We start from the raw sequence: 144,179 nt of genomic DNA, 5'->3' as shown, positions 1-144,179 counted from the left end.
CATGACTGAGTTACTGAGCACACGTGCACGCATTGTACAGACAGACTCTGGTTGGCATCTCTGCTCTTAGTGTTGAGGGCAACGGTGAGTATAGCAAAAGATGAAGGCTATGGTACATTTTGTTGACAATCACACTCAGTGAGTAATTCTATGCTTAAAAAAAAGGAGGGCGGCATGCAAATGTATCCCAAGCTACGGGACTTCACCTTCCAATGCAGGGAGTGCAGGTTCAATCCCTGGTGGGGAATATGTGATCCTACATGCCTCTCAGCCAAAAAAAAAAAAAAAAAAAATCATAACATAAATCAGAAGCGATATTGTAACAAATTCAATAAAGACTTTAAAAATGTTCCACATCAAAATAATCCATCCCAAAGCTAAGGGACACTTGGTTGACACCTGACAGGCACCTGGGTCCCTAGGTGTCACTAGGGCTACTTAAGCTCAAAGCCTGTCTATCATGCCTCCAAGCCAACAGAGTTAACAGATATTTCCTCATGGGTTAAAAAAATGACACATGTACTTGAGGATTTAAACCTCACTCAGTAGTTGCTGCTTTTGTTAACTGTTACTTATTTAAAACAGAAGATAATCCCTATTGTGAAGCAAGTTGCAGGTAACATGGTCTTCAACTTTGTGGTCAGTCAGAATAGTGCAAACAGTCCACGTGTCTGCACTTGGGCTTCATCATTCATTCATTTTCACAGGTACAGAAGACGGGTGCTCACCAGCCAGCCTGCACATACACACAGGCTGACTCCCATGTTATGCTAAGTTACTTCAGTTGTGTCCGACTCTTCGCAACGCTATGGAGTGTAGCCCCCACCTCTCCCTGCCCCAGGCTCCTCTGTCCATGGGATTCTCCATGCAACAATACTGGAGTGGGTTGCCATTTCCTCCCCCAAGGGATCTTCCTGACCCAGGGATTGAACCCATGTCTCATGTGTTCAGTATTGGCAGGTGGGTTCTTTACCACTAGCGCCACCTGGGAAGCCCACCCATGTTATACTTTACTTCAATTTGCAATTTTTCTCCCACCTAAGGAAAAAACTAGAGGGAATGTTCTAGCAAGTAGAACACTCCCAAACTAACCACTGTAATTAAAACTTGTGAAACAGGCCAGGTAGGAATCTACCAACCATAACTTAAGTTGTGCAAAAAAAAATTCTTCACTGGCTGTATTTCATATAAATGCAGAGTTACACTAGACACCTGGGTTTTGTTGAATTCAGTATTATTGTTGCTATCATAAAGTCAAACTGTCCGTGAGTACTAACAGTTAAAAATAGTTTACAGAATGTTTTGGGTGAAATCTAAGAATGTTCCCATAAATACCCCTGGTATACAGAAAAAGACAAAAAGAACACAAATGAGAACCTACCTGGGGTTTCTTCATTTCTTCTTTGCAACTCAGTTTCAACCTGATCCAAGACTTTCTCCAATTCATCAAGAATTTTCTTCAAATATTTGACATTGTCATGGTCAAGGAGCTTTGACTAATTAACAAAAATAACTAAGTAGGTTATTTATGCCTGTAAAAATAATCAGTGTAGAGCAGAGAAGATATAAATTTTTATACAGTGGGAGTCTGTTTATTCTAGACAATGAGAAGAAACAGAATAACCAAAGCAAAAGCAAACCTGAGGGGAAATGCCCTGGCTGTGAAATTATCCCAGGGGCCAGACTCACTGTCCACTGGCAACTCCTGTGGGACCGAAGGATTAGAGAGGACAAAGAATATGAGGGGCACAAAGAGACTCCTGTCACTGGGAAGGGAGTTTAGGGGAGAACTGATGCATGCATATGTATGGCTGAGTCCCTCTGCTGTTCACCCGAAACTATCACGACACTGTTTGTTAATCAGCTTTACCCCAATACAAAATAAAAAGTTTAAAAAAAGAGAGATTCCTTTCATGCCCAATTCAAGAATGGAATTTTTTAAGTTGTTTGTTTTTTTTTTTTAATCTTTTGACCACACCTAGTAACATGTGGGATCTTAGTTCCCCAACCAGGGATGGAGCTCCCAACCTCTACATTGGCAATGCAGAGTCTCAGTCACTGAAGAGCCAGAGAAGTCCTGAAGATGGTTGTGTTGATTTTGTTTTGCTTCGTTGGCCATGTCATGTGGCACATGGGATCTTCCCCAACCAGGGATTGAACCCATGTCCCGTACATTGGGAGCACAGAGTCAACCACTGGACCACAAAGGAAGTTTAAGAATGGAAATTCAACAGTCTTCAATGAATGAATAACTGAGGGGTCAGAGATGTGTGACTTCCCTGGTGGCTCAGTTGGTAAAGAATCTGCCTACAATGCAGGAGACCCAGGTTTGATCCCTGGGATGGGAAGATCCCCTGGAGTAGGAAATGGCAACCCACTCCCTTATCCTTCCCTGGGAAATCCCACAGACAGAGAAGCCTGGTGGGTTACAATCCATGGGGTTGCAAAGAGCTGGCCATGACTGAGCGCACGCACACACACACATAACCAAATAGCAAGTAAACAATTCAATTTAAAAATGGGCCTAAGATCTAGATAGACATTTTCCCAAAGATATGCAAAGGCCCATAGGTACATGAAAAGATGCTCAACATTTATGATCATCAGGGAAAACAATTCAAAGCCACAGTAAGATACTACCTCATCTGTTAGGATGGCTATTATCAAAAAGACAAAAACTGTAAGTGTTGACAAGGATGTGGAAAAAAGGGAATCTTTGTGTTCTATTGGTGGGAATGTAAACTGGTACAGCCATGATAGAAAATAGTGTAGAGGTTCCTCAAAAAATTAAAAATAGAACTAATATACAATCCAGCAATTCTACTTCTGGGTATTTAGCCAAAGAAAAACAAAAACATAAATTCTTAATAATGCATATATCTGGATTCTAGAAAATGGTACTGATGAACCTATTTCCAGGGCAGGAATCAAGATACAGACACAGAGAACAGGTTTGTGGACACAGCAGGTGAGGAGAGGGTGGATGAATTGAGAGAGTAGCATTGAAACATATACATTATCATATGTAAAATAGACAGTTAATGGGAAGCTGCTGCATAACACAGGGAGCTCAACCCAGTGCTCCGTAACAACCTAGATGATGGAATGGGGTAGGGGGTGGGAGGAAGGTTCAGGATGGAGGGGATATGTGTACACTTATGGTTGACTCACGTTGTTGTACGGCAGAAACCAACACAACATTGTAAAGCTTATCCTCCAATTAAAAATAATTTTTTAAATTAATCTGAAAGATACCTGCAGTCCTATGTTCCTTGCAGTATTATTTACAATAGGCAAAACAACTTAAGTGTTCATCAACAGATTAATGGATTTTAAAAAATTGTGATGTGTATATATAGAATGGAATATTTTCCAGCTACAAAAAAAGAATAAAAACTTTGCCATTTACAACAATGTAGTTAAACCTTGAGAGAATTTTGCTAAGTTAAATAAATCAGACAGAGAAAGTCAAAAACCATATGATCTCTCTTATTTGTGGAATCTAAAAACAAACAAATAACTAAGCTCGTGAAAGTGAAGTCGCTCAGTCGTGTCCAACTCTTTGTGACCCCATGGACTGTAACCTACTAGGCTCCTCCCTCCATGGGATTCTCCAGGCAAGAGTACTGGAGTGGGTTGCCATTTCCTTCTCCAGGGGATCTTCCCGACCCAGGGATTAAACCCAGGTCTCCTACATTCCAGGCAGATGCTTTAACCTCTGAGCCACTAGGGAACTAAGCTCATAGATGCAGAGAATAGACTAGTGGTTGCCAGAGGCAGGAGGTAAGAGGTAGGAGAAATGGGTAAAGGTGATCAAAACGTAAAAAGGCAAAAAATGAAAGGTGTGAGGGGAAGATATACAGTATTAAAAAAAAAAAATCCGCTGACTGCTTTATTGGTATAAAAAAGTCATAAACAGAGGTCCAGCTGACTCAAAGTGCAAAACACCTGAAATGACAGATTCCTATGATATTTTATTAACCTGCTTTTACATTTTATAACTTGCCTTGGCAACCAGGATGAGCAATATCTGCTCTTCAAGCAATTGTCGTTAGGTCTGAATATCAAATCTAATAAAGAAAAATTCTTTCTAAAAGCAGAACATGAGCCAAAGGTAACATGTGCACTGATGATTTGTGATATTTAATAGAAGATATTCTAAGAAATAGCAATACTTTACAAAAAGTGGACCATTTAACACAAATAGCAGATGTCACTTGAGGACAGCCTGGTTTACTTACTTTAAGCCGCTTCTGTTTTGCAATGTATGCCTCTTGTAAATCTGGGTTTTCTTCAGCAAGTTTTTTCAGTTCAGACTCCGTGTTACCAATTTGGCCTGATGATGAAATCAGTTTTGAAACAGAAAATTATTTCCTTCCTTCCATATAAGAAGCAAGGAGAAGTAGGGAAACCTGATGGTAAGAGCATACGCGCTGGGGGGTCACGCCCTCTCTGCCCCAGACTCCCCCCTCTCTGTGCCTCGGCTTCCTCACCTTTAAATTGCAGCTATGAGACTATCTGCCACGCAGGTTGAGGATGAAATAAGAGGCACCTTGGAAAGTGCTTAGAGCAAAGTCCAGCACACTGTGAGTGCTAGGTGCAGAATAGTTGTCCTACCTTTCAGTACCTTTCCAGTCTTCTGTAATAAACTTTTTTTGTGAAGGGAAGGAAAAAGCATTATTTAGAGAAATATTTATTCTGGATGATAGAACTATGGTCAGAATATTTGCTTCAAACCATAAGATGGGTATTTATGAGGAGGAGGAGGAACACGAGGAAGGTGAGAGGCCAGGAGAGAGACGAGGAAGATGGAGAGAGGGAGAGCGGGGAACGGGAGAGGAGTGAGCAGGAGGGCATCAGAAAGAAATGAAAACAACGCAAGTAAGAGAACCCTAAAAACGAGGCATGATGTCATGGGAAGAACGTGCTTGGCGGAATTGGAGATCTGAGTGTGAGTGTTCCTGGCCACTCCTCAGTCTGACCATGGCCCCTTCCCTTCCCACTGCTGGGCCATGAAGCACACCTCCTGCTCCTCATCCCATACACTGACCCATCCCTATGCTCAGGACAGGAGGAAGGAGAGAGCTAGCGGTCACAGCTCAACCTCAGTGGATCGCCAGTCACTGAACCTAGAGGCAGAGTAATGATGACACAGCCTTCACATAATGAAACAAAACTAAAGGACCAGAAATGTGAACTCCATCACCTATAAGTGCCTGCAGACCCCAGCTGTTCTGATTCTAGTCTGTCTGTCCCTGTAAACATGTTACATTCTTTACTCTTCCACAGGCCACTATTCTGAGTTTTATCTATGCTTGGTCCTCAAGGCCAAGAGTTGGAAAATCAGATCCTAAAGACAATAAATGTCCAGCAAAACAGATGAAGCACAGATTCATCTGCCTGGTACATGGATCGATGTGTAAGGTGTATGTCCCTGAAGCAAACTCAACAATCCCACCCCCAGGTCTTCCTGAGATGTGCTGGGTGTCAAAAATGAATGAAGAGAAATGTGAGGCAGAATTGCAGGCCTTTAAGACCTCTACATACTGCGAATCCTTGTTGTTGCATAAGCTGGGATCATGGAGTCCACAGTTAGCTCAGGATGTAAAATGCAGCCGTGTGTATAAGCATCCATGGGCAAGGAGTCAAGTAGTTCTCGATAATGCTGCACCCGTGGGTAATACATGCTTCCTTTATCGGGCATTAATCTGGGTGTTTTTTCTAAAATATACATACAAACACATACACAAACATTGAAGAAAAAGTTACAAATGAGATGTTACAACCAAAAGCAAAAAAGAAAAATACCAGCCCCCTCATCATTAATATTTTCAATATTATATGAAGGGAGGTAAAGGATGACATTTTCCCAGCCTCAACAGTCAAAACTTGAATTGAACTCATGTCCTAGACTAGATTCCAAACCATGATCAGACTTCTCCAACTCACAAATCACTATTCTCAAGGTCCAGATTTTCATGCCAACTCCACTGTGAAATCTTCTCCAACCTCCCACAACTACCAACATCTGACTAGATCAAGTGTGCCTTCCTCTGTACACAAAAAATACTTGGTACAAACTCCTTTATAACCCTTATCACCTTAATTAGTTATTGTATCTCTTTGCCCTATGAACTCCTTCAGGTCAGAGAACATACGATCCCGAGCCCAGCATCATGTCTCATTCACTTCATGTGTGCTTAGTCGCTCAGTCCTGTCCAACTCTTTGCGACCCCATGGACTGTAATCCGCCAGGCTACTCTGTCCATGAGGATTTTCCAGGCTAGAATACTGGAGTGGGTAGCCATTTCCTTCTCCAGGGAATCTTCCCAACCCAGGGATCAAACCCAGGTTTTCTGCATTGCAGGTAGATTCTTTACTGTCTGAGCCACCAGGGAAGCCCAAGAATACTGCAGTGGGTAGGATATCCCTTCTCCAGAGGAACTTCCCAACCCAGGATTTGAACTGAGGTCTCATTTTAGGCCATTGGTAAATGTTGGTTAAGTGAATCAAGGCTCATTATGGAAAGATGATCAGGGACCACACCTTCCAAGGTTCCAGTACATACCAAGAGTGATCCTGTTGATGTATATGGCAGAAACCAACACAATAGTGTAAAGCAATTATCCTCCAATTAAAAATATTAAAAAAAAAAAAAAAAAAGAGTGATCCTGTTGATGCTATGTGAATGTGAATGGCTAGTCTTCATGGAATTCACCAGGAAATTTTGGTATTTTATCTCTGGAAACTGGGTTTCACATAAATCTTCTTTTGTTGGTTAAACTCTAGACTATAGACTCCTAAAGGTAGGGATCATGTACTATTCTTTGTTGAATCCCCAGTTGCCTAATATAATGTTTGGCTGATAGCAGGTGTTCAATAAATTTCAATTAATAAATGAATATGTCCCCAAATCGCTAGCTATAGGAATATTTGAGCTGGAGAAGCTCTGGAGCAGTTAATGACGACGCTGACATATAGAGGCTGAGACATTCTCCTAAGAGCCCACAGCTAAGTAGAGGCAAAACAAGAACCAAAGTCATGAACTCCTAATGCAGTGCTCTGCTGCATTACATCATCATAACATCTTCGAAGGGTATACTTTTCAGAGACTATCCAAGAAAAATAAAGATAAACCACGTGATCCAGAGGCCAGGAATAAGTTCCTGCAGAACCAGTTCCCACTTTTAACTCTCAAACTGCCTCTAAAAAAGTGCCAAAAAGCTTATTAATCCAATGGTTAAAAAGAACAGCCTCTACTCTATACATTTCTTTTTGCTTATTCACTTATTTAGTTTGGGTTATTTATTTAATTTAGAATCCTTTTGAGCATCCTACACTCATTCATAAGCACTGACAATTCACAATTGGTTGCAAAGCATTTCAGGCAAGATCTCATCATGCCAGACTAAGAAGAACAAGCTTTTAAGTGAATAGGCTATTTCTGACTCTAAGAAAAACAGAAGATGGATTACTCCTCAGTGGGCAAGTGTCTAATTCCCTGCTAGTGACTCCAATTCTGAAGTCTACATTAGAATGACCAAGGCTCACATGTCAGCTGCAAACTGCTCATCAACTGTGGGTTTGCCCAACTAGATCACACTTCCTTATGGACCTTTCAGGATCTCAGAATGTCACCAGTACCCCCAATAATGCACAGTAGACATTCCCATGAGAATAACAGACTGGCAGCTTTCTAAGGTGCTTGAAATTCTGAAGAGTTCTTAACTTTTTGTTTGCCACTGACCTCCAAAATAATGTTCTTAAATGCATAAAATACATAGCATTGCAAAGAAAATTGATTAAAGTATGTTATCAGAGTAAATTTAAATGATAAAATAGTAATATGGGTGTCTTTTATTAACACATTAACAAGATCTAACAGCAGATCTAATAACTACAATAATTTCAATGTAGTGAGGGGCATAAGTGATATTTAAGACATCTGCAATAACAATAATGCCATTAACACATCACCATCATGTGAACATACGAACAAAGTCATAGGCACTTCTGATACTGCTTTGAATTCTGCCTACACTGGAAATGAAGGAAATGATCCATTTCTTTTGGAAATTAGTGAAAAACAAAGATGTAATTTTTTTCCCCTCTAAGATAGTAAATCTCCTGGATTTTGTTCACAGACCACTAGGGGTAACAGTTCACAAAGTATGGTCGGAAAATCCCTGGGCTTCCTGAAGACACCCTCAGAGGGTCTACAAATCAAAGCTGTTTTTATAGTAATATTAAGATGTTCATTGCTTTTTCATTCTTAACCTCTCTTGAGTTTACAATCGTATTTTCCAGAGGTTATACAATGTGTAAAAACTCCATCGTTCTGATAGTTAACGGGATATGAGCCTTGTATGTTCTTGTATTTTAAACTTTTCTCAATTTTAATTTCTAATTTGATAAGTATTGATAGATAGCCCATATAAACAAAAGCTCTCTCAAATGTCCTCATTAACTTCTAAAACAAAGGGGCCTTGAAACCTAAAAGTTTAAGAACCACTGCTCTGGGGGGTTCAAGAACCACAGGTTAATAACCATAAATGATGCAGCATTTTAAAATGCTTCCCAGGTTGTTAAATTTACGGCTACTGGCTCTGGCTGCTTTGTGGGGCCAGGCTGGGGTCTTGACTTCAGAAGAGCATACCACTTCCTTCCTGGAAAGAGAATGAGAGCAGGAAAAATAATGTCTAATTGCTTTCTGGGAAAGGTCCATCTGGCCAAGCCTGCATCCAAATGTTTGAACTCCTGAAAATAATCTACTCAGTGCGCCATGAACTATAAAACTATCTCCTAAGAGAACTTTGTCAGACAGAGGCTCAGATACACGCTGAACCCATGTTCTTTTCCAAGCTCACTTTCTCTCTTCAAGGACACCCTGTCCACATGAGGATGTACCACCAGCATCTTCCTGACACCAGCAACAAATTAGCAACAGACAGCTGCCTCTGGAAAAAGAGTTTTTTTCAAAACACAATTGGGAATTTCCTTTGAGTGATACATAAAATCTTCCCTCTCATTCTCATCTTCTTTTACTTTCCAGTCCTTTCATAAAGCACTTTTGTTATGATACTTAGAAAATCATTTCTGGGTCTATCTTGGTCAGGAGTGAGAAAACAACAGAAGGGTTACAGGGGCAGGAGAGACAGTCAGAGGATTTTAAAGAAAAAGCAATAAAAGAAGTTTCCAGCACTGGGGAGGAGCATTACCGTAGTGGAAGCCAGGATTAGTGACTAAGCTGGAAGAACAAACAAATACATTGGCATAAGACCTGACTTTGTAGAAGCACTGAGTAGGGACAAAGGCAAGACTAAATTTAGGCAGCAAATCAGAAACAAGCGGATAGACACAAAGCAGAAAGATAAGATAAACAAGGAGAGAAAACAAAAGCACAAAATTTGAAATCAGAAAGAAAGGATAAAATCATATTGCAATCCATTTAATGAGGACATCAGCTCCATATATCCTCAAGTTCCTGTGTTGCTAAGTAGACTAAGAATGGCCCTGAGCAATTTTTTTAAAAAATTACATTGTTTCCCCAAGAGCAAACAATAAAAAGAGTTTAGCTTCCCAGGTGGCACTAGTGGTAAAGAACCTGCCTGCCAACGCAGGAGACATACATAGGCGATGCAAGTTTGATCCCTGGGTGGGGAAGGTTCCCTGTAGGAGAGCACGGAACCTACTCCAGTATTCTTGCCTGGAGAATCCCATGGACAGAGGGGCCTAGCATCCACTAAAATTGAACAAATCACAGAAAGTTTTTTTAATTACTTTTTAAAACCACGTTTATTGGCATAATCAGGAGTTTTAAAGACTCCTTTTCTTTTCCTTACCATATACCATATTTTCTCTGCATTCAGTTACACACTTTGAGCTAATTTGCAATTTCAGTAGATGTGTTACTCAATTATATATGAGAGCCTTTTACTAACAGACATAAAATTATTTATTCTATGACCTTAACAATAATTGGAAATTCCTTTACATAAATAACTATATTATTTAAAGTAACAGTAATTTCAGAATTAATATTATTTTTTAAATCTGAATTAATTTTCTATTGATAAAACTGTATTTATAAAATAAATTTACATTTCCTAATTGGACTTAATATGTGATCCTTTAATCTACCAGGATACTTGGATTCTTTCCAAACCAAATTCTTTTCCTAAGAATATTCAAAATGACATATATGGACGTAAGATATGGGACATAATCTTCAGAGAACTGTTATATAACATATTAAGTTACCAAAATTCAATATTTACCATACGACGCCCTTGATTCCAGGTTACCAATGAGTTATTTGACAATAATAAATAGTATATATTCTAGTATTTTGTAGTTATTTAATGCTCACCTTTTCTTTTTTTTATTATCTAGTGGCCATGTTAAAGTTCACTAAAAGAGATTACGATACACCAAAAGCATAAGGATGTAAATATGTCAATACTGATTACACAGAAAGGTTGAGAAAAGTGTACAGGCCAGCAAGCCATCATTTTTAGTACAGTCTCATTTGGTAGACTAATGAAAGATACCAACAAATAACAGCAAAAGTGATGCCTGTTGACGACTACACTCTGTTCTGGAGATGAATGGATGCACTTAAAGCCTCTCATTTGAACCAGGGGCAACTACACACCTCATGAAATTCATTCAAGTGTTATTCATTCTAATTTGTCAGCTTTCCTCAAAGTTCCATCCATAATTGACCAAAATGCTGCATGTTCCATCAAGTTCAAATGTAGCAGCTCACAATTAGCCATGCTCTGGATAGAACCTACACTTCTGAAACAACTCAAGATCACACTTGTCTTTTATTTCATTGTTGGCTGTTGTTGGTAACTTATTAGCAAGCCAGGGCTCCCATCCTTCATTAAAAAGCTGATTTTTCCAAACAAAATTCATATACTACTTTTAGCCTTGTTAAACTTTATCTTAGTTATTGTTCCATGCAAAGCATTTCATAAGCTACTCATCATTTTAACTACTGCAGTTTACACATCCACAAGTGTAGCAGTATTTCTTCCATGCCTTTATTCAAATCATTTATGGAACTGTTAGACTCAAATCAGAGAACAGAAGCCTAAAAGAACACCAGCAGAGATCCCTATCCAAGTTGATATCTATTTTCAATATTTCATTCATTTTAATCATTCAAAAATATTTATTAAGCTCCCATTAGAGAACATTAACCATACGAGGCACTGGAAATTTAGTTGTTAGTGAAACAGACACTGTCTCTGACTTCACAGTGCATTCTGGGTCTGCCAGTAAATGAAATAATTAAGGTGTGATAGAATTATCATAGGATAAGTGAAATGAGAGAATATAGCTAAATAAGCAACATGGTATAAGAAATTTATAAATGAATATTTTTCAGAATGGTGGTTTATTCATCAGAATATATGCATTATTCTTATCTAGCCATACATGCTCCTTCATTCCACAGGGCTATCATATGACACAATCTCAAATGCTCTACTTAAATCAAGAAACACTATACCAAGAACTATGCCCAGCACACAACAGATCCACTTTTTAAAGTGTTAGAGACATTCTCCAGTAATGTAAAACTTATGCTGGATCCTTTTAATCAAGATACTCAAAAATATTATTTTTAATTTTTGACAACACATTCTAGAACTCTGCCATACGTAAAGAAGTGTTTTACAGCACTGCTTAAAGCTTAAGCAATTACTTAATGCAAAATAATTTGTAGTACTGCTTCTCAAACTTCTATGTATGTATGAGTCACTTTGGAATCTTATTAAAATATAGATTCTGATTCAATAGACTTGCAGTAGGGTCTAGAATTCTGCCTTTCTAATAGACTCCTGCTGGTGCTGCTGCCAAGTCGCTTCAGTCGTGTCCGACTCTGTGCGACCCCATAGACAGCAGCCCACCAGGCACCTCCGTCCTTGGGATTCTCCAGGCAAGAATACTGGAGTGGGTTGCCATTTCCTTCTCCAATGCATGAAAGTGAAAAGTGAAAGTGAAGTCGCTCAGTCGTGCCCGACTCAGCGACCCCATGGACTGCAGCCTACCAGTCTCCTCCGTCCATGGGATTTTCCAGGCAAGAGTACTGGAGTGGGGTGCCATTGCCTTCTCCGAGGTGATACCAATGCTGCTGGTCAATGGAAAGAAAGAAAGTGAAAGTGAAGTTGCTCAGTTGTGTCCGACTCTTTGCGACCCCGTGGACTGTAGCCCACCAGGCTCCTCTGTCCATGGGATTCTCCAGGCAAGGATACTGGAGTGGGTTGCCATTTCCTTCTCCAGGGGATTTTCTCTACCCAGGGATGGAACCTGGGTCTCTTGCATTGCAGGCAGACGCTTTACCCTCTGAGCCATCAAGGAAGCTGGTCAATGGAATACATGTTAAATAACATGTTATCAATGAATAACATTTTCTCTCTCTTGTCTGGCACTTTTCCTAACCTCCATGAATTCTTAATAATAAATATAAATTATGTTAATGATCATTGTGATAATGCTTACATGTTTATTTTAGATAAACTTCATCTAGAAACTACAGTAGCCTTCATTTATATAAAGTAATTGTTTTCTTACTGCCTTCATATCTACTATAGGTTTTAGTTCCCTTAATCTTAACCTTTATTTAACCCTTCCCAACTGAATGACTCTTCTCCTTGGGAAACAGCAAAGAGTGAAATAAGAGTTGTTTGGATTACTTTATCTCTGCAACTGATAAAACTATGACACCTAGTTCCCAAGAGAACAAAAAGAAAAATCAAGTTCCAGACTAAGAGCTAGGATTCTTCATTGTCTGTTTACTCTATCAGTACAACCAGAAGTAAGTTCTTAGTTTCCATATTTTCATCTTAATGTTTAGCCCACAATGCTTTCTCCTCTGATTCAACAAATTGTAGTAAGAACTTAGTATTCACCTTGAGCAGGACTCAGAATGCATTCCAGTTTTGCTATGAAATAGTCAAAGAAAAAGAAAAGCCTAAAGAAAAATTTAATAAAGCCTAATCATCATTAACATGACTATACTGTGAAGTACCATTGTACATTACTGAACATCTGAGAGTAGAAACAATGTAAGGAAGAGGAGGCGGGAAAAGGCTAGTGATAGTAGTTCAAGGGATGCTAAACAAAATATTTAAATATGATTTTCATTTGCTGTATCTTTTTAAAGTTTTTGATGACTTATAGTAGAATTCTTATGCAATTATTTTGTCTTATTCACATTGCTATAATCACTTCTCCCAAGAAATACAAATTATTATTTAACAGACTTCTCCATTTCCAAAAAGCTCAAGATTGAGAAAATTTGTCTTAAATCAATTAGCCCCCATTTTCTGTACAGTCCCCAGAATTTAGACTTATAAGGGCTAGCAAATAATGATGGATGGAAAAGAAGTTCATTACACCAAGTTAAACTCCTTGGTTTAGATAGATGGCCAACTCCTATCAAAATCCTAGGGAACTAAACACTTAGATTAAGAATAAGGGTAGGCCATTGCTAATCTAATTCCCTGTGGCAAACCCCACCCCTATTTAGGTCCTATACCTATCTTTCTTCTAAGTACCTCAGACTTTTTTTTTTTTTTTTGCCTTAAAATTTCCTTTCTCACCTTCCAGTAATTTGAGGTTATAGTCTGGTTTTATCCTGCCTAATTAACATTCACATAACTGGTAGCAGATGAAGAGTAATTGGATCTTATCATGCAGTTCCTTTTTCAGACGAGTTGTTAGCCTGAAAGCTAAGAGCCCTCTGTTCTGTTCTCAGTTCTGTCGTTGATCAGCTGCATAATCTTGGGCAAATATTAAAGCTACAGTTTACCTGAAAGGCTTGTTATTAGGGAATAAGCAAGGACAATGTGTAAGTGCCAATGACTATGAGCGACAGTCCATGTGATAGGAAGGTTTGGATTTGAAAGGCTTACATTCCAGCCCATTCTGCTATAAAACAGCTATGTTACCTTAGGCAACCTGTTTCTCTTTCCTCGTGTACAAAATAGGAATAATTAATCTACCATGCTTATCTCAGGTGTTTTGTGGTTTTTTTTTTTGTTTTTTTTTTTGAAGACTGACTAGAACAGAAATTACAAAATGTCAGACATAGAATAGGCTGTCAATAATATGAATCTGACTTCAAGGCTAATAAATTACCACCACAAATCATACACCTGCAGGGTTTCTTGCAATGAATTTAAAAGGGAAATTCCAACATTAAAATTGGTAGTTTATACGAAATCGTTTCAATGGAGTCACAATGGCTTATACAAATTATGCTATTGACCCATTTTTATTTGTGTGCTTATGGAAATGGAAAAGGTTGTTAGCACTAAACCACCATCATGAAACCAAAAGGAAGGGAGAAGGAGGGGAGGAAGGGAGGAAATAGGAAGCAGGGAAGAAGAGAAGGAGGGGAGGAGGGACGGAAGGGAGGAAGGAGGGAAGACAGATATTTGTGTTGAAAGTAAATCCAAGAAATCACAAATAGCCTTAACATTACCATCCAGGAAAGTCTGTTCAAGATAATCAATGATCTGAGTGGCCTCACAAATAATGTTTTCCCCGTGGATAAGGACGGGCACTTCTCCAGTTGAGTTCAAACGCATAAACCAAGGCTCATTGTGCTCACTCAGGGGCAGACTTACATCATGTTCCTCGCACTTCAATGCCTTTTCAGCAATTACCAAGCGCACCTGGAAGAGTTCACATTGGTTACCACAACGCAGGTAGGCTTTTAATTAAATGACATCCCTGGATACCAGCCAGCAGCCTTTTTGTGCTTCCCTGAGTTATTAATATTTTCAACACCCCTTTCAACTCTATTCCTGGAATTAACAAGTGAGACATATTCTCTCACCTCAATCTTGTAAGTTAGAAAAGATACGTAATGAGAATGATTCTGGCAATATTCAGTCCACGGTCACCCTCTTCATCACTACTACTTTTCTTTGTGTCCTAAACCTTATGATGCGTCTCCCCATAGTAAGAACCTGAAACAGATACACTAGACCTGTTGAAAAGAGTGAATCAACCAAGAGTAAAAGAAGGAACCCTGGATGCGACGGTTGCCGGAAGGCGCTTCCCTCTGCCTCACTCTCCAAAGGCCCCGGAGACGAGGCCTCCCGCCCCAACGCCGAAAGTGATGTTTTCTGTCGCATTTCATGAGTGGCGGTGCCTGAGTCATGGCCTTTCCATCTCAGACTGATTTTCCCTCCTCCTCCATAATAAGGCGCACCCCTGCCCCACAGGGCGCGCCCGCCCGCAGGGGTTGAGTTGGAGGTCTCGGTGGGCGGGCTTTCCCGGGCGGCACCCAGAGGGAGCTGTCCAGGTGCTGAAACCCGATCCGCGCCGCCCGCCCGGCCGAGGCCTTTACCTTTTGAGAGCTGAAGGAATGCGTCCAGTGATACAGAATGAGCTTAACCTCTGCGTCCGACTTGCCTTCCCCCATCAAGGGCGCTCCCCCTCTCTGCTCGTCCTGCCTCCGAGCCATTTCGGGGTGCGCGAGCGCGGGAGGGCCTCGCCGGTCCGTCCTTTACTTCCTCCAGCCACACTGCCCTGCAAAGAGCCGTTTAGCTTTTCCGGGTGCCACCCGGAGCCGGGAAAGTTGCGTTCGCGCGGATGGACGAACAGATCACTGGGAAGTGTAGTTTCGCCGGCGAGAAAGCTGCGGGGCGAGTCCGCAAAGACTCGGGGCGGGGTCTCTGCGCACGGAAGTAGCTTGGGAGGTGCAATTGGACGTTTTGTAAAGGAAATGATCTAAAATATGAGTTCCTGATTATTTAAGATGAGTAATGAAACGTATTAATTGCAAATTACTCATGGGTTTTGTAGATGGAGTAGAGATGGCTCAGGTACAAAAGCATCAGTTTCCCAAGATACTTAGGATTCCTCATGGAGAGGCTGTGCCTTTGGTGGAAGGTTGATAGACAAAAGATTTATGAGTTTTCATTCGAAGATGCTACTATGAGGTCATGTAACAACAACAATAAATCTCCTTAACAATGCGAATGAAAAGTCTAGTTGTTAAATACAGATATTTTTTGTTCATTTAAAAATTAAATTCATTTTATTTAAGTATTGTTGGTTTACAATGTTGTGTGTGTTTCTGCTGCACAGCAAAGTGATTCAGTCGTGTGTGTGTGTGTGTGTGTGTGTATTCTTGTTCATATTTCTTTCCATTATGGTTTATTACAGGATCAAATATAGTTCCCTGTGCGATGCAATAGGATCTTGCTGTCTACCCCTTCTATATACAATAGTTTGCACCTGCTAATTAACACAGAATTTTTAGAGCAGAATTACTTGGGTTTGTTTCCTAGTTTTTCAATTTTCCCAATTTTTGAAGTACAGATAATTTTATTTTCCCCAAAGTTTTTGTGAGAATTAAATACAATGTTAAACACCCAGAACAGGCTAGCATGTTGTAGACACTAAATATTATGTACAATTTCAGTTGCCTTATAAACATTCTCTTTATAACCATGGTCAAAATCATGATTTTATGATAATCTAGTCATTATTATACACTTCTCAAAATTCAGCACAATAGTAAATCAGCAGAATTTCTCTTTTAGTGAATATGTATTAATATGACCGTGAAATGAATGCTTGTTATAATTCATCCAGCAAATATTTATTGAGTATCTACTGTGTTCCAAGCATTGTACTGGGCACTGGAAATGGCACCCAAGATAGAAGTCTGGTGGCAGGGACAACAGAACAGATGACCACAGTGGAGATGAGAACTATCAGTTTAAGAGGAAACACAAGTACTAAGAGAAATGAAAGGTCTAAAAAAGGCCCCTAGAAGAGACAGAAATCTCACGAGGTCCTTCCTCTCCTTTATAACACTTTATTTGTTGTTCTTTGTAATTATTGTTTAAAGATTGTTATAGTATCTCTTTATACCCTTGCATGCATGCTAAGTTGCTTCAGTCATGTCCAGCTCTTTGGGACCCTATGGACTGTAGTCTGCCAGGCTCCTCTATCCATGGGGATTCTCCAGGCAAGAATACTGGAATGGGTTGTCATTTCCTCCTCCAGGGGGATCCCCAACCCAGGATCCAACTCAAGTCTCTTATATCTCTTGTTGGCAGGCAGGTTCTTTACCACTAGCACCACCTAGGAAGCCCCTTTTTATGTGAAAGTCACTCTGTAGCCTGCCAGGCTCCTCTGTCCATGGAATTCTCCAGGCCAGAATACTGTAGTGGATAGCTGTTCTCTTCTCCAGGGGATCTTCCCAACCCAGGGATTGAACCCAGGTCTCCCACACTGCAGGCAGATTCTTTACCATCTGAGCCACCAGGGAAGCCCCTTTATACTCTTAAGTGAATTCAACTGCTACAGCAAAAGTGATCCTTACCAAATTTGTTCTTCATCCATTCACACTTCAGAGCAGAATAAAAAGCAAAATTGTGACATCATTCAGAGTGGGGTTTAAACTCCAGCTCCACTCTTACCCTGAGCTCTCCTGAGCCTTCACTTCATCATGTGCAAAATATGAGCATCTAAAAATATGTGAGTGCCATGGCATTCACTGAGAGACTGTGTATAAAGAGTAACCAAAAGTGGGGTCCAGCCACTCAAAAGCCAATAAAGAGGCCAGGTTGGTGGGAAGGAAAGTTAGTTTTATTTTGGATGCTTGCAACAGTTGGGGGAGTGGGAAACAGGGGCCCACCTGTCCAAAGGCCAACTTCCTCCCCACCTCCCACCCCGGACTATCAAGGGGCAAGACCTTTTAGGGGGCAAGAGCTTTTATAGACAGAAGGGCAGGGGTGGGGAGGGGTGGCTACATGCACAGTCATCTCTGATAGTCATCTTGAAATTGGTCATGCAGTGGTCTGACCAACATCATCTTGATGGTTTTAAGTACAGTTAATCTTCAGTTTCAGGGTCAGTTTGTTCCCATTTCCTTGACCAGTTCTCAGAGTTGTGGCAGCTTATGTCATGGTTATAGTCCGGTCATCATGTAGTTAACTCCTTCCACCCGGTAGGAATTTCAGTATGTATAAGACAGCTCCCAGGATATGGCTCAGAATATTATCTATAGCCCTTGAGCAAGAACTAAAGGTCCTTGACTATGCTTAATGGCTAAACTATTATTTGGTTTCCTTTGACTGTTTTCCTTTGTTTCTACATGTTCTCACTTCTCAGATTAAAGTTATTCTTTGGCTCAAATTATTTCACAGACAAAAGGCAGGCAGAGGACATGGGGGGCAAGGACCATAGAATCCTGCTCCATTTCAAAAGCACTTAGCATGTTGCCTGCAAAACAGCAGTTGCTGCAAAAAGAATTTGTGGAGAAGCCCCTTCATGATGTTAAGAAGACATCACACTTGCTTTTCTCGCTTTAGGCCTCAAAATGTTTTCACTAGTAAGTGAAAGAGCTACAATTCAAACATGACTTTTTGACTACTAGTCAAGTACTGCTTTCTACACCACCAGGCTAGCTTTACACCAAAGAAAGAAAGTTGTAGACTTTCAAGCTTTACACAGCTGGAGTAGACATTAGGGAAAATATAGCCACTTTCTTGAAAAGTAGTCTACATAGATATATAGATATTCAAGTCTATTAGAACACAAACTACCATATCAAACTACTGCTCACATGTCTTTCTTGTGCATTAGACTTTGAGCCTCAGAAGGTCAAAGACTCAGTATTATTCATTTTAGTATCCCCAAGAATCCAAAATAGTGCTTTGTACATAAAAGATGCTCCCAAACTGCTTATTAATTGAGCAAGAGAGTAGCTAACCACCATCACCGATAGCAGCAGTAAACAATGACAAACAACAACAATAGTAAAGTATAGCCTATCTACTGCTCTAAAAATTCTGTGTAAAGGTAATTTCATTCGACAAAATTCAGTACTTACAAATCTGGACTGTGGATCATGGCTCAGTAAATTGACTCTTTTTTATGTCAACTTTTAAAATTTTACTGATTTATTCTTGGCTACACAGGGTCTTCATTGCTGCATGAGAGCCTTCTCTAGTTGCAACAAGCAGGAGCTACTCTTCGTTGCAGTGTGAGGGCTTCTCATGGTGGTGGCTTCTCTCGCTATGAGGCACAGGCTCTAGGTGCAGGGGCTTCAGGAATCGCAGTGCATGGGCTCAGTTGTTGTGGCGCACAGGCTTAGTTCCCCCTCAGCGTGTGGAATCTTCCCAGACCAGGTATCGAACCACATACCCTGCATTGGCTGGCAGATTCTTAACCACTGGAATACCAGGGAAGTCCTATGTTAATATTTATTGAAATTTGTTATTCATTTAAATATTTCTGAGTGATTGAAGTTAAAATGGATTTGATTGGTACTATGAAATAACAGATCACATGCTCTCTCTGAACCTGAGTCACCTTACCTATAATTATGATGAAAATCTACCAGATATGCTGCATACACAGATATATTCAGTTTGGAAAAATTCCTTGAGCTAAACAATTAATGATTTGTGCACTTTCCTTTATGTCTTATGCTTCAGTCAATTTTAAAATTATCATATAGAACTATTATAGCTGAATGATGTATATATATTTATGCAGTTGTCATTATGTAAAATTCTATTACTGACATTACCTATTTTGACAGGTATTAGGTAATTCATACATATTTGTAAACATTTTTTAATGTATGTCAACTAAGCCAGAGATCTTGAAACCTTCTGACAAACTGAAATACTCCAGGTTTGTTTTTTAAAGTACTTCTATGAATGACCACAAGAGGTCTCTATCTTTTTAAGAATAATCAATCCCTTGCCATTGTTTTTTTTTTTTTCTTGACAAATAAGAAAACTGAAATGGCGATATTCTTCAGAGAATATATATGACTAATTAAGCTATCTAATTCAAAATGAAATTTTCCAAAATTAGGGGAAAAAATCTTTTATACATATGTAAAAAATAGAATATCTCCACTTTCTCCTGATAATAGCTACTAAGCACCCACAATCTATTATGCCTGCCCTGTCTGACCCCTGCCAGTTTTCTGACCCATGTGAATAGCATAGGATTTGTAATTGATATATTACAATTACAATAAGAAAAAGGAGTAGAGGTCCTTATTTAGAAATTATTTTCAAGAATTTTTATCTCAAATGTGAACAATTCCTGTTAACTGATATTCTCAAGCATCTACAAAACTAATTATCTAATTGAATGAGATAAAAGATTGGCTCCTCAAAAATACACTGATTTTATCATATAATTGCAATGGTTCCAACTAGTTTACCGACGAAGCTCTAATCAGCTCCTATACTTATTGTGCTTCTTAAAGTGTGGTCCCTTGACAAGCAGATCAGTATCAACTGGAAACTTGTTAGAACTGCACTTTCTACTCTGAAGGTGGAACCCAGAATGTTTTTAAAGGCCCTCCAGGCTCTTCTGATGCATGTTAAGTCTGAGAACTACCAGTTTAATGTTTAACTGATGAGCCATCTTAGTTCTCAACCTCCAATTTGCCCCATTGGTAAAATTTGTAGAGCCGAATAGTGCCTGTATGTCAAAGGCTGTCTTATGGTATCTAGAAGAAAAAAATAATTTGGAACCACTCCTACAAAACAGCCTGGTAAAATCCCAGGAAGCCAAGCCACCAGTTAGAGTTTACAAGGCCAAGATGTCAAGACTCCCTTGCTTTCCCCTCCAGAAATGTAGATTACCCACTGTGGGCTTCTAGACGAACGCCTCAATGAACTTAGAATAGACCAGACCATCTTCTGAAACTCCAAAATGCTTCCTCTGGCTCTCTTTGCATCCCAGAGCAAAGAGTCATAATTAATACCAAGTGCAACTTACTAATTCAGGAGGATCTCACCATGAGGCTACTGTAAATTTATATTTCATTAGTTTCCTAGTTTCTCAAAGAAACACTACTAATGTTAACAATGCATTAAATTCTTTATTTTTTAGTAGAAAATTTGTTTTGAGCCATAATTCTCATGGAAAGTATTGGACAGATCTGTCCACCCTATCTCACCCATCTCTATTGTGATGAATGCTGTACATTTCAGAATAAATGTACATGAACATGGACCAGCATACAGTTAAAGGGCTTCCCAGATGGTAAAGAACCTGTCTGCCAATGCAGGAGACACAAGAGACGATGGTTCGATCCCTGCATCAGGAAGATCCCCTGGAGGAGGGCACAGTAACCCACTCCAATATTCTTGCCTAGAGAATCCCCACAGACAGAGGAGCCTGGTGGGCTACAGTCCATAGGGTCCCAAGGAGTTGGACTCGAATGAAGCAACTGAGCACGCACACATACAGTTAAAACAAAGATGCATTTGCACTATATGGTTGCTAGTAATTTTTGACATGTTTATTGTGCACCAGGACCCACCACTGAGCGACTTGCCTTTCACTTTTCACTTTCATGCACTGGAGAAGGAAATGGCAACCCACTCCAGTGTTCTTGCCTGGAGAATCCCAGGGACAGGGGAGCCTGGTGGGCTGCCGTCTATGGGGTCACACAGAGTCCGACACGACTGATGCAACTTAGCAGCAGCAACATCAGGACCTATGTCAAAGACTTTGTATGTGGACTCTATTGTAACACTTGCAAACTCCCTTAGAGCAGGGGAGATATCCTCCCTGTATTTTAAATGAGGATATTGAGGCACAGAGAAGTCAAGAAACTTTTCAAACTCACACAAATAAGTAAGTGCCAAAATTGCAACTTAGCCTCCCCACCCTGCCATGTTCATTTCTGGACTTCACATTGTGCTCACTGGAGTACGTCACTAAAAAAGTACTTTGGTGATTATGTTAGTATTAGTGACTATCACGTATGAGGGTAAAGAAATCAAAGAGAAAAAAAAAGGAGTCACTTAGCAGCTTGCTCTACTGGTATTTGAATAGTATCACCAACATTTCTTTCATTAATGTTACAATAATAGAGAGATCTATTCATAAATGTTTGCAGTGATGAAAGCCTCAAGGATATTTAGATGTGAAAAAACAAGCATATTCCATAGAGGATACTTACTGCTTATGTATGAAATTGCATTTTGATTAGTTATGTTTCCTGAAGTTAATGTTTTCTTACTAATTGACAGTGTGCTTAGGTATTGATCATCCTTTCATCCTAACCAATTGCCTTCCTCTCAATGGAAGACGGGCATCCCTGGTGGATCAGATGGTAAAGAATCTGCCTGCAATGCAGGAGATCTGGGTTTGATCCCTGGGTTGGGAAGATCCCGTGGAGGAGGGCATGGCAACCCACTCCAGTATTCTTGCCTGGAGAATCCCATGGACAGAGGAGACTGTCAGGCTACAGTCCATGGGGTCACAAAGAATCAGACATGACTAAGCGACTAAGCACACACACAGTGGAAGATACTTTTCTTCCTGTTTCTCAATAAATAATTCAAGTCATCTTCCAGGACACCTTCTTCTGTCACTTTCTTTGTACATTTACAGGACTCTTTCCAGGCATTTATGATCATTTGGCATTTATCCTGGTAATTCAAATTAGAATATTTAATAATACATTGGAATTTATTTTTCCAGTGTCCTTGCTTTTGTGTTCCTTTAGTCACTAAATAATAAGCAGAGAAGTTAATTTATGCCCGCATGGTCCCTGGCCACATGAGGAAAATGGCATTAAAGCTCAGAGACATGAGCTTTGAAGAAAGAAAAGCTAATGTTACAAGGATTGCTCTAAGTCAGATTTTGCTTTGTGAATGTATAAATAGGACCAGATAAGGTTCTGGGCAGCAGCAGATCCCAGGCACCAAATCGTCATCTCTGTTCCTTTGGCACCGACTTCAACACACTAGCGTGGTTCTTTTTTCTTAACCACCCAACGTCACCAGGGACGTTGAGAGAACAAACATGACTGCTAGTGCTATAAAAGCTACTTCACTTATCTCTTTAGTCTTAGTAAGATCCTAAAGAAGCATGAGATAATAGTGACAATAAAACAGTGCTGAAGCTTACATTCCAATACCAAAGTCTAAAGCAATATTTCATTTTTTACATACTGCATTTTCTGAATAAAAGCAATATTGTGATCCATGGAGAAAGATTCATTTAAATCCTAAGCATGTACAGTAACTGAAACAGATGAAAGCATGGAACCAAATCTGTGTTTATAAAGTGACATGAAGAGGGACTTCCCTGGTGGTCCAGTGGCTAAGACTCTGTGCTCCCAATGCTGGGGGCCCAGGTTTGATGGCTCAGTGGTAAAGAATCCACCCGCCCGTGCAGGAAATGCATGAGACTCAGGTTCAGTCCTTGGGTTGGGAAGATCCCCTGGAGGAGGAGATGGCAAGCCACTCCAGTATTTTGGCCTGGAAAAATCCCATGGACAGAGGAGCCTGGCGGGCTACAGTCCGTGGACTTGAAAAGAACGAGACATAACTGAGTGGCTGGCTGAGCATGCACGGAACTAGATCCCACACACTGCAACTAAGAGTTCGCAGGCCGCAACTGAAGATCCTGCATGCCACAGCTAAGACCTGAACAGCCAAATAAATAAATTAAAATTAAACATTAAAAGAAAAAGCTACACGAGGGAGACAGGTGACACATGACCACTGTGAACCTGTTTCCAATGACTTATTGCACGACATTCGGGACTGGTTGGAGAGACCAAATGAAAAACCAGAGAGAAGGAGCTGGGCTTTATATAAGAAATGAAATCCTTTTAGAGCAAGAAAGTTTAAGGGAAAAAGGAAAACTCATCAAATTCAGGTGATGGTTTAGTTTTTAAAACACATGGAAAAAAGTCAGGACCATATTTTAGCTTAAACTGTCTTCAGCCTAAAAAAAAACTATTGCCCTACACAAGTTAAAAAAAATGGAAAAGCCCAATTTGACCAAATCTACGTGGCCAAAGAATGTAAAGATGGAAAAACCACAACCACCCAGAGACGTGGCCATATATTATATGAAACTGAAGTACACATGAAAAGGGACATGGGAAGATGTAGCACTTGGAGTTGCAAAAATGGTGAAAAACCAGTGCTCAGTCTGCAAAGGGAGACCAGGGAGGTTTGAAGGCAAGGATATGCTGCTTCCTCCAAGACCTGCCGGGGCAAAGGTGCTGATTCTGTACAATGAAGTGGCTGAAATCCGATGGGCGTGCTTTAAATAACTGATGACCAACGAGAGCCCTCTTATTCACCTTCCTCGTTACGCATGTGCCTTGACGGCCACGGCAGCTGCAGATAACAGCGAGTTCTCAGGCAGACATGCGGGGAAGTTCTGGGCTCAGTTCTCCAGAGCCCTGAGCCAGCTGTCCGGAAAGCCGATTTAGAACGAACCTCCCTGTGACCAGAAGGGTGCTGAGTCCCCCTAGCTCTGCGGTGGGCTCTGTACACCCCGCCACCCACCCGTCTTCTTTGTACGCTAAGTCACAGCTCCAAAATCAAGCCGCTTGGTCAGCATCAACTTCTGTGCATGTTTCCTCCAAAGCCCTGAGCCAGCTCTACAGAGCCAGCAGGCGCTGGGTGCCGCAAATGTGATCCCGTCTGTCGTTTTGGCCTCAGCAGAAGAGCGACATGACCATATTTATTGCTGTTGCTATTCTAGGGGCTGGGTGACGTTCTTCTCCCCTTGTGGCTGAGCCCGTTCATCTTTCACCACTCCCTCCAAGTCTGCGAGGCTAAAAGCAGGGATACAAATAGATTCTATCAGGAGGAAAGTTAAAACGAGAAGTTCTGAAGTATTCCTGAACCTATTTGCTTTACGGCATGAAAAGTTATAAGTTCTGCCGTTCTGTATTTTAAACGGGTACTATTAGCATCCCATTGTTACCATAAGCTGCTACTGATGGTAACTTTGCTAAGGAAAGAAAACATGAATAAAGGTGGTGGGGAGATGATCTGGCTGATAAACATGGCTTGGAGATTTGGCAAATGTTGAATTTTCCACTGTTGAGTCTTGGGAGTGTCCACATGTTACCAGAACACTTGAAGCTTTCTGCTTGCCTCAGACTCTTCCTTACTAAGCCACTCCTCTTTTGTGACGTGAAAGGGACTAATTGACAAGCCACAGAAACTCCTATTAAGGATACAATGGTGCAGGGCACAGGTGACAGGGCTCCTAGAAAGTAACTATATACAGACTTTCTAAATGAAGAACTTAGGTACATAAATAACTAATTACCGCATGTGTTGCACGATGCACCAAATGAGAGGGAGTCTGTCTTTACCACTGACCCCTATTCATTACCGATGGGTCAAATCTTCCACTGTAACTCGTGATCACTCTGTGTTTGGGCTCACCTGGCTGATCCATCGTCTGCCCTTGGCAACAGTTCTATCTCTGGCTTTGCTAAAATGACTCTTCGGATTCATGTGCCCTGCTGCAATTCGACTCTGTCACATACAAGGCAGCAGAACATTCTAGGGGAGGTAGTGGGTTGCAGAGGTAGGTGCGTGGGCCCTGGAGCCAGCTGCCTGGGTTTGAGCCCTGGCTGGCTGCTGTGGGACCTCGTTAAGCCTCCACTTCCTCTGTAAAATTAGGATGATAGCAGTAATCGCCTCCTAGAGCTGTGGTGAGAATTAAATAGGAGAAAAATACATATGTAAACACAGTTAGAAAAACTAAAAGCCCGAGGACAGGAGCTGTGCTGTCATTTACTGGCAGGGAAATTTAACCTCTCTCTAGCACGTTTCCTTTGGCTCAACTGTAGCTGGTCTTCAAACTGTCTGTTCACTCTCAAAATCACAGTATGCAATTGTGCTCCAGACTGGGAGGTTTCTGGCTGTCTCCCTGTGAAATGCCTCTCCAACATCCAGGGTAGAATCTAAAGTGCACTATCAGCTGGCAGCTCAGCTAATTTTCACCTGAAATGTACATAAATTATAGGAGTAGTTCAGTAAAAGCCCTTACAAGGCCTGGTTCTTCTTCTTAAGAAAGTGACACGTACATTCCTTGTAGCTCAGATGGTAAAGAATCTGCATGCAAAGCTGGAGACCTGGGTTCCATCACTGGGTCAGGAAGATCCCCTGGAGAAGGAAATGGCCACCCACTCCAGTATTCTTTTTTGGAAAACTCCATGGACAGAGGAGCTTGGCTGGCTACAGTCCATGGGGTCACAAAGAGTCAGACACAGATCTAAGCGACTAACACACACATACAGACACACATGTATATATATATGGAGAATTCCATGGACAGAGGAGCTTGGCGGGCTACCAGTCTACGGGATCGCAAAGAGTCAGACAACTGAGCGACTAACACTTTCACTTTCACTTATATACATACACATATCACAATTATGGCTTTTTTGCCCTAATATGATTTTGGTCTTTCTTCCTTCCTTCTAGTTGCATATTTCTGGACCATCACACCTCAGATATGTAAAAATGGAACTGTTTTATTTCTCTAGGACCATTTAACAGCTCTGAAGACTCATTACCACCAATAGTGGAAAATACTCTTAATTTTTCTCCTTTTGGTGTAACTCAGTCCCTCTCATAGAATACAGATCTCTCTGGAGAAATATTCAGTCACTCTTCCCTCTCCCTCTGGTAGTGGTAGGGAGAGTGGGGAATGGCTCTAATTTTCAGCTGGTGTACACTTCACCTGACCTCAAGAGACAGACATTTGGTTTGAAAACAATCCCCTGGTCCTCACTGGTCTCTCACAAGGTGTCTTGTGCAGCTGGATCTTTGAGACTTGACCTCTGGCCTTGCTGCATGTGCTGAAGGGTTCATAACTGGCCAGTTCTTCCAGCATGGTCAGGTCTGGGCAGTGTGTGGCCACCCCAGCCCTCCCTCACAATGCTGACTCTGTCTCGCCTCTAACTGATCCTCTCAAATTCAACCATATCTTCCATCCAGTCCCTGCCTTTGTGACATCCACCTAAAACCTTACCTCTCACCATACCAAGGAAACCCACGAGCAGTCCACTTGCTCATAATTCTTACCAGCATTGAGGCAGGGGAACTCATCTGTGGCTTCCTCCATATTTCAACCCCCAAGCAGCAGAGCTAGAGACCTAAGAGACCTGTTGTAGTTAAGGTTCTCCAGGAAACAGACTTTGAGATTTGCCTAGAGAAGGTTTATTGGCAAATGTTCTCCAAAACAACACTTGTAAGAGAGTGTGGGAAGCTGGCTTGAGCAGAGAGAGAAGTGAGGATTGCCAGGGACTTGCAAAGAAACTGATTTTGCTGGCATCTCTGAGCTGGGAGGGAATCTAATAGTTGTTCCAATTGAGACATGGGGTCTAGGGCTTTACATCCCCCACAGTGGACTAATCATTGGATATGTGCTGCTCAGTGAGTTCACCTGACCTTGGGCTAAGGGGCCTTCTTTGGCTAAGGGCAGTGCGTGAAGAAGGCTTCCCTGGTGGCTCAGTAGTAGTAAATATGCCTGCCAATGCAGCAGATGTGGGTTTGAACCCTGGGTCGGGAAGATCTCCTGGAGAAGGAAATGGCAACCCACTTCAGTATTCTTGCCTTGGAAATCCCAGGGACAGAGGAGACTGGCGGGCTATAGTTCATGGGGTCACAAAAGAGCAGACACAGTTTAGCAACTAAACAACAACAATGCTTGGAGAAGGACTCAGATGTGAGGCTTCAGCTGCCAGGATTCACAGCAGCTGGGGAACAAGTACCTGACCCACATCAGTGTCCAATCATGTCTAACATGCTTCTGTCCTAAATTACTGTCCAGCGTTTCTTCCAACTCTCTGATGAGGTGCTGCCACCCTTCTCCCCAGACATCCAGGAAAGAAGTAGAATATGCAACCCTTCCGCCTCAGAGTCTCTGTATATCTGGGAATATGTCTTGGAATTTTCATTCCCATTCATCCTCTCCCAGACTTCTCCAAACTGCTCTGATATCATGGCCTGAAAGTGTAAGTGTTAGTCATGTCCAACTCTTTGCGACTCCATGAACTGTAGCCTGCCAAACTCCTCTATCCATGGAATTCTCCAGGCAAGAATACTGGAGTGGGTTGCCATTTCCTTCTGCAGGAGATCTTCCCACCCCAGGGATCAAACCTGGATCTCCTAAACTGCAGGCAGATTCCTTACCATCTGAGCCACCAGGGAGGGTGATATAGCCTACATCCTCCCTCCAATAGAAAGATGCAATATTTTTTATTTCCTTTTTTCTCATTTTTTTTCCTCCAAGGAATCAATATTTCAATATGTTGAGCTGTGTGTCCAATGCTATGAAATGAAAATATTAAATAACATATTTATGGCATTTTCTCAAAGACTGCGCTTAAGAAATATTTCTTTTGTTTTACTTTTTTGGGTTCTTACCACCATTTCTTTTAGGAGCAGATCTCCCCAGGGGTGTGTGTAGTCTCCCAACTCTCAGAACAGCCGCTGCCCCAGGATTCGCCACCTTCTTCTGCCCTCAGGTGAAATTAGGCGACATGTGTAGCTTCCTTTCCACTAGTGCTCTTCTCCCTGGGCCCTGCTCCTGCCCCAGAGCTCTGTGGATTTTCCTCCAGAGGCCGTGGGAATATTCCCTGCATTTACAAGACTCATTTGCCATGGAGATGAGTTTACCATGGATGGTTTCATTCCCAAACCCTTCTCTTCCAGGGACCCAAGGAGACTAAAACTTTGTGCATAACTCCCCTTCCCCCCGTTTTCAACTTTATTTTATTTTTAAATGCATTAAAAATTGTGCTAGTCTCCTTTGCTGCATGGACTTCAAACTGCATGAAATGCAATAAATCTCATTTTAGATTAAAAAAAAAAAACAGAAAACACCTTGTGTTCAAGTCTCCAATGGATAACTTTGGGGAATCCCACAAATGACTTCTTTTTCTCAGCAAAGCCTGAATAGTACACATATTAGACTTGGCATCTTTTTCTTAAAGTTAAAATTTGATTTCAAGCTGAGTTTCAAGTTTAGTTCTTTGTACCGTGCCCACCCCTCTCTCTGAAGTAATGGATATTATTGATAGGTGAAAGAATTTAACACCCTGGAACAGTAAAACCTTGGTTGAAGTTTCATATATATTAACCTAATCAACTTACAGTGATACACTACATGATTTTCTACCTTATCAGAAAATACACATTTCTTTTACTGGTTACTCTTTGCATTTGGTAAATTACACAAATTGTTGAGAGCTCTCAGCTTTACAGAGCCCCTACTCAAATTTCTTTTAGAGCTACTCTTTTTTTTTTGTCCGTTTCTCCAAAATTTTATCTAATTACAGGGCCAACTAGATATTCTGATAAGAAATTTACTTTTCCTTAAGAGAAGGGAAATACTTCCATGGCATTGTTAATAACTGTATACATTTCCACCTTTGGGGGGCTTCCCAGGTGGCTCAGTGGGTAAAAAATCTGCCTGCAATGCAGCAGACATGGGTTGGATCCCTGGGTTGGGAAGATCCCCTGGAGGAGGGCATGGCAACCACTCCAGTATTCTTACCTGGAGAATCCCATGGACAGAGGAGCCTGGCAGGCTACAGTTTATAGGGTTGCAAACAGTCAAGCACAACTAAAGCAACTGAGCACCCCACCTTTTTTTCTAAGGGTTAAAATTTACTTTGAGTAACTGACTTATGTAAAATTAAAACTTTATAACACAGAAAGAAACCACTTTCAGTACAATCGTTTTGGTAATATGAATACATGAAATGATCATAACTTCAAATGCAATTTTTCAACTTTGAATATTTTTACACACTTCTATAAAATAAACAAAAAAAACCCCAGTCTTAACTATCCCCAGATTGCAATGCGATAGTAACACATCGGTGTTTCCTTTGACACGCTGCGCCTCTCACGGTCTTCTACACAAAGGGCTGTAGTGCTACAACAGCGTTGCCAACTGGAAGCTGTTGTTTCAAGTTCTAAGAACCAGCTTGGCAAGGAAACCTTTCTTCTACTTGGTGTAATTAATGTTTGCACACGAGATCCAGAAACCCAGTGATGGACCATGAGAACTAGAATGATGCATCTCAGCCAAGTCTGCCTTCCTAAACATTGGGATATTTTCATTTCCCGGAGGCTGGACTGCTTTCTCTAGTTCCAACAGAAAAACCTGATTTATTTTACACAGATTTTGGTAAAGAGAGGCTCAGAGATTGGGACTTAGGTCTCCCAGAGCTCTTAATAATTTCTTCCCACACCCCATTGGATAGGTTTGTGCACCTGACTTGGGAGGCTAATTCTGTAAGCCTTTTTCAGCCAACTGGCCAGGAGGCAGAGGCGTCTCCAACGCCTCTTTTTAATCTTGTCTGTCCTGAGTACCATAGTAGGAACCACAGGGACTTGTGACCACACCCAGGTTGGTCTCTCCTTACACTCAAATCTTAATGATCCCTCTTGACCCTACCAAACCTTGGATTCCACTGATCCCTTTTTAGAAAGTTGGAAGGAACAATTTATTCTGTCTCCATGGCTCTATGTGGGGACGAATAGTGTCCTTTTATTTTCCCCTCCTCTAGGAAGTCTCTGAGGATAATTGGCTCTCATATTTGAAACTGTTTTCCAAACAAAAGTCCACACACCTATGGGAGTTCACCCATGTATTCTAAGGGGTCTGGTAATTTTCTCTAGATTTTTCATCTCTTTGGACTATCACTTGGTTTTGGTGGTTAAGCTTGTGTTTATGTTCAGGCAGACATTGCCATTGAGTCTTTCTACTTTAATTGTTTCTGACTAGTGAGTAGAGCGGAGAAGGCAATGGCACCCCACTCCAGTACTCTTGCCTGGAAAATCCCATGCACAGAGGAGCCTGGTAGGCTGCAGTCCATGGGGTCACAAAGAGTCGGACATGACTGAGCGACTTCACTTTCACTTTTCACTTTCATGCATTGGAGAAGGAAATGGCAACCCACTCCAGTGTTCTTGCCTGAAGAATCCCAGGGATGGCGGAGCCTGGTGGGCTGCTGTCTATGGGGTCGCAGAGTCAGACACGACTGAAGCGACTTAGCAGCAGCAGTGAGTAGAGAGGCACACCTAATATGTAAATGACGTATATCCATCAACTAATAGCCAAATGGTGTGCCAGTACTCTGTACAAAGAAAGACTTCCTAAGAAATCCTATAGATGAGTCCTCAACAGCATCTGGCAGGATGCCTTTACTGAATCAGGAGAAACTGTGACTCCTTGGGAAAGGCTATAAAAAAATTTTTTTAATGCAAGCAGTAATCTTATTTCATCAAAACATCATCTGTCACATTAAATTCAGGTTGCTAATTTCAAAATTACTTGTTCTTAATTTATGTTAGTTTTATGTTTTAAATAAATTCTAAGCAGACAGAGGTATACCTTACCTGATGGTTTATGTATTTAAGTACATGTATATAATGAATATATAAATACGTACAAAATTATTGAAACCACCATGGGCAAGAGGTCTGGATAAATTTTTGCTTTTCTTCAAAAACTGTTGATGCATTTCTTAAGTTTGAAAAACACTGTTCTGTAGCAGGGGGTGGGGGGGTGTCACATTTTGCTTCACGGAATCAGTAAGGAGGGGCTGGTTTTAATACCTTTTTCATATTTTCTTTCCAATACTACCCTTCTTTCTCGTTTCCTTTCTCTGCCCTACCCCGAGCTATGGGGGAAATGGCTAGACAGTCATCCTTTCTTAAAAGCTCTTTGATCACAACAAGGCCCTGGTGGCTGCTTCCCTCTCCACCAACATCTCTTACCAAGATCTTCTTTCTCCCTTGCTCAGTGAGTCCAAACATACTGTCCTGTCTTCAGTTACTTCAGTGTGCCAAGCTCTTTCTACCTCAGAGTTGTTTCCTCTTCTCCAGCTGATCTCCTGCTTACTTTCCAGGCCATCTCCTCCTCATCCTTCAGAGCCTAGCTAACATGTCACTTTACTGTAAATAATCCTAAAATGTACATGGAACCACAAAAATGTCAAATTGCCAAAGTAATCTTGAGAAAAAAGAACAGAGCTGGAGGCATCATGTTCCCTGACTTCAGACGATACTACAAAGATTCAGTAATCAAAACAGCATGGAACTGGCAAAAAACCAGAAACATAGATCAATGCAACAGAACAGACAGCCCAGAAATAAACCCACACACGTATGGTCCATTATTCTATGGCAAAAGAGAAAGGAATATACAATGAAGAAAAGAAAATCTCTTCAGCAAATGATGTTGGGATAACTGGAACAGATACATATAAAAGAATGAAACGAGAACATTAATACTACATACAAAAATAAACTCAAAAAAGATTAAAGACTTAAATATAAGAGTAGACACTATAAAATTCCTTAAAGAAAACACAGGCAGAACATTCTTTGATATAAATCACAGCAGTAATTCTTTGGACCTGTCTCCTAAAGTAAATAAAAGCAAAAATAAACAAATGGGGGCTAATAAAACTAAAAAGCTTCTGCACAGCAAAGAAAATCATTGCTAAAACAAAAGGACAACCTACTGAATAGAAGAAAATAATTACAAATGATATGACCAATAAGGGATTATACTCTAAAGTCACTGGGAAAGGAATGGAGACTTCACAAGTCCATCAACTGATTTGGTTTAGAATTATCAGATTTTTGTTAAGTTCTGGGTTTCAAAGTCACCTCATTAATGACTTCTTTTACTGATAATTATTCACTGTCTATTGTACACTTACTCTTAGCAACCACTCACTTACATAGGACTTTTAAATTTTGCCTTTTAAACAATGTAGAGGATATTGTTTACAATTATCAAAGCACTTTGAGGAAGAATTCATATGAGAAACTAATATTAGGATCACTAGTATCAGGAAACTTTGAATTCACTTAATCAGTCTATGGAATCTAAGGTAGCCTACATGAGGCTACATGACCCTACAGTAATGTTTCCCTGAAGACTCAGAGTATTTACTAAAATCACAGATTTGAGCTCAAACCCACTGAAGCAGAATTCACCAAGGGAGAGACCTGGGCATGTTTATTTAACAAGTACCCCCTGATGATTGACATCAAGGGAGTTTGGAAAATTGTCCTACAGACATGATTCTTCATCAGAAATACATTAGGATGCAGGGGATGCTCTCAGAATGTATGTGACTAAGCCTCTTCAGGAGATTTTGCCAGGGAAAAGTGGAGTCTGGACAAGCAATGAAAATGCTTGCCAAGGGACTCTTACCTGCACTTTAATGAAGTATCTGTACTGAAGGAATATTTAGTATGGATCAGAGGTGGAAATGAGGCATAATTTAGCGTGGACTGTAACATTCAGGAAGGAAATGGTGGTGCATACTTCTTTACAGAAGCAGCAACTCGTTCAGCTCAGCAACCATGCCGGGACTAATGCAACAGCATCCAGTTCAGTTCAGTCGCTCAGTCCTGTCCAACTCTTTGCAACCCCATGGACTGCAGCACGCCGGGTTTCCCTGTCCATCACCAACTCCCAGAGCTTATTCAAACTCATGTCCATCGAGTCGGTGATGCCATCCAACCATCTCATCCTCTGTCGTCCCGTTCTCCTCCTGCCTTCAATCTTTCCCAGCATCAGGGTCTTTTCAAATGAGTCAGTTCTTCACATCAGGTGGCCAAAGTTTCAGAGCTTCAGCTTCACCATCAGTCCTTCCAATGAATATTCAGGACTGATTTCCTTTAGGATGGACTAGTTGGATCTCCATGCTGTCCAAAGGACTCTCAAGGGTCTTCTCCAACACCACAGTTCAAAAGCATCAATTCTTTGGTGCTCAGCTTTCTTTATAGTCCAACTCTCACATCCATACATGACTACTGGAAAAACCATAGCTTTGACTAGACGGATGTTTGTTGGCAAAGTAATGTCTCTGCTTTTTAATATGCTTTCTAGGGCAGTCATAGCTTTTCTTCTAAGGAGCAAGCGTCTTTTAATTTCATGGCTGCAGTCACCATCCACAGTGATTCTGAAGCACCCCCAGAATAAAATCTCTCACAGTTTCCATTGTTTCCCCATCTATTTGCCATGAAGTGATGGGACTGGATGCCATGATCTTAGTTTTCAGTATACAGTTGAAATACAGTATACAGTTGGAAGTCTCTAAATGTCCACTCTGTCACACTCACACAGAGAAGCTATGAATCATTCCATCAGTTGGCGAGTCAGAAATTGCTCCAGCCATCTGGATCACGCAGTCTTTTACCATCTGGGAGACTAAGTTTTAGAGAGTCCATAAGTTTATCAGGTCCCCATGTAACTCAGCTGGTAAAGAATCTGCCTGCAATGTGGGAGACCTGAGTTCAATTCCTGGGTCAGGAAGTTCCCCTGGAGAAGGAAATGGCAACCCACTCCAGTATTCTTGCCTGGAGAATCCCATGGGTAGAGGAGCCTGGCAGGCTTCAGCTCATGGGATCCCAAGAGTCAGACACAACTTAGCACTATCTTTCTTTCTTCTTTCTAGGTTTATCAGGTCCACTCACTGCTGTATATAGGTTACTATTTCATATGCCAATGGGAAGTTATGTTCAATAACATATGAAGGATTGATTTTTTAAAATAGTAACATGCAAAAATGTTGAAGATTGACATTTCAATGTAGTTATTAACAGGTAGCACAATTTCAAGGTGCAAGATAAAAACAAATGAAAATATTCTTTAATGAGCATGGCCATTCCCATCCCCTTTAGTTTGATTTGTATCTTTAGAGGGTTCTCCCCCTGCCCATCCTCCCCTACAGCTTTTTACATAGATACAAGTGCAGAAAAATTCAACAGGTTACATACATTATTCTGTATATTGCTTTTACCCACTTAATAGATCTTGGGGGTTTTTCCATATAAATACACAGAGAGCTTTTTGATTCTTTTTTAAGAACCCATAAAAATCTGATTTTCAATTTTGTTAAGTTCTAAAGCAGACTTTTTTATTTTTATTTTTATTGAAGTATAGTTGATTTACAGTGTTGTGCCAATCTCTTCTAAACTACAAAATGAGTCAGTTACACAAACCTATACATTATTTTTTCATGTTCTTTTCCATTATGGTTTATCTCAGGATATTGAATATATTTCCCTATGCTATACATTAGGACCTTGTTGTTGAGTTTGCTCCTACCAATCCCAAATTCCCAAACCATCCTCTCCCCTACATCATCTTTCCCTTGACAGCCATAAGTCTATTCTCTATGAGTCTGTTTCTGTTTGGTAGACATATTTTAGATTCCACATATACATGATATCATATGGTATCTGGCTTTCTCTGACTTAGTATGATAATCTCTAGTTGTATCTATGTTGGTGCAAATGGCATTATTTAATTCTTTTTATGACTAAGTAGTATTCCATTGTGTATATGTACCACATCTTCTTTATGAATGCATCTGTTGATGGACATTTAGGTTGTTTAATATTTTGGCTCTTGTGAATAGCACTGCTATGAACATAGGGGTGCATGTACCTTTTCAAATAATACAGCAGACTTTCATCTCTCTTTGACCGTGGCGCCCACCTGTAAACATAGACGTGTTTATGTATGTGCTTGTTTTTGAAAGATCACTGGGTGTATCAGTTTAGATCCTTCAACAAGCAGATGTCAGGATGGAATTAGACACAAGAGATACACTAAAGTGAACACATGTGAGGGATAAGACCAAAGGAATCAGGAGTAGGTGGGCAGAGTCTTTGGGTCACAACACAGGTCTGAAATCTATGAAAGGAAAGAGGGAAGAAAGCAGGATTTAGTAGGGAGAACTCAGACTGCTGTGTAGCTTGGCCAGGTCAATGTCAGTGGGGAACATTTCAGCCAGGTCAGTGGGGAGCACAGAAAATATAAGCCTGGCAGAGGAGGCCTGTGTTGAGAAGGAATGGTCCAGCTCAAGCAGTCCCACTGTGCTCAGCTATTGGCTGGAGAGTCCTGGGTTTTCAGTGTCCCTTTCATGAAGGCCATTGACATGTAGCACAAAACTCTTCACACTCAGGGCCCATTCCCACATGTTCATCCACATGTCTGCTCTACCACCATCCAGTCCTTTCCCTCACAGACCTCTGACCAGATGGCCAGGTTGTTGGCCATTGCTAGAAATCTACATATGTTCCCCAGCTCAGGCCACTTTTCCTTTCCCATAAAATAGATGACCAGGTTCAGCACTCACAGCTCTGTCCCTTGCAAAGATTTTCCCTCTCTGAATACTCTCAAGACCCCTCCTGAGTGGAGCTATAATGCAGCCTTCATTCATTTTCAGCTTTATCCACCTAATAGCCTGTCCATTGATAAACCAAGTGTGGCTTCTCTTCCTCCTCCAACTGATCAAATGGAACCCTAGTCTTCCCATAGGTGATGGTGGGTAAGGAATGTTAGTGCAATCCTAGGGCACATGGGGCTCTGGGCAACCTGTTCTTGCAGCTTTCTTGTGTCCTTTGGTTCTGCTCATCTTGATCCTGGATATACCACGTTCATCTTACAACAGATGGCAACTGGATTTGTCCATCTTCATATTGTTCGGGTATTTTTGTGTAGGTCACCATTACCCTTTATGTGTGCTATGGTTTCATCCAACTTTGTCTTAGCAAGACCCAGCTCACAGTGGGAAATTCTAAAGTAATAGTCACTTGGTATCCCACGGTCAAGCAGTCCTTTTTTTTTTTTTTTTTTTTTGCTAAAGTCAAGTAACTGTTTCTCAAAAATTCTATAATTCTCTTCTGCAGATTCTATGGCCTTGTGTCAGCGCTCCAGAGCCCTGCATTGTGATCCCTCCACTGGGCCTTGCCACAGTCTTCACATTGCATCTTTTCTCACCACCTACACCAAACACTAACACCAAAGGATATGCCTGATGATATGGCCCAAGAGGAAGGGCTGCTAGTACCAGAGCCCCGGCCTCCTGCAAAACGCTTTCCTGCTGAGCCCTCTCAAAGCTGGCAGCCTTCGTTCCATGTCATTCAGCATGTAGACTGGAGCTGTTTCTAAGTGTGGTATTGCTCCCAGAATCCAAGAGGCCTACCAGGTGCTCTGCTTTATTTTTTTCCTGTCTTTTTTTTGGGGGGGTGGGTTGGGGTCGGGAGGAGTTATATATCAGAGTTTATGAGATCCAGCCATTTGCCTTTTACTTTTTAAATATTTATTTTTTTTTTGCCTGTGCTGGGTCATTGTTGTTGTGCAAGCTTTCCTCTAGTTGCAGAGAATGGGGACTACTCCCCAGCTGCAGTAGACAGCTTTTCATTGTGGTGGCTTCTCTTGTGGCAGAGCTCGGGTTCTAAGTGCACGGGCTCAGTAGGCAGCACATGGACTCAGTAGTTGCAGTTCCCGGGCTCTAGAGCACAGGCTCAGTAGTTGTGGTACACGGGCTTAATTGCTCTGCAGCACATGGGATCTTCCCAGATCAGGGTTGGAACTGGTGTCTCCCACCCTGGCAAGTGGATTCTTCACCAGTGAGCCACCAGGGAAGCCCTGCCTTTACATTGAAGGGGGTGTCCCAGGCAGACCATGGACCTGGTGTGAACACCACAGCAGATCTGAACTCGCAGCAGCTGAAGGCTGTCTGCCATGTTCCCTCTGGGCTGCAGGTTCTCTGGGAGGGAGATCTGAGCTGTGCACCTCCAAGGCCACCCCCTGGAGTGTTCCTCCTTCTGAGTAAGCTTTAAAAAGTGTTTGCCATATGAAAGTAATACGTGAGACGCAAGCGATGACAAACATTCTAGAATGTGTTTAAGGCAAGGAAGAGGAATTGAAGCTTTATCTGGAATGCAGTCAGTATCTGAAGAATCCACCAGGTCTCTGAGGTGTGTGTGCCAAGGTGGTATGTGGGCTGGGACTGCAGCACTTGGCAAGAATACGGCATTCCCCAGTGGCACTCAGTCAGAGGGCTGCCTCTTCTATTATTGGCCATTGTTTGAAATCCCATCTCAGATCTCTTGGAACCATTCATTCCCCAATTATATTATACATCTCTTTCCTGTCTAATAATGGATTTTGTGTTTTTCTCTCCTTCAATGAGCAGTCACTTGGCAACTACTTACTCCTTAGTTGTGCTTTCAGCAACATTGTTCACCTCCCTTCTTTTTAAATAATTTTTAAAATTGCAGCGTAGTTGATGTATAATGCTGTGTTAGATTCTGGCATACAGCAGAGTTATTCAGTTATACATATATACATTCTTTCTCATATTCTTCTTCATTATAGGCTATTTTCAGATATTGAATATAGTTCCCTGTGCTTTATAGTAGGACCCTGTTGTTTATCTATTTTATGTATAGCAGTTTGTATCTGCCAATCCCAGACTCCTAATTTACCCCTCCCCCTTTGGGAGGTTTGTTTTCTATGTCTGTAAGCCTGGTTTCTGTTTTGTAAATAAGTTCATTAGTATCATATTTTGCCTGGAAAATCCCATGGATGGAGGAGCCTGGTGGGTGGCAGTCCATGGGGTCATGAAGAGTCAGACACAACTGAACGACTTCACTTTCACTTTATACTTTCATGCATTGGAGAAGGAAATGGCAACCCACTCCAGTGTTCTAGCCTGGAGAATCCCAGGGATGGGGGAGCCTGGTGGGCTGCCATCTATGGGGTCACACAGAGTCGGACACGACTGAAGCGACTTAGCAGCAGGAGCAGCAAGCCTGGTTTCTGTTTTGTAAATAAGTTCATTAGCATCATATTTTAGATTCCATATACAAATGATATATTTGCCTTTTTATGTCTGATTTACTTCACTTAGTATGATAATCCCTAGGTCCATCCATGCTGCTGCAAATGGCATTATTTCATTCTCTTTTATGGCTGAGTATTAGTCCATTGTATTAGTCCATTGTATATATGTAATGTATCTTTACCCATTCATCTGTTGATGGACATTTTGGTTGCTTCCATATCTTGGCTAATGTAAAAAGTGCTGCTATGAACATTGAGGTACATGTATCTTTTCAAATTAGGGTTTTGTTCAGATATATACCTAGGAGTGGGACTGGTGGATCATATAGTAACTCTATTTTTAGTTTTCTAAAGAAACTCCATTCCTTCCTCCATAGTGACTGCACCAATTTACATTCCCACCAACAGCATATGAGGGCTTTTCTCCACACCCTCTCCAGCATTTTTATTGTTTGTGGACTTTTTAATGATGGCGATTCTGACCACTGTAAGGTGATACCTCATTGTGATTTTGATTGCATTTCTCTAATAATTAGTGATGTGGGCATCTTTTCATGTGCCTAATAGTCATCTGTATGTCTTCCTTGAAGAAACGTCTATTTAGATCTTCTGACCATTTTGATTGGGCTGTTAGGGTTTCTGTTATTGAGTTGTATGAACTATTTGTATATTTTGGAAAGTAAGCCCTTGTCGATTGCATTATTTGCAAATATTTTCTCCTAGTCCATAGGTTGTATTTTCATTTTGTTTATGGTTTCCTTTGTGTGAAAACGCTTTTAGGTTTGATTCAGTTCCATCTGTTTGTTTTTGCTTTTATTTCCATTGCTATGGAAGACTGACCTAAGAAAACATTGCTACAACTTAACGTCAGAGAATGTTTTGCCTATGTTCTAAGAGTTTTAGGGTGTCCTTCTTTTATATTTAAGTCTTTAAGCCATTTTGAGTTTATTTTTGTATACTGTGTAAGGAAGTGTTCCAACTTCACTGATTTATATGTGACTATCTATCTAGCTTTTCCAATACCACTTGCTAAAGAGACTGTCTTTTCTCCACTATATACTCTTGCCTCCTTTGTCAAAGATTGACCTAGGTGTCTGGGTTTATTTCTGGGCTCTCTATTCTGTTCCACTGACCCAGATGTCTGTTTCTGTGCCAATCCCATGCTGCTTTGATTACTGTAGCTTTAAGGTATTGTCTGAAATCTGGGAGGGTTATGCCTCCAGCTTCCCTCCCCCCCAAGGATTGCTTTGGCAATTCTGGGTCTTTTGTGATTCCATATAAAATTTATGATTATTTGTTCTGGTTCTGTGAAAAATATCATGGGTAATTTAATAGGGATCACATTAAATCTGTAGACTGCTTTGGGTAGTGTGGCCATTTTAACAATATTAATTCTTCAATCCAAGAGTATGGGAAAACTTTCCATTGCTTTAAATCACCTTCAATTTCCTTCTCCAGGGGATCTTTCAGATCCAGGGATCGAACCCAGGTCTCCTGCATTGCAGGTAGATTCTTTACCATCTAAGTCACCAGGGAAGCCCACTATCCATTTTAAGTCTCTCTTTAATTTGTCATTACCTTTTTCATTGTTAGACCTTTCCTGAACCCTCTGTGAGACTTGTCATTGGACACATATGCTGTCTAAGTCCAGTGGACCTCTGCCCACTAGGAAAAACAGGCAGAGACCACAAGGGACAAATCATAGGAAGAACTGAAGAACTGCTCTTGAGACTTAAATAAGGCTCAGCTGATGTTTTTGTATCAGAATAAGACTACTTCTAAATTAGACTCTTAGCCCCTAGGGTAGGATTGCCTAGTTGTATAAAATAAACCAACAAGTATCCAGTAATTACACAAAATTTGGACACCATGAAGCTAATGTTTTGGACACAAAAGATAGCCTAAGGAGACTAGAAAGGAATCAGAAGCAAAACACACAGGGAATGAGACAGCTGAAGTGGGAGGACAGGGGGTGGGAGAACAGAGATAAGCTAAGAGATGTGGGTTGTACAGAAGCCGAGGGAGGTAAGTGTTCACCAGTATCAAATTCGCAGCTGCCACTCCTAGCAGAAGAATTAAAGAGGTGCCATGGTAGCTGTCAACTGGGAGGTCCCTAAATGGCTTAGACAGAAAAGAATTCACCTGCAATGAGTTCAATCCCTGGGTTGGGAAGATCCCCTGTAGAAAATAATGGCAAGCTACTCCAGGATTCTTGCCTGGAGAATTCTATAGACAGAGGAGCCTGGTGGGTTATGGTCCATGGGATCACAGAGTCAGACATGATTGAGTGACTCACTAATGGCTGAACCAGCTGCCCTAGACTGGTGGGCATAAAACCCACATCACGTGGTGTGAGGAGAGGTGGGGAGGAAAGACTTGAATGTAACCTACTCATTCAAGGAGGTGTGAAGTTTTGAGGACAGGAGTCGCGGTGAGAGCAGAACCGGGAAATAAGGGCTGTCTTAACATGGTAGACATACGAGTACCTCTGTTGGGTGGAAGGAAAGAAATTAAAGTATATTCAAAAGAGAAGGAATTGACCCAAAACTTGGAGAGGAAAAAGGACATCTTTGCCTCTGGGATGAGGTGGTGGTGAAAGGAAGAAAATGAGAACCGGTGGAAGGTTTAAGAGAGGAAAGGTGTTCCCATGGGTTACCACTTTTTCTCCAGGAGGAAGAAGACAAATAGGAAAGAACTGGGGCTGAGAAGGGCTTGAAGACAGTAGTGGGCTTCTAGAAGTTTCCTGGGAAGTGATCTGCCATGCGGTGTGGAGGGGTTGGTCTGAGGTTTGCCACCCATGATTTGCAATAGCAACTGGTAAATGTTGTGATTATTCCCAGAAGGGGCTTCCTATCAGCAGGGGAGGAGAAACTGATTTAGGCTTGAGGGCTGGGCAGGCAGATGAACCAGAAGGTCACTATGGAGAGGAAAATGCAGTGGAAAAGATGCAGTAGGGTTCTTCAGGCAGGACAGGGAAGGGCCAGGAAGGCATGAAGGGCATCAAAGGAGTGAAGATTTTACTAAGAGTCCATGCTTGTTCAGTGAATGGAAAAGACCAGTGAGCATTTTCAACGAGTGAGATTGTCAAGTTCTAGTCTTCAGCACTGACCTATGTCTAAATCAGAGGACATCCCAGGCTGTGTGCAAGGGCTTTAAGATAAAGGCCATGATGCTGAAAAAGGCGATGGATGGTGAGGCCAGGCTGAGGTAGCCTGGGCCAATGGAAGTGACAGGAGGTGGGGGAATAGCAGATAAGCCACTGGTCCTGGATGAACAAGAAGACTGATCTAGAGAAGGTGGATTTTCTGAAATATACAGCGCAGAGCAAATTTCTGGCTTCCTTAAGAGTGGGCTAACATGAATAGTACAAGTCTCAAAAGGAGGGGCTACTGAAAAACAGCTTTCAGAAACAGAGCTCACAGATTATAGTTGGCCTTCCTTATGCTGTATGAAACTCAACATCCACAGATTCCACCAATCACAGATCAAAAATATTTGGGAAAAAAAAAAATTCCAGAAAGTTTCATGAAGTAAAGTTTCAATCTGCTACATGCTGGCCGCTATTTATATAGCATTTGCATTATATTGGTGATTATAAGTAAATCTAGATAGGATTTAAAGAATATGGGAGGAGAGGCACAGGTTATATACAAATACAGTGCCATTTTATATATGGGACTTGAACACTGTGGATTTTGTTATTGAGAGGGGTGGTTCTGGAACCAATATTCCACAGATACTGAGGACAACTATATTTACTTATTGACTAATTTACTTTTAGTTCTTGACCTGTATTAACAACTGCCTACTGAACATCTCTAAGATATATTTCTGGATCATCTGTTCCTATATGAACCTATCTTCCCAACCTCTATAATTTACTCTTCTTCCACCATTTCTTTAATTCTAGATAGCAGCATCACTATTATCCAGGTAGCTGTTCTATAAAATAAAAAGGTCATCTTTACCACCCCTTACGGTCTCCACCTACCTGCCTCCTCCCCCATTTGGAAGCTCTCACCCACACACCAGTAAAGACTGGTAATAGAGTCAGACAGATTTAATTTAAATTCCAGCTCAACCATTTCTACCTCGAATGATCCTGGGCACAAAATTGTCCTTAAACTTTATTTCCTTCTGTCGTCATGTTAGTTGCTCAGTCGTGTCTGACTCTTTGCGATCCCATGGATTGTAGCCTGCCAGGCTCCTCTCTTTATGGGACTCTGCAGGCAAGAATACTGGAGTGGGAAGCCATTCCCTTCTCCAGATTTTCTTCTGTAAAATGGTAATAATACTAGTACTAACCAATGGGTTATTATGAGATTTAAATGAATTAATGCATGTAAAGAATTTAGTACCTAATCTAGCATAATATAATTTCCTTCAAATTTTTGAAAATCACTAATTTTGTAATTTGCTTCCTCTTCTGACTTCATGTTGTCTACAAAGTTTCTGGCTACATTTCTTAACTTTTGCATTTACTGTGGGAAAATTTCTTATATTTTCACAAATGCTTTATTATAAATATGCTAGTAATCCTCTATTTTGAGAAGGGCATGGCAACCCACTCCACTATTCTTGCATGGAGAATCCCATGGACAGAAGAGTCTGGTGGGCTACAGTCCATTACGTCTCAAGAGTCAGACACGACTTTCAGCGACAGAGCATGCATGTAGTCCTCTATTTTATTGAAGTATAGTTGATTTACAAATAACAATTTTGTGTTAATTTCTGCTGTACAGCAAAGAGATTCCATTATACATACATATATATATATATACATATATACTTTTTCATATTCTTTTCCATTATGGTTTATCACAGGATCTTGAGTATAGGTCCTTGTGCTATATAGTAGGAACTTGTTTATCCATCCTACATATTACAGTAGTAATACTAGCTTTGACTTATAAAACAAGTAATTTTAATTCTATTTGCTCTCTTACATTTTGAATCAATAAACACACTTTAGACAACATACACCTCCAGGTTAGCTTTCTGTCATTTGTAGTTTTATTAAAAATTCTCAATAATTCTAATGTGTAAATAAAAGGAAATCACCGATGAAATTTTAAACACAGCCTCAGCTTTAAAAAAGAGATAAAATTCTAAGCCAAATATCCTCACCACCACGTTGTTAGTAACATTCACACTCAAATGGCTTACTTTTTGTTATAAGTTTTTTTAGAATGGAAACCTACTAGTGCTGGGTTTTGAACATGGAGGAAAACCAAGTACTAGCGTGGCTGTTGGCCCCTGGGCTTTAGTGGCCTCCCCCACCCCACCTGTCAAACCAACATTCACATTCTCTTCTTACTAATCCCTTCTTAAAGCTAAATTCAACTCCCCCTTATCCAGGGCAAAGATTCAGAGTGAGAGGGAAAATGAGGACATTACTAACCCCAACTAGTAAACTGCAGCATTATTCTACTGCTCCTATGAGCGGGGCCATCCCTGTCAGCGCCTCTTCTTCTTCCTGGTTCTTGTTCCCTGTCTTCTCCAATCACCACCATTGAACATGAACACTGACATTAATGAACACATCAGTGAGACTGGAGAAACATTCCACGAGGACAACAGCAGGCAAATGGAAGCATGGCTTGAGTGGTTACTTTGCCAAAAATTGCTCAGTGAGCTACCAAAAATTAGATACTAGTTTTCACCCATGAAGAGAGTCAGTGGCAGAGTCGAGTTAGGACTGATTAGTTGAAATTTAATAGCAGACATCTGGTGGTGGAGTCTTTCTTTTAATGAAGGGTCTTTCCAAGGAAGACATCTATTAGGGATAGCAAGAGAAAGAGATTAAGGGATAAATGTTTATATCTTTTGTCATCCTCAAATCTCCATATTCTCCCAGAATGTGTCCATACCACCACCCTTTGTCCATCTACCATAGATGGACTTCACTCACATCTATTATGGAAGCCAGAAACTCACTCTGTGCTGTTTATTTCAGAAAGTCCATCATCTGCCTGAGAGCTAATTAGGAAGAGTAGGTGGCACAGTGGTAAAGAATCTGCCTGCCAATGCCAGACACGCAAGAGACGTGGGTTCGATCCCTGGGTCAGGAAGATCCCCTGGAGAAGGAAATGGCAACCCACTCCAGTATTCTTGCTGGGAAATCCCATAGACAGAGGAGCCTGACGGGCTACAGACCATGGGGTTGCAAAAAGTCGGACACAACTGAGTGCACACATGCAAACACACACACAGCATTAAATGGTTCTACCCTGCTTGCAAACAAAAGTGTAAACCTCAAATATTCATGTATGTAGATCCTAACACACGAGTGGGTAAAAAATCAAAAAGGGAAATAAACAAAGGTTGCTCTATAAAGAGAGCCAGTTCAAAAATGAGAAGAAAAAAAAAAAGTATATTGACCTGAGCAATCGGTTTCTCATATCAAACAGAACCCCAAAATAGATGGAAATGTCTACAGTAGCTCCTGATCCTGGTGTGCCCTGTAACAGAAAAATGGAATTATGGTTCAGCTGCGAAATCCTGGGCCCTCATTTTCCCAGTGGCCTAAATCAATCCCCAGTCCGGGGACAAGATGCTGAGCAAGGTGCGTAATTATTTCAGGCCACTAGGGTAAGCACTATTCCTGGCAACTCTGTAGGCAGCGCCATGGATGAGGGTTTCTAATCCTCTTTGGTGATTTGGTTCTGTGTAAACTGAGATTTTTCTTTCACTATTTCAGCCAGATAAGCAGGAAAGGCCAGCTCCAGTCCTGAGCTAGAGCCAATCAAGGTCAGTTTCAGTTCCTTTTCTGTGAGGTTTAGATTCCTTTTTTCCTTGCTGCCTTCCCTGACACCTGTCCTTATATTTTTATCTGATTATCAGAACCTAGTGAGAGAACCCTTGGCAGCCTCTGGTGCTTACTCTGTCATGCAAAAGCCTCTAAGTCTAAGGGATACCATAAATACTGTCCTTGAAAGGCCAACCTAAGACCCTGGCTATGCTGAACTGAACTGATGCACCACAGAGAGGCATCTCCCATGGGGATTTTAAGGGTGAGGTTGAAACCAGTGCCTGCTTTTACCCAGAGGCAATACTGACGTTTCAACTCGCCTATTAACAAATCTCTCATGTTTGGCTTGACACTGCCCCCACAATAAATTCAGTTATTACTTAACAGAGAGAAAGTGAAAGGTAAATCTTGACATTCCCATTTAGATGATGATGAAAAAGAGGTTTAAAAGAGTTGTGTACAGTGAATTCAACCAAGCAGTGTTGTAGCTGGAAAGTAGACCAGCTGACACCTGTCCCCGGTTTTGTAGGTCACAGACTTTGTAAGTTTAGAGCAGTGTTTTACTTACCATGTTCCTCCTTGAAAGCATCTATTTACTTTCTTAAATTGTGGGTGCCAGTGGAGAGGAACCAGGTGTACATTCCAGACACTTAGACAACATACACAGACTGAGCCGTCTGCCTGTTGAGTACACAGCTCCGGGTTGAAGAATTTCTAGGGTTGTTAGAAGAATACAGAAGACTTCAGAGGGAGCAGGCTCTGAGGTGGACGCGAATACCTAAATCCCTACAAAGACAGATTAAAGACATCCTCTTTATTATTACAAACCAAAAAACCGAACCCATGTATTCTGTGCTTTTTCAAACTGCACTGCCCTCCCCCCCATCTTCATTAAAGAAATGCAAACACATGTGCTTCAAGACGGGTAGGTGTAAAAGAACATTCTGCACAATTATATCTAGGCTGTCGCAGACTTCTTTCACATGCAACCATCTATCCGGGGGATGTTAATTCACGGTGACAGCTGAGCATGACAAACGCCACGATACACAAGTTGGAATGCCGGAAAACAGGCAACTACGAAAAGCCCATGCAGACAAACGCGCCTCGGAGTTTTCTCCCTCCACTCACACGTGGCCGCACTTCTAGGCGCTCCAGCACGGTGATAAACCCCAAACACACACACACACCGGAGCCTCCGCCGCCCTCCACGCCCGCGCCTCGGTCTCCAGGCTGGCGGGCACTCGCGCGCGCCCCTGGGCACACTCGCCGCCCACCCGCATCCCGCTACGCCGCACGGCAGCGCCGGGCGGTCCCCACGTCCCCCTGCCCGCCCGCCGGGGAAGCGGTGGCTCCCGGGCTGGGGGCAGGGCCGGTGGCGGGGGGGAGGCAAGGGAGGGGAGCGCCGCGGGGCCGGGCCTCGGCGCCTGGGGAGGGGAAGAGGGGCGGGCACGGGGCGGCGCCCGGCTCACGTGGGCGGGCAGGAGCAGCTGAAGGTCCGCTCCGGAGCCCGGGCTGTCCTCTCGCGCGCGGCGCTGGCCCCGGGCGGCGGCGGCGGCGGCGAAGGAGGAGGAGGAGGAGTTGGAGGAGAAAGGCGGCGGTGGCGGCGACGAAAGAAGAGGGGAGGACGGGGGCGGCGTCGGACTGGAGCCGAGCGGCGGCACGAGCTGCCCGGGGCGCTGTCGTGAGCTCGCCCGCCGGGCCCCTACCCCCGAGCTACACCCTGCCGTGCCCAGCTCTGCCCGCGTCCGTGCCCCCGCGGGGAGCGCGCCGGGGCTGCCCCCCGAATGACGGGCGGAAGGTTCGACTTCGACGATGGCGGCACTTACTGCGGCGGCTGGGAGGAGGGCAAGGCGCACGGGCATGGCATCTGCACGGGGCCCAAGGGCCAGGGCGAGTACTCGGGCTCCTGGTCGCACGGCTTCGAGGTGGTCGGAGGCTACACCTGGCCCAGCGGCAACACCTACCAGGGCTACTGGGCGCAGGGCAAGCGGCACGGGCTGGGGGTGGAGACGAAGGGCAAGTGGATGTACCGGGGGGAGTGGTCACATGGCTTCAAGGGGCGCTACGGGGTCCGGCAGAGCCTGTGCACCCCCGCCCGCTACGAGGGGACCTGGAGTAACGGGCTGCAGGACGGGTACGGCGTGGAGACCTACGGGGACGGAGGTGAGCTGCGTCGCTGGCGGCTCGGCTGCCCCGCGAGCTGGGCGCTGGGGGAGGGCTTTGCCCCTGACTGCGGGGCCGCGGGGAGGACGCGAGGCGCACGTGTCCGGAAACCCGCCAAAACACCTGGGGGAGCCTCCTACCCTCCTCCCGCGGCCACTCTCCCTGGGAGGGGGTGTTAGGACGCGGCGGGTTGGATCTGACCCGGTTCTGGGGGCGGGCGGTGTGTCCACACCCGGGGGAACAAGGCGTGAAGACACCTGGCCGGCGCCAGCGCCGCGCTGCCACCGGGAGGGAGCGCGCCCGGGAGGGCTGGACTGGGAAGAGGACGCTGTCACTTGAGCCCGTCACATTACGTTCCTGATCCCTCCCTCTCCCGGCCGGGTTTGAAATCGCCACTCCCGTGGAGTGAGAGCGAGCGCGCTGGGCTTGGAGGCTGGCGGTCGCGGCGCACAGATCCCGGGATTGGTTTCACGTGGAGTCGTATTTCGCCTCTGGTCCTCTAGTGGCCTAAAGATAGAAGCCAGAACCCCAGAACTGGGATGTTGGGGAATTGTTCCTTATCGGAGGTGCATTTGGAAAGTAATCGTAGTTATGGGAGTGGAGAGGCCACCTGATGCAGGTGGGGTTCAAAGAATGCGGGGTTTTCTTTTTGGTTTTCCTTCACTTTCTTAAAGTATCGGTTTTCTATCAAAAGAAGGTAGTCATTGTTGATCTGGAGATATCTGGAAAAATTACTAGGAAAACATTTTAGAAACGAACAGTGAAGTCTATGTTTTAAAAAATACAATTGAAAGGTGTATTCCTATAATAGCTAAATTAACAGCTACTTCACTCCTGAGAAAAGCAGTAGAGAATCTCCGGTTTGCCCTAAGGTGTGTGATGGAAAACCGTATGCTGGCTGTGAGCAAAATTCACCTAATTTTAATATTTACTAATATTTGCAAAAGAAATTTTGTATATAATAGGGGAGAGCCTGCCCCCCTACACTTTTTTCCCCAACCAGGAAAAGTATATATTATTGATACAGGTGTCAAAACCTGATGAATTTGTTTGTGTAATAAACCGAGAAGGGCAAATGGCTTATGCTTTGGCAAAACACATTTTCTGATAATAATCATAATTGAAAAGGGTTGTCACATTTCGGAATAATGCAGCTCAGAGATGGAGGATATTAAAGGGGCCCAATTAAAAGTTTGTCCAGCCCAGTGCAACCCCAGTCAGGCAACTGCTTATATAAAAGCTTAAACAATTTGTACACTTCACTTACTCAGAACACTTGGGCCGTGTTTCAAATACAAACCCGCAGCATGGTAGGATTGGCTAAAAAGGACATCTTTTCGTCCTACAGTATAAATAAAGGATATAGTTCTCATGGATTAAAAGTGGAGGGGGGGGACTGTCTCTAATAATTGTGTATGGGCTGTATGAGTTTCAAGTTCCACAGTAGTTAATTAGGGCCCTTAAATGTTCTCAATGGACACAGAGCACCTTAGTTGACACCCGTATAAATGTGTTAGCTTGTGACTGGATTTTATCAGAGGCCCTGGTCTACAATATAACTAAATTCCATGCTCAAAAGTGGAATGCAAATCTTATCTTTCAAACGTGTGCATTAGTTTACAACCTTTCAAGAAGGTGGTGGATTGTTCTTTTACTTCAGTATTTGGAAGGCTAAAAATAAATGAGTCTTCTTTTAAAGTTACTACTCATTAAACAAAATCTCTTGGTTTAGGGTATTCATTATACCTAGCAATAAATATATATATAGCACAGTAAAGGTCCTCTGTTTATGTGTTGCAGAAGCTTGAATAAGTGTCTAGGGTACTATGGATAATTGGCCTCCTGTTTTAAAACTAACTTTTAAAAGAATTTTTTAAAAACCTCAAAATTTGGCATTACCACAGGACTGCGGTTTTCTTTTTCTACCAAAACAAACAAACAAACTAATATGCTACCAATTAGGAAAGGGGGGAGGGGGGAAACTCCTAAAAATCATTATTGAATTCTTACTGTTACTTTCTTTCATATGTCAATCAGTTAATTAGAAAGTCCTGAATCATAAAATGGGATTCTAAGTGGAAGTGTATTGCTATAACTTATTTCCTGCAAAGATTTTGGCCACAATAAGACAGATCACTTCCACAAGCTTTACTTCTTGCCTCTGCACCACCACAAGTCCATCCCTAGCAGCCTCTGTCAGATTTAAGAAATCTGATTGCATGTATTTTGTGGTGACGTTAAACTCGGGAGCAAGGAAGTTGTAATTCCATTGACAACTATCACTTGGTTTATTTTACTAGTGATCTGAATATGAAGTGTTGCTGAAATAGAACCCCCTGAATATTAAGGAAGAATAGTTAGTACAGTGTTCCTAAAATCCAAGTCTAGGTGCCCAGAATATTCGGTAAAAATTCAGATCCTGCTGTGGTTCGTTTTTTCACCTGTCATGAAACTATTAGAATCTATCTAGAAAGACACATTGTTGTGTTAATTATATGCATTCCTGTCCATGCACATTTTCATTCATAGCATGTAGATTTAAATCTGGCACATTAAATCTAAATTTGACTGGAATTCTCTCTGAATTGGAAGTCTTCCACTACAAACTTACTTAGTGAAAATGGCTGTATCTAGAAAATCAGCTCCCAGATCAAAAGTCATAGAACATCCGTAAAAATATTTTTTAAACTTATGAACTATGCATCCATATGTAAGAAAGTGAGAGGAACTAATTAGAACTTTGAGCAGCAGGGAGCAGGTGGAACCCACCTGCTTCGTAAGGAAAAAGAGGCCCTTTTCCCCCACTTAAGTTGACTGACTAAACTAAACCTACTTTAAATTTCAGATGAATCACTAACACTTTGACTGTAAATTAGTTTCTAGCAATTCTATGGAGGAATTCTTCCATGTGCTGTTCCTCAACAGGGTAAGATGGGAATATAGGCAATCCCATTGTTCTGCCTTCTCTGCTACTACAGTCAAGCAACAACCTAAACTTTCTAGTTACTGCTGTTGCCTTAAACCACTTAGATTTTTAAGCAATGTGTCTTTGGAAATTCTAAATACTAGTCTTATTTTTGAGATAGCAGATTAAGGAAACTAGTAGTTAATTTCCCCTCGGTGTTAAACATTTCCTAAGATAGTGAGGTTGTGTTTTAAAAGTATAAGTACTTCTTGATATCCAACAGTATGTTTGGAAGTTGTTCTAGCAACATTAACTTGTAGAAAAGTTAGAGGAGAATGATTATAGTGTTCCTTGTTTATTTAAACAAAATATTTTAAAATAAGGTGGTTTGTTTTAGTGCATATAAGTCAGGTTGTATAACTTTTAGAACTTGAATTTTTATCTAGGCAAAGGGAAACTCAGTTGAATTTTCTAATAATTTCAGTTTCCTTCTGGGTTACAGTGGTGGTGTTTGGAGATAGCTAATACTGAGTCGAAAGCTTCTTCATCTGAAATGTTGTATTTGAGTGTCTTATCCTCTGGGGTTTATCCTTTTGGGAAAGTCATGGCCCACCGACCTCCTCAGAAGTTCTAAGATGTCAGGTTAAGATGTTAAGACCTACCCAGAGTAGGACATTCACAGTACCAGACCCCCTTTGTATTGGATTGGCCAAAAAGTTCGTTTGGGCTTTTTGTCAGATATATAGGGGAAGAACCCAAATGAACTTTTTGACCAACCCAATATATCATTGTCACCCGGCTACTGTCTATTTATATACCAAAAACATGTCAGAATGAACAGAGGGAGATGGTAGTCTTGCAATTAGTCAAAACTTTTGACTTGGGAGCCACTATGGCTTTAACTTTTAAGTGCATGAAATAATCAGTAAGCAGCACTTCTAAGTATTTTAAAAGTAAATGTATGCCATGCAATGGAACTTTTTTCATGGCAATCTGAAATGAAAAGTATACTGCAAAGTAACTCTATATAACCAGAAACTGAAAGAAGTCAAGACAGTTATGATTTACTTTCTATAATATTTGTGAGTTAGAAAGAATACAGAAGTAATTATGTCTTAAAATTTCCATGTAACTTCTTTGGAGAGCTAGTTTAATATAAAATTTGCCTTTAATTAAAAGGAAATGGACTCAATTTAGAAGAGAAAATTCTAAGTTCCTAATCTTAACATCCAGTTCCTCCTAAGATGATTTAGGAAGTTGCTCCAGGTTAATTTTTAAATGTCTTTGCTAATTTACTTAATAGAAAAACTTCTGAAAACAAATGCTTTAAATTAGAGATCATCCTATTCCTGAGAAGGCATAATATTCATTGAAAAAATGATCTGGTGATGACAAAGTTTTAATGTACACTGTCAAACACACCTTTCTTCTGAGATGAATTCCATAATGTTAAGAGTGGAAGTTTCCCTCTGACCTTATCTTAGTTTTCCCAAAGGTAAATAAATAGTGCATGCTTTTTAGCCACCACAGCTGTTTATTATAAAGTCATCAAACATCTACATACCACAGGACACACAGCTAGGAGTGTGGACATTTTGTGTTCTCCTATGAAGTAATGCCTGCCCTCAGAATGTTTCTAGTTTATGATGTGGTTCATAGAACAGTGGCAGAAGCTAGGGAAACCATGAGGAGAATGGCCAGAAGAAAGCAGAAATTTAGCAAATATGGGACAGATCTTGACCTTTTCACTTGGAAGTACAAAATGTTAAAACAAATTGCCCGTTTTTTCATAATGGTTCACTCTGTTCAGAATATATATTCTATTTGTCAAATCCCTCTCAGCTTAAAAAGGTTCACCCCAAACTAAATAATAATCCTGAATATTAAATAGTTTTCCCTGCCCTAAAAGAACATGATGAATGTGGTAGAAAGAAAATGTAAGAAAACTTGTTTGACAACTCATGTTCCAATCATTCAGATCACTAATAATTTTAGGTCTTTGAGCTTGTTGGAATGTCAAACTGCCAGACCTGAAGTCTTTCATTTTTCAGTTAGATTAGTAAAAATACAACTCACAAATAGAGCTCATTTCTTCGTCTGCTATTGCACTGCCTTCCTCAGAGGGGGTTTTGATGTGTTAATTTAAGGGGAGAAAAGTTTTCTAATGATCACTCTCTTGTATTAGAAGTCAGTGCTTTGTAAAATGTTTTCAGTGAAAAGCAAAAAAACAAACAAACAAACACCTATCGGAAAAACCTATGTAGATTTAGATTAGAGATTATCCTATTCGTGAGAAGTCATAATATTCATTGAAAAAATGGTGTCAACAAAGTTTTAATGGGCACTGTCAGGCACACCTTTGCTCTGAGATGAATTCCATAGGGTTAAGAGTGGAAATTTTCCTCTGGCTTCCTCTCAATTTTACCAAAGGTAAGCAGCACACTTGTTTGGGGATACATATGTATCCCCAAAGCTGATATACAATTACAGAAACGGCCTAGACACAACACTTCAGGGTGGGGGATTCACAAAGGGAATTTCCGAAGCATGGCTTAGAATTGACTAGGCAGTGTGGGGGGTTGGGCCTTGAGTCCCTGGGCCCGCGCGCAGGGCTCTCCATGTGCGCACCCACGCCCCCATCGGCCTATCTGCGGCCCCGGGCTCACGCTGTGCTCTCTTGCGCTCTCTCGAAGGTACCTACCAGGGCCAGTGGGCCGGCGGCATGCGGCACGGCTACGGCGTGCGCCAGAGCGTGCCCTACGGCATGGCCACGGTGATCCGCTCGCCGCTGCGCACGTCGCTGGCCTCGCTGCGCAGCGAGCAGAGCAACGGCAGCGTGCTCCACGACGCCGCGGCCGCGGCCGACAGCCCGGCCGGCACCCGCGGCGGCTTCGTGCTCAACTTTCACGCCGATGCCGAGCTCTCGGGTAAGAAGAAGGGCGGACTCTTCCGCCGGGGCTCCCTCCTGGGAAGCATGAAACTGCGCAAGTCCGAGTCCAAGTCGTCCATCTCCAGCAAGCGCAGCTCGGTCCGCAGCGACGCAGCCATGAGCCGGATCAGCTCCAGCGACGCCAACTCCACCATCAGCTTTGGCGACGTCGACTGTGACTTCTGCCCCGTGGAAGACCACGTGGACGCCACCACCACGGAGATCTACATGGGCGAGTGGAAGAACGACAAGCGCACAGGCTTCGGCATCAGCGAGCGCTCCAACGGTATGAAGTACGAAGGCGAGTGGGCAAATAACAAGAGGCACGGCTACGGCTGCACTGTCTTTCCCGATGGCTCCAAGGAAGAGGGAAAATACAAAAATAATATCCTGGTCCGTGGAATAAGGAAGCAGCTGATACCAATAAGAAATACAAAAACTAGGGAGAAGGTGGACAGAGCGATCGAAGGCGCACAACGGGCAGCCGCCATGGCAAGAACCAAAGTGGAAATAGCAAACTCCAGGTATGTAAACACCGGAGGGTGGTACTGCCCGGGTCTTTGGAAACGGTAGAACATCAGATAATCTGTGTGTGTCAGTCCTTTGGCGGCATAGGGTTCCAGAACCAGAAGTGGAAAAGGATTAAGCCGGATAGAATGAGGCAGACAAGTACTTGAAACTCTCCATCCTGAAAAAGTGTTGAAGGCGCATTGCGGTCCCCTTCCTCTTAAAATTACTTCCTTAATACTAAACGTGATGGAGTTCACTCAGTGCCTGTGTACATTTCCCAGAGTCCAGAAAGCCTGTTTTAAAAAAGACAAAAAAGTACCACTGAAATACTTCCAGAGAGAACATAGTACATCGTGTGCTGGGAAGAAAATATCCATCCACAAGGAAACCTACCCAGTGTAGGTGAACCTTTTTATTCTAATATTAAAGTTGCAGGTGTGTACAACTCCTCCGTAGAAAATTATCCTCATTTATAATATTCACATTCTGTTTATTGATGCCTTCTAGGTGAAATTGGTTTTGAGCAAGTGATCAAGGTCTAAATAAGGCAGAAATGGAGAGTTCTAGGACAAAATCCGTCAAGCATTCTTTGAACAACAGAACTCACCTGTATGGGAAAGGCAGAGGGATTGGGGCTAAGCAGAATCCCCCCATTCTAGGCAAGAAAGATTAGATCACTGGTGTATTAAAAGGAAGGGGGTGGGGAGAGCCTGACACGGACAGATGGGACTGTCAGTGTGCCAAGTTTGAAAGAAAGAGCGGTAGAGAAGGGCTGGAGTGAGTAGGAGAAAGCAGTGAATAATAGATTGAGAAGTGGGGTGTATGTGGGCACAGAAGGTCCATGCACCTAAAGTTTTACTATTAATAGCTGGATTCAAGCATTCAACCAGGAAGATGGAGAAATTAATTGGGAATAGAAAATGTTATTAGGGATGAGTGTCATATGTTATACAAAAATGAAAAAGGGCTGGTTATACATGGAAGACTTTATTCTTAGTCTTATTTAAGCAAATAGTGACTGGCCCCAGTTCTGTGTGATTTGAGATATACGTTTAGCACAGAATATTGAAAATCCTTTTCTTACTTTAGTAATATTCTCCCACTGAAGTAAACCTCCTTATGAAACTAAAGACTCGTAGTATGTCTTCAAACTTTAATTCTTAACATTAAATTAATAAGCCCTGCCTTTTCTTTGGTGGAATCACCTGTAATTTTTGATGTTCAGACTTTTAATATACAAAAATGGCCATTTCATATTGTGCAACTTAATATTTCCAGATGTCTGAAATTTCTTTTTAAAAAATGCTCCTGTTTTATGGCTACTGTTTACTTTTAAGTGTCTGACACACTGGAAACTGGAGGCCGTCTTGTGTTTTGCAATATTTTTAGATATAAAAGTACTCAAGATTTACATCTCTATCCCAAACTGACCCTGTTTTAAAGTTAATATTGCCTGTTAATAGGCACAGACTTTGAGGAAGGGTCTTTCCTCTCTTCTCTGCTGAGCATCATTTATTTTAGATGATGGTTTTCTGTGATCACCGAGCATTGCATTGACTTGTTTTTCACTTTGCTGGTAGATAGGGTACTTGGCACATGTAACCTTGTTAGCCTTCGTGGCCCTCAGCTAACTTTTAGAGCTAGTGAGATACTCTTTGTTAGTTCTTAGCCTCTAATTTGAAATGCACTCTTGGCTTCTTCCCTTTTATTGTCACCTAGTGATATACAAGAGGTAATTCAATCTTGGCAGGTGAAAAATGAACCTATGCGGGACATGCTAGCAAATGACTTTCTTATGCTTACTTTAATTATTGACTTTTATGATTAGTTTAAATTGGAGGAACCTACATAATGAAAGGTTGTGATGCAAAGATCTCTGATTATAACAGTTTCATAAAACTCTTATCCAAGTCCTAGCTAGCCACAGTCTCTCTGTCGAAAGTCTTTGGGGGAGGAGGGTGTTATATAGTCTGCGAGTATTCTGTTATAATAGTTTATAATCAACAAACATCTTAAGACCTTGTACTAACTAGCTAGTTAACTACTTCTTAAGATTTCACTTGGCTTTTTAAAAAATGCCCAGTTCATTTTGCTAAGTGACATAAGTCCATCACAGAACAAATATATTGCATAATTCTACTTATAGGAAGGATCTGTAATGGTCCAACACGTAGAAGCAATAAAATGGTGGTTGCCAGGGGCTGAAGGAGCATTTGCAAGGTGCTGTTCCAAGGTATAAAGTTTCATGTTAAACAGAAATAAGTCCTAGAGCTTTCTACCGCCTTGTGCCTGGAGATAATACTGTAAAAAATAAGTGAAAGTGTTAGTCACTACGTTGTGCCCAACTCTTTGTGACCCCATGGACTGTAGCCCACCAGGTTCCTCTGTCCATGGAATTCTCCAGGCAAGAATACTGGAGTGGGTAACCATTCCCTTCTCCAGCAGATCTTCCCAACCCAGGGATTGAATCCGGGTCTCCTGCATTGCAGGGAGATTCTTTACAGTCTAAGTATTGGGTGCTTAATGTTTAATAGGGTAGATTTCATGTTAAGTATTCTTACTACAATAAAAAAAAATACTCTTTCAATGACACAATAGGTCAAAAAAAAAAAAAAGTTTACTACCCTGTTAACCTTTTATATTTTACTTTCACTGTTTTTAGTCTCTTTCCAGATTCTGCTTTAATGACTTCTCCAGATACAGAGACTTGCAACTTGCTCAGTCCTTCCTGGCCCCTCTAGCAGTAGTTATTTACTTAATGTGTTTTTGTCTTTAAAAAATAATCAAAGGTTTAAGAACATAAAGACACACTTCCCCTTTCCCTGCCCCTTTTTCTGCTCCAATGATGGCAGAATAAGAACTAGAAAGTAAGACTCCTGGCAGCGGCCACTGTTGAAATCACTGGTTCACCATTAGCAGCAAAGGGAGATGATGTATTAATAGTTACTGACCACTTCAGTTTGCCTGACTGGTAGTGTTAATTATTGTTGTATTGCTATTATTTCTTGTGCTATAGAGATTGTTGCTTGTTTCTGAAATCCCAAGGAAATGGGTCCACCTTTGTACCATCACCTTATTTTAGCTTGAAGCAAAGCCTTTGAGGGATAACAATTGTACTCCCCAATAATGGCAGCTCAGGAAAATCAGGAGACATGGTACCAACCAACTTCAGCACAAAGATTCAGGAAAGCATGGTAAATCTCTGGATCTTTACTTCTTAGAATAGGCAGTGGTACATCATCCTAGGAAACACAAGAAGCTTATTTCTGAAGTCTTATTATGGACCCCTGTTTATTTCTTCTACATCAGCGAATATGAGGATCACCTAAGAGGTAGTAGGTGATAGAAATGATGCAACAGTCTGTAGATACTGAGTTGCCTTGCAGGTTAGCATTTAGAGTTAGAACTTTAAGGGATGCTAATAATTTGCTGGCTCCTGTAACTTTTCTGTTCTAATTCCATGTTTATAAGATGTAACAGAATGTTTTGCTCCCCTCTTGTCTTGGTCCTGAGGGTAAAAATCATCACATGGAATTAAGATAGTGTCTCAACCTTGATTTTAAAGAAACGTTCAGGAGGAAGGGGAGCAGCCCTTGTACATCTCAAGCTCCTCATTTCTGGACACAGAGACTGAGGCACTGCTTGGGATCACCTCACTCTCCCTGTCATATCATCACATGGAATTAAGATAGTGTCTCAACCTTGATTTTAAAGAAACGTTCAGGAGGAAGGGGAGCAGCCCTGTACATCTCAAGCTCCTCATTTCTGGATGCAGAGACTCAGGCACTGCTAGGGATCACCTCACTCTCCCTGTCATATCATTTACTTTTCTCATTTGGTCATTTTTTTACGCCACTAACTCTTGACTTCAGTAATTCCTTAAGAGAGACGTTCAAATGACTGTTCCTCAAGAAAAATATTTTAAGGAAGAATTTTAACGTGAGGCATTTGGTTGAAAGACAGCAAATAAGTGACCCTTGGAGAGCCACACTTCTGTGGAAATGAACAGATAATTTAGGAAGGGGAAGAATCCCAGGGACGGGGGAGCCTGGTGGGCTGCCGTCTATGGGGTCGCACAGAGTCAGACACGACTGAAGTGACTTAGAAGCAGCAGCAGCAGCATAGACAAAAAAAAAAAAAAAAAAAAAAACAGCTTTGTAGCATCTGGAACTTAGAGGAAGTTGTTGTCATTTAGTCACTAAGTTTTGTCAACTCTTTTGTGACCCCATGGACTGTAACCTGTCAGGCTCCTCTGTCCATGGGATTTCCCAGGCAGGAATACTGGAGTGAGTGGCCATTTCATTCTCTGGGGGATTTACCAACCCCGGGATCAAACCCGCGTCTCCTGCATTGGCAGGTGGATTCTTTACCACTGAGCCATCAGGGAAGCCCCTTAGAGTAGCTATCTGCTATAAGGGTGGAAGAGCCTCGATGAAAAGGCCTAAAGCAATTGAGAACCATAGGTGTTTATGTAATCTTGATTGTGGCAGATCAGAAGAAAGAAAACTAAGGGAGGATGGAGCTGAGTGGGAGTGTCCCTAACCCACTGACTCTGTGGCCAGTCTCACTGCAGCTAGTTGGGTGGTGGGCTGGGAGGCCCCCAGGACCGCTCTGAAGTGTCACTGATGGGACAATCCAGTTAGTGGGGTGGGACCATCTGCTCCCAACCTCTCCCCAACCATCACTGCCACTTCCGGTGGTAATGGCAGCACCTTGACCATGTCCCCTGCCCAGTCTTTATGTGCTTGTCACAGGAGTCACTCGGGGGGGTGTGGAAGCAGCCAGATAGCACACGGACGACCTCAGGATCAAGGGGTCTGTTGAGCCTGCTGTGTCCATTTGCAGAACCAGAGATTAGAGTCCCTACTTGCCAGTTTTGAACTTACATATTAAAATGACATAGTATTTTCGTTTTAATCCTATAGGAAAAATCTATTTCCCATACTTCTCTTTTAGAAAAAAGATACCTTACAATTTCATGCCACTCTCTCTTTCCTCATTGCCCAGGATGACTCAGCTACAACAGTTTTCCTTCAGGAAAGTCTTCGCTTATCCCTCCCCATGCCTGGCACCCCTGCCCAGCTCCCCTGGCCAGCCGCTTGGGGTGCTCCCCACTCTGGTTTAGACCTAAAACCTCCTCTTCACAGAGGGTCTCCCTATTCCCGCCCCCTCCCACCCCACTGCATCCCCCACAGTCCAGACTCTCCCCCGGCTCCGCACCCGCAATCAGTCTGCATTGTCATTGTGTTTCAGTATATTTGTGTTGTATTTTTCTCCCAACTGGACTGGAGAGCCAGGCCCTGAGGGTGGCTGGGCGCAGATCTGTAATTCCCAGCAGCTAGTTTAGATCACTGAAGTGACTTAGCAGCAGCAGTTTAGATCAGGGCACTTTTATAAGAGCTCTAGTAAATATTTGATGAATGAGTGAAATAAATCCTCACTGCTTTGGGTTTGAACATTGCCAGTGCTTCTAATTCCGTTTTGCCGGACGTTTTGAAACCGCAGTTCTCAGGCAGGAAGCCTGCTTCTCACAATTCATCATCGTATAATCTGGCAATAAAGGAAGTGCAAAAAATGCAAAGGTGTGTGTTACAGCTGCCCTTTCCCCTAATTAGGTCAACATCATTAAAGTGTCAAAACTAAAGCATAGCCAGGGAATACGAGCTCCTGGTTAACCTGAACTGTTAACTCCTTTTTTCATTGGTATGAGCTGGTCAGGAATACCTGTGAGCACTTACCTAAACAGATGAGAAATTTCCAGAAAGTCAGCTTTTACTAACTGCAATAATGTTGGCTCATCCTTCATAGTTGACATCACCAAAACTTGTGATAGGGCAGAACATAAGAGCTTATTATTGTCTTTTAGAAATCTAAGTTTGCTAAATATTCAGCTGTTTCCTTTTGAAAGTTTTTCTTGTCCAGTGATTTTGGAGTCATTTTTCGTATTCATTTGAATAAGTGAATACGAAATCAATGGAACAGTCTCTCACAAGATTACTCGACTGGATTCACACTTCGCTTATTAGTAATTAAAACCCAAAGTCAGACATGAGTCAGTGTGTGTTATGGATCCAGATTAAACTTATTGCCGCCAAAAGCTCAATTTCTGCCAAGTGATTGTGAAGGGCAAGGAATTTGAGATTCTTAAATTCTGTTGGACAAGAGGATTCTCTTTCTCTTTTGCAAATTGATACTATTATAGTTTATCTTCTGTATTTATGTATTTTCAGTAATATTGGTGGCCATATCGTATCTTTAAAAACAGTTTTAGGTTACCTTTTCCATGAGTTGTTTTGTTTCTTCTATGGGGACTCTGGTTAATTTTCCACTATTAGCGAAAAGTGATTTTTTTCATAGGAAGCTGAATTTCTTATAATGCCTCATAAGTCATTTTAATGAAAAGTATGTTAAAAAAGTAATTTGTGGGGAAGTCACCTAAAATATGGGAATTTACAACAGGGGAGAGAATTGCCATTTTCTTTAGTTGTGTCTCTTGTGTTCTTCCATATCTGCTTTTGCTGTCTGTCACCCTTTGTCCACCTGCTCTCACCAGCCCCCTGCAAGCAAATTTCAGAGGCTTGATTAAAACACTCAGGCCCTGAGGTACAGAAAAATTACCACGAGTGGGGATTGATGCTTGACTTTTTCTGTATGGGAGGGTCATTTTAAGGGTCAAATGAAAGAATGGGTGTCATGGGACTTTAACCTGTACATCACTATGTCTAGTTAACATTTTAGAAAGTGTGTTGCCCTTTCGGGTGCCATTCCCAAAAGGGAAGGTTGATAGGAGACTGAGAAGCCAGACTAAGAAGGAGGAAGGGAAGGAAGGCTTGGGAAGCAGAAATAGGGCTAAGCAAAAGGGAAGGAATTAAGTTTACCAAGCTTGACCACCTGTGTGCAGACGTTCGCATGTGTGTGTGTGTGTCTGTCTCCACACCCCCACCCCTTTCCCAGAAGCCTCAGTCGGTTTGGAGTCAGCATACTGTCAACAGAAGATTAGACTTTTTGAGACCGAAGAGAAGATGAACAGAGAAATGGCACATGTGTTTCTATGAAGCCAGGCTAGACTGGGGTCCTGTCCTGAAGACGAGAGGGCAAGGACTTCATACTGTTCGGGTATATTCATGTAGGTCACCATTACCCTTAATGTGTGTTATGGTTTCATATTGCACATAAAAGTGTTCATTTTTATTTTAATTTTTTTTCTTGGCTGTACTAGGTCTTAGTTGAGGCATGTGGGAGCGAGTTCCCTGGCCAGGGAGGGAACCCCAGTCCCCTGCCTTGGCAGCTCCAAGTCTTAGCCACCAGGCCACCAGGGAAGTCCCTGGATTGCCCATTTGAAAAGTTTTAAATACTTGTTTCTCCTTTTTACCAAAAATGGCCCATTTCCCGTGGGAGCAAGTGAGGTGCCTGCTCTGATTTCCTCATGCTCTTCTCCAGGCTGTTGAAAGACACACTTCTTCTTCCTATCACAAGGCCCAGGACTTCTTAAGGGGCCCAAGCAGTCACTGAGAATTCTGCAGCTTGCCGAGAGACAGCTGAAACCACAAAGATGACCTCGGCATCAGCCCTGTTGTGCCCACGGACAGAGGGCTGAGCCTGGCTATAATGCTTATCTAGAGGCCAAACTCAGGGACCCAGAGCAGGCCCACGCCCGCTCCTCTCTTTCAGCTCTGACGTTACATAACTTGGTGGCTTAACAGGTCATTACACGTGACATTGGAACACACTGTTACCCGCACCTTGTAAAGTGTTCTTAGGTCATCTCGTTTCTAAAGATCTTTCTTTAAAAAATTCTTCATCCAGCCCTACCAGTGCCAGGCCCATTCAGAAACCCTGGGGCATTGAGGTGAGCCTGAGTTTTCATGATTAACAGGTATGTCCAAGTAATTCCGATTTAATGAAACTCGGTCTTGGGCTGTCATCCTGGGATGACCGCACAGTTACCCACACTCTAGAGCCATTAGAAACATTCCTTGTGAAACCCTGAATGGTGCAGGCACGGCTACCCACTGTGACTGAGCAGGGAGGGTGAGGAGAAGGGTGCCATGCGTGGGGTGGACGGGCCATGAGGTGAGTCAATTCTGCAGAGACCTATTTGGTGAAAACAGGCTCTGAGGACCAGAGGGAAAAAAACAATCCAGGGTGATGAGAAGCTAGGTTTTGGGGACGCATGTTGGCCTGGTTTTAACTGCTGAAATCTGAGTTTGCTGCAGACAGCCCAGATTTCAGCAGATTCCATCTCAGTGAACTGTGAAATACGACACTTGACTGATTCAGTCAATATGAAAAATGAAGGCAGCAGATACTTTTTAGTACAACTTGGTTGTAATGGAAACCACCCTAGTACACTGTTTATCGTAAGGCTGGAGGCATGATTGCATTCAAGTTCCAGCCCACGGGCTCTGTGTGAACCTGCGCTTTGCCCTGGAGAAGCTCTTTAGGGAGCCAGTGGCAGAGTCGTGTGCACATGCTCACCTAGCGGGCAGACGCCTGGGAGCTGCAGCTGCCAGGCGGCCCCAGCACCCTGCTCACAACTTTCCATTATGGATTAAGCTGACTCTGCCAATCTCACTTTACTCAAGACACCAAACTGGACGCTTGCAAGACCAGTGCCTTGCAAATCTTTGAGATGCTTTTCTTATTATAGATGAAATATGAACATTGTGTTTAGGAACAGGATCCAACAAATGCCAAAGGTATTTATGTAAGTCACTCAGCTTTAGTCCAATGGCCTCTTGAGACTACAACCAAATCAGCTTTTAATAATTTAGCCCTTCTGTTTCGGTTGGTGTTTCATATTTATTCGTATAATATGCTCAACTCAGAATAAGCTGCTTTATCAGAAATTTAATTAAGGTGTGAGGAATCAAGATCGCCTTGAAAGTAGTACAGCTCTTTGAAGTCAAATCTTCTTAGAATTTCCCTATGCACCCAAAGAAACTTATTCAAGCCAAGTAAAATACAATTAATCCACTTTCTAGTGTTTTAAAAACAATTATGCTAGAGATAACACATCATTTGTTATATTTTTTTGTTGTTGTTTTTTAAAAACTGGAAATGAGGTAAAATTTTTGTTAATTTTGTTCATTTGTGTCTAACTCTTTTTGACTCCATGGACTGTATGGGGCCACCAGGCTTCTCTGCCTATGGAATTTTCCAAGTAAGAATACTGAAGCAGGTTGTCACTTCCTACTCTAGAGGATCTTCCGAACCCAGGGATCAAACCCACATCTCTTACAACTTCTGCAGATGTTGGCAGATGGATTCTTTAGCACTAGTGCGACTGGGAAGCCTCTTTACGATATCAGGTCAATCAAATTTTGATCTCAGTTGCTTGGTCTAGATATCTCTGTCAGCTTCATTTTTTTATTATTGGTGAGGAAGCTTTTTGGAATTAGTATTTCAAGATTTCATCTGTTTACCTCCATCTGTTAGGGGAAAGGTTTGAGATTCATGGGGGTAGAGCCTCCAAGTCAAAACATGATGAAAAATCCTATGGGAGCTTGGTTTTAGGATTCAAGAGTGAGGATGGTGGAATGTCAGACGATGGAGCTCCATCCACCCTCCACCAGCCATGGTCACTTTTTCCCACCTCCTCCAGCTCATCCCAGTGATTTCGGGATCTATGAGCTATGGACTGACAAGTTACCTTGTAAAAGACGCAAATAGCCTGAAAGAGTGGTACCTCTAACCCCAATCCATTGTCAGTTAACACGTTAGTTAACAGTCTGGCCTAGAGTCCCAGAAAAGATACTTGGTTCTGTGTGCGCGCGCATGTTCAGTTGCATTCAATTCTTTGAGACCCCATGGACTGTACTCCTCTGTCCATGTGACTTTCCCACCAAGAATACTGGAGTGGGTTGCCATTTCATCCTCCAGTGGATTTTTCCAACCCAGGGATTGAATCCATGTCTCCTGTGTCTCCTACATTGCAGGGAGATTCTTTACCACTGAGCCACTTGGGAAGCCCAGATACTTGGTTACCAGCCCATTTTATAAGGTTCTTATCTCAGTGAAATACTAATTCTGATTGTTCTTTGTAATATTCACTGATTTCTTACTGTGTAAATATAAAATTATGATTAGGGCCTAATTCAGTAATAGTGTTTGGTTGGTATAGATTTTAAAAAGCAGTTATCTATTGGATGATTTGCACCTTGCTATGAGTTTAGTTAGCGTGTGTGTGTGTGTGAGAGAGAGAGAGAGAGAGGGAGGGAGGGAGAGAGTCACTCAGTTGTGTTCAACTCTTCTGCGACCTCATGGACTGTAGCCTGCCAGGATCCTCTGTCCATGGGGTTCTCCAGGCAAGAATACTGGTGTGGGTTGCCATTCCCTTCTCTGGGGGATCTTCCCAACCGAGGAATCTGACCCGGGTCTCCTACATTGCAGGCAGATTCTTTACCATCTGAACCACCAGGAAAGTCCAGGTAGTACATCAGTTCAGTTCAGTCGCTCAGTTGTGTCCGACTCTTTGTGACCCCATGAACCACAGCACACCAGGCCTCCCTGTCCATCACCAACTCCCGGAGTCCACCCAAACCCATGTCCATTGAGGAGGAGCTTAATCATAGGTTGGGGCTGGAGGTGAGATTCTGCAGGTGGTATCCAGCTTGGAACTAAAGGGTGTGTAGACATTTTACAGAAGAACATGGTGGATAGTGCAAAAGGACAGTGGGCACAGTGTATTGCTATGCTATGCTAAGTCACTTCAGTCGTGTCCGACTCTGTGTGACCCCATAGACGGAAGCCCACCAGGCTCCCCCATCCCTGGGATTCTCCAGGCAAGAACACTGGAGTGGGTTGCCATTTCCTTCTCCAATGCGTGAAAGTGAAGTCACTCAGTCGTGTCCGACTCTTAGCGACCCCATGGACTGCAGCCTAACAGGCTCCTCCATCCATGGGATTTTCCAAGCAAGAGTACTGGAGTGGGGTGCCATTAAATGTTTGGTAAGGTTGGAAAAGAGGGTACTAGGTGGGGGGTGTTGAGAGATGAGGTGGAGAAGTAAGCAAGGGCTCCCTGACTTTTAAGGAGAAATTTGGACCTTATCCTGAAGACAGGAGAGAGCTATTGATAGTTTCAGGCAAAAGAATTACATGATCAAATTCTAAAAAGATTACTCTGCTTGGAGGTGGTATAGAGATTGAAGGGTGGAAGGGGCAGGAAGTAAGACTGGAGACAGATTAAGTAGTAATCGGCTAACTAGTAATCTTGGTAAGCGCCCACGGGCTGAGCTGAGCCATGGCAGTGAAGATGGGAAAAGGTGAATGTACGGGTGGAAGCCTCCCAGGCTGACTCAGGAGCACCTGATGTTTGGTTGACGGTGCAGAGAACAGAAAAAGACGAGTCAGTGACTCAAGTTTCTGGTGTGGCCAACCGGATGGATGCCGGTCCAGTTTATGGAGACAGGGACCAGGGAGGAAAGTACAGATTTAGAGAGGAGGAAGAATTGGGATTTTTTTTAACTTCTTGAGTTTTGAGTTGCTGGTGCCAAAGACAAAAGGGGACATGGGCCTGGAACTCAGAAAGGGTTTGTACTGTATGTGGAGAACTCAAGACACTAGCCCTGAAGAGCAAAGACATTGATGAGGCCTGCCAAGAAGGAAGAATTCCTTGTACACGATACTAGACACAGCTCTTTTTTAAGAAGTAGCGGTAAAGCAATTCACACGTTAAATGCTTGGGAGCCTTTTGCCTTAATGCAATGCAGGTATCAGAATGTCTGTTCCTGAATTTGTGAAATTATGCTTTCTAAGATTTGTGCTCAAGGGACCTACCCAGTGAGCAAGATCTGTTGGCCTGTTTCTGTCTTGGCAACACATGGGAACAAAATATCATTCTCAGAAATTATTATGCTACAGAAACATCATTTGGCAAACATGCCAGCTCTGTCCAGGCGTGGCACTAGGCCCTAGGAATAGAGAGATGAGTAAGAAAGAAAACGTGTCGTGAAGATTGGGGAAGGTGGCAGGCTTCTTGCACCAGGACAAGAGCTGGGAGCAAGGCAGGGCTGCAACTTGGAGGGCCCCACCAGAAGCACTTAACCCAGCCTGGGCCACTTATGGTAGACAATTTCCTGTGCTATTTGCACAGGCGACTCTTGTCCGCCTGGGATGCCTTCCCTCCCAGGCCCCTTTCCTTTGCCTAGCCCCTGTTTGTCTTCTGTGATCACCCTCAAGATCCGTAGCAGGCCTGGACTAAGTTAGAAAAAGTTGATCAAATGTCCCTCCAAACATGTAATCTTATGTGACAGTAGGAATGCCAGCAGTATATATGCTAGAGTATATAAGAATTGTATTGTGCTGAAGGGAAGATGACTACGCATTCTTTTAAAAATATCAGAATGTTTAAATATTTAGTGGGGCTTCCCAGGTGGTGCTAGTGGTAAAGAACCCACCTGCCAATACAGGAGATGTGAGTTTGATCCCTGGGTTGGGAAGATCCCCTGGAGAAAAAAAATGGCAACCTACTCTAGTATTCTTGCCTGGATTTAATTTAAATCACATTTTAATTTAAATTAAAAATTCTTCCTAGAGTCTATAAGGTATGATTTTTGACAGTAGCAGAAGTCTCATGAGCAGCATATGGATTCAGAGACACCAAAGGTAGCTGTTGAGCAGTTAGTGAATTTTTTGGCAGTGTTTCCAGATATGGAAGTAGTGTAGATACTCCTTAGCGGTCCCCCATATATATCACACATCAGTGCAAACGCCCTTCCCCTTTTGGTGTGAGGATAGCAGTTGGGGTGCTACCTTTTGGCCAGTTACCTGGAACCTGGACCCGTGCCGTGACCTTGTCATCAGTCGCCTCCTCTCATCCCCATGGCAACACTGAGCATGTGGGAAACCAAGGCATAGGAAGGTCACAAGGCCAGTAGACATCCTAGCAAGGGAGGATCCCAGGCAGCGTCACCATCAGAATCCAGGGCTTTAACCTCCACTGGACTTTGCGAATTGGGTTGGGATTTTTTCTTTACCCCACATTCTCTCTATAGGCTCTTAAAGGAAGATCTGTCTGGAAGCAGAACTATGAAGTCATATAAATCACTGCAGATGGTGACTGCAGCCATGAAGTTAAAAGACTCTTGCTCCTTGGAAGAAAAGCTATGACCAACTTAGACAGCATATTAAAAAGAAAAGACATTACTTTGCCAACAAAGATCCATCTACTCAAAGCTTTGGTTTTTCCAGTAGTCATGTATGGATGTGAGAGTTGGACTATAAAGAAAGCTGAGCGCCGAAGCATTGATGCTTTTGAACTGTGGTGTTGGAGAAGACTCTTGAGAGTCCCTTGGACTGCAAGGAGATCCAACCAGTCCATTCTAAAAGAGATCAGTCCTGAATATTCATTGGAAGGGACTGACACTGAAGCTGAAACTCCAATACTTTGGCCACTGATGTGAAGAACTGACTCATTTGAAAGACCCTGATGCTGGGAAAGATTGAAGGTGGGAGGAGAAGGGGATGACGGAGGATGAGATTGTTGGATGGCATCACCGACTCAGTGGACATGAGTTTGAGTAAGCTCCGGGAGTTGGTGATGGACAGGGAGGCCTGGTGTGCTGCAGTCCATGGGGTCGCAAAGAGTCAGACACGACTGAGCGACTGAACTGAACTGCATTTTGGTCTTCCCTGATGGTTCAGTGATAAAGAACCTTGCCTGCCAGTGCAGGAGATGCAGGTTCAATCCCTGGGTCAGAAAGAACCTCTGGAGAAGAAAATGGCAACCCACTCCAGTATTCTTGCCTGGAGATGGACAGAGGAACCTGGCGGGCTACAGACCAGAGGGTCACAGAGTCAGATGCTACTTAGCGACTGAACACACAGACATGTACTGCATTTGCCACTGTTTCATTTAACAGATGTTATTCATTCAGCAGCCACAAATCTTGTGTCAGAGACAAGAATAAACAGATAATGTCAGTATAACATCATAAATTCTGAGAAAAACCTGGAAACATGAAAGAAGAGGAAGAACACCAAATGCACGTGGGGCCTTCAGGGAGTGGGGCTGAGCGTGAGCTGTGGAGATGAGGCAGGAAGCAGGTGCTGGCAAGCTCCTTTTGCCTGGAGCATCTTGGGGAAGACAGTGTAGGGAGCGTACCCAGGGTGAGTTCTTCCAGGCAGTGGGATGGAAGGGCAGTGCTCCCCCAGGTGTGCTCCATCCACCACAGGGCAGACCCCAAGGGCTGCTGAGAAACCCCGGGTCCTGCACCTGGTACTGAATTATCACACCTTTGGGTGAAGCCCAGAGATCTGCCTTTCACAGACTTCCCAGGTTATCCTCAAGCCTGCTCACGTGTGCTACATTGAGATGTCACAGGAACAAGGTCATAAAGGTTTGAGAGCTGAGTTTTCAACTGTTGGCCTTGGGGAGTCTTTGAAGGAATTCAAGCAGGGAGCCGTCTACCTTTGAGATGGATTTAAGTAGGGTGAAGACTGCAGGCGTGGTCTGTGGAGATGACAAAAACTCAGTCAAGGGTGAGGGTAGTAGTGAAGCAAGGGATAAAATGAGCAGAAGTGGATGAACTGGAAGTGGGGGCTGAAAGGCAGATGCAGACCTAAGACGTGTGTCTGATGCTCTGATGCCCCTGAATCACATTAGCAGAAAGGTTCATTCATTCTTAGAATATGGGTGATTTATTTCAAACATAGTGAACAAGCAATCTTTCCAGGTCTCTCGTTCTTACCAGTACAGTGGGAGTGAGGAAGTGGGAAACGAGACGAGACCGTCACAGAACGCTGCAGTCTGGGTCTCCACCATTGAGTGAATTCACCTACTTTGCCTGGTTTTTTTTGTTTTGTTTTAAATACAGGGCAGCTTTTTTTTGGTGGGGGTGGGGGGCGCTGCTCTGGGTCTTTGGTGCTGTGTGTGGGCTTTCTCTAGTTGTGGAAAGCAGAAGCTTCTCATTGCGGTGCCTTCTCTTGTTGCGGCTCCATGGTTCTAGAGTTCCGGGGCTTCAGTTGTTGTGGCACATGGGCTTAGTGGCCCCTCAGCATGTGGGATCTTCCCGGGCCAGGGATTGAACCCATGTCTCCTGCATTTTCAGGGAGATTCTTAACCACTGGACCACCAGGGAAGTTCCCTTTGCCTGTTTTTGAACCTTGATTTCCCATCACTCTGCCAACAGTGCTTCTTACAGAACTCTGTCCGTGAGTGAAAAAAAAGATAGTGAAACATCAGTGACATGTTACTTTTCTAACTCCAGACTTGTCCGCAATCAGAAGATGATGGATTGCAAGGGGAAATGCATAACTGTGTAAATTGTTAGAAAGAAAATTGTAGTGAGGAGTGTCTAACCAAGATCGAAGCTGTTTTGAAGCACCCTTAGCGTACCAGTGAGCCCCAGTCATGACAGAGGTATGTTAGGTGCTCACACATTTAGCACTGCACTGGCCCTGAAGGGGAAGAGGAAATGTGAGTCTAACCCCTCCCTCCCCCTGCCACACGCACAAGCTTAGAGTTGATGCGAGGTAACCTGTACTCATAGGAAGTAGTTAAATAAGAGCACAGAGTAATTCGTTCAGTCAGCTGTTAGCACTCTGCCTCCATTCCATACAGGTTTTGAAGTAGATTAAAATCTCCAAATGGTTAGTCTTACAGGTATCAAAGGGAATAAATTGACTGTTCATAAAGCAGTTGCAAAGACTTTTTACTTGGCCTCATATCTTCGTAGTATTTTGTTGTATTTTTTTTTAGTGTTACTGTATAAATTTGACAGTGAAAGCACTTTTCAAAATTATGCTATTCTTGAAACTGAAACATTTGCTCAGTCCTGTCCTACTCTTTGTGACCCCATGGACTGTAGCCCACCAGTCTCCTCTGTTCATGGGATTCTCCAGGCAAGAATACTGGAGTGGGTAGCCATTCCCTTCTCCAGGGAAGCTCCCCGACCCAAGGGTCAAACCTGGGGCGCCCTCATTGCAGGTAGATTCTTTACTACCAGAGCCACCAGGGAAACCATTCTTCTTACTCCTCACTAAATTAGAATAACCTTCAACTCATTGTTGGAATTATTAAAATGCGGTTTTAAAGTGAGCAGTCAGTAATGTTTAGCTCTATAAATGAAAACAAGGGGAAGAAGAGCTTGTTTAAAGGTTTTCCCTTTCTTTTGCTTTGGAATCTTCAGTAATGCATTCACTTTGTGGCGTGGAAGTTCAGTCACTAAACTTGATTGTTTAGAAGTTTTCTTTAAATTAAAGTCGCTATATTTGTAATCGTACAGGGCCGCTGCTGTATTCAGTGCCCAGTAATAAGACTTTAAAGGTATTTCCAGGGAAGTATAGGCATCAGCCAACAAAATAAAGAAAACAAGTCTTAGATATAGCCCATAGAGTGTCTATGTAAACATATATGTATAGGAATGCTGGCCCTAAAGGAAGGCCCAGTAAGGAGAAAAGGGGGAGAAATTAGGCAGCTTGAATAAAGAGGTAGGGATTCTTGGTATAACTGGTGTGTCTTGTGCCAGATGGAACTGGTCTGGCGTGATTTTGTAAGGGATTTGAGCCTTGAGCAACATATCATTGTTGCTGTTTAGTCACTAAGTCACATCTGACTCGTCTGCGACCCCATGGACTGTAGCCCACCAGTCTCCTCTGTCCATGGGATTCTCCAGGCAAGAATACTGGAGTGGGTTGCCATTCCTTTCTCCAGGGATCTTCCAGACTCAGGGATCAAACCCACATCTCCTCCACTGCAGGCAGATTCTTCACCGCTGAACCACAGAGAAGCCCTGAGCAACATTTTAAAGGGACACAAAGGCATGATTTGTCACAGAGGCAAACAGAGATTTTTGCCAGTTGGAGAAAGAAAAGCATATCTGATGATTCACAGCCTGAAGAGAAAGAACTGCTTAAAGGCAGTGAGAATCACCAGTGTTCATTATCTGTGTGCAGTTCTGCCCTGTGGCTTGCTGGAGTGATCTTTCATGGCTTTATTAATCATCTAATGATCTGTGTTCATGTCCCCTAACGAGTTCCATTGTCAATAAAACCTGAAACAAGGCTCTTTCATGGGCAGACTCATCACTTTCGCCCTCATCCTACCGCGAGAAGCAATGATCCAGAAAGTTAGTAAATTTGGGGAGGGCAGTCATGGTGTTGCCCTGAAATTCCTCAAAAATTAACGCTGCCGATTTGTAGAAAAAAATAAAAGCACTAGGAAAGTAGGAGGCTGGAACTGCTGGATAGATCCCTGCTATCAGATTCAGACTCCAGAGCTTCATTTCCTTTTGAGAAATCTTAAAAATGTTTGTACAAAAAATGCACTCAAGCCCCTTCTGTATCTCGCACTACCCCATGACATATTTGATCTAAGTGTTTTGCTTTGCAGTGGTGTAGAGCACAGCTGAGTCATGGTGGGAGAGAAAGGAGAGCAATTAGATAAGAGGGAGTGCTGCCTGTTAAAGGAGCCTGAAAGCACTAATCAGGTGTTATGCAACACACAAGTGGAAAGTGTTTCAGAGTTCTGAGGAAGTTAGTAACATGAGCAAGACAACATGTGAGGAGAGTGATTTTAGCTGCCATGCACAGTGTAGACTGCAAGCAGCAGAAGTTGGGACGGGACCATCAGAACATGAATAAGTCAGTACAGGCATAAAGGACTGGGTCCTTGAAATTTATAGAGGAGAACTCATCATGTATACAAGTGGTTGTGTAGAAGGGAGTTCAGGCTCTGAGGATCTGAGCAGAGTTAGCAGCGAGCACAAGAAGAACATAAACGATGATGGAGACACTTTGGGGAGGAGCTTTCAATTTATGGACATTCAAGGAGGAACAAAACAGATGATTTCTCTTAAGAATGGCACTTTGAAGCCTTGTGCATTTAAGAGCTTCCAAGGAAACGACAGCGTGAGAATCAAAGATTTGTGTTGTCATTTGTAACAAAGTCATTAGGAAAATGAATAGAGCGGAGGTTGAGAAATTTATTAGGAAGTGTCGGAAATAGTGACCCGTGTTTGGGAAGCAAGGAATTATTTTTTACTAAGATAAGATAGTGAACAAGATTTGGTTATCGTTATAGCTAACATCTCTATTTGCATAATTCCACTGTCAGAAATCAAATTAGCAAATCTGTTTTGTTTTTTATTTTAATTTTTATTTTCTTTAACACCAAAAACATTTTGTACTGGGGTATAGCCAGTTAACAAAGTTGTGGTAGTTTCAGGTGAACAGTGAAGTGACTCAGCCATACATAGACATGTATCCATTCTCCCCCAAACCCCTCTCCCATCCAGGGATGGCATGTAGCATTGAGCAGCGTTCCATGTGCTAGACAATAGGTCTTTGTTGGTTATCCATTTTAAATACAGCACTGTGTACATGACCTTCCCAAGGTCCCTAACTACACCTTCCCCCTGGCAACCATAAGTTCATTTTTCTGTCTCTAACTCTCTTTATCTTTTGTAGATACATTCAGTTGTATCATTTCTTCTTAGATTCCCCATATATGATATTTCATATGATATTTTTCCTCTGACTTCACTCATATTTTTATTCTATTAAGAGACTAGTCATCAAAATATCTAGATGATTAGCTATACCCTAGTCATAGATCTCATTAACTCATTAACTTTACATGCTGCCTGGTGTCTTTAACTAAGTCCACAGAATGAAATTAATACCCATGATTTTCTTTGCCAGATGCTTAGAAAAAGGCATCTTTCATTTTTTCCCTATTTGAAACATGACTTTTGTCTATGGATTTATTTATAATTATCAGCTGAGAAAACTACATTTAGTATGAAATACTCAAACAGAAAAATAAATCTGCTTCAGTTCAGTTACTCAGTCGTGTCCGACTCTTTGCAACCCCATGAATCGCAGCACGCCAGGCCTCCCTGTCCATCACCAACTCCCAGAATTCACTCAAACTCATGTCCATCGAATCAGTGATGCCATCCAGCCATCTCATCTTCTGTTGTCCCCTTCTCCTCCTGCCCCCAGTTCCTCCCAGCATCAGGGTCTTTTCCAGTGAGTCAGCTCTTCACATGAGGTGGCCAAAGTATTGGAGTTTCAGCTTTAGCATCAGTCCTTCCAAAGAACACCCAGGACTGATCTCCTTTTGAAGGGACTGGTTGGATCTCCTTGCAGTCCAGGGGACTCTCAAGAGTCTTCTCCAACACCACAGTTCAAAAGCATCAATTCTTCAGTGCTCAGCTTTCTTCACAGTCCAACTCTCAAATCCATATATGACCACTGGAAAAACCATAGCCTTGACTAGACGGACCTTTGTTGGCAAAGTAATGTCTCTGCTTTTTAATATGCTGTCTAGGTTGGTCATAACTTTCCTTCCAAGGAGTAACTGTCTTTTAACTTCCTGGCTGCAGTCATCATCTGCAGTGATTATGGAGCCCCCCAAAAATAAAGTCTGACACTGTTTCCACTGTTTCCCCATCTACTTCCTATGAAGTGATGGAACCAGATGCCATGATCTTCGTTTTCTGAATGTTGAGCTTTAAGCCAACGTTTTCACTCTCCACTTTCACTTTCATCAAGAGGCTCTTTAGCTCCTTTTCACTTTCTGCTGTATGGGTGGTATCATCTGCATATCTGAGGTTATTGATATTTCTCCTGGCAGTCTTGATTCCAGCTTGTGCTTCTTCCAGTCCTGCGTTTCTCATGATGTACTCTGCATAGAAGTTAAATAAGCAGGGTGACAATATACAGCCTTGACATACTCCTTTTCATATTTGGAACCAGTCTGTTGTTCCATGTCCAGTTCTAACTGTTGCTTCCTGACCTGCATATAGGTTTCTCAAGAGGCAGGTCAGGTGGTCTGGTATTCCCATCTCTTTCAGAATTCTCCACAGTTTATTGTGATCCACACAGTCAAAGGCTTTGGCATAGTTAATAAAGCAGAAATAGTTGTTTTTCTGGAACTCTCTTCCTTTTCCCATGATCCAGCAGATGTTGGCAATTTGATCTCTGGTTCCTCTGCCTTTTCTAAAACCAGCTTGAACATCTGGAAGTTCACGGTTCACATATTGCTGAAGCCTGGCTTGGAGAATTTTGAGCATTACTTTACTAGAGTGTGAGATGAGTGCGAACATGCGGTAGTTTGAGCGTTCTTTGGCATTGCCTTTCTTTGGGATTGGAATGAAAACGGACCTTTTCCAGTCCTATGGCCACTGCTGAGTTTTCCAAATTTGTTGGCATATTGAGTGCAGCACTTTCATAGCATCATCTTTCAGGATTTGAAATAGCTCAACTGGAATTCCATCACCTCCACTAGCTTTGTTCATAGTGATGCTTTCTAAGGCCCACTTGACTTCATATTCCCTATTGTCTGGCTCTAGGTGAGTAATCACACCATCATGATTATCTGGGTCATGAAGATCTTTTTTGTACAGTTCTTTGGTGTATTCTTGCCACTCTTCTGCTTATACCTTTATAAATCCAGTGAAGTAAACCAAGGATTCAAGAAAAAGTTCTTTTAAATAATGTACTGGTGGCTAATTATAGGCTTCCCAGGTGGCTCAGTGGTAAAGAATCCACCTGCCAATGCGGGAGACACAGATTCAATCCTGTCAGATAGATCCCCTGGAAAAGGAAATGGCAGGCCACGCCAATATTCTTGCCTGGGAAATCCCATGGACAGAGGAGCCTGGTCGGCTACAGTCCGTGGGATTGCAAAGAGTTGGACACGACTGAGCACTCACACTGCTGCTGCTAAGTCGCTTCAGTTGTGTCCGACTGTGTGTGACCCCAGAGACGGCAGCCCACCAGGCTCCCCCGTCCCTGGGATTCTCCAGGCAAGAACACTGGAGTGGGTTGCCATTTCCTGCTCCAGTGCATGAAAGTGAAAAGTGAAAGTGAAGTCACTCAGTCATGTCTGACTCTTAGCGACCCCATGGACTGCAGCCTACCAGGCTCCTCCGTCCATGGGATTTTCCAGGCAAGAGTACTGGAGTGGGTTGCCATTGCCTTCTCACACTAGTAACTAATTAACATATATGTTTCAGGTATTTTTCCTGATTAAATTTATGGTTATATTTGGAAGTTTTTTTTTTTTAACTTTACAGTATTGTATTGGTTTTGCCATATATCAAAATGAATCTGCCACAGGTATACATGTGTTCCCCATCCTGAACCCTCCTCCCTCCTCCCTCCCCATACCATCCCTCTGGGTCGTCCCAGTGCACCAGCCCCAAGCATCCAGTATCATGCATCAAACCTGGACTGGCGACTCGTTTCATATATGATATTATACATATTTCAATGCCATTCTCCCAAATCATCCCACCCTCTCCCTCTCCCACAGAGTCCAAAAGACTGTTCTATACATCAGTGTCTCTTTTGTTGTCTCATATACAGGGTTATTGTTACCATCTTTCTAAATTCCGTATATATGCATTAGTATATTGTATTGGTGTTTTTCTTTCTGGCTTACTTCACTTTGTATAATAGGCTCCAGTTTCATCCACCTCATTAGAACTGATTCAAATGTATTCTTTTTAATGGCTGAGTAATACTCCATTGTGTATATGTACCACAGCTTTCTTATCCATTCATCTGCTGATGGACATCTAGGTTGCTTCCATGTCCTGGCTATTATAAACAGTGCTGCGATGAACATTGGGGTACATGTATCTCTTTCAGTTCTGGTTTCCTCAGTGTGTATGCCCAGCAGTGGGATTGCTGGATCATAAGGCAGTTCTATTTCCAGTTTTTTAAGGAATCTCCACACTGTTCTCCATAGTGGCTGTACTAGTTTGCATTCCCACCAACAGTGTAAGAGGGTTCCCTTTTCTCCACATCCTCTCCAGCATTTATTACTTGTAGACTTTTGTGTTTTGTTTTTTTTAATTTTATTTTTAAACTACATAATTGTATTCATTTTGCCAAATATCAAAATGAATCCGCCACAGGTAGACTTTTGGATCGCAGCCATTCTTCTGACTGGCGTGAAATGGTACCTCATAGTGGTTTTGATTTGCATTTCTCTGATAATGAGTGAAGTTGAGCATCATTTCATGTGTTTGTTAGCCATCTGTATGTCTTCTTTGGAGAAATGTCTATGTAGTTCTTTGGCCCATTTTTTGATTGGGTCATTTATTTTTCTGGAGTTGAGCTGTAGGAGTTGCTTGTATATTTTTGAGATTAGTTGTTTGTCAGTTGCTTCATTTGCTATTATTTTCTCCCATTCTGAAGGCTGTCTTTTCACCTTGCTTATAGTTTCCTTTGTTGTGCAGAAGCTTTTATGTTTAATTAGGTCCCATTTGTTTATTTTTGCTTTTATTTCCAATATTCTGGGAGGTGGGTCATAGAGGATCCTGCTGTGATGTATGTCGGAGAGTGTTTTGCCTATGTTCTCCTCTAGGAGTTTTATAGTTTCTGGTCTTACGTTTAGATCTTTAATCCATTTTGAGTTTAAAATGTGACCTGCGTTACAAAAAATAAGTATACAAAATAAGGAAAAGAAGCACATGACCTACATGAAGATACATGTCTTAATAATTAAAAATGTGGAAACTCTGCAGTGTATAATTTCAGGCCCCAGCCTTATCGTCCAGGGTTTCCCTGTAGGAGGACATCAGTAGGCATGTTCCCCGTGTGCAGTAGGGAGGACAGAGAACAGAGAGTGAGTGAGGAATCCCGAGCGGAGCACTCGAGTTCAGCTGAGGATCCTAACCGAGAGAGTGCTAGAGGCTCATTTTGTGTTAATCCTGTTCCGTGATACCATCTCAGGCTTCGCAGGTGTCTCTAGTGGTAAAGAATATGCCTGCCAGTTCAGGTAACAAAAGAGACATGGGTTCAATCCCTGGGTCAGGAAGACCCCCTGGAGGAAGAAATGGCAGCCCACTCCAGTGTTCAGTCCATGGGGTTGCAGAAGAGTTGCAAACAGCTAAGCATGTGCACAGCACACGGTGATAACAGCTACATCTTTTCTTTCTCTGGCCCCCACTCTTAACTCATTGTGGATTTGTTTTGTTTGATCGCCTCTCTTAACTTGTAATAGAAAATCCACCTGGTCTTCAAGAGCTGAGGTGTCCAGGGGTCCAGTCCAAGCTTCCTGCATAGCCTTAGCAAGTCCCTGCTTGAAAGGGCCTTCTCTTCAGCCGAATCTGACCCACCAGCTGAGAAATCACAGCTCCTGCTAGAAAGCAGGCAGGTGCGGAGGTGCTTACTGAGGTGCAAGGGTCACTGTGGAGCAGTCTGGTTTTTCCGTTGAGAAGAAACTGGTTACTGCTTCTAGTGTGTCAGCGGTTTTTCTTAATGCTCATAAAACAGGATGATATGAAAAGAAAAAATATTCTTAATTAAACTATGATCATTTCTTAAGTGAATCAAAATATAAAGTTGTTTATATCATAAAGTCTTCAAAGATAATTTATTCTTTCAACATTACGGGTTACATTGAATCACGCTTTATAATTTTTGTCTCTATGAGGACTCTGAATTAGCCAGAGATGTGAAAGTTTAAGCTTTTCAAGTCATAGGAATTAAGGAGGGATATCTTTGTAGGAAAAAAAATGAAATTTTTAGGCAAATTGAGATGTTTACAGTTTCTGCACTAAATAGGTATAAGGACCTTTAGGAATTTAAGGTAGTCTGTGCAAAACTAGATTTTCTCATGACATTTTCAGTATTTTTTTCCTCCCAATTTTTCTGTTCCTCCTTTCTCCCATATGTTGCATCTCTGATTAGTGTGAATTCTTCTCATTTAAATTCTAAATAATCTTTAGAAGTCTGAATCAATAAACACTGAACCAATGAGCTGTAAAAGTCTTACTTTTCCTCATAGTTAAGCACAAATCTAAAGCAAGCTAGAACCATTTTCAGTAAGAACTCTGAGGGTTGTACCTGGAATGAAATGTTTACTTATCCTACACACGTGGAAAGAAAATGATCTTCATGAGCAGGTCCCTTTTAGACTTTAGAGGACTATTTGATGCTTATTAATATATACAATGGGCTTCCCCCATGGCTCAGCCGGTAAAGAATCAGCCTGCAGTGCAGGAGACACAGGAGACATGGGTTTGATCCCTGGGTCGGGAATATTTCCCCAGAGGAGGAGATGGCATCCCACTCCAGTATTCTTGCCTGGAGAATCCCATGGACAAGGAAGCCTGGTGGGTGACAGTCCATGGGGTCGTACAGAGTCAGACACAACTGAAGCGACTTAGCACAATATATACTATCTAGCTAATAAAAACAATACAGTGTTTAAATCTTGTATGGAACCTGGCACAGGTGTCAAGACGTCAGCACTCTAAATACTTGGTTTTGATTGCTCTTCCATCTTTAGGTTGGTATTCTTCCTTAGAGACTTAGAATCCTCAATACAAGGCTAAAATCCAATCAGGTTTCTGACAGTTCCTCTATTGTGTGTGAGTGCTCAGTCATGCACCCCACTCCAGTACTCTTGCCTGGAAAATCCCATGGACGGAGGAGCCTGGTGGGCTGCAGTCCATGGGGTCACTAGAGTCGGACACGACTGAGCGACTTCACTTTCACTTTTCACTTTCATGCATTGGAGAAGGAAATGGCAACCCACTCCAGTGTTCTTGCCTGGAGAATCCCAGGGATGGGGAAGCCTGGTGGGCTGCCGTCTATGGGGTCGCACAGAGTCAGACACGACTGAAGCGACTTAGCAGCAGCAGCAGCAGCCAGTCATGTCCAGCTCTTTGTAACCCCAATGGACTGTAGCCTGCCAGGCTCCTCTGTGCATGGGATTTTGCAGACAAGAATACTAGAGTGAATTGCCATTACCTTCTCCACAATACTATATACATGTATTTTTAAAATCTCTATACTAAGATAACTGTATAAAAATTGTTTGATCATTCATTTACTAAAAGGTCTTTATGGTTCATGACCCTGCTTTCCTAGGCCTCAGCTAGAAAAACGAATACAGCCAACAGATGTTGAAATCTTACACGTGAAATTTTGTGAAAAGGCAGCCTTTGCTCTCAGAAACCTCATGTGCTAGGGCAGGAGGTTGAAAAGAAAACCAGCAGATATTACTCGGTGTGATATAGCAAAGGACAGAATGTGTAAGAGCCCAACAGAGGGTCCTTAACAGCCCAGGGAACCAAGGGGCAAATTGGAGAGGACATGTTGGCCTTTCCAGGAACAGAAAGGCGATGACGGGCTTTTCGAGCCGAGGAAACCACAGGGCAAAGGTCAGGGTGAAGACTGGCGGATGGAGCGGTCTCTCTTGTTTCCTCGGCTCAAATGTTATTGTCATTTATGTCCGCCTGGTTCCAGGGCACAGAGAGGCAGTCCGAGCTATTAGTGGGCCTCCCTGGTGGCTCAGACAGTAAAGAGTCCACCTGCAGTGAGGGAAACCTGGGTTGGATCCCTGAGTCGGGAAGATCCCCTGGAGGAGGGCATGGCAACCCACTCCAGTATTCTTGCCTAGAGAATCCCATGGACAGAGGAGCGTGGCAGGCTGCAGTCTTTGGGGTCGCATAGAGTCAGACATGACTGAGCGAGTAACGCGTTCACTTTCAGGGTATTAGTGTTTGAGAACAGACACTGCACCTGCAGTCCAGGTTCATGTCCTGGCGCTGCCAATGGTGTGTCGTGGGCAAGCCACTGGACCTTTCCAGGCCTCACGCCCCTCCAGCTGCACATGGGGGTGTGATGGCTTCTCCCAAGATTGTCTCCAGGGTTGAACGAGGATCATCAGTTTAAATGGAAAGTGGATGATAACGGTTTCATGTTAGTGTCAGTTCTGTTTTCATTTTGACTATCTGTCGAATACACGGTGTCTGTAGAGCAAGGGAGATTTGGTGCCCTGGGAGAGATCCAAATGAGACTGACAGGGCCCCATCCTCCCAGACATTCATCACCAAGGGACAAAGGTGGACACGTTGGCAACTAGCCATGCAGCCGGAAATGAAATAAGAACTCTGTGGAGGTGGCAGCAGAGTGTGGGAGCATCCCCCGATAGCAGAGTTTTCCACGAAAAATGAGGGATTCTTGGGAAGGAGAGATTGCTGAAGAGTCTCCGTTGGCTGCCCGCTTTGGCTCCCTGTGGCTCAGTGGTATGGCAATCAGGGCGTCCGTCCAGGCTGCTCTTGGCCCCGTTTCATTCCCTGTGGTCGACTTCATCTCGGCTCCTCTCCCATCCACCTGGATGGCCTTCAGCTGCTTCCGGTGGAACTGAAGCTGTCAGGTAGGTGTCTGTGGTCAGCCTGAGAGAGGCACAGAGAGAGCCAGGGCTGGAGCCTTCCTCTCTGGTGGTGACAAGTCAGCTTCCAGTGAGACTCTGGAGCCCATTGCTGGATTTCCCTCCCAGCCACTTGGCTCCACCTGCTTTGTTGCTGTCGGTTCCAGTGACTCAGCCTTCTCCCGTGGTCAGAGGAGTTTTCTCAAATTTGCAGGTTTCATGTCTTCCCCAGTGGTTAAGAGCCTGCCCTCCCATGTAGGGGGCGCGAGTTTGATCCCTGGTTGGGGAACTAAGATCCCACATGCCACTCAGTGTGGCAAAAAAAAAAAAAAGATTGGCAGGTTGCTGCCTCCATGGCTCCCCCAGGATAGACCAGACAGGCCTGGGAAACCAGGTATGCGAGAGCACAGAGGTTAAGTGCAACCCCTGCCTGCAGTGGGGACCAGCCTTCTGTAGAGTCCCTGTTTCTCCAGGGACTGCCAGTCACTTGTGGGGTGATGGGGAATGAGTGTCTGCTGCTCCCTCCCCACCAGTATCTTCCAACAGTTGGGTCCCTTTTGTCCTGTTTCTGACAGCATTATCTCAGGCAAGGGCTGTGTTGTATGCCTGGCTCTGAACTGCAGTTCAAGCTCTGTGAAAATGCCATTGCCTCCTTTAGGTCAGTCTGGGCCTAAGATTCACATGGCAACTGTAATTCAGGCATCATTGCTGGAAGATGAAGCAAGAGGTGAAGATGAGCTGGTTGCCTTGTGAAGAACTTCAGAAGGGAGGAAAGAGGGAAGCAATTCACATGAATCTTTTAACATGACAGCCTGATTTTCACCCAGAGAATTCTTCTGCGGTCTTTCTGTAACATGGCATAGTCGTACAGCACCCTATATAGTAGGAGCAACAAAAAGTCTTGGCTATCACTTTTCAGCTGAGTGGTCTCAGGCAAACAACTTTACCTCTCCTAGCCTCAGTTTTCTCATCTGTGGACTGGGTGTGATAATTAATAGTACCTCCTCACAGGACTGGAGAGAGGACTCTCATGTGTTGGAATGTGGTGTTTGGAAGGGTGTCTGGTGCCAGCAAGTCTAAGCAGGTATGCGCTTTTATTCTTACCACAGGGCACATGGCAAGGTTTTCGGTAAAATTGTTCTCTTGCTGCCTTGTTGGGCATATCTGAGGATATGATGCCTTTTGAGACACTAGCCAGGCTTCCCTGGTGGCTCACTGGTAAAGAATCTGCCTGCAGTGCAGGAGATGCAGGTTCGATCCCTGGGTCAGGATGATCCCCTGGAGGAGGGCATGGCAACCATCTCCAGTATTCTTGCCTGGAGAATCCCATGGACAGAGGAGCCTGGCAGGCTGCAGTCCAGAGGGTCGCAAAGAGGCAGACACAACTGAAGCAACTTAGCATGCGTAAGGCAGTATCCAAGGTTTTCATGTGAAGTTCATCAGTTATTGGGGTTAGTGGAAAGGTATTGCAGTCATAGGTCTCTGAGAAAGAGGTTCACCCAGTTCTGGAAGAAGACGAAAGATTTTCTCCTAATTCATCACATACAGATGTGAAGAAAGCCCCCAGCCTGTGGTGGACTTGACCAGGCCTCTGGGTGAGGTGCCTGAAGGCCGCCACCCCAGGGTGTGTATGGACGGGGTGAAGCCACTTTGTGAAGCCACAAAGACAGGTTTTTTGTCATGCAGGTTTTCTGTTTTGAGACCAGCCTGACTCTCCTTTGTGTTTTGTCTGCCGGGGAAGTTGAAACAGCTTTGAGCAGAACACCTGTGTCTTTGTCCCGGTCTCGCCTTGCTAAACAGGATTTGATTGAACTTCTCTTTCCAGCACAGTTGCCCACCTACTTGCCTTGCATCTCTGCATTCCGGCCTCATATTGCTTTAGGAGAAAGCAGCCAGACTCGAAAGTAGAGAAAATAATATTAAAGTTAGAAAAATTCTTTGTATACTACTTCTCTGTTTAATCAAAGAAAAACAAGTGTGCAGCATCTGTTATTAAAACCTCTTCATTATAGCCTCCTCTGAGTGTTTCTGCTTAGGCTTTAGAGGGACAACTGAAACCAGTCTCTCCTATCCATATAAAGTTGGGTACATTTGTCATTTGGAAAATGACATCAGAAAAATAAAAAATTGGGAGAAGTCAGTACAGACCCTTGTGTCATGTGTACTGTGAAAACTCATGGAAGATCCAGCTTGCCCCCGCCTGCCCCCCACACATTTATCACAGTGAACACAGTGCTTCCATGAGCGTGTACTGCCAGGAGTTCACAAGGAAGCCCGGGATAGCCCCGCATCTCCAGCTGCTTCCACTCCCGTGGTAGAATGTGACAGGTCACCGTGATCCAAGGTGGGGAGTCTGTGCCTGGATAGAAGCAGTTGTTTTTCTGAATCTTTCCAGTTCTACGTAACGTTTTAAAGAGCAAAGTGAATTATCCTTTGGGGAGCGTCAGGAAAGGCTTTACGGGGAGAGGGTTAGAATTGGTTCTTGAACCACTTGAACAATTTGGGCAGCAGAAATGGGGGGATGCGTTCTAAGCAGAGCAAAGTGTGTGAGAAAAGGGCACGGAAGCAGGTGTGAGAGCACCAGCAGAGCAGCGGGGAGCATCTTATAACGTACCTGCTTCCTGGAATGCCGCTGAAGGCTGGGCATTGTTTTGCACTGTTTTTGGAGCAGCGGCGCTGTACTGGGTCTTGGCTGTGTCATTCGGGCTTCTCTTGTTGTGGAGCATGGGCTCTAGAGTGTGCGGCCTCAGTAGTTGTGGCTTAGTGGTCCTGTGGCATGCGGGATCTTCCCCAACCAGGGCCTGAACCCTTGTCCCCTGCATCGCTAGGTGGATTCTCAACCACTGGACCACCAGGAAAGTCCCTCTTGTGCACCTTTCAATGAAGTACTTTTGGAGGTATCACCTTTAAAACTCAAAGCTCTGGTTACCATTATAAATCTGCTACACCATCTTACTGTTCTTGCTAAGCAGATGGGTGTTATATCTTTCTCTGAAGAGGACCATGCTGTGGGTGGTGGCATGCCTGTGATGGATACAGATGCCTATGGCCGTGACTGAGGTTATGTGAGGCCCTGGTGATCCTTTTTGTCCTTTCAATCCCAGAAAGAAATGACTATCAGATCTAACTAAACAAATGCAGCATCTTCTCAAATAAGATTTCTATAGAAAATCTATTTCCTCCTTCTTGAAGGTCGCTTGGTTTAATAGTTCTGTGGTTTTAGAGTAGATGGATTTCTTTGGGTTGGTTGGTGGGTGTCTTTCATAATTTACACAGCAGCCTCCTTTCCGGTATCTCATCCACTCCCTTTGCTGAACAACTCCGTGTTTGCCACACAACAGACTCATAGGGAGCATTCCCACTCCATGCACAAAAGAAGTGCCTGGTTTGAAAGTCATTTTTTAAGGCCAAGTCAGCTCTACACAGTTATAATATTTACTAGGCGTTGCCGGAAATGTAGGAACAAAAGATTATTCGAATAACTAAGGAGTGTCTCGTTTCCTGACCTGTTTATTTAGGGTGGGTTAAGAATAACATGCCCATTCACTTCTGTTGAGAATTGTCCACAAACTTAACTTTCTTTTTGTTTCATCTTCATAAAGCATTTCCTTGAACACGTGTGTGTTCCTTAATTATCTCTTGCCTTCTGCCTCTTGCTTTTTCTTGCCTTCTGCTCACATCTGCCTTCTCCTGATTCCCATTTCTCCTACTTTTCCTCTCAGAGACAGCATCCACCATCCTTCTAGATTGGCCTGTTTTTACCATAAAGTCATGTGTGTCCATCCAGTCCAGTTGATGGATGCTGACCAAGAGCCTACTCCACGCCAGCCTTACACATGGCCACAAAAGGGGTTTTCAGAGGCAGCCCTGGCCCTTTGGGTGAGACAGACAAGTAAACAGCTGGTTACAGGAGCTAATGCGGGTGCAGCTGAAATCCTGCCTAGGAGGGTGACAGGAGGCTCAGGGGTGGGGACAACAGCGAAACCTGTGCCTGCCAAAGCCCTTGTCTCTCTCCGTCTCCCCGCTTCCCGGCTGCCTTTTCTAGCTCTCTCAGTCTTCCTCTCTCCACCCTTGACATTAGGTGCAGACCTCTTGTTTCAGTACTTAATAGGCTCTAAGTATGTGTGTGTGCATGCTCACTCAGTCGTCTCTTCTGTGACCCCATGGGCTGTGGCCTGCCAGGCTCCTCAGTCCATGGGATTCAGGAATCAAACACATGTCTCTTACGTCTCCTCCTTTGGCAGGTGGATTCTTTACCACTAGCACCACCTGGAAAGCCCATAGGTGTGTACTTGTGTCTTTTTTAGTTCTTAATAATTGCACACCTGACGGTGCATAGCAGATCGAACACATCCAATAAACTGATTTCTCTGGACTTGTTTTTTTTTCATCTGTAAGGTGAGAATGGTGACTTAGAATTCTTACCAAGGTTTTTCTGGCTTAAAAAAATTCAGTGGTTGTCAGTTACAACAAGTACATATTTGTATTGAAAACTATTTAGCCATTCTGTCTTTATTTTGTGACTACATAAACATGGCTTAAAAGTAAATTTCTTGGGACTTCCCTGACACTCCAGTGGTCAGGACTTAGCACTTTCACTGCCATGGGCCTGGGTTCCGTCCCTGGTCAGGGAACTAAGATCCTACAAGCTGCACAGCTCAGCCAAAAAAAGAAAACTGTGTTAAAAAGGGAGGGCACATATATATGCCTGTGGCTGATTCATGTTGCTGTATGGCAGAAACCAACACAGTATTGTGAAGCAATTATCCTCCCATTAAAAATAAATAAATTTTAAAAAATTGTCCTGAAAAGAGAAAGTGAATTTCTATAGTAGGATTAATTTCCAAGGATAAAAAGGAGAGAATATATAGTTTTTATTCAAGATGTTTTTTTTTAATGGTTTCAAATGCAACAGTTTGTTACCAATGCAAAACAATGGACTTGGATGAAATGCATAAGGGAAAATTTTGCTTCACTGGATGGAATTTACTCTTCTTCAAAAATCTCGGCTTTCCATCTTAAAAAAAAAAGAAACTGGACTAATTGGTAAAATGAGTATGTGTAAGAATGCAGTTTAGTGACCTTTTCAGAAATCATTTTGAAGTGATTTCAGGGATTCTAAGATAAGGATTGGGGTTATTTCTATATTTAGTAGCCTATGGTTTTTGAAGATTTTGACTCTTAGCTTAGGTCCTCAGGACTTACTATGATCAGTAGATAACTTGTTTCTTTAACTGAGAGCTTTTTTAAAAAATATTTTTATTTACTTGGCTGTGTCAAGTCTTCATTGCAGTATTCAAACTCTTAGTTGTGGCATGTGGGATCTAGGTCCCTGACCAGGGGTTGAACCCAGGCCCCTGGCATTGGGAGCAGGGAGTCTTAGCCACTGGACCACCAGGGAAGTCCCAACTCAGAGCATTTATTATTAAGTCACTGCTTCTGCATGCAAGAGCACCAAAATGTAACTGGGTTTTCTTTACCATCCGGGCATGTGTCTGCTCTTGGAAACTGTAAATTCAGAGTAGTTCTCTGTCATCCCAGAGCTCTACCTCTAATTGTCATTACAGGTGGTATTTGAGCCTTCGGAAACCGGCCTTGATTGTGTTTTCCATTTTATTTTCGTTATAAAGCTTTCTTGTGGAGTAATTTTTGTTTTCTAGGCTTAATTCCGTTTAGCTAATATTTATCAGTATTTGGGCAGGCCCTCGAAGGTTCATTAGGAAGACCCTATATATACACACAGTATAATTAACGATTCATTTAAGAAAAACTGCCAAGTAAAGTTTTTAAAGCAACATATTTTATCTTTACTTTCATGAGATTCCAGTACAATAGGAGGGAAAAAAAAAGGACAAATAAGCGAACATATCTGGCCAGCTACATGAATTTTAGAGATGTACAGACATAAGCAAAGTAACCACAGCTGGGTTAGGGAGACAAAGGCTTCATTTAAGAAACAAACTGCAAACAGTATTTTGAGGAAGAGTGGGAAGTATGTTCAGGACGAGAGTAAAAAGAAACCAGAGTTCACAGTGACTAAGGAAGTTTGGTCGAAGGGACCCACTGACAGTGGGTGTGAAACATTGCCGACCAGACTTGTTAATAGGATGTATTTTAAATAGATCAGGTTCTTGTAGTATGTATATAATGGGTGATTTAAAATGTTTTTTCGGAGAAGGCAATGGCACCCCACTCCAGTACTCTTGCCTGGAAAATCCCATGGACAGAGGAGCCTGGTGGGCTGCAGTCCATGGGGTTGCTAAGAGTCGGACATGACTGAGCGACTTCACTTTCACTTTTCACTTTCATGCACTGGAGAAGGAAATGGCAACCCACTCCAGTGTTCTTGCTTGGAGAATCCCAGGGACGGTGGAGCCTGGTGGGCTGCCGTCTATCGGGGTTACAGAGAGTCGGACACGACTGAAGCGACTTAGCGGCAGCAGCAGTAAAATGTTTTTTAATTTTCTTTATTTTTTGAATATGTGATACATGTTCACGGTTCAAATGTTTCAAGTTACAAATGGAACAGACTGAGTGATAAACTCCCTCACACACTTGACTCCCACTAACCACTTCTCCTCCCTGAAGATAACCAGTGTTATTAGTACTTCATAAGCTTTTCCTGATAATTTATACACACAGATATACATTTTATTCCCTTTGACACAGATGGTTACATACCACAAGTCCATAACTGCTTTCTAAAACCTTTTGGGTGCAGATGGGTTGTAGAATTCAAAATTTACTGGATTTTAGAAAAGCAATATGGTCCATAGAGTATAAATGACATAACACCCCCAGGGGATCTGTGCAGCACTAAGCGATAAAAGAAATTAATTCTCCAGGGAAACTGAATATTCACACCAAAGTGGGATAAATAAGAACCATAAATAGCCTCATGTCAGTTGCATTCAGGTGTTACTGTCAGATATGTTTCAACACTAAGCTTACAAAATTATGATTTTTAGAGGTGTTTAGGTCTTGGAATAGCTGATACAGGATTATAACTGGAACCCCCACTATTCCCTACCCTGTGTTTTTTTTAATTAACAGTATGTATTGGAATCTCCTTCTCAGTACAGAAAGAGCTTCCTCATCATCTAAACAATTAAAACTGCTCGTGTGCTAGATTTCTTGCAGAAAGCAGTTTAAACACATGCAGTGGTTTATGCACATACACATGTTTGTATATAGATAAACAAGTGTTGCTGATGAACAGGGAAGCCTGGCATGCTGCAGTCCATGGGGTCGCAAAGAGTTGGACACACCTGAGCTACTGAAACAAGATTCATATTTATTGGTACAATTAAGAGTACAGTAAGTGAAGTGAAGTGAAAGTTGCTCACTCATGTGCGACTCTCTGCGACCCAATGGACTATACAGTCCATGGAATTCTCCAGGCCAGAATACTGGAGTGGGTAGCTAACCCAGGGATCGAAGCCAGGTCTCCCGCACTGTAGACAGATTCTTTACCAACTCAGCCATCAGGGAAGCCCAAGCACAGTAAGGTCCAGATCAAATTATTGACTTCTAAGTATGAGACTCTACACTTAAGCTGCTTTAAAAAAAAAAATTATCTAGTTAGAAATAGTAATAGTACTAGTTTATGGGGGAAAAGGCTGTTTAGCCAAGTAGAATCATAATATGCCTTGCTACAACAAATAAGCAGTTTAGCCAATAAGAGTGTTCATGTATAATTGGTTCAGTGTTGGGATCGAGGGTGGTGGAAGGCCTTAAGAATTAGAGTTTTAATTGTAGGTGTTCCTTGTGGGAATTCTTGGCCCAGTGAAGAGGTTCAGGTTTCTCGGTGATATCGTTACCATTGTTCTGGGTAGAAAGTTGCTGCCCGAAAAGGCAAGGGGCTGTTTAAATAATGGCGACACTTTTTGTAATTGGTGTGTCAGCACCAATGGCCGAGAGGAGGAGCACTGGGAATAGCATGCGCGGTTGTCACCGTGCACCGGTGTTTGGGCCCAGAAGTCGGACTAAATAAGGCAATGCCCCAGCGAGCCTTATCAGCGTCTGACCGGGATACGGGCTAGCAGCTGATACATGGTGCCCGGCCATGCTCTGCAATTCCTTAGCTTCTTGGCAGATGAGCATCGATCCCAGACATCAGAAGCTCCTACCTGCCATGCCCAGTGTTGTTGTACCTGCATTTGATTTCCTATAAAGCTTGAGTATGAGATGTTAAGTCCCTGGAGAGGAGAAAAGAGAGAGTTCAGGGTACTGTTCCAAAAATGTGTTATGCATGTAAGCATACTTATTTTTAGTGATGTGTCAGTGGAGAGTTTGTTTAGGAGTTCATTCACCACCCCTGGCTCCCTGCAGCTTTTTCCCCACCACCCCAGTGCCTCCCCACCCAGCCTGAGGTTGAGAGGCTGGCAGGCTCTTCAAGGCTGGGGTTCCAGGAAAGGAGAGGTACCATCACGGCCACCCTTGGAGTCAGTGGGTGCAGAGGGAGGGGAAAGGAGGGACTTTTCGATCACATCTGATCTTGGGCTCACCTTTCTTTTCATTTCTTTGGTCTCTCTGTTCTGCAATGTTTATACTCTACCAGTCTGTGTATTTATGAAAAGAAAACAGAGCATTTTTTATAGGAATCAGTCCAAGGGTCCAATTCTAATGCCAGCAAATGCCATTTTCAGTTCCTGTTAGTATTCAAGCCTGCAAACCGGGTCTAATCCAGGCTTGCTTGTACAGAGTTGAGGGGTGACTCTGTACACGTGAGCACATTGGAGGTTCCCCAAACTACTGACGGGGTATTACACCACAGGAAATAGAACTTCACGACTACAGTGATGGAGTGGAGGCAAAGCTGTGAGCTGGGGTCCGCGCCCTCTGACTGTCCTTCTGTGTCGTCCCTCCTGCCCCGCCCCTTCCCCTCCGCCCATCCCTCCCTCTCCTCCTCTCTTCTTTGCTGAACCCCTTAGTGTAGAGGGTTGAAGGAATCACGCTTCTCAGGTCCTGACTTTCTGAATGTAGGGCCCCCCTTCTCTCCCCTCTTCCCCTTTGTCTGTTTACCCAGGCCCATCCCTTCCCCTCCAGAAATTCTCAGTAATAGATGTTTTCATCACATGCTCTTGATTCTGTATAATGGGAAAAGTGTCGTCTTCAATTTTTTTTTTTTTTAGTTTATATGAATGGCACCAAGTCACAGTTTGTTGTGGTGGTTTAGTCACTTGGTCGTGTCCGACTCTTTGTAACCCATGGACTGTAGTCCACCAGGCTCCTCTGTCCATGGCATTTCCCAGGCAAGAATACTAGAGTGGGTTGCCATTTCCTTCTCCAGGGTATCTTCCCAACTCAGGGATCAAACCCGGGTCTCCTGCACTGCAGGCGGACTCTTTACCAACTGAGCCACCAGGGAAGCCCAAGTAGGTGGTGGTGGATTTTATTTGTAGTTATGTTTAATAGATTAGTAACATTCCTATATAACTCGTTTAGTTTTGTTTATATTTTTGCCCCTTGAGAATACTGTGTTAAGATTTATCCACTGGCCATATGTACCCCTGGGCTATTGGTTTTCAGGGTTGCATGGTATTCCAGGGCTTCCCTGATGGCTCAGAGAGTAAAGAGTTTACCTGCAATGCAGGAGACCCAGGCCCAATCCCTTGGTTGAGAAGATCCCCTGGATGTGGGCATGGCAACGCACTCAGTATTCTTGCCTGAAGAGTCCCAGGGACAGAGGAGCCTGGCAGCTACAGTCCGTGGGGTCACAAACAGTCGGACATGACTGAGCAACTAACACTGGCTTTCATGGTATACCAGTCTCTGCCTGCACCCCAGTGTACTCACCAGTTGACTTACTTAGTGATGGACATTGAGCTTGCCTCAAACACCCCATATCACAGCAGTGTTATCATCGAACTAGCTTTTAAAAAGCCAAGATGCAGTTCAGTAAAATCCCTTTCGTAAAATCTTGTGGTACCTGTTTAAATTCAGACATATCCCTTCTAAAGTTCTTCATTTAAAATGTTTCTCTACAGTTAAGAGCACTGGCACAGCATGAGTATTTTTGACATCTCTATCGTAATAAAGACCCAGATGAAATCAAAACTTTCTGATTGGAATGCGTTCTGCATTGGGCAGATAGCCACTGGGTTTTCTATTTGAGAATAAGATATTCACATGTTTTCCTTGATCATAGTTTGGGACTTTGGCAGGCAAAACTTGAAGGAAGGTGGTAGATGGGCCAGAGAGACAACTTACTCACACTCTGTAATTGAAGGTCCTGCCAGGTGGGAAGAACACGTGCTTTAGAGTCAGGCAGTCTTGACTCCACCTTGGGCAAGTTATTTAACCTCTCTCAGCCTTGTTTTCATCATCAGTAAAAATAGGAGTAATTATGGGGCCCTCCCAGAGGAACATCAGAAGGATTAAATGGGCTAACAGATGGAATTTGTGTAACACTTGACGTGTCTTGGGCGTTCTGTTAAGTGGGAACTCCGAAATATCAGGAAAGTGTCCTCACCTCCACCTGGGTTAGACAGCAAGCCAGGTGTGTTTCTGAGGGTTTCTGAGAGCCAGCGTGGTCATTTCTGTGTCACCTCTCCCTGTCTTCCAGCCCATCCTGGGATCAAGGATGGCAGTTGCAGGGCACCCCTGGGAGGGCGGAGGCTGGCAGTGGGCAGCACCAGGGCTTATGAGAAAAGGACAGGGTGTAGGAGGGGGAGTCCAGCTGTATTTAAGGAGATTTATCACACAACATAAGATCATCGAAGGAGGAATGTGAGGGGATAATTGTGGACTGGGTGAAGTCAGCCTTGGGGTCGATCCCACTGGCCACACAGGATAGACAGGAGCCGATCTGGCGTGGGGAGCAGGGCCTGAGCACTTGGATTCTGGTGATCAAGAGAACAGTGAACAGCTTTGATAAAGTCTCATGAAAACAGAATGTTCTTATCAAACTTAAGTGAGAAACTTGTCCACAAACACTTGCTTCCAGAGAAGAATGGGGCTATTTCAATGTGTTGGGCCCTTGGATTGGGTCTGTTTGCCTGAAATAATTGGGTAAACACATGTGTCCACTCAGTATTTTCGGCTCTCTTCACCAGATGGGCTCACTGGCGGCTCGGAAGGGGTTTTGTTCCTACTATATTAAGGCAAGCCTGACATGCCCAAGTGACCGCTGGTCACGTTCTGATCTTGGGAGGACAGTGGCAGCAGAATTGGGTTGGAGGTGCCGTTTAATTCCCTGGTTTTTGTTCATAGGTTGGAGAATTGCTGACAGTCTTTTTATCTGAATGGTCAACTTAGTGAAAGTTCATTCTATCAGGGTTATGTGTGACTTAAATACAAAAACCAGTATAATAAATAAATAGTTATCACAAGTTGGCAGATTCCACACACACACATTTTCCTTCATGATGTGGAAGAAAGAATACAGGCTCTTTCATGAAACTTACCCAGTTCTGATTCTGCTGTGTTCTGTCTACTTGGACAGACCACCACCTTTCAGAGCATGACTCCTTATACATAATAGAATAATAACCTTGAAGGGTTGTAGGGAGAGTCTAGTAATTTTGTTCATAAAGTGTTTCACAGAGTTCCTAGAATATGGATGTTTGGTAGTTTCAGGATAGCAGTGTACATTTATTATCATTTGTGTGTGTGTGTGTGTGCATCAATGCATACATTATAGTAATCTATAAATATTAAAATTTTAATTTTCACATGTCTCTTGGGCACTTAGGATAGTTTGTCAGTGCTAAGCGTAGCTCTGGAATATTCCCTGCTTCGTCAGCCTCTGCTGTATTGAACCCACAGTAGCCAGGGCACCAGCACCATTCTTCCCTTTCCTCCTCGCGTTCCCTGTCCATCTACCTTTCTCTGGGCAGTTGCTGTCATTCCTCCCTTCCTCCCATCCATTTCATCATTAATAAAAGTGAATGGGTTTCCCAGGTGGTGTTAGTGGTAAAGAACCCACCTGCCAATGCAGGAGACATAAGACATGAGGGTTCGATCCCTGGGTTGGGAAGATCCCCTGGAGGAGGGCATGGCAATCCACTGCAGTATTCTTGCCTGGAGAATCCCATGGACAGAGGAGCCTGAGGGCCTATAGTGGGTCACAAAGAACCAGACATGATTCTGAAGCAACAGCATGTATGCATGCAAGGAAGATGAATGCAGTAGGAGTATAATTAACTAAAAATGAATACTTAGGCAACATCTAATATTCTACTGAAGAATAGCCCAGTTCTTGGCAATCAGATTTCAAATAGCCACTCCAGCACACAATGCATTCTTAGTCTTAGGAGAATGGCATGGCCCCCAAATTTCTCCACCTAATGGCCGGTGGAGTGATATTTTTTTCCCCAACTACTTAGGAATGTTAGTATTTTGCATCCTGTGTAGCTCTTTTTCTCATGGCCCCTGCCATGCTGTCCCCACGGGTGCTGGTGCTGGGAAGGCTGGGATCATATAATGTATACATCTCGGGGGGTGTGTGTATGTGTGCATGTGTGTGCACGCATGTGAGTGTCTTGTCACCTTAACTCCTCTAGGCCTAAGCTTTCTGATTGGCACAGATCATTTGGTTAGAACTGGATGATCTCTGAGCTCTTTCTTAGTTTCCAGATTTTGTGACATATGTTGATCTCATGATTAATAATTCCAGATTAATTAGATTACAGAATGTTTGAAGACTGTGTCTAGCGTTAGAGATTCACTTACAAAAATAATCAGTCATCAATCCTGGAGGATGATTGGGCTTTATGATCATGTTTATAAACCTCTGTTGTTAGGCTTTTTGATCTGTGTGATTGTAAAAGACATAGAACTTCATTTGTCACTGTGCACAGATGATTTGACTGCTGTGTACAGGCCATTACGTAAGGTGCTTTATTTATGTTCAAGTTATAGGGAAGTTTTAGTTAGAAGGTATACTCACCTGTCTTACTTAAATCTGATACCTCTAACTTTCTTTACCAAAGAAAATTTAGCAGCAGGTTTAGTAGCAAGACTGTTATCACTATTAAGAAAAATTAAAAAGCAATAAAGAGAGGCCTAGATTTTACTTATATATAATAAGGGAATTTCTCTAGAAACAAAAGTATAGCTTCCACAGTTACTGAATATTCAGGTAGAAGGGAACTTTAGAACTCTCTACTTTCCCAGGGGTCTTCAGCTTATAGTTTCAGACCTGGGAGTTCTCAGGTTTTATGGAAGGGCTGTCAGTAGGAGGCAGGGAAAAGCTGAGGAGATGGAGAGAGGTCCTTGCAAGCCAGAACATAGGCACATTTGTCTGATTTCATATGGCTGGGGGAAAGTATGCCAAATTTTGATATAAGAATAAATCAGAATTCTCATTCTAACTCCTTTGTTTTATAGATGAAAAAACAAAGCTCCAGCCCACCATGTCAGGAGCACAGAAGGGACAGACTTTGTGAAATATATTGATATCATAATTAATAATTACAGGTTTAATTAGAAGATGTTTGGGCTTTATGATCATATTTATAAACCATTGGCCTTGCACTCAGAAGGTAAAGAATCCGCCTGCCAATGCAGGAGACACAGGAGACGTGGGCTCAGTCCCTGGATAGGGAAGACCCCCTGGAGAAGGAAATGGCAATCCACCCCAGTATTCTTGCCTGGAGAATTCCATGGACAGAGAATTCCTGGCGGGTTATGGTCCATGGGGTCAAAAAGAGTCAGACACAATTTAGTGACTAACACTTTCGCTTCAGAGGACTGAACACGTTTGGTGCTTCTGAGGACGTGAAAACCGCTGGAGTCTCTGTGTCATCTTCTCCTCCCCAGTGTACCTCTCACTTACCTCCAGACCTTAAGCCTCATGCAGGGAGAAACTGTTGTTGACACAGTTTAGAGCAACTCTAGAAACCCAATCCATGTTGGGAAAGTTGGACTAGGCAGACCTATGACACAGAGCACAGGCCATGCCAGCTCTTGATTCCTCAAGGAAAAGTAGACCTTTGTGACCCTTGACAAGAAAAGTCATTGGGCTGGCCGATACTGGATCAGGAATAGGGATGTATACTCTGCACATTCACCTGCAGGTGTTTCCAGAGTAGAAAGAGTGGCCTTATGGGCTCTGGTAGCTTCTAACTGGTAATAATGCTGTGTGTGTGTCCTTAAGTTTTCATATCTCATTATAGCCCCATAACAAACATTGACAACCACTTCCATTTCTCCAGGACTTTTAAGTAAGCTGCCCAGCATTGCACAGGTGGGACCAGGACCCCCAGCCCCCCTGCTTCACCTGGGTAGCTGCAGTCGCTGTCGACCCTCACGAAGGTCATGGGTGCAGTAATTTGGCACAATATGATACCTAATGCTTTGGTCACAGCTTTCTGGTTACATTTCATGAAAGTGAAAGTGACATATATATATATTGCTTCCTGTTTTATAGAAAAGGAGAAAACAGAAACTTGTATTCCTATTTTCTTGTATATCTTTAAAAATAACTGCAGAAATATCTTTTTAAAAAACACTGACACTGGTTAGCTCTGCTGGATTAATATCAGGGTGAGTAAGGAACAAGGGAAGAGGGAGACTTCCCTAGTTTTATTAGATTTTATTGATCCATTTGAATATGTTGCTTATTTGGAAACAATATCTCTTTAAATTATTCAGTTAACTAAATGCATAGATATTATCTATAATGGTGTTGAATATTCTATGCCCGGCTTTATTTGCATCTTCTGTTTTTAGCACTTTACCTGTATCATCTGTAGTCCTCATAATAACTCTGCAAGGTTGGTTCTACCACTCTTCTGGGTTTACGTAAGAAGAAACAAAGATGTCCCAAGGGTGTAGGGAACTTGCCCTGGATTCCAGGCCGGCAAGCAGTGACAGCTGATTCATATCCAGGCAATCTGATTGGAGAGCTCATGCTTGTAACCACTATAGGAAGGGCTTAGACAAACAGCAAGAAACTCAACTTTGAGGGTGTTCCAGTGTGATGTAAGAGATATTTTTAGTTTGGCACTTTTGAAGTCTGTGAATCCTAAATAATACATCTACATTTATAGAGCAAGTCCAGGGAGACCGTGCAGTTTCCATTATGCTATTTAATCCAAGGATTACGTTTATGCTGTGGTTGTAACAGTATGCTGTCAATGGAGGTCTCGGGCTTTAAGTGCCAACAGATTGTCACAAATACTGAGACACCTGAGGATGCGTCGAGGGTGGTAGATGGGGAGGGAGACAGCAGAGACCAGGATGGATGACAAGGTGGCCTCGTGGTGGCCCAGCAGGCACAGAGCTTCATATGCCACCAGCGTGGGGGTGAGGTGCCCACTTTGAGGGGTTGGGGTGTGTTACCCGCTGAAATCCCAGGGAAAGACAGCAACACCTCAGTATCTTACCAGGGAGATGTTGTTAGAAAACAAAATCCCTTATCTTGGAGCAAAATCACAGGGAAAGCTAGTAATCACTTGTGTCTTAACAGTGTCAATTCTACATTTATTTAAACCAAGAGCTGTTTATCACTAAAAGGTTATTATATACACGAATCCACTCATGCAAATGAGAAATGTGTATGTTAATTTAATCATAATTGGGAGAGAACGTTCATCTTTTAGTAATTCAGATCATGAGAAAAAACCTGGTGTTCAGAGAGACAATGAAAAGAAAGACCATCATAGGAAAAGTCTACGGCTCAATTAAGATGGGATGGGGTAGGGGGGTGTACAGTTCTTGCCTTGGGTGCAAATTGCTTCCCAGCACTAACTCGCTAGTAATCCCCAGGGGGTTGCAGGAGCTATTGCACAGGAAGTTCTTGGAACAGATAATGCAGGTTGAACCTAAAGTATAAAAAATCCCTCAGTAAATGTCAACAGTACTCATCACCCTCATCATATCGATACTTGTAACTTGCTAGTAGGCTAAGTCGCTCAGTCGGAGAAGGCAATGGCACCCCACTCCAGTACTCTTGCCTGGAAAATCCCATGGATGGAGGAGCCTGGAAGGCTGCAGTCCATGGGGTCGCTGAGGGTCGGACACGACTGAGCGACTTCACTTTCACTTTTCACTTTCATGCATTGGAGAAGGAAATGGCAACCCACTCCAGTGTTCTTGCCTGGAGAATCCAAGGGACGGGGAAGCCTGGTGGGCTGCCATCTATGGGGTCACACAGAGTCGGACATGACTGAAGTGACTTAGCATAGCATAGCATAGCATAAGTCGCTCAGTCGTGTCCGAGTCTTTGAGACTGCATGTAGCCCACCAGGCTCCTCTGTCCATGGGATTCTCCAGGCAAGAATACTGGAGTGGGTTGCCAGGCCCTCCTCCAGAGTATCTTCCCAACCTGGAGATTGAACCCAGGCCTCCTGCACTGCAGGTGAATTCTTTACCATCTGAGCCACCAGGGAAACCTGTAAGTTAGGCTGGCCTAACTTAATACAGTATATATCTCCCAGATGTTTATATTTTCCCAGTGGTCATATTGTGTAGCTTATGAGTCATTGAAGCAACTAAGAGGATCCTACACTTCGTCTGTTGTCCTATCAAATTGTGTAATGACCCAAGGCAGGGGCTGGCTTCCAGGCCACAGAGGGCAGAGTTCACAGGTCACCACCCTGTTCACACCTTCCCAGCCTCAGTGTTTTAGCCCATCACCCAGGCGGTGTGAAGCATGCCCATCGCTGGTGTATGCTTCTGGGATGTGTCCCATTCATTCACCCGCTTCTTCTCCAAACCCAGACATTGGCCTGTGTACCCCCCAGCTAACAAACCTGTGGTTTTGTCTGCTAATGTTCATTCCTTTCGCAGGCTCCTTAGGAAATGTGGTAGAATTCCCCTCAACTTGCCCTTCACTCGCTCATTCCTAGAAATAATGTATCCATATTCTAATCTTCCAAGCCCAGAGATCGAACCAGGCCTCCTGCATCATAGGCATATTCTTTACTGCTGAGCCAACCAGGGAAGCATGAACAGAGGAGCCTGGAGGGCTCTAGTCCATGGGATCCCAAAAGAATCAGACACAACTGAGCAACTGACCCACCGCCACCGTTGTGATCTGGGAGTATATGAGATAAATATGTGTGTGTGTTAGTTGGTAATAATCACAGAGAAGCACACAATATAATAAAAGTTATTAAAATAACTAATTGATATTTAGAAAGTTATTAAAAAGAGGTCTTCAGAAGTGCTAATAATCATTTACACTATTTCTTTAATGCCAGATTGGTCTCTCCTGCCTCGATTCTGACCTAAGAAGGTATCTCATAAAGAGCTTTTTTGCTTCCCTCTGTTCTCAGAGCAGGGAGAGCTGGTTATGTGAAGAAAGTCCTAATGACTGTAAGAGCCATCACATTAAAGGCTTTGAGGGTCCTTTAGGGACATTATGCTCCCATTATCTGTTGTGATATAGCCAAAATTATACTCCCCTTGGCAGCGTTTCCATGGCAGGTCCTTGATCCTGACTCATAAATGCATGATTTATTCTGAGTAGTTGTGGTGAAGAGTCCCTCACATTTTTTTTTTCATTGTTGTATTGCCTTTAAGACTGAGTTTGAACAGTATTTTAGGAAAAGAGAAAAAGTAAGAAGATATTAGGTTATTTTATTACCTGAAAGAATACCAGGGAGCCTGGGGGAATTCATTTGAGAAAGAAAATGGCATTTTGTCTATTGTAATTGGGAACTAGTTCTCCAGAAGCTTAGAGCACTCAGGGTAATATGGGATTTATTTTGAGTTGTGTTTCCATGATATTAAGAGCATGATGGTATTCAGTAACACTTTTGTGCCTTCTAGTAAAAACAAGCATCTCTTGTTTTGATCCATTTTCTTCTTCTCTGTTTTGCTACTGTGTAGATAAATTTGAAAGCTTGTAGCCCTGACTATATGTAACCAAATAGTCTACCAGAGGGCCCCTCCTTTGTTAGGGAGGTTTAAAAATGGTTTCCTATTAATTCACAAGTCTGTGTGGGTGAATGCTTTTTTAACGTGACATTTCTAAGACGCTTTTCTTGCTTATTCCAGAAACCGAGAGGCCTAGTCTGTTATTTACTACCTGCTTGGATAGTCAAGTTTGTTCAGCAAAAAATCAAGTAGAGTCTCAGCTGACCACAGGTGAAGTCTAATGGCCCAAGTGGTTAAAGTAAACATCTCAAAAGTAAATAGGCAGAAATTCTGGTTCTGTACTTGAGCTCCCTAGACCATCTAGATGAAGAGGTTCTTTTAACTGGTCTGGATTTTAATTCCACTGTCAGCAAAATGAGTATGTTCGTACAGCATTGGTACATTAAGGTCTCAAGGCAGATGCCGTAGACTTGTAAAATACTCCCTTAAAAGTTAACTGTCTTCAGAGTCTTCATAGTAGATTCTGGCTTTCGGGTAGTTTTGAGCTGTGAAAGTTTACAGAACCTCAAGAGCAGTTCTCTAGAAAGGTTTTACATTTTATTTAATTTTCAGTGTTTTTAAGGGGCTTTTCTGGCTTGTTCTTCTCTGAAGCAAGAGCTTGGCTCCAGTAAGGACATACGCCTTCTGTCTAGCGCAGAAGTGCATAGACTGTTGACAGAGGATGGGAATGGGGCCAGTCAGGAGGGACAGGTTAGAACCAAGTGTTTCTTAGAATGTCCACTGGGCTTCCCTAAAAGCTGAGAAAGCTGGCTTTTTATGGGCACTCAGTTTCTCTTAAGGCTCTTTGAGTAGATCCATTTTGTTTTATAAAAATTCCTATCGGAAGCTTGGCCTTTGAGAAATCATTCTGCAAATATTCCAGGAGCATGCAGGCAGGAGCTGGAGGCCTCTTTCCTTTTTCTTTCATTATTGTTCGTGTGTCTCAATTAAGAGTTTTGGGTGACTGCTCCTTGGGCCCTGGCCAACTCTCCTCCCTTCCTCCAGAAGTTCCCCCGCTCACCTGCACCTTTCTGGTGGTAAACACCTGGGACGCTGGGCGCGGGTGCAAGGCCAATGTGTAGGACACAGACTCATGCAGCTAGTTCGGAGCCAAAGCACAATTGGATTATGTCGAGAAGGGAAAAGGTGCCACGTGAATTTGCCATGTTTCTGCACAGAGCAGGCCAATTTAAATATAGCCTACTACCACAGCTTGTCCAGAATTAAAATAGACCAGAACAAGTGGCAAATGGCAGGGCGCGGGGCTCTCTGCCAGGAGATGGCTAAGGGACGGGAAAATGGGCTTTTGAGATGGATTGTGAGGGCTCAGATAACAACAGCAGACGGGACACCCTGGGATCCTACTTCAAAACTTCAATTTCAGGTCAACGTAAGTGTGCAGAGTCCAAAAGAAAGGGCTGATGAAAACACTCAGCAGCCCAGAAGGCTGCTCCAAATGTGCTATATGATTATTTCAGAATTAAAATCTGGTCCCTGAATTCCCCTATAGTGACATCTTACCAAAAGTCAAGGACAATACCGTTGCAGCTAGGTTTTCCAGGCATAGATGTTTTTAGCCCATGAATTGAATTACGTAATAATTGTATAATGAAGTCTTATTTGAGCCTGGTGCTGCACATAATGAAATTAGAACTTGAAAATATGATGAACAGCCCTGCCTTTACTGGTTTATCAGAACAGTGATAGTGGTCAGTACAAGAGTTTTAGCAAATATTTCAGTTCAGTTATTCATTCCTGAAATTTTTTGGTTGGTTGATTTTTAGTCTTTCTTGATTCCACCTGTCATGTACCCTGAGATTGAACAACACGAAAGACACATTTCATTGTAGGAGAGTAAGTACGGTTAGATAGATACTTGCTTTGAGAACAAGCCAAAAAAGATGCTCAGCAGTGGTTAATGTTTGCTGGTGCAGATAGACATTTGATAGCCCATGCAATCAGTATCGGAGAAGGCAATGGCACCCCACTCCAGTACTTTTGCCTGGAAAATCCCATGGACGGAGGAGCCTGGTGGACTGCAGTCCATGGGGTTGCTAGAGTCGGACATGACTGAGAGACTTCACTTTCACTTTTCACTTTCATGCATTGGAGTAGGAAATGGCAACCCACTCCAGTGTTCTTGCCTGGAGAATCCCAAGGACAGGGGAGCCTGGTGGGCTGCCGTCTATTGGGTTGCACAGAGTTGGACACGACTGAAGCAACTTAGCAGCAGTAGCAGCAGCAGCAATCAGTATACACATAACTAAAATGTATGTATGTTACATATTTGCATATTTTTTTTATTCTTCCCCCAAAATTAACTGCCATGTTAAACCTATCCAGCAGACGTTTAATACTACTTTTTTAGTGATATGAGGAATTTGTCATCTGATAGCATCTAAATTTCAGACCTTGAGAACCATGGTTGATAAGCTGGTTTCTGAAATTATGCCAGCACTATGGAAGAGATATTTTAAAAATTAAACAGCAAGAAGTTATTTTATCATATGAAAGTGTGTGACTGTGGTGACTTACTGTAGTGTCTCAGAGTTCAGGGGGCAACAGAAACCTTTCTCTCTCAGATGAGCATGTGAACCTTTTTAAAAATTTATTATTATTTTAATTATGAAAATATGATATCACATTTACCTGAGACTTGGAAAATATAGAACAAGGTTATATATAGCTCAACTATATATCAGATCAGATCAGATCAGATCAGTCGCTCAGTCGTGTCCGACTCTTTGCGATCCCATGAATCACAGCACACCAGGCCTCCCTGTCCATCACCAACTCCCGGAGTTCACTGAGACTCACGTCCATCGAGTCAGTGATGCCATCCAGCCATCTCATCCTCTGTCGTCCCCTTCTCTTCTTGCCCCCAATCCCTCCCAGCATTAGAGTCTTTTCCAGTGAGTCAGCTCTTCGCATGAGGTGGCCTAAGTACTGGAGTTTCAGCTTTAGCATCATTCCTTCCAAAGAAATCGCAGGGCTGATCTCCTTTAGAATATTACAGTTTTTTAAGGTAGATAAGTTAAGATTTTTAGTTGGAGTTTCAATATCAAACTCTCAAAAACTAATAGAATGAACACACAGACAAGTAGAAGTAGAAACCTGAAAAGCACAGTGAACCAATTCAGCATAATTAAGATTTATACAGTTTTCACACAAGAGCAAAATACAAATTCTACTCAAGTTCCCCTAGACTATAAACTAGGAGACCCTGGAACATATCCAGGGACATAAGACCAGTTGCCAAAATTTGATGGTCTAAACGTATTGAAATCATACAGAGTCTGTTCTCTGAGCATGAGAACCTTTTTTATTTTGTCTGGCTGTACAGGCTCACCCATTTATGCTGCTGCTGTTGTGACGTCTAAGAAAAACATTGCAGAGAAGTTTCCTATTTACAATTAACTGTTGCCAACAGTGATCACCAGCCAGAGAGAAATGGAAGGGGGAAAAAAAGCTTTCATTTCACCACCGGAGTTACAGAAGGGTCAGAGCAGGATGGTGACATGGACAATATAATCAGTAAGAGAAGAAAAATGAATTTAGAGTTAAGTAGACTTGGGTGTGTTGCCTGGAATAGCAAATAATTTGAAGGCATTTGTGGACATTTGTAGATCATTGAGTACACTGAGGTTTTGTTTGCCTTAGCAGACATTAGGAGCTGATCATGAAATGAGAATGTGGACAGCCTTGAAAGGAGACGGGCCAAGAGCAGTTATTTTAGAAAGCACAAATTCACACGTGATCTGAAACCCAGAGACATGTCAGTAGAAAGACATGGGACAGCAGGACATGAGTGTTGTCAGTAAAAGCTCCCAGAAACAGAGTCGTGGAGCAGCAAGTCACTCACCAGCGTCAAGCTTCCTTGTGTTGCATGGAAAGAGGCTAATCCTTACCTCTCCTCCTTACTCTGGAACAGATGACACTTTGCAGACATTCCCGTTCTTCGTTGGGAGAGACTGGAGTGCAGAGGCATCCCCATGCCCTTCTAAGAATGGCAACTTCTTCGGGATGGGCTTGCTCCAGATTTGATGACCAACTCTCATTAGCCTCCCCTTTCCTTGATGTCCTGTACGTTTTCAGGGTAACAACTGGTCAGCCCAAAGGGATTGCATATGAAGCTATAAAGAGGGCTTTTTCCATTTCCTGCCCCATCTCATTCATGTCAGAGCAGAGTGAAAAATGGGAAGTCTGCTCCACCAGTGTGTCCGTTACAGTCCATTGGGGTCCAGGATTATAAGCGTACTTTACAGGTTTCCACCAGAGTCCTCCAGAGTCTCTCAAGGCTCCAAGGTTCTCGGCCTCAAGTAAAAGTGGATTTCTCATGCTTCTACTCCCTAGCACCTGTAAGACAAGGGCACATCCTTCGGTCATCAAGTCTGTTGTCATTCTAAGTAGATTCTGTGATTCTACTAAAACTACTGAAATGGGAAAAAAAGAACCATCTGCAGTCCTCCTCCCACTGCCTGACACTTAGCACATTCAGGAAGTCTGACCAGGAAAGTGTAGCCCATTCTGGAAGGTAAACCTGGAGCCTTTCAGCGACTGTCAGAGCTGAGAAGCAGCAGGGAAGGCCCAGGACCTTCATGCTGACACTGGGCCGCTCTCAGCCAGGGGGCGGGCAGACTTTAGGGTTTGGTGGGTAATTCTCCCTATCCCTCCCGAGTTCAGTCTGCTTTCTCCTTTACAAGGTGACAGTAGACTGAATTCTTGAGCCTCAGAGAAAACCCCTTCCTAAGTGCCAAGTGAAGTGAAAGTTGCTCAGTCTTATCTGACTTTGTGACCCCATGAACTGTAGCCCACCAGGCTCCTCTGTCCATGGAATTCTCCAGGCAAGAATAACTGGAGCAGGTAGCCCTTCCCTTCTCCAGGAGATCTTCCTAAACCCAGGGATCGAACCTGGATCCCCCACATTGCAGGCAGATTCTTTACCATCTGAGCCACCAGAGAAGCCCCAAACAGAGCTCAGAGCCTAAATGTTCTGCCTCATTCTTAGCATGTGCAATGTGCCCGCTGTGCTTGGAATTCTGGAGACTCAGTCTGAATTTCGGACGGGTGAGGGGTACTTCCGTTGGGATCAGTGCATCTGTCACTAAGGAATGGATCCAGGAAGGCAGCCCCACATTCCCCAGTGACAGCGGTTCATCCATCCCACCGACCTGCATGGCATTGCCTCCCAGGCCCTGTAGTCCATTAATCCCACTATAAAGAAAAGTAAAGGTTAAAAGTTCATCAGAAAGTGTCTAGAGCAGAAACTCAAGCCAACAGCAGGCTCTTGGTCAAGAATAATCCAAGTACTATAAGTCCCACAAGGATGTTTTATTGAGGCAACTCACTGACAGTCTATCAAGAATGAAGGAAAAGATTCCTGTTATTTGAGCCAGAATTTAACATGACCCTTTTACTTAATTTGTTTGAATTCTGCCTTGCATTTCCACCACCGTCTCTAATGAAGGAGAAGCACACAGTTCTTTTTGTCTCAACATACATGTGTTCATCTTCAAAACCGCCTTTGCCCCACCCCACCCCAACCCAGTCCAAATTATACCAAGTGTTATTTACAGGTACTGAGCAGAAAAGCAACCATCCTAGTTCATATATTTGTTCCAGCCACCATTTTTCTCAGTGTCCTAGGGTAAGTAAGCTATTATCTTATCCATTGAGTATGGGATGAAAGTTTCCTGTTCTTGGTTGAACACAGCCAAATACTTAAAAACAGATAAAATCACATTTTTTTTTAAGATTCCCACGAGGGAAAAAAAGAAAAAGAAAACTTTTCAAGAATTCAGGAGGAGCTAGATGATCTTCTGATATTTCCTTTTAAACTTGGAGGCGTTAATTACTAATTTGGTGGTTTGGAGAAGGCAACTATGAGTTAGATGAATCTGCAGTATTTTTAACACCACCTAAAATGTTCCTACTGAAGAATAACCTTGATGAAAACCAATTTTTTCCCCCTAGTCTTTAGTAAGATGTTTTCTAAGCTGCATTTCACTTGAAAGTCAGCCAAAACTGGTTTAAAAAATATGTAAGAGAAGAAAGCACCTCATCTGCATTTTTTAGTACAAGTCAAAAATCTATTAATATTAAAGATAATAAAGAAATAAAGAGGGCAGTATACTCAGTAAAGAGAAAGCATGACTATAAGAACTGTGGGTATGAAGGAATATTTATAGCAGAAAGAGACATTTATAACTTGAAGAAGAAATAGATCATGGACATTTGCTACAATAAGATCTGTAGACAGCAGTACAGAAGTCTCTCTTCACAGCATAGCTACCAGCTTTGCCCTAAACCTTTGGAGACCTGGCGTCTGCCTGGTCATCCCACTGGATTGCTGTGTGACTTTGAGTTTGTTGCTTGGTCTCTCTGAGTTTTAAATTCCTACAGAAGGGAGAGTCAGTGTCTGACCACAGGGGAAAGACTTCGTGGGCTCTCCGAGGCCCTTCCAGTTCTAATTGTGGTTTTTAATCTGTCTGGCAAAGCACAACTGTCGAGAGTCATCTCCTCAAAACTAGAAGGTTAACGTAAGGCAAGTAAATCCTTTGTGCTCATTACATTAGTGTCCCCAATATCTGTTGCAACAAAAGACTGAAAATTTGAAGTGAAAGCAGTCAAGGACTTTGTTTCTCTTTTTAAAAAAAATTTTATTGGAGTAGAGTTGATTTATAATGTGTTAGTTTCATGTGTGCAGCACAGTGAATCAGTTACACATATATCCACTCTTTTTGAGATTCTTTTCCCATATTGGCCATTACAGGGTATCATATAGAGTTCCCCGTGGCTTCCCGGGTGGCTCAGTGGTAAAGAATCCACCTGCCGAGACAGGAGACATGGGTTTGGTCCCTGGTTTGGGAAGATCCCTAGAGGAGAAAATGGAAACCCTCTCCAACAGAGGAGTCTGGCAAGCTACAGTGCATGGGATCACAAAGAGTCAGACACAGCAGTGACTGGGAGCACATTTGTTACATACAGCAAGTGCTTATTGGTTATTGTTCTGTACACTGTAGTGTATATGCATCCCAGCTTCCAGTTTACCCCTCTCCCCACCTTACTGGGGTAACCCTCCACTTGTTGTCGACATCTGTAACTCTGTTTCTGTTCTGTAGATAAGTCATTTGTATCATTTTAAAAATGGAACTATGGAATGTGTCCTTGTCACAGATTAGGTGTGACATCAGTGGAGTCACTGAATTACAGTTCCTACGAACGTTCCTACAAGGAAATATTCCTACTAGGAAATATTCCTACTAGGAATATTTGTTAAATGGTTTGCTGAGAGAATAACTATACTCCTATTTGTCATTCCTCGAAAAGCAGTGGTGTCCTAAACCCAAAAACTTCCAAACCCATATTTTGAATGTGATAGAACTTCAGATGCAGAGTGGCTTGCGGAGCCAGTCCCAAGCAAGTTCATATTCAGCATCCCATGCCCAGCAGAGGAGCCGAGGCCTTTACTGGTCACTATCTTGGAAGGTCTAGACAGATCAAAGTGTAACTGGTTGATTTGGGATCTTTAGAGAGCCATTTTAGGTAATTTACAAAATGAATATCTGACTACTTAAGAGACTGTGTTTCAACTAAAAGTTCTGGTTTGTGTCATTTTAAAGGCATGAATAATGTTTGCCTTTTTTTTTTTTTTTGGTGATTAAGTATTTATGAAATGGGATCATGTTACCACCAGCAAGCGCACACCCAGTGGGCGTCTGCCCCGGGGAAGAGGAAATTAGGTCTGCCCGTGACCCTGCAGTGGGGTCCATCAGTCAGTCGGCTGAACACTGCTAGCTGCCAGCGTGTGCTTCGACCACTAGATAGCCTTACATTGCTCTAATTCTTAGTCATACTTTTAATCTGTCACCACAGTGACCATTGGTAAAGGACAAAAAGCATAACAACACTGACGTGGAAATGCAAACAGCCTTGACCTGACAGTTCTCATCACTGCCCACAGGGTCTGCTCAGATCCTGAAGGTTTTGGAGTTCTTTTTAGGCACACCCAGATGTTTCTATTACAACACTAAAAAGAAATGTGGTCATAATTATATCTGATTTCATTTTACTGAATATGCATCCGTTTTGAAATAGTTTGACCCACCTTTTGTGACCAAAGGCCTGATAACTTTAGTGAGATTTAATCAAAATAAGGCCATTTCTATGAAATCGGCCATAGGAAAGAAGCCTTATTTTAAGCAACTAAAAAGCACCTAAAACTGTCACAATAGTCCGCATGTACATGACTTCACAGTTTTCTGGTTGCCGTCACACTGGTCAGTGGTCCCTAACTTAACCCTCTGTATTCCAGAGTCTCCCACTGGCAGTGCGCCTTTCCCCTCTTCCCAGAGCTCTGACGTGGGTTCATCTCCATCCTCCTTGCTCAGGTCTCTGCTTTGCATCAAGGGCCCCCTTCTTGCTTCTCTGCTTCTCCTAGAAAAGAGACCCCTGCCAGAGAGAGATGCAAAGCCATGTCAGCCTAAAATCAGGTCCTCCCAGTCCTATGTCGCAATTCGTTTTCCTTGCTTAGAACTTTAGTACAATGCTGATTCCAAATCTTTAAGCACCCAGATTTTCCCTACCAGCCCTACATTTCAGGCAGAGACTAATAGTGGCCATTTATCAACTAAATACCCTCTCTGCATTAGTCCTCAGTACTTCATAGAACTCAGTTCTGACCCTAGCAACTGTACAAGGTAATATCATTGCCATTATACAGGTAAGAAAAGTGAGGCACAAGTGACGCAGCTAGGATGTGATCAGTGGGTTTAAGCCCAGGTCTGTCTGGCTTCCAGAGTCCACACTCTCTGTCCCTTTCAGGTTTGCTGTGCTGTGTGCTGTGCTCAGTCATGTGCGACTCTTTGCCACTCCATACACTCCCCTGCCAGGCTCCTCTGTCCATGGAGTTTTCTAGGCAGGAATACTGGATCAGGTTGCAAGCTTAGGATCCTTTCAATAATTTTAAAACATTGAATCAACCCATCATTTTTTTTCCTGTTTCTTTTATTTTTCTTCATCTAAGACCCGACTCCAACAGTTGTCACCTTCTCAGAGCCTCTTCATTTTCTCCTGTTCTCTGAGAATCTTTCTTCCCGCCTTCCAACAGGATCTGCTGTCATGGATACAAGTAAAGTGCCTTTTCCTTTAGCCCAGCTAATCCCCCTGGTTACTGTCCAAATTTCCTCTTCCTTTCTGGGTCAGAAGTCACCAGCATGTGGCTCACACCTGCTTCCTCTACTCCCTCTCTTCCTTCCTCACCGACCCTCTTTGGACTGGTTTCTGCAGTGGTCTTCTTGTTAAAACTTTTTTTTTGACCACATGGTGGGATCTTGGTTCCCCGACCAGGGTTCAAACCTACACCACTTGGAGTGGAAGCTCAGAGTCTTAACTGCTGGGGCACCCAGAATGTCCCCTGACCTTCCTGTTGGAACTGCTGTCTCAGAGGTTCTCAACAAACCTACCATCACCTTTCTCCAGCACAGAGCAAGGTTGACAGACGACCCCTTTCTCAGACTCTAAACCATGCTGGCCCATTTCAGCTGCGTCCAAATCAGCCAGCCAGTGCAGCTGCCTCAGACAAATTCAGATGTGGCCCACTTCATTCCTAAGAGGAGCACAGGTCTTACCCAAGAACAGGAAATTTGAAAGGTTCCATTGGAAGTTCACCTTCTACCTGGACACCACTGCCTCTCACTTCATTTCCTCCATTAGGTCCCTGGGACATTTTGTCTCCATCCTTGGTTCTTTGCTTTTTTGACATACTCATTTGATGGATTCCTCCACCATCTGTGATCACATGACCCACATTGCTCACCTTGACCCTTAACTTTGCATTGCAGCCTTCATTTCCAGCTTGAAATGCTTAGGTCGTGTAAAATCCTGCTTGAATGTATCCCCTTTCAAACTGTCCATCCTTCCCACCTATACAACGTCTCGGTATAGCAAAGCTGTTCATCTGCATACCAAGTTGGAAACCTTGGGGTTATCTTTTAGGTTTCTCTCTTTCTTACCTATTTTATTTATTTTTTAAAGTATTTATATATTTATTTAGCTGTCTCAGGTCTTAGTTGCAACATGTGGGATCTGCCATTGCAGCCCATGGACTCTCTAGTTCTGGTGTGTGGGCTTAGTTGCTCTGTGGCATGTCGGACCTTAGTTCCCTGTGAAAGTGAAAGTGTTAGTTGGAAGTGTGTCCGACTCTTCGTGACACTACGGACTGTAGCCCTCTAGGCTCCTCTGTCCATAGGATTCTTTTTTTTTTTTTTAATTGAGGCTAATTACTTTACAGTATTGTAGTGGTTTTGCCATACATTGACATGAATGTCCATAGGATTCTCCAGGCAAGAATACTAGAGTGGGTTGCCATTTCCTTCTCCAGGGGATCTTCCCAGCTAGGGATCAAACCCAGGTCTCCCGCATTGCAGGCACATCTTGACCATCTGAGCCACCAGTGAAGCCCAAGGATCAAACCCGAGTCCCCTGAAGTCTGCATTGCAAGACAGATTCTTAACCACTAGACCATCAGGGACGTCCCTTTACCTATTTATTTATTCCACCAATATTTGAGGATAGCTGGTGTGCCAGGCTTTATGGTAAGAGCTAGCAAAACAAATATGGAGGCTGCCTGCATGTTTCAAAGTTCTGACACTTCTTCCCTTAAAGATCCTTTGGCTCTTCCTTTTCTTAGCACCATTCCCCTCACTTGACATAGCTTCCCTAGCTTGCCCCGGCCAGTATTAGTGAAGCAATATCTTGCCTGATGACCCAACCTTTGGTCTTTTCTTCTCACTTCCTCTGGATACATAGAATGTTCTGGAAATACTTATTCATGGGTGATTTTTTTTTCATTGTAAAATACACATAGCATAAAATTTACCATCTTAACCATTTTTGCATGTACAGTTCAGCTGTGTTAAGTGCATTCACATTGCTATGCAGCCAATCTCCAGAACTTTTTCATTTTCCAGAACTAAACTCTACCCATTAAATAAAAACACCCAGTTCTCCCTCCTCCAGGCTCTGGCGACCACCCTTCTACTTTGTGACTCTAGGAGGTTGACTCTTCTAGGTTCCTCCCGGGAATGGACTCATACAAAGTTTGTCCTCTTGTGACTAGCTTATTTCATTTAGCATTAAGTTCCATGGAAGGTTCATCCATGATATAGCATACTCAGAAATCCCTTCCTTTTTAAGGTTGACATTCTGACAACCCACTCCAATATTCTTGCCAGGAGTATCCCATGGACAGAGGAGCCTGGCAGGCTACAATCCATGAGATGGCAAAGAGTCAGACACGACTGAGTGACTAACACACATAGGCAACACACACACACACACACACAAGCAACATTCCATGTGGACTTTCCAGGTGGCTCAGTGGTAAAGAATCCACCTACCAGTGCAGGAGACTTGGGTTTGATCCCTGGGTCAGGAAGATCCTCTGGAGTAGGAAGTGGCAACCCACTCCAATAATCTTGGCTGGAAAATTCCATAGACAGAGGATCCTGGCAGGCTGCAGTCCAGGGGGTCACAAAGAGTCGGACATGACTGAGCCCACACACTTTATGTTCCATGTGCAATTGGGCTGTGTTTCAATTATCCCTTCTTTCATAGAGGCACCCTTGGGTTGTTTCTACCTTTTGGCTGTTGTGAATAATGCCCCTGTGAATATGGATGTACAGATATCTCTCTGAGACCCTGCTTTCAATCTGGGGTGGTATATACCAAGAAGTTGAATTGGTGGATCACATGGCAGTTGCATTTTTCATTGTGGGGGGACCCACCATACTGTTTCTACAGCAGTTGCACCATCCTGAGTCCCCACCAGCAGTGTGCCAGGTTTATAAGTTCTCTACTTCCCTGCCAATACTTGTTACCTTGAGTGGCTTTTTTTCAATAGTAGCCATCCTAGTGGGTATGAGGTAGTATCTCATTGTGGTTTTGATTTATATCTCCCTTATGATTAGTGTTGTTGAACACCTGTTCATGTGCTTACTGGCCATTTGTGTATCTTTGCAGAAATGTCTCTTCAGGTCCTTTGCCCATTTTTTAATTGTTGTTCTTATTATATAAGTGGTAAGAGTTCTTTATATATTCTGGATACTATCCAAGTATCAGATAAATGATCAGCAAATATTTTCTCCCATAAAATGAAGTTTTAGTCTTATTTACTGTAATGTGTTTGAACTGTAGAATAACGCTCATTAAAAGGACTTTTCTCTAAACATTATTTCAAGAATAAAATATCCCTTAAATTTGTTTTTATACCAGATTTGTCTTAATGTGTAAATTACACAGCAAGGTAAATTTTAGATAAATTTTATAAAACCCAGAATAAAGTAGAAGATAGCCAATTATTTAGCTTATTCCAGCTGAGGATTAGAAATGTGCTTTTGGCCTGGCCTGTCCGGAGACTATAACCTTTAAGCTTATTAAGTTTGATAAAATGTTAGGGAATAGAGCCTGTAATGTACTTAAGAATGAAGACTCATTTTCCAAGCTTGAAAATGTTCTGGATATAGAAAAAATATATATAAAGAAAACTGCATGGTTGGCTATTCTGTCCCCAAGTAAATCACATATGTCCCTAAGCATTCACACACTGTCAGGAACTGGAGTTCAGAAAACTTAATATAATAAGAGCTTATTGATCCTGTAATCTTTCTTCAATATCCGGCCAGTCTCCAAAAAGGATTTGCAGGGCATTATAAGTCACATACATAAGAGCATTCCTGACACCAGGGAATGTTAAGCCATGTTGTTAGAGGAGATAACCATGCACATAGATTGACAGTAATTTTATTCCAGGTTTCCCAGTAGCTGTAACAAAAAGAGAAACAATAAATAATGTGGTTCTCATTGTATGATGCAAGGAAGCACACCAGCATGTCATCAGACCAGACTTTTCCTGGCACTAAATTTAAGAGGAAATATATTGCCTAGATCTTTATGAACATGACAGTAATACACATAATGGACAATATTTCACATTCTTCGTATGAATCTTGGTTCATAGACTCTCTTGGTTCATCCTCCTATCTCCGCTGGATAAAAGGCCAAGGCTTGATATGAATTATGCTTCTGTGGAGGCATCTCTAAGGCCACTAATGTAATGTGGTTTAAAACTTCTGATCTCATGGACAGGAACCATCTGTGACTAGATTGGCCTCAGCCAGGTCTCTGGCTACCCACGCTTTCAAAGCCCATGTCGTCATACCTCTGCAAGACTTTGGGCCCTTGAAACATCAAAGCCACATTTCAATGGGGATAGCACACCCCTTAAGCTACATTTTATGTCTATATAACTTGATAATGCCTTTAGAAAAGGAAGCAATGAACCGCCCTGGCAAAAGAGACAGCTATTTGCTGATGCTGTCACTTGTTCTAAACCAGGACCTAAGAACACAGTTTTGAAGTGACTGTTCCTGGTCCTGCCTTTTACAAAAGAAAAAAGCAACTTGGGAAGGAAACATTAACATTCAAAAACTAATGAGTGTAAAGATGGAACTCGTCAGAAGTAGTTTTTCCAAACCAAATTTACTGAGGCGCTTTTGCTGACTCTCTGCCTGTTACAGATTAAAATCATCAGCAGCTATGCCAGTGAATAGGTCTGTGTGTGAAAGACTGGAAGTTAAAAGTCATGAGGGGCAGCTCAGGGCCCCACCTGTGCCTTAGCAGGCGTATATGCTGCATCCCATCGAGTTGGTCTGAGTGGAGAAGCACATCGATACTGAGAAAGCAGTTTCTTTCAGATACAGGAACTTAGACATCACGCCTTTGCTTTTTAGCTGAGAGCTGTGGAAACACCAATTTCTTGTTCATGTTAAGAGTATTCCTTGCTTAACACACTAATTTCTTTAGAACTACCACTGTATACACAGAGTAACTGGATTTTGCAAGGCTAGCTCTCATAAGTGAATAATGTCACAGCCCAAAAGGAAGGCTAACAGGTCATTTGTTGGCATTTTCCTGAACGTGATACCATAATCCAGGAAAGACTGGTGGTTATTGTTAGGCAGTTTCAAGGGAGCCAAAAGGGAAGTGCAATGGTGGACTGCATGGACAGACGCAGGGAGATCAATTCTGCCTTTGCAGGAACCAGTGAGATGTGACCCGGTCAGGAGGAGTGACAAAAGGAGATGTGCTGGGGTCAGGCGTGTGTTGAAGGTCCTGCCAGCCGCCTTTGCTGACCGTGGATGTGGCCTGTGAGAGAAAGGGAGGCAACAGGGATGATTTACAGGGTCTGGGGCTGAGCAGCTGGAAAAATAGAGTTGCCATTATCTAAGAGCTGGAGTCTTATGCACCATTGCTTTTTTTTTTTTTTTTTTACATTAAAAAAAATTTTTGGCTGTACTGGGTCTTTGTTGAGGTGCACAGAGTCTTCATTGCTGCAGGTTTTCTCTAGTTGTGGAGAGCAGTGGCAGCTCTCTAGTAGCGGCATGCAGGCTTCTCATTGCAGCAGCTCCTCTTGTCACAGAGCTTGGACTCTAGGGTGTATGGGCTCAGTAGTTGTGATGCACGGGCTTAGTTGCCCCATGGCATGTGGATCTTAGTTCCCAGACCAGGGATTGAACCCCTGTCTCCTGCACTGGCAGTGTCTCCTAACCACTGGGCCACCAGAGAAGTCCCTCGATTACTGTGGTTTTTAAATGTTGCTAATAATTTCCTGTAAGTATATGGAAATCAAAGCAGATTACATGTGTAGCTCCTGAACCAATCAATGACAGCCTCTGCCATCAAATTTTCAGAGTCAGATCAGGCAACTTCACTTTGAACATAACAAATTTTAAGACACATCAAAATCAGCATGTTTTTCTCAAAGCAGTTTTTTGTTGGGAAGAAAATATAAACAGTAGAAATAGAAAATTATAAACATTGTATACAGTTTTACCTTTAGCCAAATTCTGGTTCATTCTAGATTAAAATCTTTATCTGCTACGAATAGGTGCATAAAATATGGAAACAAGTTGGAACAGTTGTCTGAGGGACCTGCGTGTACCTTAGTAGTAGGTATGTGCTGAGCGTGTTCCATGTATTATGTGCTTTTCTTTTTTTGTAAAAACATTATAATGTTTAAGAAAAACTGAGAAAGCCAGATTGTTTTGTTCTGAGTAAGGTGTTTCTGAGAGTTCATGAAACATGTATTTTAGTCTCTAAAGAAAAAAAAATTCTCATCAAATTCCCTGGTGGCTGAGATGGTAAAGAATCCACCTGCGAGTGCAGGAGACTCAGGTTCGATCCCTGAAGATCCCCTGGAAAAGGAAATGGCAACCCACTCCAGTATTGCCTGGAGAATTCCATGAGCCTGGTTGACTGTAATCTGTGGGGTCACGAAGAGTCGGACATGACTGAGCGACTAACACTACTACTGATTGGAAAGCAACAAGTTGTAATGAAGGTTTGAGTGCAATGATGCCTGACATTCAGAACTTCCACTGTTGCTGTTTGGGCTGTTCGCAAGTGACCTTTGCAGGGCTTATGTCTGGGTGAGGGTCACTTACCTGCTGTACCAGCTTAGCCAGTGACCCAGAACTCTCCGTAGCTATTTACCCCAAAATAGTAACTCTCTACATGTTAAAACTGGTTTATTGGTAAAAGTAGGACCCTGAAAGTCAGCCAGCCACTGATGCCTGAAAGATGGTGTTTTCCCCTTACTTTCTGCTGCATTTGATATGAGAAAGTATAGATGATGATGATGGTATTAGGAGATTCCTGAGGGTCTGAAGATTGATGGGTGTCAGCAGTCTTTGGAGTAAACAAAATCTTCTTGGGCACGTGTGAGCGCTCCTTCTTTGTATGTGTTTCACGTGAACAGCCATCTGGAAGCAGCCGGGCATCCACTTTGAGTAGTTTCCACCTGTCTTCTTGCCCACCACCAACCCCCCACCACTGACCCACGAATGATGGCATTTGGGCATCTCTTATTGACTAAAGGGATTGTGCGTTGCTCGAGAACTGAGCCTGGGATTGGAACACATAAGTCACACGAACCGGGGTCAAGCCCAGATTTTTCCCTGGACAAAATCAAGATGTATCAGTGGCCCGACCCCACAGCACTTTTGATGACAGCAAACTCAGATGGCTTCCTGTTCTCTTCTACTTTTTAAAAATTATTTATTTATTTTTGGCTAAGCTGGGTCTTTGTTGCTGTGTGTGGGCTTTCTCTAATTGCAGTGGGGGTGGGGGCTGTTCTTCATTACAGTGCAGTGCGCGGTGGCTTCTCCTGTTGCAGAGCACGGGCTCCAGGCACACGGTAGTTGTCATGCATGGGCTTAGTTGCTCGCGGCATGTAGGATCTTCCCAGACCAGGGATTGAACCCGTGTCCCCTGCATTGGCAGGTGGATTCTTAACCACTGGACCACCAGGGAAGTCCCTCTCTTCCATTTCTTGTTATCAGGTCCAGGATTACCAGAAACTCCTGGGCACACACTTGGCTTCAGGCTTGACTATGGTTTTGACCATCATGGCAGTCGTGCAGAAGCACTGACACAGGGAGGCACTCAGTGGAAAAGTGCCCCTGCCACCTTTGTCTGATCTTGCAGAAAAGAACAAGTAGTAAAGGGTTAAGGCTTCACTGATGCAGTGCTTCCAAAATATATTTGAAGAAGGGTTAAGCTGTGTTTGTCTGTTTTCCAGTTTAGCTTGCTGTCAGAAGTGGTGGAAATACTTCCACCAATTTCACTCCATGGTGGTGGGTTGTGATTGAGTCAGAATAAATAGTACTTGAATTTTGTAGGTTTATCATTGAAAGGCTAGCAGATTTTATTATAGGGCAGGATAACTGTACTCTTGTGGCTTCATTAATTATGGTACCTAGACATAATTAGGCTCGAGCTAAGTATAGCAGATAAAATGGAAAATAATTCTGGGGACAAAAAAGAGTTGAGATTCTGAGAAACTGAGAGAGCATAAGAGAGGGCATCCACTGAGTCTCAGGCCCAATACATGAAACTAAAGCCTCATCAGTGGTGGCTTCCTCGGGGGGTTTTTAGGAATATGTTCTAACCCTCTTGATCTTGTCTCCATACCCTATCAACAGGGATCATATAAAATACCCTCTGTAATTCATAAATAATAATTCTGATGAATTTGATTTATTCAATTTTAATTCATACACTTTATTTTTTAGAGCAGTTTTAAGTATACAGAAAAAATTGAGCAGGAAGTACAGAGTTTCTGTATACCTCCTCTGCCCACATCCACACCCAGTTCCCCTTGTTATTAACATCTTGCAGTAGTGGGTACATTTGATACAATTGAGGAACCCATGTGGATATGTTAGTATTAACTAAAAGTCCGTACTATATGGTTCACTCTTTGTACAGTTCAGTGGGTTATGACAAGAACATGATGTCATGTCCCCCCCATTAGAGGATTATCCAGAATAGTTTCAGCCCCTAAATATTCCTTGTGATCCACTTGTTCATCCCTCACCTGCTTTCACCATGAACCCTTGGAAACTGCTGATCTGTAGTTTTGTCAGTCCATTCATTTTTAAGTGACTGCCCAGCTGTTCCTAACATCCTTCATTCTTTTATTTATGAAATGATCCTTCAATAAATACTATGTGTCAAGCAGTGTTCTGTGCCTTGGGAATATAGTGTTGCTGTTATTTAGTCCTTAAGTCATGCCCGACTCTTTGCAACCCATGGACTGTACAGCACAACAGGCTCCTCTGTCCTGCACTGTCTCCTGGAGTTTGCTCAAACTCATGTCCATTGAGTTGGTGATGCTATCCAACCATCTTCATCCTCTGCTGCCCCTGTCTCCTCCTCTTGCCCTCAGTCTTTCCCAGCATCAGGGTCTTTTCCAATGAGTCGGCTCTTCCCATCAGTTGGCCAAAATATTGGTGCTTCAGCCTCAGCAATAGTGTTTCCAGTGAATATTCAGGGTTGACTGGTGTGATCTCCTTACAGTCCTTAAGTCTTAAGAGTCTTCTCCAGCACCACAGTTTAAAGCATCAGTTTGACACTCAACTTTCTTTATGGTCCAACTCTCACATCTGTGCACGACTACTGAAAAACCATAGCTTTGACTATACAGACCTCTGTCAGCAAAGTGATATCTCTGCCTTATAATACACTGTCTAGGTTTTTCATAGCTTTCCTTCCAAGGAGCAACCATCTTTTAATTTCATGGCTGCAGTCACAGTCCACAGTGGTTTTGGAGCCCAAGAAAAGAAAATCTGTCACTGCTTCCACTTTTTCTCCTTCTGTTTGCCATGAAGTGATGGGACCTGATGTCAGGATCTTGGTCTTTTAATGGTGAGTTTCGGGCCAGCTTTTTCACTTTCTTTTTCACCCTTATCAAGAGGTTCTTAATTCCTCTTCACTTCTGCCATTAGAGTGGTATCATCTGCATATCTGAGGTTGTTGATATTTCTCCTGGCAGTCTGGATTCCAGCGTGTGATTCATCCAGCTTGGCATTTTGTATTATATACTCTGCATATAAGTTAAATAAGCAGGGTGACATAATGGTATACAGCCTTGTCATACTCCTTTCCCAATTTTGAACTAGTCCATTGTTCCATGTCTGGTTCTTACTGTTGCTTTTTGACCTGCTTACAAGTTTCTCAGGAGACAGATAAAGTCATATACTCATATCTCTTAAAGAGTTTTCTGCAGTTTGTTATGGTCTACACAGTCAAAGCCTTTAGTGTAGTCAATAAAGCAGAAATAAATTTTTTCTGAAACTCCTTTGCTTTCTCCATGATCCACTGAAAGTTGGCAGTTTGATTTTGTGGTTCCTCTGCCTCTTTGAAAACCAGGTTGTACATTTGGAAGTTCTCTGTTCAAACACTGCTGAAGCCTAGCTTGAAGCCATTTCTTCTAAGGAATTCTCCATCACAGAAGTAGATATAATGGTCATCTGAATTAAATTCACCCATTCCTGTCCATGTTAGTTCACTGATTCCTAAGATGTCAATGTTCAATCTTTGCCATCTACTGCTTGACCATGTCCAATTTACCTTGATTCATGGACCTACCATTCCAGGTTCCTATGCGATATTGCTCTTCACAGCATCAGACTTTACTTTCACCACCAGACACATCCACAGCTGAGTGTCATTTCCATTTTGGCCCAGCCGATTCATTCTTACTGAAGCTATTAGTAATTGCCCTCCATTCTTCCCCTGTAACATATTGGACACTTTCCAACCTGGAGGCTTATCATCTGGTGTCTTATCTTCTTGCATTTTCCTCCTGTCCATGGCGTTCTCCAGGCAAGAATACTAGAGTAGGTTGTCATTCCCTCCTCCAGTAGACCACATGCTGTCAGAACTCTTCACTATGACCCCTCCATCTTGGGTGGCTCTGCACAGCATGCCTCATAGCTTCATTGAGTTACACAAGCCCCTTCCCCACGACAAGGCTGTGATCCACGAAGGGGTGGGAATATAGTAGAGGACCAAAACTAAGAAAAAAAAAATCCCTAAAATAAAAATCTCCTGACACTTAACATTATAGTACAGCAAGCCTCCAAGCTCAGCTAGGTCCTAAGTAGGAGTGAAGGGGGCCCCTGCCTGAGAGCACAGGGTGCGAGCAGAGAGTTAGAGGTCATTGGAGAATGGGGCCTCCGGCATTTAGCCCCAGATCCTCAGATCAGACCCTGTCCTCCCGAGCTAGGGCACAATGCCATTTCCCAACATTTCCTCTCCTGCTCTCTCTGAAATGAGTGCTGTCACCTCTTTTAAACTCTTCCTAAGCTTTTACTACTAGTTACTATAGCCCTGCCTAGCACTAATAAAAGAAAATAGGAAGTTTATAAAATTATAAGAAGTAGGTGCGCAGGGTCGTCATCTGAATACCAGTTGGACAAGATCTTCTCCTTCAGAAGTGGATGACCCAGTCGCAGCCTCCAAGCCCCTCTTCTTGGGCAGGCAGATGTCAGTCTCCATGAGTCTTGCCATAGGGAGGCCCAGTCTCACTCCTGCTTCCTTCCTCCCAGCCCTAGTCCTCTAGAAAGAGCAGAGGTTTCAGTGGGTAAGGAATTGGGCCAAGGAGAATGTGGTAGACTGAAAGAGACCCCTTTCCTCCTCTGCAGCTCCACTTCTCTCCTCCTTTTTTGTTTCACACAAGAAATGTGCTTAAAGAGCAACTAAATGGACTTCTTGGAACCATCCTGGGCACATTCTCCCAGCAGACCCAGAGGGGAGCCCACGGTATAGGTCTGCTCCCAACTACACATTCAGCAAATCACACTGGTAGCGTGAGCTGGCCGTGCTGGGAGCATGTCTTCAGTACACAACAGAAATCAGCCAGTGCAGGCACTTCCCTGATGGGCCGGTGGTTAAGACTCCTCACTTCCAGTGCAGGGGGCTCAAGTTCAATCTCGGGTCTGGGAGCTAAGATCCCACATGGTGTGTAGCATGGCCGAAAAACAAACAAACAAAAAAATATTTCTAAAAAAAGCAGTCAGTCGATGCTACAGATCAGAGTTTTACTATTTTTTTTGTTGTTCCCCAGAGAGCTTCTTTACTAGCACACCACTGGGCAGATCTTTCTTACTCAAATCCTTATATTGACTCTACCAGAGAAATGAAATCTATGGGCTCTATACTAATTTGCATGATCCAGTCCTGTTCTCTATGGTTGGGGGACAGAAAAGGAGAACCGCACCCCCAGCCAAACTCAATAGGGGATTTGATCCTGTACGTTTTGAACAGTAAGCTTTGCTTTAAAGCTGTGCATAACTTCCATGTACATTCTTCAACCTTGCAAGAAAGATCAAGGCAACTCACAGGTGTTCATCCGCCTTTTTTATCATTGACGTCTTACAGCGAAATGAGTGCAGAACTTTTCTGTGGCAGGTGTGGGGCCAGGGTCACTTTGAGCATTTCTTCCCCTCCCCGCCTTCCCCATAGACCATTTTTGCAGGTCCTGTATAATTACCAGGGTGCCACCCTTGCTGCGGAGAAGGCAGTGGCACCCCACTCCAGTACTCTTGCCTGGAAAATCCCATGGACGGAGGACCCTGGTGGGCCATGGTCCCACGACCATGGGGTCGCTAAGAGTCGGACACGACTGAGCGACTTCACTTTCACTTTTCACTTTCATGCATTGGAGAAGGAAATGGCAACCCACTCCAGTGTTGTTGCCTGGAGAATCCCAGGGACAGGGGAGCCTGGTGGGCTGCTGTCTATAAGGTCACACAGAGTCGGACACGACTGAAGCGACTTAGCAGCAGCAGCAGCACACTTGCTGACCAACCCTCTGTGCTTCTGCAGGACCGCCCACGCAAGAGCCAAAGCCGACGCAGCAGACCAGGCCGCGCTGGCCGCCCGCCAGGAGTGTGACATCGCGAGAGCTGTGGCCCGAGAGCTGTCGCCTGACTTCTACCAGCCAGGTGGGACCTGCGATGCTGTTGGTCGGGGGGATGGGAGCAAGTAGGACCTGCAGTGGGTGGGGGGCAGGTAGGAGCAGGTAGGACCTGCTGAGATAGGAGGGTGTGGGGGGCTAGGAACGTGGCCTCTGGTTTCCTTTCGCCTGCTTTTCTTTATAATCTGAAGATCTGTGCCCCCTGAATTTCAGCAGGACTACAGAAAAATTGGGAGCTTAGAGTAACACATGTCTGAAGTCTTGAGTATTAGTGCTGGAGTTCTGGCTTGTTCTTCCCCAGTGCGTCTCCCTCGCCTTCTGCTCTCCCACCCAGAGCAGCAAACTTCCAACTGATAGCATAAACAAGATGAGAATCTAAAAGAAGCATCTAAGAAATTGTGTTATGTGTTGGGGTCCATCACAGGTGCTAAAACAAATACCTCAAAATCAAGCAGCTGTAACAATCACATTAGCAAAGAAAAAAACTAGTAAGTACTGGACTCATTTTTTTAATACACCTCAAAGGAATGTTGGGATGTAAAGAAATGCACCACATAAAGACAGTGCCGCTGCACAGACCAAGAGGAGAATGTATGTCATGATAGAAGAAATGAAAGGGACAACCACGCACACACAAAATCAACCCAGATCATCTGCCTCTCAAACGTAATACCATAGCAGTAAACAGATATTTATAGCAGGTTTAAATATTTAACTCCTTAGAGCTTTCCTAGTAAACTGTTTCCATCCCTTTCTTTAATACAGGATGTTATAGGATTATGTTTAATATGTTATAGGAAAAGGTGGCAATTGCCATTTTATTGATTCTGCATTGTTTTAGAAACAACTTCCTGTTGATTAAAGGGATCAACAGGTTTCCAGGCAAAGAGACTAAAAGAAATGTTCTTAATTTCTAAGTATCGAAATTTATGTTTTCTTCATGAAGAGTTTTTCCACATTGGTTTCTGTTAATCAAGCTGGATAACTAGCACCCTGCACAACACGTGTGTCCAATACCTGTTTGGTTCCAGTGAGGGTGATAAAATACTGGAACCCACAGGGCATCCGTGTGACTATGTGAACAAGGTAAGTCACGGTGTACAGAAGAGCAAGCTTCCATGTAAAAGCTAGAAAATTGACTGTAATATAGCATGGGAGAATGAGAAAGAAAGGACAGGATTTTTTTTTTTTTTTCTGTGAAGGGTGAAGACAGTAAAAGGCCATGTTAGCAAGACTCAGTTTTTATGAGAGCGGTTTGGGACAGGGCTGGGTTCGGTTGCAGAGTGATTGAGTTACTATAGAGTGACTAGTTCTGTATAGCTCAAGGGAGAAAACCAGTGGCAATGGATGTTTTCTTTCATGTGCAGCCTTTGTGTTGTGTTTTATTTTATTTGTGTCCCATCTCTGGGTCGACTGAAATCATTTAATGCATACTTGTTTTATTAGGAAAGGGAAGTTTTCCATTTTGGGGGGTAGGAATAAACACTTCTCTGGAAGTTCCCACATCCCTGGGCCTAAGGACCTTGGGAACTACTTGTTTTAGGGTGTGAGAGCTGAAGAGGGGGTTCAGCCACCCAGGAGGGACCCTCTTGTCCCTTTGCAGCGGTGATACTCTTGGGAGCAGCTGGGCAGTAGGGAGACAAAGCAGCTTCATGACGCAGCCCTAGCCTTGAGCTGCTGTGGAAGCAAACAAACTCACTATTGTCTGCAGATGGTAATTGCTCAGTTCTGTTGTTCACTCCGCTGGGGATGGGGTCCCTGAGATTGCCAGTTGGTATTAACAGGAGGTAAATGATAGGGGAGGTCATCTCAATTTTTCAGACTAAAAGGTTTTTTAAAGCCTTTTGTGATGGGAAAGCATTTGAGGAGGGGGGAAAATGTGGGAAAATACCATTCCACCCTTTCGTAGCTAAAACATCGTCACACAAGCCAGTTGTCCCTCAGTAATAAATACATCAGAGTAGCATGAGATGACAAGGGGTCTATTTGAGACAGGAGCTAAGGGGGGACGGCAGCGATCCCCTTTGACCCACAGCCAGCACTACCTTCAGCAACTGTATAGAAAGCCTTTTCTGTACTGAGTGTTATTGATCTTCTCAAGGGAGCATAACTCATGCTTTCCACTGTGTATTCTTCACAGGGTGATCAAATCGGATAGACATTTCTGAAAGGGCTTTCAAGTACTTTTTCTGAGTCAGACTGTGCATTTCATTTACATATCCCAGATACAAATGTTTCCTTTGTTGGGAATGAATGTGTCGTGCATAGAAGTCGTTAATCCTTGGAGAAAAGGGTATCTGTCATAGCTAATATTTTGAACTTTTATGGTGAGTTACCTCTTTTCAGGAGCCGGCAGTATTTTCAGAAGTTTCCCGTCTTAATTCAATCTTACACTTTTTAGCTCAAATCTGTATTATTCTACAGTTCAATTAAAAACTACGGAAAAGGGACTTCCCTGGTGGTCCAGTGGTTAAGACTCTGTGCTCCCAATGCAGGGGGCCTGGGTTCGATCCTGGTCAAGGAACTAGATCCCATATCCCGCAACTAAGACCAGGCACAGGCAAATAAATGCACAGTAAGAACTGTGGCCATGTGGGATAGCTTAACCATTCAAAGGGCATGTTAGAACAATACAAGGCATTCGAATAGATGTATCCGACCGTGTATGTAGGTAATTGCATTCGTGTGTGTAGTTGAATTCGTGTGTGTGTAATTGCGTTCACACACAGAAACCTAAATTGCCATGAGTAAGAGTGACACAGTGAGTCATACCCCCCAGAACTTAGAAGTAAGATTGGCCTCTGAGAATTAAACGGACATGAACTTGGGCGAACTCCAGGAGGTGGTTGAGGGACAGGGAGGCCTGGCATGCTGCTGTCGATGGGGTAGCAAAGAGTCGGACATGACTTAGCAACTGAACAGCAACTGAGTGTTAAAATAAGCCCACGAGACAGCACAGGAATGTATAAAATGATCATACGTGATAGGTAGTATGTCTGTAGTTCAGCAAGATTTCCTTGTGACCTGATTTAGTGTATTAGAACTTACTAAGACTTGGTCACCCAAAGTAGTATTAAAAAAAAAAGAGTCACAGAGGCAAAAATAGGCAGTGTCCATTCGAATGCTATCCAGAGGAGAGCGAGTCTGTGGCCAGAACCTTGGAGCGTTGTAGTTGCGCTGGCAGGGCGTTTTGTTATGGGGAAGGACAGGGAGAGGTAGCCAGCCGTGTATGGCTTTATTGGCAAGATCATCCGAGTGAGGAAACGGATGCAACAGGCGCGCTCAGCCTGATGCCATTGGATACTTGATTCAGCTCATGCCTGTCTCGATTCCGCCGTCACCAGTAACCTTCTAATTTTGGTCAAGCTTCTCGTGGAGGTCTGCCAGTGGGGAGAGCGTGCCCTGGTGGCATCGGTGCTGGTCCCGGCCTTTGTGACATTTACCTTGCTCATTGTGAACTGATGAATCGCTCTTCTGGTGTCACACGTCAGTCTTGTGAGCTTCGGCGATGGGAGTCGGCCCTGAGGGGTGGCGCGGCTTCAAAGAGCTGATGAAATGGGCTTTCTGAGCCAGGAAAGCCGAGACAGGACTTGGGATGGTCAACGGAGGAGGTGGTGGGGAGCTGGACATGGTGAAGGGTAATTGGGAAACTCTGTGTATGGCTCTTTTCCTCCCACTGTTTCAGTTTCCTTTCCATCAAGATGCCTTATTTTGTTTTTTATTTCAAGTGATGTTTATCAGTTGTGGGGGTGACTGGTCATGGATGGAAAAAGCGAATGTGACTACTTATGTAGACTATACTTATATAGAGTATATTATATATGCATAGTATAGGTGACTATATTATGTAGAGCCCTCTTGGGAGGTGACCCAAGCAACAGCCTCACAAGCTTTGTCTTCCTGGGTTTAAGCATGTCTATTAGTTGACTTGGGCTGCTACAACAAAATACCATGGACATGGTGGCTTACACAACAGACATTTATTTTTCTTAGTTCTGGAAGCTGTAATTGCAAGATCTGGATGCTAACACGATTGGGTTCAGGTGATTCTTCCCAGCTGGCAGACAGCCTTTCCACAGTCCATGAACCTGGAGGACGAGAACTCTGGTGTCTCTTCCAGTTTTTATAAGAACATTAAGCCCATGAGACTCATGAGAGTTTCCCCTCATGAGCTAAACTATCTCCCCAAGGCCCCACCACCAAGTAACATCACACTGGGGGTTAGGGCCTCAACATCTGAATTTGTGAGGGTAAGGAGACACAAGCGTTCAAGGTATAAGAGCATGTATGTTACACACACATGCATAGAATGTGTTGATTACTTCAAGTGAAGTCTTTTGGTATAGGTTATTTTGAGACAGTGTCAACTAAGCTCACACTTCTGGTATGAATTAGAAGTCCTAAGAATTGTCTATGCCTTGGAATAGGAAATGGTAACCCATTCCATATTCTTTTGCCTGTGGAATCCCATGGACAGAGGAGCCTGTCAGGCTACGATCCATGGGGTCACAAAGAGTCAGACACACCAACACACATTATTAATAAGTACTTTTTGTTAAGGAAAAAAAAGTTTCCTGGAATAGATAACTTCTAAACTCACTTTACAGACCCAAAATTTGGAATAACTTTTTTTCATAGAGAAAGGGAAATGGAATAATCTACTAGTTGATGAGAAATTAGTAATTCATGGGACTTTGGGTTATTACCACCTGTGTATCCCACTGTATCCCATTCGACACACATGTGTACTGAGAGCCTGCCATGTGCACAACCCTGGCTGACTGTCCTACGACTTGCAGACCGGAGTGCTGTGGTTCTGTTCTCAGAAGTTGCAGTACAGTACTGGATGGGACCCTAAAGTCCTTTGGAAAGTGTCCTTTCCACATAGTGATCTGCCATCAGTTGTATAATTTTTTTAAAACCTTTCAATCTGGTCTTCTTTTAGTGACTGACAGTCCCCATCAAAAATACCTAAATTCCATGTAATGACTTCTGATGTTGCTACAAAGCGTGTGCACTGCCCTGGGGGGTCTTCTTGGTGCCCCCCACCTTTTCACTGAGGCTCACCTATGAAGAACTAGCTGAACGCCCCGCTGTTTTCCATCTGCTGTATCTGTTCAGAGGCTTCATGCCAACTGTAACTCAACCTCTCCGGGTGGGGACCTGACAAGTGCTCAGCATTGTTGTTTTGTGTTGTGCGGCATGTCAGTTAGCAGGTGACCTGACTTCTTCCCAGAAACATCCCTTAAGGACTCAGAAATACTGTCTGTAAAAACAGACAAAAATGCTGACTGCAGCAACTCTCAGCACTTGTCGTCATTTCCTCCCTGGCGATATTCTGACCCATCTTTGTAGTGAGCCGCTGCATCTGATCAGCTCTGTGGTGCTGGCATCGCAGCGTGGGCACGTTAGCGCACAGAACAAGCACAGGCACGCCATGCGCCCCCCAAGAAAACGGTCCAGGAAAACTTCTGCCCTCCACAGTATGTTAGATATTTTGTTTTAAAAGCACTTAATCTTACTCTGGAAAATCTAAGTCTACACCCTCATTGAGCTGGCCCGCCCCAGTTGACTATGCCATGTTGGAACCATTTCCAGCTGGATGCAGGTGAGGAAGGCTGGAGTTAGGTTGGCTCTGGTCAGCATACTTCTTGCCATACTGTTCAAATTTATTTTTTTGTGTGTGGAATCAGTCTTTTATTTCAAGGTCTCTCACCCTGGTGTCTTTTTTTCTCGTTTATTTTTAATTTTATATTAGAGTATAGTTGATGAACATTGTGTTAGTTTCCAGTGCACACCTAAGTGATTCAGTTAGATATATACGTATGTCTATTCTGTTTCAGATTCTTTTCCCATGTAGGTTATTACAGAATATTGAGCAGAGTTCCCTGTGCTCTACAGGAGTTCCTTGTTGGTTATCTATTTTAAATGTAGCAGTGTGTACATGTCCATCCCAAACTTGCCATGCTTTTAAATGCCGGCTCTGTATACATTAGATTTACCTGGAGCATTTATTAAACCTCAAGATTTCTAGGCTTCAATTAATACTTACTAAATTCTCTGGGAGTCGCACCCCACACGCCTCTGCTAGGCAGTTCAAGGGGAACACTGCTTTGAAGTACGTTTATTCCCTCATCCAACCAATTTTTAATGGGTAATAAAGCTGGGAGGTTGTGTGTGTGTTTTTTTTTAATCTGAAAGGTGGTGCTAGTAAATTCTTTGAGCTCAACAGATTCTGAGTATCATCAGAAACCCTGTAGATAAAACTGAATACGCCTGAAAACCATGTCTGAGAAGATGGGCACAAGTGAAAAATGCCTTTCTGAAAACATTTAAGATTAGAAGCAATGCACGGGAGGTCTACAGATCTAAAGGAGTTGGCTACACTGGTATTTAAGAGTTAATAAACATAGTAAATATGTTCAGTGGAATCCAGAATATAGCTTTGTAAGGCCATTAATACAGCATCCTCCAGGGGCCAGATCAGTCTCAGCTTGGCCTATTCACAATGGCATAAATTAAGAGGTAGGGGGAGATCTATTTACTCTTTACAAAGAGCATTTGAAACTAGGCTTTGTATTCAGGTATTATAGGTCTTTGTTCTTTTTCCAGATAACTAAAGTATATCACTTTTTTAAAAAAAATTCTTTTTCTGGGACCCACTATCACTGAATTGACTGAGTTTCCTCTCAAATAAACCACCTCTTGCCGCTGTTAGCATTTCAGCAGTCTCATCCTTTGCTGGCAGCTGTCACGTTGCTGGGACCTGTCAAAGCAGTCCCATTTCAGCCTCTCATCTGCTTTCCGCAGTAGACACAGGTAAGACCAGTGGTTACCCAGATAAACCCTAAACTCTTAAGCATCGCAGTTCCAGTCTCACATTTTCAAATTGAAGCACGCGGGCTTTGTGACAGCTTTATTTCCTGTGGTTCAGTGACTCTCTTCTTCCAACTTTAAGAATGTTTAACTAGCCACGTCTGCCAGAGTCTATCTTGTTCCTGTTCTTTTTGGTGTATTTAAGTCAGACATTAGCTTTTCATATGCCTCAATCTTAAGATAGGTCTGCAAAAATAACTTTTGCACTTACCCCTTGGATTGAAGACATTGAAAGTACTTTGTAGTTTGTGTTTCAGAGTTAGGTGACTTTAAGGGGAAAATCCATTGGCTTTAAGAGTCTTGGCCTATTAATTACCTTTGCACGGAACACTTACTACCATGCCTAGATGGCTATTTCAGTCATGCTCTAAAATTGGATGAAAGTGAAGCACAAGTGAAACCAAAGTCTGATGAAATGTGGCCTTGAAGGGTGGGAGAAAATATGCCAGCAGCATACTGCGGAGGGGTGTTGTGTAAAAATAAGTCTGCAGTAGTGAGGGACTTCTCCGTGAAAAACCAGGATAAATTCTCTTCATGGGTTTTTGAAAGTCAGGGTGAACCTGTTGATGAAGAACTTCTCCTTCCAGGGCTGCTGCTAATGCTGCTTTCTCTTGGTGGTAATGGTTAATCAGAGCCCCAAGGAAGGAGCTGGAAAGAAAAACGGCACCTTTTGAATAATTGCAGTTGCCTCTTTTTCTTCAGGCTTCCCTGATAGCTCAGCTGGTAGAGAATCCGTCTGCAGTGCAGGAGACCCTGGTTCAATTCCTGGGTCGGTAAGATTCACCTGGAGAGGGGATAGAATAGCCAAGCGAGATAACTTTCTCTGTGCCGGGAATTCATGCTGCCATATTTAGTGGATTTAAAAGAAAATTGCCATTTTTTGTAAAGAGGGTGTTTAACCTTAAGTTTAGAAAGGAAATTTCGATTGTTAGCATGTGATCTTGACCTGTTTGGGAAGTTTGAACTCTGAGTGGTGGCTTTATCTTCTGCAGGGTGGACTGTGAGATAGAACTCTTATGCTTTTGTCCCTTAGTGCAGCCTATAAATGTGGGCCCTTGGGAATTCTCATTTCTGGGCTTGATACATTACATGTTGCGTGATATTTTATCTTAAGGATCCACAGGAGCTGTGTGACTTTGGGTTTTTCAGCTACTGCAGCTGTTTCCGTATCAGTAAAATCAGGATAATGCCCACTTGCTAGGATTTTGGTAAGGCTTAACACTTTGGAAAAACACCTTGTATAATAAGTGGCCATCTCACAATAAATAATTCGATTGTTCCAGGAAGAGCAGTGACTAGTTGGTAATTTTTTATTTTTATACAATTTTAAAGGTTATTTCCCATTTACAGTTATTCCAAGATATTAGCTATGTTCTCCTTGTTGTACAGTACATCCTTGAGCCTGTCTTACCACCTATAGCTTGTATCTCCCACTCCCCCACCCATACACTGCCTGTCCCTCCCTCCCCACTGGTAACCACAAGATTGTTCTCTATACCTGTGAGTCTGCTAGTTTCACATATTCATGATGCTAAGTGAAATAAGTCAGAGAAAGACAAATGCTATCCCTTATATGTCAAATTATTTTATTCCACATATAAGGGATAACATATGGTATTTGTCTTTCTCTGACTTATTCCACTTAGCATCATGCCCTCCAAGTCCATCCATGTGGCCATAAATGGCAAAATTTCATTATTTTCTCTGTCAGTTTTATGTGTCTAAACCTCTCCTTTATCCATTCATCTGTTGATGGAAGTAGTATGCATTTTTAACAATCACAGATAATTGTCTTTCAGCCCCGCCTGGGGTGAGGGCTGGGCATGGAGGCAGGAAGCAAAGTGATAGAGTCAATGCTCTGGGATTGACAAGAGCTAGTCAGTTCCTATAAGCAAGTTGATGGGTGAGTTCTCCTTTGGATACTCCAGAGATGATACAGTCAGCTACCTCCCATTTGCAGAGAAGAGGGCCAGTTGGACTGGGTGACCTTGATTTGATTTCCTTTGATGAGAAATGGTGGCTGGGTGAAGTGGTGGCCAAAGGCTGTACAGGGGAGGCTACTGGGGAAGGGCAGAGTGCCTGGGCCTTGGAGCACATCTGAGGTCTGCAGAGCCTCCCTTCTCTGGATGCTGGCCTCCTGAAGCGCTCACAGCTGGTGGGACAGTCTTGTAGTACAAGTTCTCCTTACTCTCCCCCAAACCTGCCCATAAAATAACAATGCACCAGGGTCCCTTTTTAAAAACAGGATTCTTTTTTATAAAAATAACATGTGATTGTTAAAGTACTCAGAAAAAAAGTCTTGAGACTGCAGAGCCAAGGACAGCTGGCTTGTCTTAACTCTGATGCCTGCAGAAACGCGGCCGATGCAAAGCCAGATTCTGAAGGGCCTCTGAGTAAGTTATCCTGTGAAGTGTAACCTACACTGCAGTCTAACTGGGCGGTTTAAATGCTCCTTTAATGAAGGGTCATTAAAAAATAGGTTATTTGCATGTTCTCCTCCTCCAATGTAGATGATTTTTTAAACATTCTTTTTAATATATTTAAGTGTTCTAATATATTAAATATTAAGCATACGAGTCAGTTTATTTTGTATGTGAGCATATACTTTGTACTTTAGTTATACCATGTAATTTGAACGTGCAGATTAATTATGGAGCTGTCAGCAGTGCTCCATCCATATGAATTCTGCCTCCCTGTTCTGCCAGCGGGAGGAAACAGTACAGTTACATGGGAGATCGGGACTGTTTCACTTTTATGTCTATCAAAATAGTGTAAATTAATGGTACATACGTGCGTGTGCGTGCTAAGTGGTGTCCGAATCTGTGCGGCCCCGTGGACCGTAGCCAGCCAGGCTCCTCTGCCCGTGGAATTCTCCAGGCAAGTACATAATCACCTTAATCTTTCTCCCAGGGCATGAAACATCCTTGTGCTTAGTCAAAGCCTTATAAATACATTTTAGAGAAAAAGAGGAAAGGCTAAGTTGATTTAGCAAATATTTATATGTTTGTAGCCATGAGAGGAATAAGCCTTTATACCTTATTTTTATCACCTCCCCTTCTGTTGTCCACTTTCTCCCCAGGCCCAGATTACATCAAACAGAGATTTCAGGAAGGTGTAGATGCTAAAGAAAATCCCGAAGACAAGGTCCCAGAAAAGCCCCCCACACCAAAGGAATCGCCTCACTTCTACCGCAAAGGTACCACACCCCCAGAGTCTCCTGAGCCAAGTCCCAGACAAGGCCGCTCTCCCTCCCCAAAGCCCGCAAGGAAGCAGAACCCCAGTTCAGGGGCGAGACTCAACCAGGACAGACGCAGCGCGGCTGAGGAGAAGGTGACAGCCGCCGTCAACAAGCCCTTGACCTCCAAGGCCCCCCCCAAGGAGGTGGGGGCGGTCGTGCCCTCCTCCAAGTACTCTGGCCGCCACCACATCCCCAACCCCAGTAACGGGGAGCTGCATTCTCAGTACCACGGCTACTACGTGAAACTGAACGCCCCCCAGCACCCTCCGGAGGACACGGAGGAGGAGGGGTCGAGCCAGTCTTCCTCGGCACTGGTGCACAAGCCGTCACCCAACAAGTGGAGTCCCCCTAAATCTGTGACAAAACCAGTTGCCAAAGAAAGCAAAGCTGAGCCAAAAGCTAAGAAGTCTGAACTTGCTATACCAAAGAACCCAGCGAGCAGCGATGCGCGCCCTGCTTTGGAAAAAGAAGCCAATTCAGTAAGTTGTACGAGATGTGGTTCCCTGTCCCTCTGCTCCTCTGGGTTCTTCTGGGTGGCATCAGGGGAGATTGACGCCTTGATGACAACAAGGAGCCCAGGGCTGTGAAGGGTAGCATTTATTAGCACCAGTAGCCAAGCCACCAGGGGCTCTCCAGGCAGCATTCGCGACCTTCCTCAGGCTTCCTACAGGTGGGCTCGCGTGACCACCTTGTCCCAGCTCCACTTTCACAAGCCTTTACCAGCACATGGTGGTAAGCTTCATGGGAGCTGTCTTATTAGCTCCAGCTGTGGTAACAAAAAACTATACCTTGAACTGGGTGGTTTAAAAAGGAAATGCTTATTTCTCACAGTTCTGGAGGCTGAGTGGTCCCAAGATCAAGGCACCAGCAGATCTGAGGTCTGGTGAGAACCCACTGCCTGGTCCATGGACCACGGGCCACCTTCTCCCTGAGTCCTCGCAGGGCTAAGAAAGAGGAAACTAATACCATCAAAGGGCTCCAACCTCATGACCTGATCACCTCCCAAAGGTCCATCCTCCAGGGCTTAGGGCTTCATTGTGTGAATTTGGGGGCAGGGAACACAAACGGGCAGCCTGTAACAACAGCTGACTGCTGGGGCTGGGAAGGAATCATGGGCCTTGGCCAAGAGGCTGGCCGTCGTGCTCTAACCAGGAGGAGAGTTCCACTGCCGTTTGCTACGTTCTTAACTTGCCTTTAGACTCCACCCCCACAACAGTCAGCATCTTTCAACAAAACATCTTTTCTGGCTACTATTGTGAATTATTCTCATAAATGTTTAGTTTGGATTTTATTTAATAGCCAGGCTTTTCAGAACTACTACTTTCCTGTATAAAAAGTGAAAATTTTCAATTGGTTAAGAAAGTTACTTTGGTTTTCTAATTCCTCAGAGTATAAATCTTCCTAAAATTTCAGTTTTCTCATAGATGCTGGTTTTATTATGAGTCTTCACCATTTACTGTTTTTATTATTCAACCAGAAAGCTCTCATTGATATCTTTGTTCAGTAAGATTTAAAAGTCTGTTAAATTGTTCACCTGGTCATATGGCTTTGGAAAAGATTGTAATTTAGGGAAAAAGCCACAGTTGACCCAGTATTGACTAGTAATTTCTGAGACATATTTGCATAAAGGTGTAGATTAATATTTTGGCCGATAAGAATATAACCATCCGTTTACTTTTGTTTGTCAGTCTGCTCATAGGGTTAACATTGAAATTCATTTTTCAACTAACTTTTACGTTTGAAATTTCTTAGGTTTATTTTGCTAATATCTATTAACATGGGTTCCCACCTTCTTTAAATTCTCACCTTTTTAATTATCTAAATATAAATTAATCAAATTAACATGATTAACTTTCCAAGAGTCAAGCTTTTATATAGATACGTGGTTTTCAAAACAGTAACTTTGAGACTCACTGTTTAGTAAGCATTTTTTTAACATTGATATATCAGTATCCTGATACTAAATATGTGTTAATGTTATCACTACTGAATTTGTTAAATGTGATAACTTCTCTTTTGGCTTTCAGCATTTATCCATAGGGTTAGTCAAGCTTCCCATATAAATTGGTATTAGTTTGCTTGATTTACAAGAGGAAAATTCAGACAATACAAGGCTATATCGTTTATACCTTTTGGGTACCCATTAGTGGGGTTCAGTTGATTTTCAGAACTCCCTAAGGGAAAGTATATGCCCCAGTGTCCCTTAGGCGAGTTACCTAGTTCTTACCTGTAATAAACTGATTGGTATTTTGGTGAATTGGTGCCTTCTTGTTTAGAAACAGCATCTGTTTCATGGATGTGCAGAACATTCGGATTCTAGGAGTCAGCCAAGCATCGTGCAGCTCTGCAGGCTGGTCTCTAGGGTTCCCTTGGACACCCCAGGATAGGAGGCGGCCAGCAGCTCTGTACCTCTGTTAGGAGCTGGAAGTCAGGGCTGAATTGGCACCTGCTTGTGTATGGAGAAGGAAATGGCAGCCTACTCCAGTGCTCTTGCCTGGAGAATCCCATGGACGAGGAGCCTGGTGGGCTACAGTCCACGGGTCGCAAAGAGTCGGACACGACTCAGCGACTTCACTTTCACTTTCACTTTGTGAAGAGTTTGAACAATTAACCTTCCCTTCCTTGATAACAGAAAGCTGCCTTTCACACCCCTGATAACTGTTTTCTTCACAAGGAGTTAGGAAAGTGACAGAATCATCCTAAAGGTAGTCAGTGAATGACCTTTAAAACAAAAGAGCTCTACATAACAATTTTGAAATTAAGACAGTGTTTAAGTTAGAAGTTTACAAATAACAACTTGGAAACTCATAGAAACATTCACACTTTAGCAGACATTAGAGGGGAAACCAGACTGAGTTCCTCTTTGTGAAACAGTGTGAGAGGTCCACTTTGAGTCAGAATCACCAAACAATTTGCAGAATTGTAGTCAGCCAACTTACTGAGTGTGTAGGCTGCTAGCTAAGGGTGTGGCCTCTTATGCCAGACACCGTAGGTTCAAATCCCAGCTGTGTTACTTACCAGCTCTTTGACTTTTAGGCAAGTTTCTTAACCTGCTCTGTGACTTAGTTTCTTCATCTGTACCTATATCAAGCATTGTGAAGGTTAATATCAGTGGTTGTGACCTGATACTTGTAAAGGTCTTAGTTCCTCGCATGGGGCAGGTATTCAGAAAGCACTGACTATTATTAAGTTCACCTCAATACTAGGTGGAGCATAAACAGTTCATAAATATTTTCCAGTAGATTCTGATCCATCCTCAGGATCACCCTGGGTGTTGATTCCTAGAAATAGAATCTTCAGGGACACAGGCTAACACTTGGGAGAAGGGGAGCCACAACAAGAATTACTTTACAACCTTCCTCCAGTCTGTGACTCCTGTGGGCAGTGGTTGCATGTGGACTCATGTCCCAGGAAAATACATTCTATGTGATGCCAAGATTTTTGTAGGATTTTTGCAATATGGCAACTTGGGTAGAAGGCAGTAAGGAGATATCTTGAGAACCTTATGATCAAAGAGACTAGTGAGGGGTCTTCTAGTTAGGAGACTCAACTCCTGAGAACAACCCACACTTTTCTCTTAGCAGTTACACTGATCAGCTTCCAAGTTTGAGATTTACCCAGCCTTTCTTCTGAATTGTTATAAAACCTAAGGCAGCCATGTCATATCAGGTCTGAATCATACACACACACACACACACAGTAAACACATATAATTAACTTTTGCTCTTTTCATGTTTTTGGAAAAGCTTGAAGTTTAGCAAATTGTACTAACTCTTCAGAAAATTCTTCTTAATTTTAAGTGAGTGATAGTCTCTGGAAGAAAAAAATTCTTGAGTTAGAATTTCTTTCCATAGTTTGACTTCCTGCACTTTAGTTTCTAACTGGCTGAAAGTTTCTTCTAATCAAGACTTGTACTCTGCCCTGCCCCAACAGCTTCTTGTATTACACCTGTCTCAGTCAGTCTTCAAAAGCAAGACTGACTTTTTCTTTTTGCTATTTTAAGCTACAACTGGCCACTGCAGTCATATTTATGAGACTTCACCTTAAAGCTTTCCACTCTGTACCCAGCCCAGGTGTCTGATGAGCACAGAGGTCATGTGTTGATATCCACCTATTAAACATAGCGTCCCAGAATTTATTATTTTTTACCTGGCTGTTTGAGCCTTCTATTGTCAGTTTACTCTTATCTAAACTGAGTCATCTTTAAAAATAGCTTTATAAGTGGATCTATACTGGTAGGATAAATGTATGTGTATATTAGAATATATATGGGAGAAATACTTATTCAGTAAAAATTATGTCTGTATAAATACACACAAACCCAAAATACTAACCAATTCAAAAAGTTAGATAAATTCATGGAACCTTTTAAGGACTCAGAGTGGGAGTGAAAGGTCCCGGCACACCTTTACTGAAGGTACTTTGTCTATCATTCTGCTTTCTCAGGGTCCCCTGTAAGTCACTGGACTTTGCATCATATTGGTTTGACATTACTTTCCCTTGTCTTCTTTCGTTATCACTCACTGTCTTGAGGAATTATGAAATGAAATCCACTAATCCAAAAGAGTTGAAAGAATCCCAGAATTCTTAACACATTCCTAAGAAAATCTAAACACATTCACTGAGCAAAGTCTGTTCAGTATGTATATTAATAGCATTTCCGTAATCTCCGGCCTGACTAATAATGTTGAAAGATCATCAATTATTTTCTGAGTTCTAAGAGTTTCCCTATATTATTTATGCGTTCTAAGCCATAATTGAGGAGTTACATAGGTTAGTACTCGCCTATTAATTTAGAACACAACTGTTCTAAAAGACGCATTGGTCATTATCTGATGTTTTTCTGATACTATAGGATACCAATGAAAATGCCATTTTAAAGAAGTTGATGGTAAATTATTTTTAAACTAAGGCCTGTGACTTTAATAGAGATGAAGAACATGTAGTTCTGAAGTGAACAGACCAAAGTTGTTTAATTTCAGTTCTAATTTATTCAAACTGGCTGAGTAACCTTGGGCAAGACACTTACCTTTTTGGATTACACTGTGAAGAATTATTTTCCTCCCCTTTACTTGGAGTTTAGGAACTTGGCTTTTTCTTCTAAGAATCCCTCTATAACACCCATTTTTATTCCTCTTCTCTGTCACCCTGATTTCATGAATCACCCTGTTCTTCATTTAATACAGTGAATATATCTGTTCAGCCACCACATGTAGAGTACTTGGAAAAGTGGAAGGTGGGTTCTCATTAAAGACTGGCTGTCTGGATGAACTGGACAGCCCTTATGTGTGGGTACACAGTGGTGAACAAGGAGGACCCCTGTGGGACTCAGTCTAGGGGAAAAGATGGCAGTTAACAGGAAAGGACAGTAGTGTGAAGTGTTAGGACACAGAAAGAGGAGGCACTCTGACCTCTACCAGGGAGGATGTGGCCTTATCCAGAAAGGAGGCCTCCATGAAGGACACGGGACTGAAGCCCTGGACCCCGTGAGATGAGCACTAACCAATGGCAGTTCCAGCCTCCCTTAATCACTCACCACCCCCCACAAATCACATCATTAGAGCATCTGAAGACTGACACAGTCTCACCGTAGGATAATCAACTATAGTACAACTCTTTCCTCGTCCGTAAAATGAGAATAAAACTACCTACCCCACCTCCCTTATAAGGCAAGTTTTAGAGCACTTTTAATGCTATTTAAGAATTAGACACTATTTTAATAGTTAACACCAAGAATGCCTCTTTATAGTAAAGATAGCAAAACACAACCAGATCTAAACAGATGGGTCATACAACGGTTTTGTTTTGTATTTAAAAAAAAAAAAAAAGTAAATTTGGGGCACTTTAGACTGTGTGGTATTTATTATAGTGGTACTTACCAAAATACGATTCTGTGATTTGTTAAAATATAACTTGGTTTCTGAAATGCTGTGGCTGTAAGCAGAGAAATTAAAAATTAGATCTTGCACAGTAATTTATGAAAGGGTTCAATTTCCCACTTGTAGTTTTTACCTTAAGGAAAGGATGGTATCCAAAAAGAAGACCAGGAAAAAGACGAGGCAAAGAACCTCCTCCTGAGTTTTTCCTGAACTTTGCCGGAGCAGCCTCACCATCCTTCAGATTTCACTCTCCTGTTCCCAGCTGCCTTGATGAGGAAATGATTTCTTCCGAGTCCAAATTACACCCTACGTAACAAAAATACATCTCTAATTCCCGTCAGTTTTAAACCCATTATGGTGAGCTGTGTCTCACCCAGACTGTTGCCTAGTGTTTTAAGGTATTTTAAAATACTGTTTCATCAGTATTAGATTCATTTTTGTATGAAAGTTCAGAGATGACTCCATCTAAATACAGCATAGCTATTTTTAGTTTATACCTTTTAGAACTGTTGTCATTATTCATGCTTTATTTACTGCAACTGTGTTGTATGTTGTTCACACACTAAGTTATGTCCAATTCTTTGCAGCCCCTTTGGATGACATGCCAGGCTTCCTTGTCCTTCACTGTCTGCTGGAGTTTGCTCAGACTCGTCCATTGATTTAGTGCTGCTATCTAACCATCTCATCCTCTCCCAGCCTCTTTTCCTCCTGCCCTCAATCTTTCCCAACATGAGGGCCTTTTCTAATGAGTCAACTCTTCACATCAGGTGGCCAAAGTATTGAAACGTCAACATCAGTCCTTCCAATGAATATTCAGGGCTGATTTCCTTTAGGATTGACTGGTTTGATCTCCTTGCTTGTCCAAGGGACTCTCAAGAGTCTTCTCCAGCACCACAGTTTGAAAGCATCAATTCTTAGGCACTCAGCCTTCTTTATGGTCCAACTCAGACCTGTACATGACTACTAGGAAAACCGTAACTTTGACCATATGGGACCTGCAACTGTGTCGTGTCTTTTCAAGTATTTTTGGTAATTGGTTTTGTGAGCTAATTTAACTATTGCTATTAACTTGGGAAGGTGACACTTAGAATTTTCTGTTTTGTTCTGTTTCATTTCCAGGGCCCTAATTCAATCATGATCATCCTCGTCATGCTGTTGAATATCGGGTTGGCCATTCTTTTTGTTCACTTTCTAACTTGATTGGAATTAAGAAAGGTAAGAATAGCCTTAATTTCTATATAAAATCGCAATCTGTCACATTCTTTTCCCCTATTCAGATTTACATTTTTTTAACAACCGTGCATTGTCCTTCAATTTAATTTTGGCTGCGCCTGAATATGATTCAACATAGTTACCTAATGATATCACTGTTTTGACCCTTCGGTGAAGGCATGACAACTAGTGGAGTGAGCCACGGTCCTCTGCAGTGGTGTCATCAGCCCTTTAAGTGGCACACTCCAGGCAGACTCAGACACAGGGAAGGAGGCTTGGAATTAGGATGGGCTCACGAGAGAGAGAAAGATGGAAAATTCAACCGGAGGACCTGTCCAGTCCCCCTGGGAAGGCGTTGTGGCTATGGGGTCCTCTGGGAGCTGAAGCAGGCAACCATGTTGGAGAGCAAAACTTAATAATCATTCTTTCTTAACATCTGCTGAAGCAGCCCCATCCGGCGAAGTTCTTGGCATTGGCTACTCCATCTGTCCTAGCAGAGTGTGACTAAACTGGAGATGTATGGAGCTGCTTTTTTTTTTTTTTTTTTTTTTTTGATGGAAGTCAACAGCTGCCTTACTATTTTACCATCTGACGTTGCTAGTAGGGAGCTGGGGAAACAAACGACCGCCCTAGGAATGCGGTCGGAGGATTGTGTTGCTGCGGCCATGGTTCCAACATTCACTCCTGTCTCAGTAGAGGAAGTAGGCAGCAGCATCACTCACCAGTCTTATGCCACGACCTGCTGCTTTCTCATCTCCTGGAACGTCCCGGGAGAGAAGGTTTTGTCGGCTTGTGCACGGTTCTGTTCATTTCTGCTGTTTACTTAAATCTGATGTGTGGTCACCTACAGCGTGCGGTCCTGGCCGGAGGAAGCACACGTGTCACATCTCGAGGAAAAGAAAACAACAGAATTCTAGAGAAAATGTGTTTATTTTGATAGCAATACATCATTCATGTCATTTTTAGTCTTCCTAAACCTGTAAAAGGCTGTTTAAAATTTAGCGATTTGAAGGCATTATACCTAAGAAATCACTTAAACATTTTTAAAGCTACTGAGATGAATTTATTTATGCACTTCAGAGGTGCTAAATTTTAAAAGCTGAAAGACAACAGAATTCTAAGAAGTATAGTCAAAATGTTGCATGGGTTGCAGTAATCAGTGTTTAAAGGATTCAGTTTCATTGCTGACGTACTTTACCAACCAAATAAAATCTTGTCAGTGGCTATGTTAATTCCCATGAAAGTTAAGCAAGATGCTATTAATAACTGCTCTTCTCTCTTTTTTTTCCCCCCCCAACTTACAAATTTTTGTTGAATACATTCAGGTAGAGCATAATAAAGCTTTGTTCAATCAGTGCTTCTCAATTTTATGCCTTTCATGTTTTTCAAAGTCCTTTTGTAATTTTATTTCACACTTTAAAGGCGTAGACATTTTTAAGTATCTGTCTTTTGCAGTCCTTGTTATTCTGACATAAACTGATTTTTTTGGTGTTTTATAATTTATTCTTTATTACTCAGAAGCATGCTTATTTAGAGAAACTATGTGGGCTTTATATAATTATTTAAAAAGAAAATCAGGGGAGGAAAGTTATCCATTCAATCTTGGTAAAACATTGAGGAGAGGGAGCTATTCCTAAGTATTTTCATGATCTGCATGGTTTAATCAGATTCTTCTTGCCTTATTTGCTACCATTTCAATACAGAAGAGAAGTCATATGTTAGCACAGATGTGGAGTGAATGTCACCTGCAGGGTAGTAACCCAGTGGTGTTTTTTGCAGAAGTACAATATGTTGAAACTCCTGGGTGTGACCAATATGGAATAAAGAAGAAAGCAGAAAGAGAGCAAATGAAAATTACAACTTGTATATTTATTTTTTACATTTTCCTTTGACTTTTAAATCTAGGAAGTACGTTTTTACCCAAGAAACGTTTTAGTTCCTGTGTCGGTCTCCATACTCTCACTGCTCCTTCCTAACCCCATAGCTCTTGATGCTGGGAAAGCTGATTTTTTTTTAAAAAAATGAAATAAAATATTTAATCTTAAGTGTTTATTTCAAATGTGTAATGCTTTGGAAGTAATGGGTAACAGATAATAAAGGATATGTTTATAAAGTGAGCATGTTGGTTCCATTTATAAATATATGTATGATTTATAAGCTTTTTTAAAACAAAGCTCAAATTGTTGGTATTTTTCTAAAATGTGCACAGCTGTATTTTACATGAAAGGCTCTTTCTAATGGGTTGTTATACTGTACTCTACATTTTGGACAGCACATGAAGTCTGCCAATGTACTTAATAAAACATGACTTTGTTTATTTAAAGTTTCTTGCTGTGAAAAAGAACTCCCTACCTGCGAGTTCCGTTATTTATAATCCTTGAAACCAAAATGTATAATGTACAGTTTTCACAACTGTATCTGCTCTAATAAAAAAAAAGTTGGTTATTAATAAAGTTGCAGGTGTGTTTCCTTTAAGAGTAAATTACTGTCTTGAGTTATGTGGAATTTTTTGATGGTGATGGTGTTGAAAGAAAGATCTGCTGAAAAATTAATAATGGAAATGGGGGTGGGGGGCGCGCAGCAAAGTGCTCAAAGAATCCGCCTGGCAGAAGGTCACAGTGCTGCACCATTTTTTTTTTTTTTTTTCCTATGTTTCTTTCACCTTGGGCCTTTCAAGTAATTTTGCAAAATAAGATTCTTGGCTCTGCTCGTTGCCTCCATTGTGTATGTGCTCAGTCGTATCCAACTCTTTGCAACCCTATGGACCGTAGCCCACCAGGCTCCTCTGTCCATGGGATTTCCCAGGCAGGAATACTGGAATGGGTTGCCATTTCCTTCTCCAGGGGATCTTCCCAACTCAGGGATCGAACCCATGTCTCTTGCATCTCCTGCACTGGCAGGCGGATTCTGTCAGCTGAGCCACCAGCCAGAGTCATTAACTGTATTAGTGCCTTATCCCAGGTTTTAAGTCCATTCCTGTTTTCAAGGAAAATGTCAAGTTGAAGTAAATCTCCTGCACGGGCCCTTTGCAGTTAGTTTTTTGACCATTGTGGGCCAGAGAAATTGATATGTTACTCTAGCCCCTGCTGCTTAGGTACAAGCAGCATAAATAAACTTACACTTCAACAAACTTGCTGCAAATAGAACTTGCAGCCTATGAGGAATAATAAAAAGGGCTTCTCTAGAACAGCTTCCCAGGAAGCTGCCACAGCGCCTTTAAATCCCAAATTGGTCACTCCTATTGCGAGCTAAGGTATCAAAGACCCCCACAAACATAACGCGCAGAGTTATTGGCTCTAGGTATTAACAGATTTATCAACTCAGATGATTCCTCTCCTAGCAAATCCTCCAGGAACAGAACAGAGAACAAACTACTGTGAAGCAGTCAGGATGAAGCACAGGGTGCTAGAACAATTACCGACTCCAGATTCATGTCCAAACCACAGATTTCAGTGGCTGAAGCCAAAAGCTAGGGTGAAGACTGTGTGGTTGGGAAATCTGGAAAATATTCGATGTGCCCTTTTCATGCAATAACTATTTCAAGAGTCGTGAGCAGCTCACTGGGCTTCTGCTCACACGCACAGCCCCTACCCACCCACCCCAGACTTTGAAAAAACGTGTAGACTCATGTCTTCAATATCACAAGCACTGTGGACGTGCATATCCGCCAGGAGAGTGTAACAGTTCATCAGGCTATGTTCAGTTATCCCAGGTTTACGAATTATCTGTGTCCAACATTTCCTTCTTTCCCCAAATACTGGAGAAGTACTTAGGAGTCTCTCATAGGAGTCTGATATATGGGAGTAGGGACTAACATTCTCTCGATAGGGGTCAGATATATGGGAGTAGAAGAAAATATCAAAATGTTTAGAATGCAGTGAATACTGATTAACAATAGTATGAATGAAATTTTGGCTGTGACTGTGACTGATTGTGGAGTCTTCACTAATCCGTGCTCCCTGTAAAATGGGCAGAATCGTAGCACTGATCTCACAGGGTGGATCTGAGGAAGAAATGAACTTATTTACATTAAGTGCTGAGGATAGAATCTAGTGCAGAGAAACTGCTTTGGCCACGTTAGCTTTTACTAATGGGAGGAACTGGGAAAGAATTTAATTGGTGTGTCTCAAATTTTTAAAATACAGTAAGATCCCACTAAAGGCCTCTTGATAAAGGTTAATCATGCCGTAGGTCATAGGTTGTTCTTCAGTGGTGATCACTGAGTCTCCCTGTCTCTGAAAATCAAAGACCATACTTACAGACCTTCTCTACACTGAAATGTGATTTTTTGTAGAGAACGTGACATTTGCTTTACAAAGAATTTCCTTATCTCCTCAGAGTCTTTTAAGGTCCCTATGAAAGATTTCCTGCAGGTAGACTTGCCTAAGGTTATGTAGCCAAAAAGTTGTAAATATTTGTAACAGAGTTCCAGGTATGACTATGCTTTTTCATTTCAGTATATTGACTAGCATTATTCCACACTGTCTTACTTACCAGCCATAAAAAGGCAGACAATATGATGAAATTCAAGGTAACAGTGTGGGTTCCATGAGCCCATTTCCATAAGATCCTGAGTCCTACTCAGTTTATGTAACTACAGAAGCCTATCAGAAGTTCTGAATAATGTACTTAAAATCCTAAATGTTAAATGTATTTAAAATTACATGTATTTATTTTTGAGCCTTAAAAATCTGCTGCTGCTGCTGCTAAGTCACTTCAGTCGTGTCCGACTCTGTGTGACCCCATAGACGGCAGCCCACCAGGCTCCCCCTGTCCCTGGGATTCTCCAGGCAAGAACACTGGAGTGGGTTGCCATTTCCTTCTCCAATGCAGGAAAGTGAAAAGTGAAAGTGAAGTCACTCAGTCATTCCCGACTCTTAGCGACCCCATGGACTGCAGCCTACCAGGCTCCTCTGTCCATGGATTGTCCAGGCAAGAGTACTGGAGTGGGGTGCCATTGCCTTCTCCAAGTTAAAAATACGAAATATTATTTATTTATTTATACCATATTCTTGAATTGGGAGAATCAATATTGTGAAAAGACTCCACTACCCAAAGCAATCTACAGATTGAATGCAATTCCTATCAAATTACCAATGGCATCCTTCATAAGAATTAGAACAAAAAATTTTACCATTTGTATGGAAACACAAAAAACCCCAAATAGCCAAAAGGATCTTGAGAAAAAAAACTGAACTGGAGGAAATCAGGCACCCCGACTTCAAACTATACTAAAAGCTACAGTAATCAAGATAGTGTAACTGGCACAAAAACAGAAATATAGATCAATGGTACAGGATGGAAAGCCCAGAGATAAGCCCACGCACCTATGACAAAGGAGGCAAGAATATACAACGGAGAAAAGACAGCTTCTTCAATAAGTGGTGCTGGGGAAACTGGAGAGCTACATGTAAAAGGATGAAATTAGAACACTACCTCACAGTATACGCAAAATAAACTCAAAATGGATTAAAGACCTAAATGTAGGACTGGACACTATAAAACTCTTAGAGGAAAACATAGGAAAAACACTCTGACATAAACCACAGCAAGATCTTTTTCAACTCACCTCCTAGGGTGATGAGAATAAAAACATAAATGGGATCTAATTAAAAGATTTTTCCACAGCAAAGGAAACCATAAACAAGATGAAAAGACAACCTTCAGAATAGGAGAAAATATTTGCAGACAAAGGATTAATCTCCAAAATACATAAACAGCTCATGCAGGTCAATATCAAAAAAAAAACAACCCACTCAAGAAATAACAGGTAGAAGACCTAAGTAGATATCTCTCCAAAGAAGACATACAAATGGCCAAGAGGCACATGAAAAGATGCTCAACATCCTTAATTATTAGAAAATTGCAAATCAAAACTATGAGGTGTCACCTCTTACCAGTCAGAATGACGATCATCAAAAAATCTACAAACAAATGCTGGAGAGGGTGTGGAGAAAAGGGAACCCTTATGCACTGTTGGTGGGAATGTAAATTGATACAGTCACTGTGGAAAACAGTATGGGAGTTCCTTAAAAAAAATAAAAATAGAACTACGACATAACCCAGAAATCCCATATATACCCTGAGAAAACCATAATTCAAAAGGACACATACACCTCAATGTTCATTTGTAGCACTACTTAAAGCAGCCAGGATATGGGAACAACATAAATGTTCAACAACAGATGAACTGATCAAGAAGATGTGGGGGGTGTGTGTGTGAGAGTGTGTGTGCATGTGTGTGCAATGAAATATTACTCAACCATAAAAAGGAATGAAATAATGTCATTTATAGAGATGTGGATAGACCTAGAGTCTGTCATACAAAAGTAAGTCAGAAAGAGACATTATTAATGCATATATGTGGAATCTAGAAAATGGTGCACCTATTTCCAGGGCAGGAAAAGAGACGCAGATACAGAGAATAGACTTGTGGACTCAGATGGGGCAAGGGGAGGATGGGACAAATTGGGAGATTGGGATTGACTACCCTGTGTAAAACATAGCTAGCGCAGGGAGCTCAGCTCATGCTATGTGATGATCCAGAGGGCTGAGGATGGGGGTTGGGAGAGAGATCTTAAGAGGGAGGGGATTCATGTATCTATATAGCTGATTCCCTTCACTGTACAGCAGAAACTAATACAACATTGTAAAGCAACTATACTCCCAATTTTTCACAAAGTTCTGGAAAATGTACTTAAAATCCTAAATGTTAAATGTATGTAAAAGTTTCATAACTTTTAGTGAGGTATTTACATATTTATTTCTGAATCCTAAAAAATACCAAATAATAAATGTTTAGCTCTTAAATACAAAGTTGCTTGGTATTTTGGAGTAAGAGGTACATTGTAAATGAAGTTGGTGTGGGTGTTTGTTTGAACCTGATCTCTAGGATTAACCCAGAAATTGCCAACAGAAGCCTAAAAGATGTAGATATAAATCATCACATTCTTTTGACACTTGATCTCAGTATCCCATAAAATTGCCTTGCTGTTCTCTTGAATCCCAAGTCTGATTTAGGTCAACTATCAGTAGAATTAACACAAAAAGTGAGGGCCTGAGATTTGATCAGCCAGTAATTGATAAAGCTGTTCACTTACTGTGGTGAAGAGTATTCGCCACCTTTGAGAAGAATTTGAGAGAAGGCAGAGAAGAATTCAGTGGAAGATGACTACAATGGTGATGTATTGGGTTGGCCAAAAAGATCGTTCAGGTTTTTCCATTACATAGCTTACGGGAAAAAAAGCAAGTGAACTTTTTGGCCAACCCAATACAAGTGTTTTCTTACCCCAAGCAAATTCATTCATGAAATATCAAGAACAATACTGAAGATTCAATGGAATTCATGATATTATTTGGTTACAGAAAAGCAATGAAGGGCTTTAGTTCAGTCCTGCCACTTAGGGCACATATTTAAAAGGAAAGAATCTGGTAAGTAAGTATCATTACCCTAGTGCTGGAAAAGTGGAAAAGTAGAAGCAAAGGTGAGAAGAAGCCAAAAGTCTAGTGTTCTCATGTTGTGTTGTTCAGTCGTGTCTGACTCTTTGCAACCCCATGGACTGCAGCACCCCCACGCTTCCTTGTCTTTCATCATCTACCAGAGCTTGCTCAAATTCATCCATTGATTCAGTGATCCCATCCAACCATCTCATCCTCTGTCTCATGTTCTAGGCACATCTTAACACTCGCTTCTGACCACTAGAACAAATGCCTAGAGATCAGGTAGCTGCTTAGGAGGTGATAAAAGCCAAGAAGATGTTCAAACATAGCATCATTGTGGCGCTAACAGATGGTCAGCCCCATTACCTGAGAACTAGATGTGACACTTGAAAAGCAGTTTTACATCAGATAATTGGCCAAATATAAGTTAGGATAGGTTAACTAAGATCCCACATGCTGCCCAGTGAGGCCTTAAAAAAATAATTTGGGACTTCCCTGGTGGTCCAGTGGTTGAGAATCCACCTTCCACTGCAGGAATGCAGGTTTGATCCCTGGCCA

At 42.7% G+C, this 144,179-nt stretch overlaps 2 protein-coding genes and 2 long non-coding RNA genes across 23 annotated transcripts in view; 1 reads left to right on the top strand and 3 right to left on the bottom strand.

Moving 5' to 3' along the window:
• GDAP1 (ganglioside induced differentiation associated protein 1) overlaps window positions 1–15,611 on the bottom strand; it is a 19,026-nt gene extending 3,415 nt beyond the window's left edge. Inside the window, exons 1-5 of one of the 11 annotated variants that reach the window (XM_055546305.1) lie at window positions 15,371–15,607; window positions 14,498–14,690; window positions 5,548–5,721; window positions 4,242–4,336; window positions 1,382–1,496 (exon numbers count right to left, since the gene is read on the bottom strand). In XM_055546305.1, coding sequence (XP_055402280.1) covers window positions 1,382–1,496; window positions 4,242–4,336; window positions 5,548–5,721; window positions 14,498–14,690; window positions 15,371–15,487 — 694 coding nt within the window. In that variant the 5' untranslated portion in view covers window positions 15,488–15,607. The other 10 variants (XM_055546310.1, XM_055546304.1, XM_055546303.1 and 7 more) reach the window with 10 other exon arrangements.
• Window positions 15,612–43,456: 27,845 nt separating this feature from the next.
• Window positions 43,457–47,189, bottom strand: LOC129626817 (uncharacterized). Of its 2 annotated transcripts, none has more exons than XR_008702222.1 (4): window positions 47,047–47,189; window positions 45,786–46,003; window positions 44,848–44,927; window positions 43,457–44,242 (listed from the first exon to the last, which is right to left on the bottom strand). It is a non-coding gene; the product is annotated as an uncharacterized LOC129626817 (long non-coding RNA). The 2 variants fall into 2 exon arrangements; XR_008702221.1 differs by lacking the exon at window positions 47,047–47,189 and adding an exon at window positions 46,349–46,593.
• On the top strand, window positions 46,724–138,295 carry JPH1 (junctophilin 1). Of its 9 annotated transcripts, none has more exons than XM_055546291.1 (6): window positions 46,726–47,383; window positions 52,982–53,741; window positions 118,886–119,004; window positions 128,932–129,569; window positions 136,089–136,184; window positions 137,961–138,295. In XM_055546291.1, the coding sequence occupies exons 1-5, from the start codon at window positions 47,005–47,007 to the stop codon at window positions 136,167–136,169; spliced, it is 1,977 nt and encodes a 658-aa protein (XP_055402266.1). In that variant the 5' UTR covers window positions 46,726–47,004; the 3' UTR covers window positions 136,170–136,184; window positions 137,961–138,295. The 9 variants fall into 9 exon arrangements, 8 of the variants coding, with proteins under 8 accessions (XP_055402268.1, XP_055402269.1, XP_055402270.1 ...); XM_055546288.1 differs by lacking the exon at window positions 137,961–138,295 and adding an exon at window positions 136,630–137,546; XM_055546290.1 differs by lacking the exon at window positions 137,961–138,295 and adding an exon at window positions 136,627–137,546.
• Window positions 132,786–137,040, bottom strand: LOC129626818 (uncharacterized). The gene is made up of 4 exons (XR_008702223.1): window positions 136,904–137,040; window positions 135,103–135,275; window positions 134,970–135,024; window positions 132,786–132,903 (listed from the first exon to the last, which is right to left on the bottom strand). It is a non-coding gene; the product is annotated as an uncharacterized LOC129626818 (long non-coding RNA).
• Window positions 138,296–144,179: the final 5,884 nt, after the last annotated feature.

This window comes from Bubalus kerabau, chromosome 14 (assembly GCF_029407905.1).
Source record: "Bubalus kerabau isolate K-KA32 ecotype Philippines breed swamp buffalo chromosome 14, PCC_UOA_SB_1v2, whole genome shotgun sequence".
In the NCBI taxonomy this organism is placed as follows: domain Eukaryota; kingdom Metazoa; phylum Chordata; class Mammalia; order Artiodactyla; family Bovidae; genus Bubalus; species Bubalus kerabau.
The sequence above is the reverse complement of the archived record's forward strand: the minus strand, read 5'-3'. Positions and strand labels throughout refer to the sequence as shown.

What these genes read in the sequence shown, in the direction of transcription:
- JPH1 (XM_055546291.1), top strand. Translation starts at nt 47,005, where the DNA reads ATGACGGGCGGAAGGTTCGACTTCGACGATGGCGGCACTTACTGCGGC. An exon ending in GTGGAAATAGCAAACTCCAG is followed by an intron (nt 53,742 to 118,885) that starts GTATGTAAACAC and finishes GTGCTTCTGCAG; the next exon opens with GACCGCCCACGCAAGAGCCA. An exon ending in GCCTGACTTCTACCAGCCAG is followed by an intron (nt 119,005 to 128,931) that starts GTGGGACCTGCG and finishes CTTTCTCCCCAG; the next exon opens with GCCCAGATTACATCAAACAG.